At 44.9% G+C, this 143,432-nt stretch overlaps 2 protein-coding genes across 13 annotated transcripts; one reads left to right on the top strand and one right to left on the bottom strand.

The window, feature by feature from the left end:
- Positions 1 to 34,163: 34,163 nt before the first annotated feature.
- HEMK1 (HemK methyltransferase 1, mitochondrial release factors N(5)-glutamine) lies at positions 34,164 to 69,581 on the bottom strand. 7 transcript variants are annotated; one of them, XM_074879562.1, is made up of 11 exons: positions 69,459 to 69,581; positions 66,784 to 67,230; positions 66,212 to 66,303; positions 63,548 to 63,641; positions 46,960 to 47,112; positions 44,823 to 44,887; positions 41,367 to 41,416; positions 39,903 to 40,008; positions 38,828 to 38,923; positions 36,887 to 37,000; positions 34,164 to 36,536 (listed from the first exon to the last, which is right to left on the bottom strand). In XM_074879562.1, the coding sequence occupies exons 2-11, from the start codon at positions 67,072 to 67,074 to the stop codon at positions 36,500 to 36,502; spliced, it is 1,098 nt and encodes a 365-aa protein (XP_074735663.1). In that variant the 5' UTR covers positions 67,075 to 67,230; positions 69,459 to 69,581; the 3' UTR covers positions 34,164 to 36,499. The 7 variants fall into 7 exon arrangements, 6 of the variants coding, with proteins under 6 accessions (XP_074735663.1, XP_074735664.1, XP_074735662.1 ...); XM_074879563.1 differs by having other exon boundaries at positions 35,825 to 36,536; positions 66,212 to 66,297; XM_074879561.1 differs by having other exon boundaries at positions 35,825 to 36,536; positions 69,454 to 69,493.
- Positions 69,582 to 69,773: 192 nt separating this feature from the next.
- C10H3orf18 (chromosome 10 C3orf18 homolog) lies at positions 69,774 to 81,877 on the top strand. 6 transcript variants are annotated; one of them, XM_074879552.1, is made up of 8 exons: positions 69,774 to 69,888; positions 73,610 to 73,714; positions 73,801 to 73,993; positions 74,766 to 74,938; positions 75,360 to 75,385; positions 77,013 to 77,142; positions 78,098 to 78,137; positions 79,090 to 81,877. In XM_074879552.1, the coding sequence occupies exons 3-8, from the start codon at positions 73,934 to 73,936 to the stop codon at positions 79,168 to 79,170; spliced, it is 510 nt and encodes a 169-aa protein (XP_074735653.1). In that variant the 5' UTR covers positions 69,774 to 69,888; positions 73,610 to 73,714; positions 73,801 to 73,933; the 3' UTR covers positions 79,171 to 81,877. The 6 variants fall into 6 exon arrangements, with proteins under 6 accessions (XP_074735653.1, XP_074735652.1, XP_074735654.1 ...); XM_074879551.1 differs by having other exon boundaries at positions 73,610 to 73,993; XM_074879553.1 differs by lacking the exons at positions 74,766 to 74,938; positions 78,098 to 78,137 and having other exon boundaries at positions 79,145 to 81,877.
- The last annotated feature ends 61,555 nt before the right edge of the window (positions 81,878 to 143,432 follow it).

The following is a 143,432-nucleotide window of genomic DNA, read 5'->3' as shown; positions in this document are numbered from 1 at the left end:
ATATGGCACTGAAAAATACCATACAGTCTTTCAACTGCAAATTTGTTACGCTATTATTTTTGAGTCAGGAGTCAGAAGTGATCAAACCATCAGTTTCAGAGACTTTTACCCGCAGCTGAGGGGCAGTAAAGATGCTGGCTGAGACTCAGAAGACCTAAAGCCTACTTCCATTTCTGCCCTGACCTGTCAGCTACCCTGGGACTGATCACTGTGCATTGCATTTTTGCCTCACTGTTACTGAATGCAAGCTTACTGGGCGTTGGCTGCTGGACAGTATATGCCTGTAACATTAAATGCATCCCAGACAGCAAAATGCTGAATGGTTCCGTAATGGAAATAATAATGAGTACTTTAAGTTTCCAGCCTGGTATTTCTAGGACAAATGTCACAGTTCATATGACCTAACAACCCAGGGCTAGCAAGCCTGGGAAGAAGAGCTGTGTATAGGGACTGCACACAGGGGAGCAAGCAACTGACCCTACAGAAATTCTTATTCCTCACTCATGAAAATTCAAGGCTGCTGGAAAACCAATTTATTGGAAATTTGTGATTGTCATCATGGGTTCAGTGAGACTCCATTGATTATTTCACTGTGATCAGTCTGTTACTCAGAAAAAGAACAACTATATTTTGTTCCTGTGGGTATCTGTAAGGCCACAGTGCAAGGACTAAAACCATTGGTATCATGCTTTATAAGCATGTGTTAAGTTATTCTGCCACCTGCAAACACTCACCCGCCTTGTAAGCACAGTACAGGGATGAAGCTGTGTCCAGTCAAGCAGGTACTCGACGATTTTTGTTTAAATGATGTTTTGTGAGCCTGACTCAGCTGCTACCACCTCCTCACCACACAGGATGCCTGCACTCTTTTGCAGCGGCTCTGTTTTTCCCTTTGAACCTGTGCTAATAGGAAAGCATCAGGTGGAAGAGTCTATTTTTCTAGTTACTGTTTTTCAAGATGCTGCCTGGCCTAGATCAATTCCAAGAACTGAGGCAGTTGAACAAAGAAACTTTTACAGGCTCATCAGCAGCATGAGCATCACTGCTCTGGCAACTTCCCACGCTGTAGCAAGAATCTGCACAAACCAGAACGAGACCACACGCATCAGAAGGGCTGTGCAACACATGCAGGGAACTGCCAGCGACAGCACCTTCAGCACCTCTGCAGACACCAGAGGCAGTGGGCAGCCTCCAGCACCGTGCCGTTATGCTTCCCCAGAATTCGTGCTCGAGTAGAAAAACCTCCCCAGTGCTGTTTATCCAGGCAACTAACCAAACCGCAGTGCTTCCACAGCGGTGGCAGGGGGAAAGGCAGGAGATAGGGTTGTTCACTCGATTCCCTCCCAAGAGGCCATACTCTCGGACAGGATTCACACACCACAGCTTCTTCTCTGCCTTGCAGTACTACAGGTTGCTGACTATGAAGCCTGAAACTTGAACAGCAGTAAATTCCTTTAGGGGACAGGATGGGGTAAAGCAGAGACTTGTAAGATCACAGTGCTTCAGCCCTTCTTCCTTCACTCCCCATGCCAGGAAAAAATCAGTCACTTCCACGAACTCTGCACAAGCACAAAAATCACCTCAAAAAGTCATCTCATTACACACAGCTTCCAGTGCCAGCTTAGAAAGAGTGAATTTGACATCCCAGGTTACCCCAACCCCTTCTCATTCTCCCCTTCTTTCTGTGTACTTTGACAGATGACTATGCTGGTGTTCACAGTGAGTTTGTTTTCTTTCCCGGATTAATGCACTGAGGAGCTGAAATCAGGGGCCAGCCCTCATCAGAGGTCAACTGAGAAAGTAAAGCCCCCAGGCTGACCAAAATCAACCTGATGACCTGTGTCAAGCAAGAAGTCTAAGCCAATTTTAGTCACAGAGGGAAAGGAAGTGATTTTCTTTCTCCCTGAATAAAGAAAGCCAAAAACATTGAAAGAGAAAAATCTTTGCACTACTTGTGTTCGACTAATTGCATCCATGGAAATAGCAACAGAAATGCCTACAAGTGCTATGTTCTGGTCTGGATCTCATCAGATTCATCACAGACATCAGACTCAGACAAATGTGGCACTGGGGCTATGGCTGTGACAGGCGTAGCTGTTTGAGTCAGCCTGATGAAAGAAGCAAATGAGCCAGTGCATTTCCAGTGATCCAGTAATAGTTTGTGTTTCCAGAAATCTCTCTGCCTGGGAACCCCACAGGCATTAATAGATCCCTGTGATCCCCAGCTGAACCACAGCATCAGTACATCCTATACTACACAGGGAAAACTGAGGCACCAGAGAACAGCACTTGGCCCCAGTCAAGCAGCAAGAAACAGAATCCAAATTACAAGATTATAAACTGCAAACTTCTCCTCCCTATCCGTAACACAAATGCAGACCCTCATATAAGTAATTTAATTTAACTGACCGGAATTTACTCTATGGCACGTGTAGTTATTATATGGCTCTAAAAGCACATTATCAAACATCCTGTGCATCAGTACCAGCACCATGCTGTAATTGCCCTCTCAAGGTCTACCTTAACCAGGACAACTTTTTGGGGGAGTCTGTGGCTGAGGATTTCTTTGTGCTCCAAAGCGCAGAGTGCAGGGAGGACACGGCCACTGGAGCAGTCTGCCTGGTTGAGGCTTCAGTGTTGATAGGCAAGATAAAAAAATAAAACGTGGTCCCAGCATAAATCTAGTGAACCTGAGTTACATCAGGTAATGGCTGGTGATGTGACATTGTATTTCAGAGTGGCTTCCAGACACATGGCCCCAGTGAATGAAGAAAGCCTTTGTCCCTTTCTAAAAGAGCACATTTTGTAGCCTCTGTAGCCTCTCTTGGTGCAGTAAGGGTTAATCCAGGCTAGTGAACAAGAGGGATGAAGATCAGCTCATCTTTTCCATTCAAGCAGAGCCTGCTACAGAAAATGCTGGTTTCTCGATGCTCAGTTGTCTCAATGACTTCCAGGAACAGTGAGCTAAACTCAGCTGCTCTTCCCAGCACCAGCTGAGGGGGCAGCAGGGGATGGAACACAGCCCTGTTCTTGGAAGGCAGGAAAAAATAAGGCTCTGGCAGAGCTGTGCAAACTCTCCTCTCTCCCTCCTCCCCTCCGCAAAAGCCTTTCAGCATCTCTAATTCCTCGCTGTACAGCTGGACGTTTTTTTCCTTTTATCAAATAAACATAAGAGCAATGCAAGAAAACTGCAGGCAATTCTCAAGCAGAGAGAGGTTAAGTTAATGAAATAAATAAATGATAAGCTCATCTCCGTGAGCTCCCACATGCCCCATGATTTTGTTCAGTTTAGTGCATGACCTACTGTACTTCTTAACATTTTCCTGTTAGATAAACACAGAAAGCTATAGAACCATCCAGCTCATGGAAACTATTTTTGGCTGCTTTATCTTCATGCAATACAAATTCCAAGGGATGATTGGATATTTGGACTTCTCTCAGTCTGGCTGACTGTGAAGGGAGCAGACAGTAACCTCATTGCTATTCTTCTGTGGAAACAAACATCTTTTAGAGATGACAAGTATCTGGCTTGTAGGTACAGTACTCTGAATGAGATTCAGGGAAACAGAGCAGTCCCCAGCTGCAAGGAATGTGAGGATAGCCTCGAGGCACACAAAAAAGGAAAACAGGAATTGGACTGAGTTTGTTTCATGGTTCCCCGCAAGCTGCCCTTGAAATACAAGGCAGCAGCACTGAGCTGTGAATAGAGGGAGAAATCCTGCTGCAAAGTCAGCAGTCAGCAGCACAGCTGGATGAGAATTCGCAGCATCTTTTATACAGACTCAAATCTGGCCCCGCAGAAAAATAACAGAAAGACTGTGACATCTGTTTTGGTAGGCCACAACCGAGCACCCAGCAAACTGGCTGCCTTGTCGGGCGTCGTGGCCAACAGACCCGGGAATGAATGGGCCACGCAGCAGCTCAGACTAGCAACTGGTCACCCCAGGACAGAGCCATGGCATGCTGCCATGGAGGCGTTGAGGAGAAGCTGTTCCCCGCGATATACAGTAGCTGTTCATCAGCAGATAAGACGCCTGTCTCCAGCACAATCAGTCTCTCACCTATTACAAGTGTTCCATGCGCTTAAAATGCTGTGAGTTTCCATTTGTTAGGTGTTTTTTTCACCTGCTGGACACAAGGAAAATGCAAATCTGGGTGGTCACACAGGACTCTGAGGCTCCCTGCAATGCCAAGCACGTGCTTAGAGGACATGGAGACTTCATTGTTATCTTTCATGGATTTCAGGCCTATAAAAAAAACCAGCCAGGAAATAGTACAGAAAGCAATGCAGAGACAGCAGCAAACTGTAAGACCAGTTTACAGGTTGTTGAACATTTTCCACTTGCTGATTTCTAGGTTCTCAGACACCAGCTAAGAGATTGAAGCACTCTGCTGTCCCTCCAGGACTTTAAACTCCATCAGCATGACACACCATTTATCTCTGCTACCTTTAATTAGAAACAGGAAGCAAAGAGTTGGGCATGAGGCTCATTTTTAGCTGTGTCAAACTGATGACCCAGCTACTTGTCTATAAATCAATGTAGATGTGCTGATTTACACTCTGTGAGAAATCGGTTCATTAGCTAGAATTAAACAGAGGCCCAAAACACACCATTTAAATTTGAACAGCACTCTTGAACACCCTGTTCAGTCCAGGAACTGGGATTTGCTTGGTGCCTTCCTATATTTAGCATACAGTAATGTAATTGAAGCAACAAAATTAGACCCACAAATAGACTGGTTTCTCAGTACTTAATCAAGGACCTTTTCCTAGAACTGCAGAGGGCTGAAATTAAAAGAAAGGAATGTGTGGTAATCAGCCCCATGGAGGCAGGAGGAAACCACTATGAGTTTAAACTCCAAACACTCATTCTGTCCAGCTGAATGTACCCTTGTTTAAATTAAAAATCCCAGACCAGGGATTGCATGAAACACTTCAGAGTGCACAGCCCACGTACAAGGAATTACTGAGCAGACACAACTCTTACGGTCTGCAATTCACTGTAGAATGTCTTTGGACCCCTATCCTTAACGGATAAAGAAAACGACAGGTCTGAGGTACCTCTGCAACAATGCTCATCTGTTTCTGTCAGTGACTTCTGTGAACAGCAACAGATATAGAAAGGAGTGACTGAAAGACAAATCCAGTGTACAACTGCAAAATGCATAAAACAGGCAGCAAGCATACTGCAGCAGCACTTAACAAAGTGAGGAAAGAAGGCAGGAGCCTGCAGCACTGCACTCGTTCAAAGTCACCATTATTAGGTCTTACAAGATAAACTAGAAGATTCCATCTTCTGTCCTTTTCTTCTTAATCTTCTAATTTTTATTAGGGTGCTGAAAAGGAGAATTACATTTTAAAAATGTGTTTTCTGTCACCAGTTTTCATATTACTATCACAAAAATCTCCTCTTCACATTCTAACCTAACAACTTTGAATAAGACCAAATATTCTGTAAGCAGAAAAATAGTCAGACATTTAAGAAATGTTGAAATGCTTCAGAAACTGTCAAAGCTTGCAGTTGACAGTGAATGAAAGGGAGCTTCATTTTTATGTATTTCTACAATATCAGCACCACAAGCCTCACCGTGACAGTTAGGACATGCAAAGACATTGATGCAGAGCCAAGTCAGAGGAAGGTCTTTTACAATATTGGAGCTGTATTTTCTAGCTTTGGCAATACCCTTGAAGAGGTCAGTTGTACCTCCCCATCTCTTCTGCTCACACTGCCTGCAACTGTTCTGCAAACAGATGGAACAGCCTGTCATGCACAGAGCATGCCCCTAGAAATGTCCTCCGAACAGCTTTTGCCAAAGACGTTTTAGGATTAAATTTACTTCCCACATGTGAAAGCTACTGACTTCTCTTGGCAAATTTTTCCTGCGTAACATGGGATCTCTACTGGATCAAGACAGATGAGTTAGAAAGATTAAGAGTTCCCCTGCACTGGTTTCATATATTGCAGTCCCACCCCCTGCTATTGCAGGAGGCAGAAGGTGAGGACAGAGCAGGGAAAGTGAGTAATTAATGAGAGAAATAGGATATGAGGACCAGACAACAGTAGCATAAATTTAAATCAGCCATTGTGCCTTTGATACACCCTGAGGCAAGACAGATGAGAAGGAAGGGCCCAGCTACCTCCCCTCCCTGCTGTCACCCTGCAGTGGAAAAGCAATGCTGGGCTCAAAGCTGAATCTAAAAATTACTCACTCAAAGCTCCAGATACGAAGAATTGATTATGTAAAGCTGCATCAGGGAAAGCGTTTCTTGCATGGTGCAAATCTTTTCCAATGCAGTTCTACAAAACAGTATAGCATAATTAAGCTTCCATAAAGATTAATAATTCAATTTCTAGTTCCATTCCTTCCATTCATCTAATAATTAATATCGCTTTCACATCATCATTAAAGATACCAGCTTGATAGTAGGAACAAAAGATGAGGCCAAGATTCTTATTTGTAATGGATGGTAATGAATAATACCAGGTACAAATTGAAGAGTGTGAGAGTGCAGATACCGACTGCCCTAACCTCCGAGTTAACCTAACAACCCAAAAGCCTCTCTGATATTCACAGAAAGTAATATTTCCTAGAAGAAAACCAAGAAGAGATCACTTACTCTTAAATTACAAAACATTTGAAAAATAGATGTCAAATGCAATTCAGGGAAACACACACCAGTGTTTCAAGAAAAGCCAGGTTACCTTCCTATCAAGGCAACATTAAGGAAGCAGAAGTGGAATTACCACCTCTGCCACTGCGGTGAACCCATTCAAGCTGAGGACAGCAGAGCTGTAACGGAGGGTAAATGAGAAGCTGTGAGGCAAAGCTGATGGGGATGTGGGGGACTGTGCAGACCTATAGACAATAAATACCTTTTATCATATAATTCAAAGCAGAATCAGCATGTGAACCAGTTTAATATTTCACCCTTAGCCTCGCCTTCTTTTTCTCCCCAAAGACATGCTGTTCCTTTGAACCAGCTTTTCCTTACTGCTGCATGATTTTGCAGCGAGGAGCTCAAAGGCACTGGCTGGTAAATGTCACTCAGGCATGTCTTTCCTGTATCTTTGAAGAGCTTCCTTGGGCAACATCCCACACTTTAATGCTCCAATTTGTTACTCAGGATCAGCCTGGGCTTTTGCATCTCATCCACGCCTTGAACCCATAGCAGGCAAGCTCCTGTTAGTGCCCCAGTGGAGACACAGCCAGCATGTAGAAAGACCTTCCCATAGTTAATCTTATAAATCCTATTTTGGAGCAGGTGCAAAGGTGGAAAAATTCCCTCAGCTCAAAGACATGCTCTCTACAGAGCATCCGAGCCCTGCAGCTGGACAGTGTCATGGCAAGCACAAAAGCTCAACACCTCCTCCTGCTCTTGCCGGAGGCAGAAAGTGAGGACAGAGCAGGGAAAGTGAGTACATAAGGAGAGGAAGAGGATATGGGAACAGTAGCATAAATTTGAATCAGCCATTGTGCCTCCCTCTTCTTTAGCAGGGAGGCTCAAAGCTGTACAGACTCCACGCTCCCTTCACAGCCCATCAAAAGAGGAATTACCATTTCAGCATCTGCATCATCCCTCAGAACATTTCCAAAGGAAATTAATTGGTAAGTAAGCAGGAGCTTAACTCACCGGTGGACAAAATATCCAAGAATAACCAGCATGCCAGCACCTCCCACTGACAGTTAATCCAAAATTGATATTGCTTTGGGGGATGATGGCTTTGAATCTCAGCCAGCTCACTTCCCCCTCAAACCAGCAGCACTTTGTGGCCTTTTCTGACCCAGAGCCTTTTTTTTTTTTTTTTTTTTTTTTGTTTCAATGGCTCCAAACTAGCTATTCCTGAAGAAGCTGAAGTGTGATTCTATCCTGTAAGTGTCACAAAAGGCCTTAAATCAAGCACATACACAAAAGGATCATATCCCCAGGGCTTGATCCTAAACCCACACAGAAAGAAGGAGCCAGGAAAGAAGTCCTTCACTCTAAACTCCCCCCATGATTGTTCTGCTTGACTAATCCAGTTTCCCTTTTGGCATATTGAGTCCCCAGCCAAAAATCAGTGTCCTGGATTTCCCCAGTATTAAAAATTGCCATCTGCAAACCACCTATCTTCTTAGCACCTCTGCTGGGACTCTTGCCTGCAAGTTATCTGAACATGTACTTTCTAAAATGCTTATTACCAGCCAGTGTTTTATAATACTTTTTTCTTGAGGCCTAATAATTTAGAAATTAATTCATTATCCTCCTGTGATTCTAGCATATTATTCTGCTGTCATCCAAACACAGATCAGAAATACTTACTAAATGCTTCTACTTATTTTCATCATCATTAACAATTGCACCATTTCCATTTCAAAGAGGCCTTTCACAATTCTTCTTCTGTTTCAAGCAGAATGTTTAAATTCTTTATCGTCCTTGAAGATAGCAGCCAAGGATAATTTTACATTTTCCTTTTCATTTCCAGTTTTCTGCACTTCATGTCTAATTTATATTAACTGTGCCCCAAGCTCCCTCCCCTTCCACATTGCTTTTACTTTTTTGTTCCTAATGCTGTCTTCATCACTGAACAATGATCAGCTTTTACGAAGATGCCTCTTTCCTGAGGGCAGAATCACAGTTCCTTGCCATATAATGCACTGTTCTTAAAGAATACCTAATTCTAATATTTTTTCCTATAAACCACTCCCCAAGTTTAACTCAAAAAGTCTTTTAGCTTTGGGTAAATTATATGTTATATTATTAGTTAGGAAAGTCTTCTTTTTATTTAGATTTATCTTTAATGAGGTCAGTCATGCAGATACTACCAACTTCCAATCCAGCTCTAAAATCCTTTGCTCCCAGATGTGCTGGGTCTGTTAAAACACTGTTCAATGAGTTCTTGACAGACAGGGAGCACATAAATCCTTCCACTCTGAGAGGCTGCACCTACTGATCTGTGTAGCCATCATGCGCTTATCTTCTCTGGATGCAGATTCCTGGACTCCAGTTGCACAACAGCCCCTGAATTACTGTGGCAGCAGGGACTAACATGCACCTCCACCCACACCACCACATGAGAACATTTCTGCTCTCCATGGTATGCAGAGCATCCTCCTGCTGCTTTGACTGGGTGCTGGGCTTAGAGTTAGGCCTTAAAAACATGCTCCCAAAATGGGTGTGAAAGAAAGAAAAGAAAAATATCACAGCTGGAAAACAGCAGAGAGGGACAAAGTAATAGGCTGAATTCTGCACAGTGCTGATCATGATGCAGGCTGGCAGCTGGTGATTGAGATCCCACTGTCCCTGAGGGACTGCAGCAAAAACAAAAGGAAAGGCAAGTGAAGAGATCATCAGTAAAAGGAGTAGAAATATCTTACTGGGTCTCCCTTTTGGGGCAGAACCCTCCTATGTGGAACCCAGAGGAGAAAAATAAGAATGGAAAAGGGTGAGATAAACAACTGCATTTACTGAAAAGCTTTTAACTTTTAGCACCACAGGTATCTCTGCCACCCAACAAGACATTGTTGGTTTCAGCATTCAACTAAGTGTTTGGTCAAACTGCTCCCTCCTGGCACCTTCACTGAACCATCCTGCATGAAGCCAAAGACAAACCCCTTCTGAGTGGTCAGCCCCAACTGAGCAAGGTAACTCCAGCAGGCTGGAGTCAGGCCCATCAACCCTTCTGCCCAGGAAACTGGGGTTTTCACTAAATCTCACTGTGGGAACATTTATGGCCCCAACCCAAACAGATACTTGCCTACACCTCTTGCTAATATTCCTAGGTCAGAGCATGAAATGATTCTTCAAAGAAGAACTACATTTTTTGGTCTTGGAGAGGGGTAGAAAGAGGTAGAAAAAAACCTGGATTTGGAATCTCACTGGACAAATTATTGATTTGATCTTAAAGAAGTCCAGGTACTTGGTGTGTTCAGAACTAACCACAAAAATCAGGGTAGCTCAAAAATCGCACCCCCAAAATTGCCAAACAGGATCAATGTCAAATCCTTACCCACATCTGACAGTGCCCAAGACTTCAAAGGGAAGTAAAAAACAAATAAACAAACAAAAATCCATTACATAGAATTAAGGAAGAGGTTCTTTTGAAGGTTTATCTTGTGCTGGGACTTTGACTCTTCTGCTTTCCCCAGCCCTCTCTCTCCTATCTTGTCATTTTTTGCCAAGAATTCCCAAAGACAGATCTTGAAGAATATAGCAAAGATCCCAGACTACACCCATTTGCTGAAAACTACCATGGAGAAGATTCAGACTTAAAGGTAAAGACAGTTGTCAGCAGCTAAACAAAGGCTCTCAGCCTCCTCACTACAGAACCAGCCACTAAGAAGCGAGTGCTACAACCAGCACCAGAGCAATTCTGTATGTCTGTCATAATATAATTGAGGTTGGAAGGGATCTCTGGGTTTCATTTAGTCCATCAAGTCAGCTCAAAGCAGGGATAACCTCCAAGTTAGACCAGGTTGCTCAGGTCTTTTTCCATATGAGCTTTGACACACAGGGTCTGAAATTAGTTAAGCTGCAAAAGAGGAGACCTATACGAATAGATCAAATACTGGAATAAACTGCTGCATTTTCAAGTGGGCTTTTCCCATTTGTAAAGTGAAAGCATTGCTACAAACCAGGACAACTGTTTAACCACAATTCTTGAAAGCCAAACTGGTGTTTACTCTTGAACATGGAGAGCAGCCTACCTGCAGGGAGAACAGCCGAAGGCTCCCTGATGACCTTCTGGCTTCCTTAAGTGGTTTCCAAACAGTACGTTACACTCACAGGCAACCCATGCCATAATATAGTATCAAAGAAAATTTTAAGTTAAATTTTAAAATTAAAATTTTGTAAAAGTTTATCTTTTCAACGCTAGATACAGTTGAGTTACTGACAACACAGTCAGTAAAGAATTATCTCAGACTAACATGCTACACAATCACATTTCTTTTAAAACCTCTTCAGCTCCATCCTATACTATACCAATGGAGAACGGTGCTAAACTAAGTAAATCTGCTACCATCCTGATAGGTCTGGTTTTCGATAGTTTTTACTAAAGAAGTGTATAAATAAATCCTTGTTTGGTAGTCTGTAGTGTAGTCTGACTCTAAACTATCAAACCCATGGATGCCAAGAGGTAAGACTTCCCTTTGGGATTTTAATTCCCTGTACTAAGGACAGTATTAAGTACAGCAGAAGATCAAGCATCCAGTCCTCTCTACATATAGTTCACCCAGGTATGTTCTGTGGATGCTGTAGGCATTCACTCACATGCAAAATACATCCCACAGCATGTATGCCCTGCAGTCATTACCCGTTAGCTTCCTACCAGTGCTTCAGTTCAAATCTTCAAGTTCTTTTGGGATGTTGTTTAGCCTCACAAGTTATTAGAATGTCACTCTTCTCTGGCTTGGTTGCCTACATTATCAAAGGTAACCTTAAAAGGATAAAAACAGAAAGTGGGGAAGAATACTGCACTAGTCTACATTTGGAAGCAAGGATCTACCAAGCATACTACCCCATGAGAAGCTTTATGAAGAGTAAAGGTTTACTTTACCACAAAACACGTGAGACATTCACCCCGTGGTATTTTGGAGCTGCAGGTGTTCTTTTGAGGAGCCTGCTCTGCAATGCCCAGTTCTGCACTCAAACACTGTCCTTGAGACTTTTCACCTACATAGCAGAGGCTGTTAAGAGGTCAGAGATCTGATAGGAATTATCTGGAAAGATCTGGTCTTCCCCTGGGACAAGAGAGACAGACTTTCCTGCCCTGTTTTCTGTAATTCTTTCATGCTTTACTAAATGTAATTGCTTGTCTGTATTTTATGAAGATATTTAAGTTGCCTTCACTGCAGTCTTCCTTAAATTGGTTGAACACAGGCAAACTCAAAGAGCTGTTATGACTTTTGCATTAGAGCATTAGCGCCTATCCACTGTTTTTATTTCAATTCTGTGCTGTAGTCAGCTCACCTGTGTAGATCTAATAAAGCTGTTAAAGAACAAAACAGCCCTAGAAAATCAGGAAGGAGCAATGAGGCTTGATTTATTTTGAAGATTTTTTCACTCACTACTGTCTTTTCCACTTACAAATTACATTTCACCTGGACCTGCACTGTTTTGATACTTCAGCAATTCATTTAATTCATTACTCTCACAATGCAGTTTACAAGGGATCCATTTCTGGCACTCAGTGGTTAGTGTCTCTCAGCAATGGACTGGCCTCCTTGGTTAAATCTTATCTCAAGGGCTCTGTGTAAAACCCACACAGACACATCTGTCAGCTGGACTCACCGGTTGCAGGGAAGGAAGTACTCTCCCAAAGCAAAGAGGTAAAGAGATCAGCTCAATATGTCTACGAACACATATGTCAGTGGTTCCTAAGCTGTGGTACCGGAATCACCAAAGGTCACAGGGCAAACATCTCCATGAGCAGTTAAAGCTGATGGAGATGCGGTTTGGTAAATGAAAGGGTGCAGTGCAGGTCCTGACTTGGGACAGGGAGGATGGGTGCCTCTGGGAAGGAATATGGAGTAGAGAAGTATATGATGGGAGGGTGCAAACAGGAAACTAGAGGCACACCTTCCCATACGCATGAAACACAACATTTCCAGCAGCCACTGTCTCATGATCTGCCCTTGACTCCAGTACTGATAACGATGGCTGTTGCTAGCACCTACGGTTGCTATTGCTGCTGCCTGGGCATTACAGCAACACAAATCTGGGAACCCCTGGCACAGGTTACAACCACAGGCTGAATTCCTCTTTGATACCACTTAAGCCAATAGGAGTTCTGAGAAACTGTTGCCACATGTTCTCTCCATGACGCACTGCTTAACAAGCAGCTCTTATTTTGTGCTGGCTTCAGTTTCAGAGTGATTTCGATGCATGGTCCCATATTCAATGCTTTGCAGCGGAGTGACTTGGAGCAGGGTTACTGTGGCAATACCAGTGGCTATAAAGACAGCTCTATGCTCTTCTAGCTACGTATGAACAGAAACAACAGTACTCAGAGCTGTTCCTATCTATTGGAAACATTCACCTACGCAACAAAAACACCGTGAGGAATGCTTATGTCATTTGGGTCTCACTTAACCTCTTATTTGAGACAAGACAAATCTGTCCCAAAGCCTTAAAAAAACCAACACCCCTCATCTCTGAGATTCTAACAACAGCCTGGGTTTAGCAAGCAGCCACCACTTAGGTCAGGTTAGCTGGCTGACACATTACCTGTGATATGTCTGTCCTTGCCATGCTGTTACTCCATAAGACGTGAAGGGCTGTTTTCACCACAAAATCACAAGGCATCTTCCCTTTCCCCTCACCGGCCATGGCTTAGTTATAGACCACAGAGGTCTCCAGCAATGAAACACTACTGACAGTGATCAGGGGATTCTGTGCTGTTGCCCAGAGTAAAAAGCAGTCTTTGGGGATAAGTTTTTCTAGATCAGCCCCTGACCCTTCATCCAGGAGAAAGGCAATTAGTTTCAATGCTTTGTTAGGTTCCCTTCTGTGCAGTGGGAACTCAGAGGAGGAGGTGGTGTGAGAATCCTTCCCATAATGGGAAATCTCTTTGAGGTTTTGTCTTTCTTTCTGGAGCCTGTCTTTTTCTCTTCTGACTAACTGGGTCTGATGAACTTTGAGATGTGCTGTGCAGTCTCCTACTTACCCAAGCTTTCAGGAAGGAGAAGTCATGGAAGAAAAAACTGTTTATGAGAAAAGATGGGTTTTGTGGGAGTTTATTGACCGCAGCACATAGTCTTTAGGGTACATGACTATCTACTTCTGGTCTAGCTGTATTTTTAGCTTTCAGCAATGACAGCTACAGTCCTTTTTTTCATTTAAAATTACTCAGTGTTAACTGAAATAAGTTTTAACTTGAAATGCTAACTGACTTCCAAGAGGAGGAAGATTCTTTAAGCAATCACTAACCAATCCTGAGAAGTCAGGCTAAAGCCAAAAGGCCCATTTCTTCAGCTTGTCACATATTGATCCATCCTGTTCACATGGAGCTCTGCAGCCTTGAGCACTGCAGCTAGTTCTAAAAGTTCTTCCCATGAGCTTTTTTTAATGAGATGTTTACATCACTGTTTACCAGGTACCCAAGAGTATTACAGCTTAAATATATAAACTCCATCCTCAAATGAACATTATACTTTCATTTTTTACCTATACATGTAAACACAGAATTTGTTAGAAATTATGAGCTTTTTGAGAAACTGGAAGAGGAAATATATTTATTAAATGTAAATTGATTTTTTTTTCAGCCAAAAAAATCCCAGCCCATCACATGTAAGTGCTCTTAAATTTTTGTTTAAAAATGGTTAGCCTTCAGTCGGATTGACTTTCACCACTTGTTGCTAACTCCTGGCTCCTCAGCCAACCAAACACAACCAATAACTGCTGTTCAACTGATATTATAATACAGCACCAGTATCTTTTGGATTTTGTGATGCCTTACTGCTGCCTTGAATTCTCCTGTGCACAGAAATAGTGCTTTAGAAGGAATGCCTACGTTTTATCCACATCTCTTTGTTGTCATATTGACAGGAAAAAGCTGAGGGAAGCATGTTCACTAAACCCATCATAAAAAACACAGACACAGAACAAAGCAAGAGACAACAGCCAAAGACAACTGCTCTGGCACACAGCATAAGGGGACAGGAGAGCCTCAGGCATCCCCCCTCCTCTTTCCTTGCATGCTATTCCCTTATTTTTAAGGCACTCCTAGGAGTGCCCTTCCAGCAAGCCCCAGCTCAGAGGGCAGCACATAGGGCAGGAGCTGTGTACCCGCCATACACCACATTAGAAATAGTCTCAACAATTTCCACCTGCCCAAGCTCACCCCAAATGCTGTGTTTCATTTGGTTAGTACCCCAAGGTAACTTAGGCCTGCTGGGCCCATCAGAATAGAAAAGGCATAAAAGAGTGCATTCTCTCTTTCCCAGCACCGCAGGTTTCACACTGTTACCACAGGGCACGGCGCATGGCACTGATCACGTAAGGATCTTAAAGCAGGGCAGTGACTTACCTTGAGTGAAATTCACAGCTGATAGAGGATTCTGCCCAGACTGGTGCACCACTTCGGCCCCGTTCATGCCACTGAAACCGGTTTAAAGAAAGCAAAAAATAGGTAATCTCACTCTTTGGGAATATCTTCTTCTAGGAAAAACTGAGTCACTAAACAGCACATCTGGATTTTTTAATTTTTTTTTTTTAAACTAATTCAGTACAAGACTAATTTAGGCCCTTGGTGCCTATACTGACGCAGCTAAATGTGGATACCTAACTGAAATTCTTAGAACAGGAGCTTCATTGAGGGCTAATGGTGACAAGATATATTCCACCTCGGTCTGATTTACACTCATTTGTCAGCACCCAGATGGCTCTGCTGAAGGATCCAGCATTTCTTAGGTTTGTAGGCTTATATTCTATGACTACCAATTTTCTTCTGCCATCCTTTCAAAGATCAGGCAAAGGGCTTGATCTACTTACCTTGTTAGTAAAAAAATCTTTTTAACTCTCTTTCTGCTCCTTTCTCCATGGCAGCTGAGCTCATTTCAGTGGCTCCTTGTTTACTGACTGCCTCTGCATTTTCTAGAGCTCATAAGCCCCCTTGGCTGGGAAGTAGGGGGAAATTAACATTGCAATTTGTGGTAGGATATGGACAACGGCTACTGCCCCAGCACGCTCTTTTCTTGCTTCTTCCTCAAAGTGGAAAGGAGGAAACACTTGTTCCTGGGTGAGGCAGCAGCTCCTGACCTTGCAGGAACTCAGTGGGAGCCAGGAACTGTTGCCACCCCAAAGGTGAGACCCTGCTGATGTGCTGTGAAGAAGGAGTTGCAATGCTTCTGGAACCATCCCCCTAACCTTCCCTTCCCCTTCATTCTGTCCCTGCTGGGCCTGATGAAATCCTACTAGGATAAACTGTACTTGGCAACTTCCCAAGCAGTGTGAAGAACGGAGTCCTCCCGCTCAGAGCTGTGGTCCCTGCTCACTGGCACCCTGAGACAAGCCTGGCGGTTCACTGGCAGGTCGAGTTAGTCAAGTCAGCCTGCTGTGCTGCCGTGTCACTAAATGCTGCACATTCATGGCCACCACAAAGGCCTTTGTGCATGACACAGCTTCCTGAGTGTCTGCTGTCTGCTGTTGTGGAGGCTGATCAACCTCAAAAGAGACGTTTCAAACCATATGAGGACTATATACAGTTTTGTGAGTGATACTAAGTCCCAGCACTGCTCACTTACAGAGCACAGGATCGAGCCTGCCCACGTTTATGGGGCCACAGTATTTCATCTGAACTAAGCAGCTCAGAGATCCTCATTTTATCACAGACATTTGAGATATTATTTGAAACCTGGGACTGCCTTTCTAAACAAAACACGTTCATCTGTTAAAACTCAGCAACACTGTTCAAAGAACAGAAATAGCTGTTTCTATTGCTGTTCCACTGCTGCAGAATTGAAATTGGTAACTTGGTCATACAACCCTGGTAAGAATTTACTTTCTGCTACAGATACTTCTACTTTCCCAAAGATTTCAGAATAGCCCATTTTCATGCTCCACTGTAAACTGGATCACTGCGTACCTTGTAAAATTTTTGTTATATAAAAGCTGTACTGAGCATATTATTATTTTACACACTATCCTTTCTTTTCTGTATCTCTTATTAGATCACAAAGAATAAAGCGTTGATCTCAGCTATCATATAAACATAAATGCCCACTGCAAGTCTGAACTAGGCTAAGGTACAGATTCTACACACAGATAAGCAGAGCTCTGAGTGATCTAAGCTCCAATAAGCATCTTACAGTTGAATGTAATGCATAATGTGCTGTTCAAACCACAAATTAGCAATAATATGGAATCAATTCAAGTAAAAAAAAAAAAATCAGAATTTTGCCTTAATGAATGGCCTTTTTAATCAAATCAAATCTTTCAATTCTGTGAAAATGCTCTTCCAGCATTTTTAAGGACTATGGTTATTTTTCCATTTCTTGTGCAGATCTACATAAAAACTTTTCTTTTTTACATACATTAAAAACCAAACATTTCAGTTATCAAAGGCTATAGGGGTTGGTCCTGAAAAAAGAAGTGACAACTATATTTAAGCCTCATCTTTCAGGCACACAAGTAAGGCTGGATTTGTTTCCTTCTAATACACATGGAACAGTGAGACAAGACAAAAATGACCTTATGCTGGTATAGTTACCTTGGGAAACCAGCACTTTCACCCATGCTTAGTTTAACAGAGGGGGGAATGGTAGGAAAGGGAAAATACACACTTTTCGGAGAACTCTACAATTAACTGTAACACTGAAAATGAATATTAAGCACAATTCACCGCTTCCTTCCTTGCTTGCATGGGAACAAACAGTGCTAGCATTTGGAATAAATCAACACGGAGTTAATACAGTGCCATTTTGTCAGCACACTGTTTTAGCCTCATCACCATCGTGCTGATCGGAACTGATCAATTTGCTTCATCCTCATGTCACAGTGCCTCTCTACTACTCTGTCAGTGAGGAAAGGAGGTCAAGCAGATGAAAAATGAATTCATGCCTGCTTTGAGATACCTTTACTCTGCCAGAGAGATGTAAAGAAACACTGCTGCAAACCAGACCTCTGCCCAAGCTGCTCCACGTGCTCTCCGGAGGAGACATACTCCTGATTTACACCTAGTGCATGCCTGATTCTGAGTGAGACCCACATGAAGGGCAAGCATTTAGCAGCCCTCACCTGCCAGTTAAAAAGGCAGTTTATCACCAGTGTCCCCCAGTTACCAATCTACTCACTTAATACTTCAGAGGTCATCCATGCTCAACATGGACCAAGCTCTGCACAGAGCAGTGGCAGAACCCAACAGACACACACTCAAGAACCAGAATATTTTCAAATAACCCAGTCATTGTTTTTGTTGTCACTTCAAAGAGAAAGAAGAAAAAATCCCACACTATTTGGTGCTCCTCAACCTATGCAACAATATGTTACATCATAAATACAGCTCATGGATATCTTTCTGCTAAAGTCACTGAAAAGCCCATGAGCTCGATGTAAGCTGTCAACTTCAAATATTCAAATAAGATGTCTGTCAGCAGAGACAGGAGTTCGGAGACAAGCACCCACATGAGCTGGTATGATCAGAGCAAGTGCTCCTCCAAACCCTCTTTGCAGAGATTTTATCAGAGCTGGGCAGGCAACAGCTGGGAGAGGTTAATGGTAGTGTGACTCATGCCAAGTGACTCATGACCCACACTACCATTAACCTCTCCCAGAAGTATTAGGATTTAAGGTGGAAAATTACAGGTGTGTTGTAGGCCATGGCTGTGTAACAGGTCAGTCTGCATGGTTGCATTTCAGATACTTCCAACAGGTGTCAATGTGAATGGGTCAAGCATGATGAAGGTGTAAGCACTTCAGAGAAGTTACAATGAGAAGCACTACACCTTCATAGTAACAGGTTAGAAGAGAAGCACCCCACACAAATATCACTGATATGCCATGATATTTGCAGCTAAACTTAACTTTTACTAGATAATGTCCTGTCTCTCTGTGATATCCCTTACCCTGACCCAGTAAAATGAAAGGCAAATGCCTCAGCACCTGCAAGGACTGTTTAGCATTGCTCCTCCTTTCAACAGCAGCACAGAAGAGTCAGACTGAAAGGCACAACACCGAGACTGGTGCAGTTCCTGATTTGTATAGGTTTTTCTCAGAGCATTACATCATGTTAGTTTGCTTCAAGCGGATTTCCTCTCCAGAGTCTGGCACTACTGGCTTGAAGACAGACTTCAGCATCACACAAACATCCCTTTCTCCTCCTCCTCGACTGTTCAGTTGCATTTAAATCTAACCTTTGGGCAGACAGCACAGAATGCAGAATCCCTTGCATTCAGATATTAAAAAGAAGTGTCATTATCCAGAGTCCTGGACAGAGAAGTGGACATTAAAAACTACATCTACCTCAGTAGCTGGACCATACTTCTCAGCCAGGCACTGAGCTCTGTATTACAAAGATTGTAGAAGGCCATGCCTTGACAGGAAAAGGGAAAGATGGGGGTAATCCCCACTGCCTGCAGCCTTCTTCCTCATTTTATTAATCCATCTTCTAATGCCATCTGCTCCTTCTTTTGATTTGCTGCATCCGCACAATGAGCAGTGATTGAACTGAGCTTGGGAGGCACTCCACATCCAAAATGACCAAGATTTGCCCCCTCAGATATTTCTATACAAAGCAGTACAAAATATGATGCTGTGGCACTGGTTATAATTGACATATTTCGAGAACAGGCTCACATCACTCGAATCTGAACCAAGCCACAGGGATGTGCTGAGTTCCATCCTGCCAGGCTCCCTGTCCACAGTATGGAAGCGTATTTAGAAGTCCCCCGTAGCTGGCTTGTCTTTCAGAGAAGGCAGCAACGTCCAGTCCATCTGGTGTTGGAATTCTGCAAAGCAGAAGTGGCACCAAGCTCCTAATGCTTTACAGATGATGGCAGAGCTCATTTTAGTTCTTAACCTTTTCCTTCATGGCAGCAAGAAACCATCTCAGCGCGTGCGAACATGCTGCCCCGGCACAAAGAACGACCCTGGCTGCCAAGCTAATTGTGGAGACAGGAACGGCTGGTAGGAGGACAGGGCAGGAGATGGAGTGTCTTTGATATCAGAGTTACACTGATGCCCTAAGCGAGCCACACGTGGGGAATGTAACTTCTAGGATAAAGTCCTTTCATTATTTGGTGCAGGGATTTTATCCTTTTAATGGAAAAGTCTTGACAATCATGAATAGGAGCATTCAGATTACAGGGAAACTGTGGCCAGGTTTTTCAATACATCTTGTGCAACACACTCCAAACTCAACCAGTTTCTTCAATCTGAATTTAGGAACACACTCTCTCATACTCCACCCTTCATTACCTATTGTCAGACTGAAGGTAATGCAACAAGAGCTGAACAGGTTCAAGAAAAACCTCTTTGCAATGACCCTCACTACTGGCACAAGTGGAAAGACTGAAACTCAGTCTGAGGGAGGTGCTGAGCATGTCATTCTGACAGGATTAAGCAGGACTGCACTTGTGTGTGGAAAAGGACCCCCTGATTAGAAAAAACACCTTGAAACTTCTTTCAACCCAGCTATCTCTGCTAACTAGCAAAAACCATCCAACTTTCTTTTCTTGCTCCATGGATGTCTGCTTTTACATCCAAGTGAGGGTGGGGTTTGACACCCACTGTTTGCTTTTACAAGTTCTCAAGTCTGTAGGGCAGCCCTTGTGATTGTGTAAACCAGGCTAAATATGGTTTTGAGGCTAACTCATATAGGCAGCAGACAGGAGATGTGGCAGTGACACAAGGTAAAAAGATATAGCAAACATTTTCCAAACATCTCCATTATTCTGAGGGCACTGCCGTTCTGGAATGTCCATAGCTGAGACAGATTCTCAATACAATTTACAGGAATACACAGACTCTTGAGGACCCACTGTTCTAAGCTCAAACACCTTGCAAAACCAGAAGTTTCAAAACTGAGCATGCATTCAGGGCAAAACTCGCCAGTTTACAACTACTCATTTTTCAGAATTCTTCCAGTCTTCTTTTACATCCACTGCAATTATGTCTACTGCTCTGGTTTGGAGTAAGCAATAGCAAAAAGTAAAGGCAAATGACAGTTGAGCCATTTGTTTCTGTTATTGCTGTTTTGTTGGAACTAATATAATAAAAAATAGCTCCTCAATGTGCAAAATTTCTTACATTAACTAATAGAATTACAAAGAAAAGGAATTAAAACAGTACAACATTAAGCTGTGAGGGAAAGAAGAGAAAGAATGGAGTGGCAGAGGAAGAAAGGAAAACAAATGGAAAGAAACACAGAAATTTGGTTTTGCTATCCCCTATACAGACTATCCCTTATGTTAAATTGACAGAAAGTACAATGGAATTTGCGGAAGATCTCAGAAGGAGATAGAATCATCTCAGTTATGGTTTCTTGAGGCTTTCAACTTCTTAGTGAGCAGCATTTGTTGTATTCAACTTGTCTATTTGCCAAGAGAGAAGACTGTGAGCTACTCAGCACGTAGGTAGGCTTCTTCCGATGCCTCTGTGTTGCTCAAGCAAACATCCTAAGACAGCTTGGAACAGAGATATTCTTGTCATATCTGAACAGGCATTGTTTGGACAACTGAAGAAAAATTTTTGTCTCTACAGAATAAGTCTCCAACTCCATTTTCAGATACTGCAGAAAAACAAAAGTGAAAGAAAATCCCTTTTTCCTGCAGACTACAGATCTAGGTTTCACAGAAGCCATCCACAGCTTTTAACTTTTAGAAACCAGACAGAAATTCTGATTTATCACAATGGTATCTGGAATATTTAACACCCCAAATATTCAGTAGAGTGAGGTAATGTTGTAGCAATTATTCTATTAACAAATTCAGAGAATTTAAATTTGATAACCTTTGGTTGATGGAACAGTCTTAGCTTATTGTGCCAGTCTATAAGTAACTTCTGACCATCAATTTTTTTTTTTTTTTGTAATGTTGAAAGACACTGCTAGGAAGAGTTAGGTTAAGGCTGTGCTCATTTCCAGACAGGATATGTTAGAACACAGTTTCGAGCAACTTTTTGTCTTCATTTACAGTAGGTAAGAACAGGATTCAATCCTGTCTCTCTTGACCTGTCAGGTCAAATGGGGAGAAACATCCTCAAATTCAATAGCAACTGCAGGTCATGCATCCCCGAGGCCTGGCTTTAATCACACCATTTCTCTGCACCAAAAGAATATAAAAACAAGGTACCAAATCAGCATGTGCACAGGACAGTTAACTTCACCATAAGTAGGCCAAATGGTCCAAAGACACAGAAAAGGAGTAAGCTAAGAGCACAGGCCTCTGCACAAGGACTGCAGGTGTCAGGCTGGGCTGCAGAGGAGAACAAGGCTCTGTCCTTGCCAACTATTAGATCACATTGGTGTCAGTCCCTCAGTCAGTCCCCCTGTAGGGAGTCCTCTCTTCCTACAAAATCCTCTGCTAGTCCCATGATCACTTGAAAATGCAAGGACAGAATGCTTTAATGAGCTGGAGGCAAGAGAAGCTGGCCACTTCTGAAAGACCTATGACTTCTCACATCATCAAGTAAGAGCCTCCTCTGGGAAATCAATCTTTATATTCACTTTATCCCTCCAATGCATTGACTCCATCAACTAATGGCAACTTTCCAATGCTCTGCTTAGTTTTACTGCCAAGTTGATATCATGCTGGGGGACAAATAAGTAAACTTTATTAGTAAGAGAAAAATGCTGCACAGAAAGCCAAACTCAGCAGAGCTACACGATGGATATTGTGGCAAAATTCAAAGCAGCAGCAGATTTTTTTCTTCAGATGGGCAATAGTGCTCCTTCAGCTTTCTCCCATATATCTCTGATGCTCTCCAGGTCTGCAGACAAAAGGAGTAGGAAGGAAATTCTCTCTTTGCCCTGAATGCTCATGTCTGATTAGGAGCTGAAAAAAGATACTTGCTCTGCTTGCCCTACTATCCCTTCTTTCATTCCTCATGTTTCTGTCCAGATGCATCTTTTATTTATTGCTTGCTTCTTGCATTCTTCTTCCAAATTCCAAAGAATTGGCATTTCCAGGAATACCCTTCTGTGTACCACCATTAGGGCTGAAGTTCTTGTTTTATCTGGTTGGTTTTTTGCTTATCTATTTGTATTTTCTTCTCATTTTCTAGCCTGAAAAGTTCAGCTTGTCCTATAGGCAAGCGTTCCTCAGTTCTGACCCAGGATAACACTGCAATTGTCAAAACACTTTTCAGAAATTACTTCATTTTCTCTTAATCCAAAAATTTAATGACACAATTTCAAGCTTGTTGCAAACCAACAAGCTGGTTTGTAAAAGGATCCTAGCACCTCCTCTGACAAAGGCAGCTCTGCTAAACTTGGTTAATGTTCCTTCTACAATTTCATGCCAAAAGGTTCCCTTGGGATGTCTTCAGCAAAATTGAAGGCATTCTCAAAACATGTCCTAAAACATATCCTAATCTTTTATGAACGAGGAATTAGGAGCACAGAGACAAAGCTACCTTACTACAGCCACAATGTAGATCTGTGCCAGAATGGAGCAGAAAATGGCAGCAACTGGGAAGTGCAGAGGGAATACTTAGCACAGAGTCCTACTGTGCAAATTTTGGTTCTAAAAGATGCTGTGAAAAGGCTCTAAACTTAGTCAGTCTTAAACACTAGGTAACAGCCAAAGCTGGACATCTGCACAGCTCTGCTATCCTGAAACTCCCCATCTGCAGCTGACTTGTAACTTGGCTATCGACTCTTAATTACGGCTGCTTCCACCTTCTCTTGTGACTTGCCCTCCTGCAGAGACTATTGAGTCAGGCTGTCTATAGCATCAACATGCATAAAATAAAACCAGACTGTATCAGAGATTTACCCTCCCTTTGCTACTGCACACTCTCAGGCTTCTTTACAAAGCTCCTTTAGTTTCCATTTCTCCCTTTGAGAGACTGCTCCAGAATCTCTAGTGGTCGAAAATCTAATTTCCAGACTAAGTTTATTAATAGCAAATTTGTACCAATTTGTCCTTGTGCCAGCATTCATCTTTATTAGAAAGACCTTTTCTCCCCCTTTAGTATTTACTTGCAATGAAGTGTTTAGAGGGAGACGTCACATTCCTTTCCCAGCCTTTGTTTTGCTAGGCAAAACAAACTCATCTCTTTTAGTTTTCTCTCATCTGCTCAGCTTTCTGTCCCTTACTCATCCTCCCAGCCCCGTTCTGCACCTGCTCCTGTGTGAGCACATTTTTCTGAGAGAACCGTACACAGTGTTCTTGGCACACTCTTGCATCTTGGTTTTAAACCTCCCTATTTGCAGCAGGACTGTCTCCTTGAAACTATCCTACAACTGGATCAGCCCTGACACTTCTCCACCATATGTTCCTATCGTTATCAAAGTTCCTCTGCTGCCTCCAGCAGCCTCCTCAGCACTCAGCTCATTCCCTCCTCTACTCCCACCTGCCATCACCTCGTTCACACCATTCCCATGCTGGTGGAGGACAGACATGGCCCAAAGCTGGTGCCAGCACCCAGTCCTGCACTCTCTGCACTTCCGTAGGGCTCTCCCACACACACTGCAGGTACCAGTTGCACTGTCCTGCTCCTCAGCTTTAAAAGAAGCAAACACCCAGAGAAGACTCCCCCGATCCTACGCCTCCTGGGCCTCCTTCCCTTGTTGGTACGCTCTTCTGAACACCACTGACTCTCTGGCTTTCAGCCCTGGATCTTCTATGGCTCAGTCAGCAGTGACAGAAGGACAGAGCCTGCCTTAGGCCCTCAAATCTGAGACTTCTGTGCTACTCAGAAGTACACAGCCCTTAACTAGACTCTGCAAGCTCTAAAATGCAGCTAAACAACCCCTTCAGAAGGGCCAGATGCATTCACTGAACTTTCCCTGCTGCCTTGAACAATGGGAACATCCTTTTCCTAACATGGGCCAGTTCTCCCCAAGCTTCCCTGCTAATGAGACACCAGTTCCCTGCTCATGGGCAAAATTCCTGCTGACTTCATTACATTGGGGTTTCCCCGTAGCTTCTAGTGTCGCACACATAGCTATGATGTCTCTCAGATTACAGCCTCTTGCCTAGCCTTTCAAAGATCCACTTTCAGTATAAACCCAGACAGGGCAAAAATGGCATGCAAAATATCGTTTAAGAACAAGCAAAGGCATTTTCATACTTGCATAAAGAATCAATTTGGATGTAGCTAAACCCAGATCTTAGCCTAGGGAATAAACAATTCTTCCGTTTTCCAACCCTCAATCTCATTCTGTGAACTGGGGCAAGTGGGGACATCTGTTGTCTTGTGGAAATAAAATTCAGAGCACACCCATGGGAACTTGTCCAGTGCTATTTCAGTGGCATGGTTCCAGAAACTGCCCTCATACCCTGTCTTCACTCATGCACTGCTCCCAGATCCTTGCAGTAATAATGGCCTTAAGGTCACACAGCATAAACCAGTTCATGAAATCTGCTTGTTCTATGCTAACTCAAAAACTGTCACTCATCCTCTTATTCTCTGCACTTGCAACAAAGCTATCAGCATCTTTATTTCTGACTTCTGGAGAGCTTAGCCTTCCCTGTTAGGTAAGCATTTCTTTCACTGATACTATTAAGAAAAAGAAAGTCTTTAAATCAGTGGAGTGAGGTGAACATGGCAGCTATGCTCGATAAGAGCAGACCAGTTTCGGCAGCACACTGCTGACTCACGCTTCTCTGCTGGGATACTTCACATCTTAAAACTATTGATGCCTGGATTGTGTACCAACTCCCATGAAAATATCTGACTTGTAAACCCCATTGCCACTACAGTCCTTTGCCATGCCACAGCCCAAATCTGCTCCTCCACTGGGGATGCTATTCCCAAATTGAACACGCTTGCTTAAAACAAACAAGAAAGCTGCTTCTGCGGTATCACTCTGCTTTCTTTTGACTATATGGTGTAATAGCTCACGGATTTAATTTAGGACTGATAAACTCTTCACCTGTGCCGTGAGCCACACTGCAATCTGGTTGCCCAAACTGTGGCTTCCCAGCAGTGTCTGCAGTGATGACTGCTGAAAGGTAACCAGAGAAACACCTTCCTCTACCAGAGCAGCAAAGGCCCACCCACTAGTCATCAAATCTCAGTGCAAAGCATGACAGGAAAGGAAACTTTGGCTCTACTAATTCTGCGGCCTCCCAGTCATGCATGCTATCTTCCCTGCCCAGGCCATCCTGGGTTTTTTTGGAACTCATTTGTGTTGCTTGTTTCGGCAGCACCTTGGAAAAGAGGAACAGGCATGACAACATTTGCCACTTCCTCTGTGTGGAGGGAGGCCTCCATGGAAGGGGTCCAACAGTGAGAGTACACTGTCCTTTCCCTGGGTGAGGGGCAGGAAAGACAGCAGCTGTTTGAACAGCACACTCCTGCCTCGGGATAAGGAGAATTATTTCACACCTGAAGTGATGTGTTACAAGCAGTACAAAAGCAGCACAGGAGCCAGAGAAGGGCAGCTTGTGAATTGAAGGAATTTTTAGGATTTTCACTGTGGAGACTTGGGTTTAAGTCCTAGTGAGAAACATCTAAGTCTTCTCTACTCACAATGGCACAGAGCATAACAAAGAGTGCCTTTGCTGGGACAGAAAGACAGCTAATTGAAAAGCACCATTAAAACATCCTCTTGGGAAGAACTTCTTTTAAGAACAGATTTTTTTTTAAATTTGTTTTTGAAAGAGATAAAAGTTCCTGCCAAAGCTACTTGGAACAGATTTGTTTCTGGCAGTTCAGAAGCTCTATTTCAGAACTTCCAAATTGTGCATATTTTATCTTTGAGATTTTTATCCCCCATGCATCGTTACTACCTTGCCCTAACATGACAGAAGTAGTGAAATATTTTCTTACTTTTTAGATCATTAAGATGAATCGCTACTTACTACAGAATGAAATATTACCTGCTTTTCTAGATGAAGGCATTCCTGGGTGCCCTAACGGCAGTGCTAGACTTTCATTACATTGGAAACAAGGGACTTCTTGTTCTAGAGAAAAAGATAAGATGTTTCAGTCATATTAAGCAGCAGCTGTTCTTATCCATAAAAAAAAAAAAAAAAGTAACTAACTACTGTGTTTTCTTATATAATATACACACTGTGACCTACTACTAGTCTTTACTCAGCAAGTCAGCAGTAAGCATAAGCTGTACAACAACTTAAAATGGATATAACTCAAAACAAAAATTCAGAAATCCCAGCGCAAAACATTTCTAAAACTCAAAATCTGGGACACAGTGTCCTCACAGGAAATTTTAAAAATAATTTAATTCTGATTAAAGAGGGGGGGAAAAAAAACAAACAAGCTTTAGAGTGTCAGAACTTCCCAGAAAATGGTAATTCTGAGTTAGGCTAATGTGCGTTAATTCTGAGAAGTCTGAGCAGGATTTTTTGCTAGGAACAAAGTCCAAAAGGATCAGGATGGAGGGAATTCTGCAGGGATCCACAGCACAAACAGCAAGGTTACGGGAGGTCAGGCACAGCTGGGTGTGAGAGCGCTCCAGGGCTGAGCAGAGCTGTGGTGGAGGAGTAAGGCACTGCCAGATTAGAAGAACAAGGAGAAAGAGGCTTGACTTCACTCTTCTGCCCGCTGTCTGCAGAAAAGCAGCAGGTCAGACCCTGAGAGGGAGAAGCGTCACGCTCCTGCGTGGGACGTACACCACGATCCAGAAATGGATGCTTGAGGCTCTACTGGCAAGCCCCACACCTGAGGGGTGCTGAGGCAAAGGCATGCCATCAGCAGAGGGAAGGTGCCTCCCTTCTTGCTTTTCCAGGCTCTGCATTAGCAGGGGAGGGTGTCAGCAAGCCCCACCTGCTGCAAAGATGGGATTTCAAGCAGTTGTTTTGTAACCAGGACACCAACAACAAGCTACATGGCATTCATCTGGATGCATTTATCTTCTGATTTTTGTGCTCATGACCTACCCTGGCCTTAATCCCAGCCCTACTTAGTAACAAAATTACTTAATTTATTTAATACTTGACTGACTCCATTAAATTATCCAGCTTTCACAAGTTACAAAGGCCACTTCTCCAAAGACAAAATTTTCACTCTCAAAGTATTTATGCTCCTCTTCTTTCCCACACAGCCAATGATGGATGGAAAAGCCAAAATAAATTAATAACTAACTACCTCCATACTCTTGGCTTTATTGCTGGTCAATAGGGCACACTATCAAGCCCTGAAGCAGAACAAATGATACATGTGCTGGGCTTTACCATGGAGTTTAATGCACAATTCAGGATCTGCATCACGTGTGTGTGTGTGCGTGAGCACATTGCTGAGGTGGAAAAAATTGTGATGCTGAACAAAAGGCTACTGTCTGCTGACACAAACGAGACAAAAAACTCACTGACCTGGAAGTTAAGAGTACAAAATCTACTTTCAGCCTCAGTGCCCACTGCCCATACAAATTAAATGAAGAAACCTTGTTTGAGTGAAGTATGATCTTAATCTGCTCTTCTCAGGCAAAGAGAGCACATGCCAGGACCGTGACTCCCACCCCAGCAAACACCATCAGCAGCAAAATCACGTGAAGGACAATGCAAGATGAAACTGCCTTTTAAATTAGGATTTTTCTGTCACAAGCTCACTCCAGATTATCTAGCATAAAGAAGTTTATCCATGCAAGCCAACAATATTGGCAGGGGGAGAATTACACAAGATACTGGCAGGGGAATAGAGTACTGAAAGCTTAGAGAGAGATGGAGCAACCTGTTGAGAAAAGCTTCTAAGCACCATGGCAATAGAAACACACCATAACTACAAAGGCTCAGAGAAGAACTTCAGAGAAGTAGCAAGCTCAAAGTCAAAAGAGATGGTGAGAAGGTCACTCCCAGGTTAGTGGCAGAGAAATATGGAAAATGAGAAAAGATTTATCAGCTTAACAGCCTCCAGTCCCTGGAAAGGCTTAAATCGATGACTGGACGCTTGTTTCACAGAATACAAATACCACATATCATCAGGTGAGCCAACATCAACCCAACTGGAGTGAGTGGGATGACTCCACTGAGGTCAACAGAGTTGTAACAGCTTACTCTGGATTTACAGCTGGAACATCAAAGCACTACGCAAACCTAAGTAATTAATCATAGGCCAAGCCAGGAATTTTATAGTAATTCAAGCCTTTTTCAACAACCCAAGCAACTGTGTTCACATTCTAGAGAGTCTTGGATGAATATTTCAGAGCAATAGTGAGGATTTTGATGGCAGAAGCCACTCTTCTACCAGCATTGCTGGGTACTGGGGCTGTTGCAGCAGCTCAGGCTGCCAGGTAAGGACTCCACTACAGTAGGCACTGTGCTATCAAGCTGATGGACATGCCCCACTGTGTGCATGCTGAAGCATATATACAAAACACAGGAGACAAGCTAATCAAAGAAAGGAAGAAGCAGCTGGTACGGAGCTAAACTATAGACAGTAGCTAGCATAAAGTGGAAATCAAAATCTCCCATGTAAGAATTGCTGAAGACATCCCACTAGACGCAGAGTTCTGCCTCCTGTATACTCATACCTAACTGTGCAACTGTTGTTTATAGAAACTCGGGAAGTGGCATCTTTGTGACACACTGAGCAGTGGTCTGCTTTCGAACAAGGCTCCTCAGTCCTGTGTTCTGTCCACTGTTGCTTGCCCATGGCCTGTGGTCCACTAGAAAGCCATCCACACTGGAGAAGGGGCTCCATTCACTCTCTGAAGTACAGACATTAAGCAGAGATGCTCAGAGTTTGACTCCTGTATACAACTTGTGCCTTATGGAGATTGAGCCCCACACTTCTCCTTTTTATTTCAGAGTGGCAAAGCAGGACAGTGGCAGCACAGGCCATCCCTCCTAAAACCTCAGCTTCATTTTAACACACCCTTTCACAAGAATCTTGTCTTCTCTAGATGAACTTAATGTAATGGTTTCTTCAACACTCTCTCCCTCCGCCATCACATCTGTCATTTGCATACGTCCAGGTCCTGCAGTGTTTAGTAATGGTTGTGCCAGTAACACAAACCGAAAATTACCCTCATGTCATATCTCAAGACTGAACATTCCTCTGGTCACTCTCCCATCCTCCCTTCATGCAAACAGGAAGGAATAACAGTAATTACTTTCTACTCCTGAGGCACTATCATCCCCTAGGTGACAGCTGGGAGGACTATACTATTTAAAGAACTAGTAAAGGGAGAAACAAGTACAGCTAGAGCTAGGTAGCCAGAACTGCCATTAAGAGCATTCGAGCTCTTCCTGTGACTCTGCCACCGTTCTTCCTTTACTGTGCCTCAGTTTCTTGCCACACATGTTGGCCCCAGATATTTAGATGGCAAACTCTTCCTTGCCATGCTGCAAATTCCAGCCCGGGAGCTGAGAATCCCTGCAATGTCTCCTGATGCTCCCTGCTATGGATTGGATGATCTCAGAACACCCTGGCTGTCACAAAAGAAAGGATGAAGCCTGAGACTACTTATGTAGCCCTCTGAAGTAACCTGAACCCAGAGCAAATATTTAATGGGGACAAGGCTCCTTCCTCCCCAGGCAGCAGTTTGTTCACATGCAATTGTTCCAAGGCCTTCCATCCTGTGGTAACCTTGCTCATGTAGCCATGGTTATCATCGTAACACTGACAGGGTAGCTGCAACTGAAATGGCATGTTGATGCCCACTCTGCCCAAAAGACTAGGATAAGCATGCAAGACACAGGAGAGTGACCATTCAGGTTTGCTGGTGAAGGGAGATGATGAAGCACATCTTTAGAGCTAGAAGCTGCCACTTAAACAAAGTTACAGTTCTGACATCAACCACATAAAGCAGACAAACCATGGAGACCACAACATGGAGCAGCACTTCTCTCCACCCATCTGCAATAGCAACATATTTGATGCTCATGCACTGTGCACAGGATGCCCTTTCTCAGCCCTCTGCAGCAGGCAGGTTTGTCTGTGCGTCACGCTCTCGTCATGCTCAGAGACGCGCTTGCTGCAGAAAAACTAGTGCTGGTCCTTTGGCTTACTCCCACATCCTTTGGTTTTGCACTGGCAGCACTGGAAATCAGCACAGCAAATCTGATTTATCATGCTGCAGCAGGGTGGTGTGCCCTGTCACCAAGAAGCAGCTGAGATGGATTTCATAAAAGTTGGCTCATTCTTTGCTCTTTCTGGATGTAACTGAAGAAGAGGTTGCCATTGGACAGTGGCAGTCCGTTCTGAAGTAACTGAGTACCCCACATCCTCTACATAAGGGACTGTTACAACAGTCTGTAAGACAGCAAAGGGATATTATTCCAACCGTAACAGCAGGGAACAGAGTAAGCAATAATATGCCCAAGGTCAGGCCTGCAGTTTGTCACACAGCAGGGATCTGAATCCAGATTTGGTGAATCCCAGTATTACCACTGGCAAGTTTCCAGCAAATGCAGCATTAAACTTCCCAAAGGGAGAAAAGTGGGATGACAGCTTATTTGCCTCTGACCTAGCAATAGCAGATGGAGAAGGGCGTGCAAGTCACACCTGCTTTTGGGCACAGCTGGAATTACTCAGGCCTTGCTTGTGGGCGGGAACTGCTGCAAACAGGTTCTCCTTTCTTTGTCATCCCTACCCACTCTGTCCCCACAGTGAAATCCACAGGCACGTGGATTTCATTCCTCAGACATGAGAGAAAGAAATCTAAAGCAGTTTGCTCAAGAGCAAATTCCTTGAAAAACAGCTGATTTCACAAAAACTCCAATGCATCTGCACACACCAGATTCCCCGAAGGCCTGATCCCAGGATCCAGCCGAGAAGGAAAACCATCATGGTATTCAGTTGAGCACAGCACACACAGGTTAGCACGATCACACCTCTTACTACTAGCACGTTCCCTGGTCTGCTCCGTTCCTTCTACCTATGTAGAGTAGGTCCTTATGTACCTTCTCTGGAGGGGATCAAAAACCCCAAGTAACATGAGCAGGCAATTAGCAAAGCACTTGTACTTTTATTCTACCCTCAGGAGGCTGTTCTGCCAGACCCACTGTGGCAGTGACAGGCAAGACCAAAGAGTCCAGGGACAGAGAGATCATATAGGTTAGCATCCTGCAAGACACCACCTCCTGCTTGCAGGCACTTACAAAAGACTTCTCCAGGCTGGAGAGCAAATCTTGGGAACAGTTCAGATGCAGATTCTGAACCCCGGGCATGTCGGCCTAAGCACATCTGGTACAACCAAAGAGGTGACTGCAAGGCAGGAGGAAGCTGGGTACAAGTCTGATTCTGCAACTAGGGCACATTTTAGAACATCCTCAAGGCTACAGTAACTTCTGTGACCTGTCCCAATCACAACAGCTGAATGCAGAGCATGCTTTGGCCATGATCCCAGGGCTGCAGGACAGTAGCATGTAAACACCCTCCTGTGTTTACTGGGGACTGGATGGACCATGCTGAGATTTGCAAGCAGCTGCCCAGCAAAAGAAACAGGGGAGGACTGTGACATGACCCTCCACAGGGAGGAACATCTGAAACTTCTGACACTTGAAACATCTATTGAAGAGGAAATAGGCTGGAAACTGGCTAAAGTCTCTCTTGGTATCTCACCATCTTCTTGACTGTGAGAGAGAAGCCTTCTCTCACTGGGTATTTGTCCCTCTGGATGTAACCTGGAGTAGAAATAATAGTTTATTAAAATTTAAATACAGCTTTTGAAAACTTGCCCAGACAAACAAAATGTTAATGCAAGTTTTGGCTTGGTCTTCACTGCTTGGGAAATGACTCCTCCCCTGTAATAAGCTGAGCTGTAGCAGCTCTGTTATTCCAATCACCATAGGCACAAGTATCACCTGCAACACATCTGAAGCACACTACCCTTCAGCACACCTGCTTCCCCCTTACATCTCACACGCAGGGAGGGAAGGATGTGCAAGCAGCCCACAGAAACAACACAATGTTGGTGTTCTTTCCCTCAGAAATGAAGACTCTGAGGAAACGCAGGAGCAGATCACCACATGGAAGCTGCTCTAAGGAGGGAGTCAGCTGTTCTCCACCTCAGGACAAGAGAAGTAGTACTCAGCTTTAATGGCAGCAAGGAGGAAAAGGTACAAAGGATAACTTTCTAGCAGATAGAACAACAAAGCACCAGAACAGATTGCATGCAAAGGTCCTTATCAGCTTTGGAAGCCTTTTAGATGAGGCTGGGCAAACATTTGTCAGGAATGATGTAAGCCAAGCCGATTCTTACTTGGACAGGGAAATTGGGCTAGATGACTGTCAAGCTCTCTTCCAACCCATTCTGATCTATGGCCCTGCATCAAGGAACTGAGTGCTGGCCAGTAATCCACACATATTTGGTCACCTGGGTCCCCAGAGATTTCCTCTGTCACCCTAGTGGAGTCATTCTCTGTCTGTCACTTCCTCACCTGGAAAGGAGTCTCGTCCCTACAAGACCACAGGCTCGGCTGAGAGTGCTGTGAGGATAAACACATTTCTTTGACTCTCTAAGAGAAAGGGAGAGTTTCTTGGGGACTCTTTCCCCGAGAAAGTCCCTTTCACCCCACATCCCGGGTGGGAGACTGCTAACACCGTTGTTACTTGCACTTCAGGGTGCTTACACGGAAATTACACCAGAAGAATGGTACTCCATCTCTGTCCTCCAGCATACTAGACATTGTCCAAAACCATGGATTAACGCAGTGCTATGGAGCTTCAGGCCTCCCACTAACAGCATGAGGTACAACCCCTGTCCTGTATCACAAGCTGTGTGGTCCCCTTCCAGCTTCCCTGCGCGAGCCCCGCGCCAAAGCTCCATTTCCTGGCACAGGAATAGAGGTTAAAGCCCCGCTTTGGAGCTGCACCTACAGTGAAGCTCTGTGTTGAATTCTCTCGGTGGGGGCCTGCACCTTGCCCCGCTCCCCACAGAGCCGGGAGCCTGCGGCAGGACGGCTCTCCAGCACAGACACAGCTAAGCTGGGACCACAGCACCACCTGCAGGGCTCTGCCAAAGACCGAGCTCTTACCAACTCCTCCTCAGGGAAGGCCAGCGTTATCCTAGTAGATACTTCGCACCTGGTAACTGTCCAAAACACAGACCTGAGCACACACACAACCACACTCTTTAGGGTCCTGAAGGAAAACAAAGCCCCTCTCTGAAAGCATCACTTCAGGAAACAAATCACCGTTTTGATACACTTCCAAAGACCCAAGTAAGTTCACAGAAAATTAAATGTATGTCAGCTACTGGATTATGTAAAATGCCAACTGAAGCGTCAGCCTTCCATGGCTTCAAGGAGTAGCTATGCCTCTGCAGAGAGCTCACGTGCACAGCATATTGCTGGCGTCAGCCGAGCCTCCCGCTCACAGGCAACACAGACATGGTTCAGTGCTTTAGCAAGGGCACTGGCAGTGCCTGTGGCTCCTTAAAATCATCATCTCCAAAAAGCTTTGCAGTGCTTCCATACCAAAATGAGCATGGGCCAATATGCATAAAGCACTGAAGAACACATTGTACTACACCAGCACATTCCCTCAGATGTGAGTCTGACAAATAAATCCAGCCTCTTGGGAGGAAGAACAATTTTTCTCTATTCTTGTCTTTATGAGAAGGTCAGCAGCATCATGTGATTTTCTGAGACATATAACCACTACGCAACGCAAATCCACAGAAATGCAAGCATTTTTATTATTGCTTTAGCTATAAATATAGGAATTTAACACTCATCCTACTGGATTAGACCAAGAGTCTGTCTCACAGAGAAAATGTCCTACTCAGACAAGTGACTGATTGACGCTTCTAAGAAAAGGCACACTGCTTTCTGCAGCCCAGGCGCTCTCAGAGGGACATCTAACTCCAGCCTGCCGCAGGGAATCAGCCTACCCCTTGAGGAATGCAATACGATGCCATTTAACACTCTCATAAGCCAGTAAACTATCCAGCTTTTAAAGTACCCTGCAGAAGTAAGCTGTGCCTGTTGCTCTGTTTCGTACATAAACACTGCTAACATCCAGATGAAATCCGTGAACTCATTTCTTTAATTTTTAAACAAAGTCTGACAAACTGAACTTAAAAAAAGACCCTAAACTACTATTAAAAAAACCCCAAACAAATGTCTTTGACTACAATTTGTACTCACGGCTCTAGCAGGCAAAACCGCCAGAAATCAGCTGTGCTGGAACTTTATTTCCAAACCTAGGATCAAGTGCACTTTAACTGAACTTTTTTAGTTCTCTCCTTCCCTAGATTCTCTCTACGGTGTTTAACCAGGGCAGGTACTGCAGTCCAGGGAAGGCTCATAACTTCAAGTAAAGAGCATATGGGATGAGGCAAACTGCTGGGGTGCGCAGAGTGGTGGGAAGGATAAACGCAGCGTGAGTGGTACGATGGGGTGAAAGGGCCGTCTGTGAACAGAGGTGTAAAAGCCCAGAGGGTGGGGAAAGGATCCAACTGGAGACCCAAGCACTGGTACATGAGAGAGCTCAGATATCTCTGTAAAACCAGGGTCCATTTTCAACACTTAAAGAGTGAATGAAAGAGTGGGGAGTGTGAGTGTGGGAGAGGTAGAAGGGAAAGGGACTAGATGTGTTAGTGCTCATGTAAGGCCTTCTGAATCTGCTGCAGCCTTCCAAACAGATGCCGTTTGCTGATGCATCTCCTACCTAATGCTTCTGGCTATGCACTCTCAGTTCAGCCCAGACAGGGAGCCTGACAGCACCTCCCTGGCGCACACAGACTGCAAAGGTCACTGTCTGGGCACTTCCACCCCTACAGAGCGCTCACCTCCACTGGCCCAGCAACTCCTTCATTCAGACTGGTAGACCAGATCCTTTCATTTGCTCTCTTTCCTTCATTCCCTGGCTAGCTATGGTCAGGAAGGAAACTTGGGACACTGGAAACTGCAGCAACAACAAGCAGCAGCTTGAATTTAATCCTGCTGTTATAAATAATGTCATGATGTTGACTGTCCATTTCAGGGACTTCTCTCAGTGTTGTCTGAGGCAGCCCTACTCTGAGTCATCCTTCCCAAAGAAACAGACCTCAGCTATTCCCACTGCTGTCAAGAGACTGGGTCCTACTCCAAGCTTAGCTGCTTGTCAAATTGTGTACAAGTCATTTCACGTCCAATTATTCAACTTCTCCATCTGCAAAACTGGAGTAGCAATTCTGGCCTTCTTGGTCAAGTCCTGCATTTAAATGCCTTACATTGAAGTTAGGTGTAATTATTGCTCTCAGAAGCAATGTCCGGGTGCCAGGTGTTTATTCAGGTCTGCTAGCATGTTTGAAAATGTAATTGCACAGCAATTCTTGCAAGGACACTGATCTGAAGCACTATCTTTATTACAATGTTTCAGTTGTTTCTGGCAGCATCCACCAAGTGTCAGGTGCTGGAGATTCAGACGGTGTAACATGTGCACTGATCCTTCAATGACAGGTCCCTCAGCAGAACTGGGAAACAAAGGGTGCTTTGCTGTTGGAGATTACTCCAGAGCATCAGAATCCTGGAACAGAACTGAATTTGAAATGTGCAAGTTAGTCCCATTATACCTGCAAATCCATGTGCCAATGTAAGTCAGAGTTTGGACCTATCATCCAATCTGGTCATATTCTACATAAATTTATCTCAAGGCCAAAAAAAAAGTGAAATTTTTCTAGGTCAAATGGGTGATCTGACAGTCATATTTTTAATTAAATATTTGGAGCTGTGAACTCTTCCATATTGGGTCCTGAGATTAACGAGTCACTTCAGCAGAGCAAACTAAAAAATTGCATGCAGTTCCCCAAAGAAGGTGAAACACTTCTACATGCTCTGCTGAACTTCTGCATCTCTGGATGAAGTCTGTATCAGAAAACGAGGGGGGCTGCCACTGCAGGGAGACTTCAGTGCACTGGGGAATGAACTGCAGATTCCTTTTGCCACGCAGAGTTTTCAACAAGCTGTTCAGGAGGGCCCACCAGCGAAAAGCATACTGCAAGAAGAGTGATTTCTGGTATAGTTGTCATCTGCTTTGCTTTTGGATGTGCAGAAACCTAGGCCTGTGGGAAAAAGAATGACCAGAGCTTTAAGTCTTGCTAGGGAGAACATGCTTCTATCTCCATCCTACAAAAGCAGCAATTTTCCAATGGCAACAGTCTCACCAAAGCTAGTCAGCCCATCAGAAATGCTTACCTGCATCAAGATTTCTGACTCAGAAACATTGCCAGGCTATCTCAGGATATGAGAAGATTGAGATACTTGAAGGGAGTCCCTATTTTATTAAAGATTGGCTTCAGCTATGGACTTTCTCTGGCTGAGTTCATTCAATACATCAGGGTGCTGGGACATAATCTACAAAGGTGACAGAGCTGTACCTGAAGCAAAAATATGAGGGTAAAAAAAGACTTACTTGCCAGAGAAGTCCTTGTGAATGGCACGGAGGACAAGTAGTAAGTTGGGGTGTGCCTGTAGCCAGTTCTCCACCATATCTGGGTGTCTGGGATCAACTTCCAGAAACACACTCCTGAAAGGACATATTTGGGAGTAGGAAGTGGGGAGAGGCACACATTTAGGTTGCTAAACATAAAAATTAAGGTCTGTCTTTCTGGATGACTCCTACCAGTGCAGGAAATGAGAAGGTCAGCAAGCACAATGCTGTCCAGTAGTCCCAAAACAGATCATAGCTGTCCATTTAAGATGCAGATCTCAACTGCCTCCTTCAGAGGGAGAAAGTGTTGATCTTGGTGGGAATTCTTATGGTACTTCTTTGTGTGAGCAGTTAAACCCTTGTATCAAGATGCAAGGATCCCTTTTGAACCCAGTGCAGAGATACCGCCAACTCTGTCTTTCTGAAGCCCCCAAAGCTTTAAGGTCAGAATGAAGTTTTATGACACAAGTGCATGAACACGGAGCACTGGACTGGCAGCATGAAGTTCCTCTTTGTACAAGCAGGGTGACGTTAAGTCCCAGTCGCCAGAGTCAAAGTACAAGTCAGTACACACATTTTCCCACAGTAAATGTCTCCAGAAATCAGTTTGAAAACACCACCAGCATTCAGACCATACAGTCCTAGATACAGGACTGTACAAAGGAGAGTGCAGCAGGGATAAGGGAACTAATCAGAGAACCTCAGTTAGCACACCAGGACTAGGCCTGGATGCTGCAGGGCTATTTCCATCTCTGCTGCAGTCAGGCTTTATGTCACTGGCCCATTTCTGAGCCTCCACTCCCACAACAAGGCACAGCCACCCCAGCGCACGTGGAGACAATGGAACTGGTTACAGCCTGTGACAGCTCACCAAGATACAAGTTTAACAGGCAAAGAATAGAGAGAGGCCAAGCCCCGATCGTATGCTCTCCTGAGAATTCCTAAAACATCCCGCACTGAATACTCCCTATAAATTCACCAAACTAACTACAAGCTGGGTGTGGATCTCATTCCTGACCTTAAAAAACTTCCACTCCTCAATGGGGGCTCCACCTTATAAAACAAACAGAAAGGGAAAGAAAAAATTAATCCTAACAAACAACCCCATGGGACCAATCTCTGTTGCTGGGAAGTTCTGAGGAGCATCTTCTGCTCTTGTGGTCATGCAAAGCATGAGGAATGAATTCTTCTGCATGCAGTATGCTTCTCAATATTCCTGTTCCTCTTCTCAAAACAGCAGATTTTCAGTGACCTCTCTTATGCTGGTAAAATGTCAGGAATTTTCAACAGGATATGTGACTGCCCTGGCACAACAGACTTTTGTGTACCAGCATGTGGATCTTTAAGCACAAAATAGGTCCCACATGACAGAGAATAGGAACAATCAGTCTTGAGTATTAACCATGGAGACATTTAATATTTAAGAAACTATCCCTGGCTGATCTTCTTTCTCCTGGGATATTCAGCATTGTATCCTGGCACAATGAACAAGTTTCCCCTTATTAAAGGGTGGTAGGGAAGTACAGATCTACATCCATTCTCACAGAGTTCTATATTGCTTCTCCTTCAACCAGTTATTCTGCTAGAAAGCTTTTTTTTTTTTTCACTCTCTCTACTGTTCTTTTTCATGTTCTTTTTGTTGCTGCTTTGACCTTTAAAGATTCTCACTTCACTAATGACTATGAAACACCACCACTGGTCAAGGAAGGCTCGTATCCCTTTATTAATCAACTGCAAGCTAATTTTGCTTACACACATGACATTTTTTAAACTTCTATTATTAGATGGGGGGGGGGGGGGCGAGGACACACAACACATTTTTGCAACTATCTTCCCTCTGTACCTTCTTGTGTGAAATGAAAACAGAAGTTATAGAAGTGAATGGTCAGAAGACATGAAATTCAAACAGAGAACAATGCTTACCCAGAATCCTTCAGAAGAGAAGGAGCCAGAGCCAGAATTGTTTTGATTACTCTCATCCCATCATCTCCCCCATCCAGTGCATCAAGGTCCTCATAGCTGGAGTGTGGGAATGAGAAGACATCAACAGCAATTCATGTGGCACGAGCCGCACCCTTGAGGATGGAGAAAGGTGCAGGTAACACACCTGAACTCCAGTACTCCTACAGCAGGTGACAGCACTCATAGCTTTTATGCAAAATACAGGGAGTAAGAAGGCAGCTACCACTAGGCTGAGAAACACCATGTTGAGCACAAGCAGAAAACATACCCTGAAATCTTCCTGAAAATTATGAGCCAAATGCAGCCAGGGTCACACAGTTCCAACATGTGGCTGTTTTCTCTGTGCTAGCTGGACAGGGAGAGAGTGGGCTGTACAGCAAGGGATCACTTGCTTTACTTCAACCATGCCAACAACCAGGTCACAGTGCCTTCTAACCTAGCAGAGCAAATTAGGATGCAGAAAGCTCAGCTTTCAGAATCTGCTCTGGTGCACATCTTGTACAGAGGTGGGTGCAGGACTTTGTCCTGACATGTGTGACAATCAGTTCTGGGGAAGAACCAGCACACACAAGCAGTTCCACATCCCAAGAGTTTATTCATGTTTGTGTGGGTTGGTTTGCTTAAGACAGTTATTGGGATGAAAATGGATCATAGCATTTCCACCCAAGTTTTTTCTCCATGACAAAAAGCTGCTCAAATTACTTGTACTTTCTTTCATAAACTTACCCAATTATTAAAAAAAAAAGAAAGGCTAACAGGAGAAATGTTCTGAAACAGTTTTGGACTGGAAACTTATTAATTTCAATGTGTGTGCTTTCTCCATTTATAAAAATATTTAAAATAGTTTGGTATTGTTTCAGACCCGTAAGCAGCATCAAAGTAACACCATATTATTATATACCGTATAAACACACCTACACTATGTACATGTACACTACATTTGCATGTTTTGTGTGCAATTGTGTGTAGCATAAGCAAGCAGACAGAAAACTTTGCTTCAAGGAACAGGAGAAGAAAAATCTATTTGTCTGATTACCGGAGGATTTCTGTGTCCAAGCAAGCCATGTCTTCATGGAAGACATATGGGGGGTTACTGACTATGAAGTCTATGGGGCCCCAGAATAGCAGCTGCTTGGCAGAACCTAGAAAAGAAAAAGAATCAGAACCAGCTCTCAACCACAGCAATCTTCCCTATGAGCTCAGTGTCAAAATTCTATTCAGGAAACTGTCTCTCCAGACACATGCCCATGTGTGTTTGGCTCTGCTTTTCTCTAAAAAATTTTTATCCTATTTCTTTTTGGGAGAGCCTGGCCTGCTCACTCTCTCACCTTGAATGCAAGAGTGAGACGAAGCTAAGCACGGGCAAAGTATCATTCTTTCATCATCCACTTAGCGAAACACGTTACAAAGCACAGGGCCTGGATGCTCTGGAGCTCTGTGACCATCTGGATGTAAAGCAACAACTGGAACTTGAGAGATCCCACAAAGACCTAAGTGGGAGCTTAGACCAGCTGTCAGGATGCATATCCCTCCTCTTATCAGAGCCGCAGAGGACCTCTAACGAGTGAAAGAGCCAGGCCCTCTCAGCAGTATCAACCATCTAACGGTTTGCTCTTCTGCTGACAAGGTTCAGCTTGCTACGCTCATGCCACTGTCTGGACTGACACATACCAGCGTCAAACCAGACACTGTGGAACGATGTGAGTGTGGCACTGTCCTCAGGCCAGCCTCTTAGCTCAGGGCTTACCCATGCAGGTGCAATGCCAATGCAGCGACATGGCTTCTGGACCGGAGCTGGCTGACTTACTGCTGTTTGGAGTATGGGCAGCACAAACTCAGATTTGCAGATAGAAGACTGCGTAGCCATAGCCCTAAGAGGTAGTACAGGGCCAAAACCAGCAGTGTCAGAAAGGTTCACTAATGAATGTACAGTGCTGGAGCTCCTGGCTCCACAGCTCCTGGCTCAGAAACAGCTGAGCATGTATCTATCTAACTGGGTAAGCCTCACCAAATGGCAGCTTTAACTAGTTTCAGCCAGGTCCAGACCTAATTTCAGATGAATAAGGCTGGGCATTTAATCTAAGATAAATATCTGGGCTCCCTCTTCCATCAATGGAGAGACAGGCATATACATGTTTATTTAAAGCATCCATGTCAGCATGGAATGAATTACACTCTGTATATACTTGCCTCTCCCCAACAACACTAGAGAGCACCTGGACTATCAGCTCAGAGACAACCTTTAGACACCTAAAACCAGGAACAATTCACCTTCTGATGTAGTCAGGGACTTCTCTCAGCTGATAATCTGGCCTCGAAATCTTTGAAGGGAAAAGCTTCACTAGCTCACTTCTTACTGATCTTTTTCTCTATTAACTTCCACACCCTCCTGATGCCTGCATCCCAAAGGAGTCCCTTGTCTGTCTCTCAAGCCTGCCTCCCCCCATCAAAGTAAAAAAAGGAGAAAGACAAAGGGGATTATAACAGTGAAAAGAGTTACTGTATGAAACATCATGGTGGAGGATGTGGATCCTCTCCTCGAGTCGCAGCCTGTAAAATTCCAGATGCAAGGACAGAAAGAAAAAGATTAGGGGGCATGTTTGTGGATTCATGAATAGCACATTCTACAAACAAATCATTAAATATCCCATCTCTTGTCTGATACACGTATATCCTACCCCACTGACTGCAGCTGGATTCCTCTCAAGCTGCAAGGGAAGTTTAGGATCTGCTCTCTGCCCGAGGAACAAATTAAAAAAAAAAAGAGCACACTCTGCATTCATGGTGATTCCAGGGTGCAGCTCCTGTGCACCCAAAACCTGTATGTATTACCCCTTGCCATACATACAGCATTATTCCCCCACACTGCTGCATATTAACTACATCTGCAAGGCCTCCCCCAGGTAAGCTCACCATCCCTGAAAAAAAAAAAAACCACACAAAAAAACCAAACCCACAACAAAATCACCTGCTTCAAATATGTAAACCTGCTACTGTAAGTGGAGACAACATGCTCATGTGTTTGCCACACTCTTTCTCCAGCCTCCTTGATGATCTAGATCTTAACAGTGTTCTGGCATCTGAGTGTATTTTCTAGGCATTTTTGGATCTCACCTCACATGCCAATGTTAAGGTGATGAGACGTTACTGCACACTACCAGGAGGCCAGCACATGCTGTGCAGCAGAACCCCCGTGGCAGACACATAGCTAGGAAAAGGGACTCCTTTGGGGACAGCTCATGCACACACTGTACAGTATAATGTATTTAAAATACACACTAGGATCTCTCAGATACTAGTTTCTGACTCATGATCTTTCTTTCCCCTGATATCTCTGTGCACATTAATTGTGAAACACATGTTATGGTCAGTGCCTTTCATCTGCAGCCAGACATCCCCAGGGTGCTGACACCAGCAGAACTGCTGAAGACACTACAAGACACATACACCTCCCCTTTACCTGTGACAAGGGAGCAAGGAAGCATGCTGGCTTGCTATTTTTAAGAATCAGGTCTATAAAGATCTCAGTATTTCTTAGGGAGAAATCTTGGCCAAGATGTTGATCTCTCTCACTACTCTAATCCAAGGTAGAACAGCCTTGAGACTGCATGGTGCTTATGGTGCTCCAGTCTGTCACAACCTGGCATGATTCATACCTAGATCCCAGCTTGCTACAGAATATGCTCCCTGACACAGGAAAACAATTGAGACAGTGACCCCCTTAAATCTTAGGAAGCTTGAACAAAGCTCCCTTGATGCTCCTGCAACACGAAAGAAAGGCCAGTCTGAAAGTAGCCTTGGTGCTTGGTGGCAGCCTGATGCTACAGGAGAGGTCACAGAAACAGAGAGTGTGAGACAGCAAGGAAGGAACAGAACCTCTAATTCCTCAGCTACATGGTCCACCCATCAAAATACCTCTCTTTTCTCACCAGTTTTGCCTCTGGCTTTTGTGAAGACATCTGAGCAATGTCAGAGGAAGCACTTTGCAAAGTCTGAACGACAAGGGTGGTCAAGATCTGCTGTTGGAGAAAGACTCCAAGCCTCCCACAGGAGATGCCATTCCCAGACCAGCATCAGCACACTGTGGCAGAGAATCTGCACTGTCCCCTAACTCCTGTCCTCGGTGCAGGCAATGTCTAGAGAAAACAAAACTGCCCAGCTCTTCCCAGCATGTTCTCTCCTCCCACCACAGTGGCAGTTTTCCTCCCAGCTCTTCAGTGTAACATCTCAGGGTTACCCAATGGGGTTCATCGAGCATGCTGTGACAAAGGCCTTATACCCAAGTCCTATTTGTCTTTGCTGAGGGCCTACAGTACTGCCTTGCCAGCCAACACAGGCATCAAGAAAGGGAGGGATTCCTGCATCTGTCTGCAGTGTCCCCAGATGGGCCATCTGGCACTGGGACTGATTTAGTGAGAGCAAGAATCACTGAAGCATCTAGAGAACACAACTGTCATAAGGGAGCTCTGAAAAGAAGGCAGGAACCAAACTGGCTTCAGTCAAGCAGTAACACAGCTTATCCTACTGGCTTCTCTTCCAAGAGCTACAGGGCACCATGCCATGGACAAGATCACAAGGACGCAATGAAAATATGCATGGAGAAATAGGAGGTTCTCTGGCATGGCATTTACACTCCCTCATCCATTCTTGAGTCAACAAGCCACGTTAAAAAGCAAGATTATTTTTCCCAGATGCCAGAGCAATAACCTACCAAGGAAGCAAAGACCTGTCCAGCTTTTATTATATCTATGAAAAATTGCAACAGAACTTGACACATCAGAAGGAAATCTCTGCTCCCCATTCCCTATAACTGAACTAGGAGGCAAAGGCTAACAGTGAGGTGACAAGTGTGGGAAGGGCTTGTTCCTACACATCACCTTAGGCTCACATAAGAGCTGAGACTGGGTTGCAAGAAGTGAAGAGATGCAGCTCGGTGCAGCCAGAAGCAGAGGCAGCCTGTCTCTGTAGCCCCAGTTCTGGCAGCAGCTTGGGAAAAAAGGCCCTGTGGGCAGAAATGTCAGTTAATGAGCACCTCTTAAGACTCACAGCTGTCCTAGACTCTGTAAGAGGCAGCAATAGGAATCCTTCCTGACACTGCTCTAAATAACACCTAGGGCCCAGCAGTTACTGAGGATATGAATACATACTAGAGCTCTGTACCTTTTACAATGTCTACAGAGACTGGGATCCTGGACTCAAAAGTACACCGAGATTCTAGCTCTGGGGCTCACTGTTAGTGACAGAATAACCTGAGTTAAGAAGAACCAGCTGTGGAAGTGGAGCCACTAGGAAGGACAAAGTCAACCCGATACAGGTCTGTCCTGACTTCAGGCACAAGATGTTTGATTCAGCAGCTCCGAACATCCAGCCACAGCACAGGTGTCATCCAAACACCACGGGCCCCAGCAGCACCGTTCTCACCAAACCCAGGACTGCAAGGACGGTGCTGAGGGATACCACACCAGCACATCAGAGTAAAAGTGCTATTGGAGTGTGCAAGCTTGTATCTAGAGGAGCAACAACAGAAACAAACACAGCAATAATGATACAGGGAGCCAGACAGAGAAAGGTTCAGGCTATATTTGTCCTTAACCTCCTCAGTGACATACACATTCTTACCACCCGGTGCCTTGAGTTTTCCAAGTTCACAGGAAGGAATAAGAGCAGCTACCATGAAACACTTTGAAAATCTTTGGAAGACAGACAGCATGTAAGTACTATTGCTTTATTTAGGCTGCTGTCTTTGCAAAGCACATTCACAAGTCAAAGAAAAAAACACTCTGGTAAATATAAGCTTTTTTTTTTTCTGAATTCTTACACACTTTAGGAGCTCAACCAACTAAACATTCTCTGGTTTCCAGTGGTGATAAACATGAACTACATGTCCAAATATTGAGGAGTCTTGGTCTTTCTCAAACAACAATTTACAAAAAATGGGTAATATGTGGGCTTGTACCTATGTGCATTCTCCCTGGTGAGATCCACAGCAGCCTCCTCTTTATCCACAGCTATCACCCGGCTCTAGGACAGAAAAAAACACACCACCAAACAAGTATTGCAACATCAAGGTTCCTGAGCAGAGGAGCTCTGCCAAAAAGGACATGCAAGATAAAGACCAGCAATTGACTGTTCACTCTTGGCTCCTAAAAGGAATAGCTCATGAAGAATGCCTCTCAGGGCACTGATGGGATCACGAGTCACTTCTAGGAAGGCCACTAACGTGACAGAAGGCACTCTGCAACACTGCCAACAGCCTACCAAAATAGACAGGCTGCTGACCAAACCGCTCAGCTGACAACAATGGAGTCACACTGACTCACATCACCTGGTATGTTCATAGTTCCTAGTAGTGTGAGACTCAACACTCTGCCTAGCCTGGGGTAGACACAGCTTAAAGGAAGATCATGTTGTAGGCTTCTCCTCTCTCATGCAGACAGAATTCCTCCCAGCATTAACACAACAACTTGGACAGAGGTTCTGGCATTTTCCATCTGTTACGCAGACACCTTTTGCCTAGTTACTCCACTGCAGTCCTTACACCACTTTCACCGTGCGTATTGACTGCATGTACTTGACTGTGTGTCAGGTATTTGAGAGCCCTCCAGCGTACATTAAGAGATAAGACTACACAGAGATTTATTTGACCTTCCAATCCACCTTGGGAAAAGTGCAGGCAAAGGCCTGACTTGTTTTTGCTTTGCTTAATGTTTTTTAAACACAGATGTTGGTAAGTATTTGCATAGAGGAAGTATGCTTAAAGAAACTGCTTTGCATTTGGAGATGATGGTGTGACTGGCCATCACTCCTAGGAGGATTAATTTCACAGCCTGAGACTAGAACCCACACACATGAAGCTGGCCCTTAAGGTGAAGGACACAGCTGAATCCATAAGCAAAACGTTGCTGTTGTCTTCTCAGTACCTTAGGGCCAAATTCTGCCTCAAACACTAAAGAGACCACACAGAGTGTAAACTCCACTTAGTTGTCAGTGTGGCTACCACTAACTCCAATCAGTCAAGGCTCCTTATTTCTCTGGGCACAGCAGTTTGTGTTAGCCACCTGGGAAAGGACTGTTATCAGTTACAGGACCAGACTGATACAGCTCTTTAACTTAACAGGCAAGGAAAAGAGCATGAAGTACAGCTCAGGAAATCAAAGTAATTATACTTTAAAGTCATGAAGCTCAAGTATTAACCTTATCAGGTCACTGGGAGGAAGAACACAGGCATCAACATCTAATTCTTACACACCAAGTCTTATACTCCTCCAAGAGGAGGGGCTGGCCACAGCAATTCTCGTTCATGAGAAGGAACTGGCTGGTCTGCAATTCTGAGGAAAGGGGAATATTTTTTCCCCTAACCACATGCAAAGAGATCTTGGATTCATTTCTCTTTCTGCTTACCAACAGTATCTCAGTAATCATGTTACATGACACAATAATCAGGGGCAAGAAGGGCTTTGGTCACTCAGATTTCAGTCCCCTTCCTGCTCTTTTCACTCTGTTCAAAAGGTGTGGGTTGTTATTAGGGAACAAAAGACTTAAAAAAAAAAAAGGTTTGGCAGTTGTGGCAGTGTGACATATGCTTGTCATATTGATCCCAAGTACTGCCACTTCTGTGGTAATCCCTTCCCTGTATTCATTTAGTCTTCAGTCTCCTAGAGACAAGATCTTCTGATTCACAGTAAGGTGATTTTTAGAGATGACTGACCCATAAATTTGACTAATAGAGTGTGTGCCATCCATGCCTCTGTCCCTCTTGTCCACAGCCCAGGATATTAGCTTAAACTAACACTCACCAGTGCTTCAAGCTAAGGTGATTAATAGCGAGCTGTGACAGCTGAAGAATGAACACATTTGCTTCCTTCATTCTGACTATGTTTCCACTACTCCCACAGACAGCTGGGGAGAGCAATTCCTAAATACCCCTCTTCTACCTAGCATGAACTTATAGAGCCTGACTGTTAGAGACCTTAGCTGCCGAAGTCCCATCAAAGCAAAGAAGGCTGTCTGTGAAGTCTCAACAAAGACTAGTAGAGTGGGATTGTCCTGTAACACAAGCATCTATTATGCCACGAGCACTGAAAAAAGCTCACCTGTGGCAGTTTGCACAACAGACTCAGAGCAATTGCTCCAGAGCCACAGCCAATCTCCAGGATCACGGGATGAGGGACAGGAACTGGGAAGCAGAGGCCTGAATTCTTCTCACATTTTCGAGATTCTTCCTCCAAAACTATAGAGACAAGATCCTAAAAAAAAAAAAAAAATAATAAAAAAAAAAAAATCAAACAAACAAAAATTTCTAAGGTTGCTGTTTTGACTCACACCTTTGCAGTCTGAGGAGTGGAGTTTAATTTCTTGACTCTGTAGCCCAATGAAATGTATTTTTGTTGCTGATTTTTAAAACACAGATGGCAGCAATGGAACTGACATGCCAGAAGTCACTTCAGCTCCATCTCCCCCACAGGGTGCTTTGATTAGTAACCAAATCCTCAGGATACAATTCCCCACAAATCCTCTGAAATCTTCTAGCACTGTTGGGAAAAACAATAACCAAACAGCTGGAGCACATTATCTTCTGCAACAGAATTTTATTTACTCCAAAATTCCAGCTTTCAAAATCTGTAAGCTTCAAAAGCTAAGATTTCGATACTGTCTCAGTATGGTATATAATGTGGAGGCAGATGCACAACTCTTAACAGCATCTAAACCAATAATCCAACCTGCAGATGCAAAGCAAATACAATGAATTATTAAATGACCCAAATGAGCTGGATATCAGTTGTGGACTCCTACTACATTTTGTTGGCATGAAGTCACGTGGAAAAGATTTTCATCCATGCTACTGGATCTGTATGCATCTCTGCCATTGCTGCCTCCTCGCTCCCATCAATCTCCTCTTTTTTAAATCTCTTTACAAGTTCATATAAAATCCAACCAGCAGCAGAGGTCTCAAAGATATACAGTTCTAAGGTTTGAGAAAATAAGTGACTAGCTACAAGAGAAAGCACACACGTGCCCCTCTCAGACTGCAGCACAAACTTCCCTTGATATTCACCAGAGAAAACTCTAAGACAGAAACCTTATAAACAACTTGAGTGCATAGGCAGCTTCAGCAGGTGCTCACAACTCCCTGCAACCCTTGTGCTTTCATGGCACAACAGTGCAGAAACAAGGCCTTACTGCCCAAGGCACTCCCATGATGCCTAGGTTATTCCACTTGAGAGGTCTGCTCTTGGATCTCTCCTGTAAATCCAGAAAACTTAACAAAATTTACAAAGAATAACTGGCTTGATTTTGCCAAGAGTTAAAAATTAAAGACATTACCAGGAAAATTACCAGCCTTTCATTTTTACAAGGAATCTCGCATGTGCTTGGCATGTGCAGGAATATTATAAAGCAACATGTCCTGGCAGGCAGGGCAGCTTCTCTTTAGTAAAGCAATGGCCTTTTTCAGGAGCCTAAACTGAGCAGGCTTGTACATAAGGGCATAAGCTCTTCCTTGGATACATCACCCTAACTGGGGTGCAGTGTAATAGATGCCTGGTGCAAAGCTGTAGTTTTTATGAAGATATTTGTTGCTGTTGATCATCCTTCATGCTAGGCCAATTTGCGTCTGCAGTAAGTAGGGAGGGAGGATGCAAACAGATATAAAAATGAAGCCTTAGGGATGAGGAAGACTAGGGAAAATGTGGGCCCTCTCCAGAAGGAAACAGGAGACATGATCACCTAGGAAATGCAGAAGGCTTGGCAATGACTTTTTTGCCTCAAGCAAGGGCTCCAGTCACACCACCCAAGACACAGAAGGCAGGGACTGAGAGAATGAAGAACTGCCCACTGTAGGAGAAGATCAGGTTCAAGACCATCTAAGGAACCTGAAAGGGCACAAGTCCAGGAGACCTGATGAGATTCCTGAGGGAACTGGCAGATGAAGTGGCTAAGCCACTATCCATTATATTTGAGAAGTCATGACAGTCCGGTGAAGTTCCTGCTCTCTGGAAAAGGGTAAACATTACCCCATGTTTAAAAAGGGAAAACAGGAAGAAACAGAGAACTACAGGCCAATCAGTCTCACCTCTGTGCCCAGCAAAATCATGGACTGGATCCTCCTGGAAAATGAGGTGATTAGTGACACCCAACATGGCTTCACTAAGGGCAAATCGTGCCCGCCTAATTTGGTGGCCTTCTACAATGGGGTTACAGTGCTGGTGGACAAGGGAAGAACAACAGACATTGCATAATGGACTGTGCAAAGCTTTTGACACTGTCCTGCATGACATCCTCATTGCCAAATCGGAGAGACATGGGTTTGGCAAATGGACCACTCTGTAGATAAGGAATGAGCATGATGGGCACAGTCAAAGAGTTGAGGTCAACAGCTCGATGTCCAAGTGGAGAGCAGTGACGAGCGCCGTTCCTCAGGGGTCGGTGTTGGGACTAACGCCGTATAACATCTTTGTTGGCGACATGGCCAGTGGGATTGAGCCGACGACACCAAGCTGTGTGGTGCGGGCGACACGCTGGAGGAAAGGGATGTGCCATCCAGAGGGACCTGGACAGGCTGGAGACGTGGGACCATGTGAACCTCATGGAGTTCAACAAGGCCAAGTGCAAGGTCCTGCACATGGGTCAGGGCAATCCCAAGCACAAATCCAGGCTGGGCAAGGGTTGGATTGAGAGCAGCCCTGAGGAGGAGGACTTGGGGGTAGTAGTGGACGGAAAACTGACCATGAGCCAGAAATGTGCACTCACAGCCCAGAAAGCCAACAGTGTCCTGGGCTGCATGAAGAGAAATGTGGGCAGCAGGGTGAGGGAGGGGATTCTCCCCCTCTACTCTGCTCTCGTGAGACCCCCCCTGCAGTGCTGTGTTCAGCTCTGGGGCCTCCAGCATAAGAAGGACATGGACCTGCTTGAGCAGGTCCAGAGGAGGCCACGAAGATGCTCAGGGGGCTGGAGCACCTCCCCTGTGAGGACAGGCTGAGAGAGTTGGGGGTGTTCAGCCTGGACAAGAGAAGGCTCCAGGGAGACCTTACAGAGGCCTCCCAGTACTTAAAGGGGCTACAGGAAAGGGGGGAGGGACTCTTTATCAGGGGGTGTAGGGATAGGACAAGGGGTAAGGGTTTTAAACTGAGAGAGAGTAGATTTAGATTAGATGTAAGGAAGAAATTCTTTACTGTGAGGTGGGTGAGACACTGGCACAGGTTGCCCAGAGCAGCTGTGGCTGCCCCCTCCCTGGAAGGGTTCAAGGCCAGGTTGGACGGGGCTTTGAGCAACCTGGGCTGGTGGAAGGTGTCCCTGCCCAGGGCAGGGGGGTGGGGCTAGATGAGCTTTAAGGTCCCTTCCAAACCAAACCATTCTATGATGAGCTTCAACAAACCATTCCCAGCAGCAGAGCACCTGAGACACGGGCTGTAATGTCAGACAGTATTTTCTGAGGTTTCCCACAAAGACATGGACTGCTTTTAAACATATTAAAGTACTGTGCCGCTGCATGCAAGCACACACCCAGTGCTTAGAAAAGAGAAGTGAAGCTTGCACTACTTCACAGTCCAGGATGGAAAACTAGGCATATTTCAACATTATCCGGGCCTTGCAAAGCCAGGCAGCTTTGAACCGCTCCATTTTAATAGAATGTTTGCCTTTTGATTCCTCCTGCTGAAAGATCCTGAAAGCATAACTAAAAAGGAAAGATTTGGTTTATTTGGATGCGTGAACACTCCATATTTCTTCTAGTAACATTACTACTTCTTCAGATCAGCTTTTCTGAGCCTTTGTCATTTTCAACTCAGCTGTGTTTGGCTTTGCTGCTTTTCTAGTAGCCTGGCTCTGCCAACAATAGCCTTTCAGGAACCACTGTAGTCCTCCATTTCTTTAGGCTCCTTTTCACAGTCACAGCCTTTTGGGGCCTTCAGGGGCTTTTTAACAACAAGCACCTTCAACTGTTTTCATTGTTTTCTCTCAGATCTTCTCCACCTGTTGAGCCGGAAATAGCCAGAGATGCCCATGCCTTTGCTCACCAGATACTCAATGACAACAGCCTCTGTGCTTCTCCAGACTGTGTCCTCTGCCTTCCACCGCTTTCAGTGCCCCTCAGCCATGAGCTCTGTTGTGCTCATACCCAAAAGCCCAAGAGGGAAACAAGAACAGCCCACAGGCTGGAGGGCCCTATTCTGAGAGGCCTCACCCAAGAAGTGTGTCTTCACTGCAAAGTTAAGTTTGGTGACTGATATGTCAGCTAGCCTCAACCAGGTGTGAGGAGCTACCCTGCAATGCCCTACCCCAGTTACCGTGTCCTTACTGGCACTGCACTCAAAAGGGAGTTTTGCTAACAGCGTCCAAAAATCACATATTCCTTTTTCTGCTCTGGGATTCCTTTCCTAGACAATTATGGAGGAAAACATACAGGCTCCCAATAGGACTGTGGGAAACCATCAGAGGACTACCAGCACTCAGATAACAGGGAAAAATAAACACCTTATCTACCCACTTTCATGGTAGAAATGGCTTTTGCCTTTCCTCTAACAGCTCCAGATGAATCATTCTGAAAACACTGCTGCAATGGAGACAGCCAGAGATTGTAACCACAGCTGGTTTGGGGAAGCAGGTCCTGATGATTCCCAGACCACAGAGGAAGAGCCACCCAAAAAATTCTGCTCAGACATTAAATCACTCTTAAATACCAGCCATTTCTGGTCACTTACAAATATTTCCAGGAAATCTCTACAGTAACTCAGAAGAACCATCTGTCTCCAGGGCTGATCACAGGGTAGCACAAGTTATTGATTACAAATGTTCAAATGTAACTTCCATACAGTAAAACTACTGTCAGCATTTATTAACTTCCTTAAAGTTTCTCATTAGTAATTTCAAGCTTGGAGTTTTTAATGGAACTTCCACAGTGAAAGTATTTTTAGAGTGCTTGCCAAAGCTCCTATTTAAACATGACTGAATTCAGTTTCTACCACATGTATATTAAAAAAGGGATATTGGTATTACTTAGGCTTTGTATTCTACTTCCTGACTACTTTGCTTTACTGTCTTGGTTATTTCATATACTGAGGAAAAGGCTAGTTCTCTCTCCTAATACACACCTTTATTATAATAATTCAAAACTAAAATATATTGAAAATAATGTAGCATCCTAAAGAAACTACATCCTTTTCAGGACATTAGTATCTCACTACAATCAAAAAGTTCAATAATTATGAAGATAAATTCTTTTATGAAATAAATTCAATCAGCAAGCAAAACAGAACATATATTCTAACTGGCAAATTAGGACAAAAAAATACTAGTACAGATTATTCAATGTTGAATTAAATTTGCAATTATGTATGTATTAAAAGCAAGAAGTAAAGACCAAACAATGTACTGAAATAAGACATTCTGACATTCTGTAATTTGGCTGTGATACCACGGTCTTTTTCTTTACTTACAGCTTACACATGACAACCACATTTCCCCAACAACTGTAAAAGAATCAGGAAAACCCAGCAACCATGATACAGAGTATGTCCAGTTAGCCCACTGCCATTGCCACTAGGTTTCCTTTTCAGAAATCATGAATGATAAAGTTATCCAAAATCATTTTGAAACAGCATTCTTCAGATTCTTCTCAGTATTTTTCATGTTTTAGCAAGTGATCCGGCCAAAATCTGTGCTTCTCCAAGCACACCATTATCTCCCACAATGTCACCACTGGAAACTGATAAATTACAGCACTTCGCAGAACACAGCAGAACCACCTTCAGATCTCATCTTGGGAGATGAAGTATTTCTGGGCACGTACTACAGGGTTCATACAGACTACAAAATACCCTGCAAGACAGACATTCCCTACCTCTGTAGAAGAATCTGACTAGAGCCACAGCTGGAGAAGAGCATCAAAGAGGCAGAATGTGCTAAAAAGAGATACCAGTCCCAGACACTGAGAAACTGGGACAACAGCAGATGGCCAAAGGCTGTGGTCTTTATTGTGTAGGATACCCCACATCTCAGACTGAACAGATTCAGAGCCCAAGCATCTGCTAATATAATGCCAGCATTGCTAAAAGTCATCTTAAGCACCAGTTTGATTACCATCTCTAAAGGTTGAGAGATGAAATTATAAAAATTCCACTGGGAAATGAGAGGAAACACTTTGGCAGCCTAGGTGATTAACCTTTGGAATATGTTAGGTAAATTCTCCACAGCCTGGCACTCTAAACTGAAATGGCAGGCTGTTCAAAAGGGCTTACTTTCATTTACACCATTTACAGGATTCAATACATCAGAGAGAGAAATGTCCTTCACTACAGAAAAATGTTATTTTGGACAAAACAAAGACTTGACAATCCGTGTGTCGTTGTAATCTCTAAAAGAGGAAAAATGAGTTGGCGTGCTCAGGCGCCTTGTCCCTGCAACACGCTGAGCACCTCAGTACCTTTAACACATTTATCCTCACAACTTCCATTTTCCAGACGAGCAACTGTAGAACAGTGACAATCCCAAACTCACAAAGGAAGACTGTGGTAGAGCAGAGCATTGAACCCAATGCTCCTGAAGCCTCATCCACACCTTTCCACTTTAGATCATGGAAACGGGTCCCCAAAACTCCAGTTAGGAACAGGCCGGTCTAGAGTTGGGTGAGGGCAGCTGACCTCCTGCAGAAAAGCAGAAGGCACAAAGATCAGAACCAGGTTCCTTCATCATCTAAACAAACAGTGCTTGCCTGCTCTTGAATTGTCTTTCGGTTTTTACTGTTGTAGATAAAAACTGTAAATAAAAAAACCACACCCCAAAGTGCTGCGTTAAGGAGCAAGTAAAATCATAAATCCAAAAAGTAGCTTAGAAATGTGACCTGATTCCACATTTACCCACAGCATGCTAACCAATGGATAGGATGAATGCTCAACTGTGAAGCTATTAAAATTCAAATTATTGCTTACAGTATGCGTGGTGTACACACACGTGGGTATAAGTGTGATATTTGTGTCAGAGTGCGGAAATGGAACATTTTTAATATCTTTTCTCCCCTAGTCTGTGCAAGAAGCTACTTCCCCCAGCAAAAGCCACTTTTGGAAAGAGTGGAGGGACTGAATAGCAAACAGACAAACCCAGAGAGAAACTAAAAACCTCTCTCTGCTTTTGCTAGCAATGGCATGAAGGTGGAAGGGAAGGAGGGGCCTGGACATGGCTTGGGCAGCCCCCGCAACTCAGAGCTGTTGACACCTGCTTGCAGGGGCAGATTGCACATTTCATGCAATAGATGGGTGTACAGAGATGTTCAAGCAGCAGAGAGGAAGAGCTAGAAGTCACACGAAAAGGTGAGCTCCGTATCTTATGTATGGCTAAAACTGCCCCACAGCTGTCCTCTCCCCTGCAGCTTGCAGGATTGTCACGCACCTCTCCAGGGCACAGCAGCAATGCCAGTGTACTCCAGGGCCTTTGTCACCTGGTACAGGCAGACAGCATGACAGTCAGGGCAACAGGCTAGGCTTAGGAATGGGGCCAGCTCACAGCTCTGCAGTTACCAGCATGACTAAATCCCAATTCTCTGCATGTTGCAAACTCCTCTTGCACAGCAATAATCAGTGAACTTCCCCTTCACCCCCATTTTACAGGACTTTGTGCAAATAAATATTCAAGAGGATGTCAAGAGCACCAGCCACCTCTGAAACCTGAGGGTGGTAAGTTAGGTGCAAAGCAAAGTATCTGAACAGTTTTTTACATTGCACTGGGCTAGAAGTGATGCAGGCATCAAGTGATAAGTTTTCAGGGACCTAAATTCTATTGCTTAGCACAAACAGAGTGGGGAGAAGGTGGCAGCATCTAGACCCTATATGTCTTTGCCAGAAGTAAATTTTAAGATCTAGAGGGGAAAATGCAGGACATCCTTGGGAGGGAGAAGGATATCTGGCCCCGACAAGCAAAAGAAGAACTTGCAAGGACTAGAAGAGACCTATTACCAATGGTTCTATATACAGGGGACACAAATATTTGCTTCCCATGCTACTTAATTTCCAGCACTCAGAGGTTCTCAAGCTTTTGTCTCCTAGCCAAGCCACGCACAGCCTGCTCTCACCTTGTAATTCCAGGAAGTCTTGCTTCACTGCCTGATTCACCCTAAGTTCACGCTGTCATTTATTTGGTTTATTTGGTTGCATTTCCCTCCCCCCCTCACCATCATCTCTGTTGAGTGAAACAAAGGCAAAACTTTGTGAACACCTCCAGCTTCCCATGAGCCTCTACCTCACCCTTCCACCCACAACTCTGGTTCCCCAATGCCCCCCCCACACACACCCATGTTCTGACAGGTTCTTGGTATTGCCTCCCCCTCCCTGCGGCCAGGTCTCTAGTTCACTGTATTTCTTGGAACCGCAGCTGCACAAAGAAAGCATGAGGACAGTGTCTGCCAGCACCCAAACCACAAGCTCCACAGCTGCACAGCTCCAACCAGCAGACAGCGCAAGGTCAGGCAGCTTTCAGCACCAAGACAGTCGGAGGAAACAGCAGAGATTCTTGCTGCTCAGCGGTGGCTACAGAGCTGTACGGCAGTCCAGAGTTGAGGCAATCACGTGCTACAGTCCAACAACAGTGAATGACCCATCTGATGTTTCTGTGATTAAAAGTACAAGGCTAAGAAAAAACAGAGAAGGGGAGAAATGGGAAAGGCAAGGGTGGAGGTCACAAACTCACACTGCGTTGCCTAGAAGCACCCTTTTTTCGTGCCCCACATGTTCCAGGGAAAGCAAGGAAGACAAGTTTCCAAGGGGACAAGACAGGGTGGCAAGAGGGTCTAACCCCGCCACATTAGCAAACAGGACAAGGAAAGCAAAAGACACATGAAAACCTGTGTAACCTTCTCTCTGCTCTCGCACAATTCCTGGGAATGTTCTACTTATTTGTGTGCTTTCCAGAAACTTCTGTTCTCAGAATCCAGGACTTTCCATAGAGCCTGATCTGATACTAACTGAATCACCCCTCCCCTCCTGTTTGTCCACTTGGCTGCCAGTCAGCACATGACAAAACACCAGGAAGCCAAACCTGACACCTCACTCCATGGCAATGGCCCTAGAAGTTACCACATACCTCCTTCCAGAAGCAAGCCACCAAGCCAGCCCAGTGCTTAGTGGGCAGGCAGGCAGGCTACGGTGTTTTGTCCTGGGCTCTTCTGCCTGGCACCTCAGCAAGAAAGAGAAAATGTTGCACAAAACCCATAAAACTTCCCCTATACATGTACAGAAAGCAAAACACCAGAACAACTCTAGAAGGAGCCACAGATCCAGAAAGAAAAGGTAGCTTTAAGCAGAAGCAGTGACAAACAGGTAAAAGCACACCTAATACTGAGGAAGGACTTTGGCTTCTTTGTCACACAACAGAAGCAGTTCCTGTTGTGTCAGGGCACATGTCAAGTGCTGCTTCATCTGTTGGAGAAGAGGCTGTGACAGCACCCAGAAATGACTTCACCAAAAGGCAGCAACCTCTGCAACCCGTACGTGCTAGGGCCCAAGAGAAGTTACCACAGCTGCCACATCTAAACTTAGCCACACCCCAGAGGGGCAAGAACAGTGGATCAAAGTCACTGTAAAATGGCTGTACCTCAGGTCTCCAGCACAAACCTCTATGTCAGCACATCTCTTCAGAAGCAAGGCATTTTCCTTCTCTGCAGATACTGGTATTGACCACTGCTGGGTGAAGCATCTGGACAGATGCACTGGTCCAGCACGCTAAGCCCTAGCTCTGAAGTTCCAGTTACTTGGATGACTAAAAGAAGCTGGTGTGTAGGAAATGTTTGGGTTTTTTTTCCCTGTTCATGTGGGAATCCCCTCAAGTCCCATCCCTCATATTACAGCCATCCACGTTTGCTTTTCTCCAATTCTAGTCCTAAATCCTGCTCTAACTGTTGATGAGCTAAGCTACTCAGCTGAAACTCACAGGAATAAAGACCCTCTTTCAAATGGAAAAGGGAGATTAAAAAGCTAAAGACTTCATAGAGTTCTTTTAGGGGCAAAAAATAAAGGCATTAAGAACACAGAGATCTGTGAGAACATATAAGGAAATTCTATATAAGTTAGCCTGGGGAACAGGTTTGTGCATGACTTAAAAGAACAGCTGCTGCTTTCCTTGCCTTCAGCACAGATTTTAGCTTTAAATTTACATTTTTGAGTCTGTCCTGGAAGTCACCAACTGTGAAGTAATCCTCTGCACTAGCACAGCCTTTTTTTCTTGCATAGGAAGCCAGGAGAAACTATTGCCATAGTTCATCTTGGCCAGCTAGCCAGGAACAACCCTGTTTCTTCCTCCATTTCCTTTTGAACAAGAAGAAATCTGTCTTGGGAAAACATCCTGTCCTGATTTTAAAGTGGCCAGCAATAGACTCCTGCTAAGCTGTTTCAGTAATTAATTACACTCTCTGTTAAAAATGTGCACCTTTTCTGGCCTGCATTTATGGTGCTTGTTATACACTTATGAAACCAAAGAGACTTCTGTTATCAAATTTCTGCTCCCTGTGCCAGGTAATTAACTTGTCTTTGATGAGCTAAAAAGTCTTTCACAACAAGGCAGATTTTTTCCAGCTGTTAATCTATCTACTGGTTCTTCTCCAAACCTAGTTTTACATTTCTTTCTCAACTGATCAGTAACATAACATTTTTGCAACTATTCCACTACTGCAGTACGCAGATTATTTAATCCTGCTACTTGGACTTGGCAGTCCCCTGTTAAAACACGCAAGGATCACATTAGCCTGCTAGGCAGCCCACTGAAAATGGGTGCTCATGGTCAGAATACCCATAAGAGCCCCAAATCTTTCTCCAAGATCTTCTGGCAGTGGAAGCCCCTCAGCCACAAGGCACAGGCTGCATTATTTGTCTCTGCATATATGATCCTATTAAACACTTTTGCCTAGCTTAAAGGGCAATTCCAACTGCTCTGCAGCAAAAACAGGCTCCCTTCATAATTCCCATTCCCCAGCCTCTGTGCCACAGCCCACTTTCAGAAAACACTGTTTTTCTCCAACATACTGATAAAATATTGCTATCATACAGGCAAAATCTGATCTGTGTGAGGCCACAACAGCAATGCTCCAACTGTAGCATGTGTGTTTACAGCTACATTTTGACAGATAGCAGTCAATTTTTGATCTATTAAATAATGCCCTATTGCATTTATGTTCAATATACCTTATAGGAGTCTACATATATTTCAAGAAAGGATCTCAAGCTATGTGCAAGATAGAGCACCATTATCCTTTTCATTTCCCAAACTGGGAAGCCAGTGACGCAGCAAGGAGAAACAGCCTTCCTTTGAAGAGACAACTGATCAGAGGAAAAGCTATGAAAAAAAAAAGTCTCCTGACTCCTGATCAATGGCTGTACTCACTAGCCACTGTGACCTTTTGACCTTTCCAAAAAATTAACCATCTGTGGCAATGAAATTAGGGAAATGAAAGGCCATTCTGCATCAAGAGCTTCCTTTTAGCACTGATTAAACCAGAAAATGTGAAGCACTGCTTTGACATAAAGCACCAGAGAAAGGCCCCACCTTGCAATCTGTATATTTGCATATACATGTCAGGAAGCAAAAATCCTCCCTTCTCTGTGTACTTGACTTTCTTGAAAGGTTAATGATTACACTTAGCTAGAAGTAAGGTTAAGCTTCATGAAAGGCTTCTCTGAGCAAATCTTTGCCTAAAGTGCTTTTGCAGAACAGCCGAGCACAATGACTGCCATTCAGCTGACAGACACAAGTAAACAACAATGGTTTCGGTGTATTGAGCATGTTACCGTGGGAAAGAAACAATCTGTCTTGGGAAACAAGTTAAAAGTCATAGGTGGAAAAAGAATTGATTAGACAGCGACAGGACTTAAAATTACAGATTCTATAAAGGGCATGAATGGTTTGTGTTATACAGTAAGAAGGGCTTTCCTGCTAAATAAGCAGGCAGCCCCAGAAGCAAAGAAAATACTTTTCCCACTTACAATACAAAATTAGAAAGATTCGCTGTCAGATGATGTCATGGGGCTAGACACAGACTCAAAAGAGGATTAAACAAATTAATGGAGGACAGATCCATTAGTGATTATGAAGCAGGATGGCCCCAAATCCAGCTTTGGCTAAGAGCAGCCCTTAACTGCTGACTGTCAGAAGAAGGGGGGATCCCTCCACACCCATCTTTTCCCTTGTAATTTTGCCCCTACCATCTGCTACAATCCCCGATCAGACACAGTACATTGCACTAGACAGACCAATATAGTCTGATCCACTAAGTCTTTTTTCTTGCTCTCACAGGAGATTGCAGCCACAATCTTTTCTGCATGACTGCTAAAAAATGTTCAACATGGCACAGACCTGTAATTTCTTTCCCTAAGATGTCTCCCAGGCTGAACACGCATCCTCACACTACAGTCAGTCTCCCCGCCTTACAGGACAATGGACTGTTCTCATGACACAGCCACCACAACAAAGCCAAGACAGAAAATAATTACATAGGGTCTGAGCTTGTGCTGAGATCACAACAGGTCAAGGAGATGACACCAGGGGAGTCCTGGGTGGCCTGAGGGTCAGAGGGGATGGCGAGACTGACAATCCTCCCAAGCAGAACCGGAGCTCTCCTCCCAGCAGCCTTCCTCCAGCAAAAACGAAAACTCAGTGTCCAAGAACCTGACTCTACCCACACATTAGTTGCAAAGGATAAAAAAATGACCATTTTTGTCTCCACTGAACAACCCTTTACTTGCTTTAAAACACAGCATCTGAGAGAGGAGGGGATCAGAAACGGCGGCAATCCTACAGTAATTAATGAGAAATAGAACTATCAGGAACAGCACGAGCCTAAGCCTGGAGTGCCCTCTAGGGGTAAAAGCCCGGTGAGCCTCATACCCCCAACTACTTCCTGCGAAGTCCTGGACCAAACCACACCTTTCCTTAACGAAGTCATGGTGAGGATGCATTTAGCCTATATTTGCCGGGACAAAAAAGGAACGATGTATCCACGGTTGTCTGAGTTCTCCTTCTCTGTGTCCTATTTTCCCTCTGATCCACAAGGCTGCTGCCCGAGTTTTAGACAGCCTTGCTTTGTGAAAAGGACTTTCTTCTCCATTAATACAGTGACCGAGCAATGTTGAGACAGGGAGTCCTTGACGTTACAATAATAATCACATAACAAAGAAAATTCACAAGACTGAGCACACGCCTAAACTTTGACCCAAACACCTCCCCATTGCAAAGCCTGGCTCTGATGGTCGCCTGAGGAAAGCAGGCAGCACGCTGGGTTCTGCAAGCCCTTGCAAACCCAGTCAGTGCTTGCAGCAGCAAGTCCAAAGCTTTGCTCACGGAGGGCCAGGTAGCTAGAGGAAGGTGAGACTGAGGACTGCTTAACAAAACTCTCCTCTGACGCAGCATGTCTGCGCTCACAGAAGTATCTATCAGCCCTACAGGCCAAAAAGTTATGACTGAATGCAACCAGCTTTGTTATCCTGCTCTCAGAGCTTAAACAGGACCTGCTAGTTTCCTAATTCTGGCTGCCTGCCCCCTCCCCACCCGGATTCCCATGGAACGGACAAACGAAGCCACATGTGCTGAAAAAATATTCCCAGAGGGAGCAAACGGGAGAGGACTCAGCTACCAGAGAACACTAAATAGGCTAAAAAGGGGTAAATTTCACACAGGGCAAAATTAAGCAGACAGCTGAGCTTCTCTCTTTGCATGTGTCCCTGTCCCCAGGACTGAAACAATGCTGGTGGTTTATGTCATACTGTGTTTGCCTTCATGCCATTACCAACGTGTCTGGGAGCAAGAGTTATTATAACCCTTCTGTTGTAACCGTAGAACAAAATGTGCACGATAAAGATGGCTCCTCTTCCTTTTAGTCTTTGAATCAACAAGCAGAAGCATTTGCAGAAGCTGCACAAATGTAACTAGAAAGTAAATTTTGCAGCTGCTTATGTATTTGCACTAGCAAGTCAATTTAGGGAGTCACATTTACTCAGCCAAGGACAAGACATGCCACGTGGCTTGTGTGTGCAGTCACAGATAAGCAACTTGAACCTGGGATATCAATGTTGATAATGAACTGCTTCCTAAAGGACAAGGATTATTTACGGGTATTATTTGGTGAAAAATTTCAGCACTATCAGTTTTAAGAATGTCGCAGACAAATTCTAAACAGAAAGAGAGCAACAGATGCAACTAACTTCAATATTTTTGAGAGGAGGTATTTCCACTATGGTTTTTAATTCCAGTGAAGTCTGGAAAAATGACTCTGATGAAACAAAACAGAGGCAAACCCCAACCCAAACACATCACACAAAGCTCTGAGTCAGAGACAACCAGCCCTTCCTTCCTAGCAGAAGGAAAGGATCTGGACACCAACTCACTTTGTGCAACAGGTTACACACAGTACACAGTTCCTGGAAGCAGCACATGCCTAAAGCTATGTCCTGTCAGGTGCTGTTGAATAGCTGGATCTTGTCCCCATGCTCTTCCTGTTCAAGTAACATCCCCAGCACCAGATCACAAGAAAATTCTCAGTTGCCAACAGAGCTCCATTCCTGAGCCATCATCATAAACTTCTGACCTTCCATAATAAATGTGCTAAAAATGTGCTTTCACAGTAAGTACTGTGACACATCAAATAAAGTTTTCCCAGAGAGACAAGGTTTGGGTTAAGCTGTTTATGCTTTTTTGCACCAGGGTATGTTAAGTGGTTCCAAACACAGCATGTTAGACAGGACTGCATTTTAGTTTGGGCCAGCGGAGATGCTTTTAGCAAAACCACACATGTGGGCACAATTAACAGCGTTCTCAGGCATTAGCCACCCTGGCTTCCACTCCACACAATAGGCCTTTGTTTGAAGCCTGGCACTGCATGGAAAGAATTAAGAGCGCAGCACCAGAGGAAGCCTTGCCAGCAGATGTTCTGACTTGCAGAACATGCAAGTTCTCCCCGGTTTTAATGCTCACTTTGCATCCACAAATTAATGGAGAGTTAGAGATTGGAAACACTCTTGAATCAACCGGAGCAGAAATACTGTTGACAATAACAAAGCTAACCATCACTGGGCTCTAACTGGCAAAACTATTCCTTAGAGCCCTATCTCCAAACTTAATCGCCACAAAGCGATCAAACCCAGACACAACAGAGAGCTCAGACCTTCTCTGGACACAAGTGTCACCACGATGATTTAGGGCTCAGCAGGCTCTCAGTGAGATGCTGCTGATGCCCCACACCAAACCAAGCCTGGTTCTGAATATTCTTCTACAGGCTGAGATGAGAGGATCTCTAAGTGGTAGTTGTGCTGATTTCCCACTAAATTGCCTGGAACTTTCTCACGGATTTCAGTAGCACCATCTTCTTCAGAGGGCACAAGGGAGGCATAGGCTGCCTTTGCCTTTTAACTTTTGTGTAATAAAAGGTGTCAGATGAGGATTCTGTAGACTGCAGCCTCTCTTTAGTGAGCTGCTGCTTTCTTCATACATTCCCAATACTAACCCTTCCCCAGAAAAAGCAAAGGTGGTCTTCCCATCTCCAAAGCCCACTCAGTCCTGGCATCACTTCTGACACTGGCAGTAGGGGACATTCTGTCTGAACAATCCTTTCCATTCTTTTTACAGCATGGGCCCCTAACTTACAGAGACCTGAGCAGAAGGCCAGCACAGTACAACAGTCACCAAGCAGCAGGCAAATGATTGAAGAAATGACTGTTAGACCGAAACAGGTTTAAGCTTCTGGGACTCCTAAATGGACAAGCTATGGAGACCACTTCATCCCCAGAAGTTAACACAGGCTTCAAAAGAAAACAAATGCTCAGAAAAAAAAAACAACCAACAAACAAAAAAGAAGAACCAACCCAACCCCCCCAAAAAACCCCTCACAAAACCTAACACCTCCTGAGGATTGGTAAACAGAAAGACTTCCTAGCTAGGATGGTCCACGAGCTGAAAGCTAGGCTACTGTCAGGGAAAGCATCACCATGGAGTTCTTGGCTTTTCCCCTTTCCTGGGGAAAAGAGAGTTTTAACTTGATCATGTATGGCTGTCCTTTACATTCTTACAACTGATATTCATATTTAATTCCAGCCCAGGTCAGAATTTACCCTTCAGTTTTCAGTGTTAGTTTTGTTACTACTCAGGAAACACCCCTTCAGTTGCCAGCACTTGTCCAGAAACCACTGCGGAGCCATCAGACAGGTGGTAGGTGCCATCGCCTACCAGCCTGCACTGGTTTAGTCTGCACATGGACAAACAAGCTCCCCAGAGTCCATTACCATTTTCCAGTAGCAGCTTTCTACTACCACAGGATTTTTTCTAACAGCATTTGGACAACTTCGAGATTCTTGTCCTTGTATCAAAGTACTAAGCCACAAAGACATAGCAGTATAGGTTTTGAACTTTTAGAAGTCATTACTATAGCAGAAATAAGAAAGAAAGCCAAGTCCTTCCATCAATGGAGATGAATCTCTGAGTAATTAAGTGATACGCTAGCTTGCAACATCTCTTGCTCTGAGCCAGCAGGCAAAGTTCACCAGCATGAGTTCCAGATCACAAGCTTAGAATCCCCCTCTGTTCTAGAAGAAGTGATCTGACCTCCTCATCACTACAACCTCACGATATGCAGGGCGCCTTTATAACCATGCTGTGATTGTATTGTATGATGTAATTCACAGATTCAAGCCCACCCTGTCACGTTCTCCACATTCATACCTCTGTTTCAGGCCGAGGAATAAATACTGGGGGTCTCATCTTCAGAGTCAGGTCCTGAAAGTCCCACTCACCAAGCACGTACTGCACCGGCATTCTGTGGCAGGCAAAAGCAAGCGTGAACACTTTAGGACTACACACCGTAACACACAAAAGCTCTCAATACCACGCTTACCTCATTACTAACCAGATAACCCTGCTGAGGGTGAGCACCCAGACACCCCTAAGGCTCTCAACCACCCGCACAATGTGCACTCTAAGGGAGTTGTGCGAGCTCCATTCCCACAAAAGAGTTTGCAATCAAGCACTGGGCTCGGGCAGCTACAGGCCAGTCAGCCTCACCTTGACACTGGGGAAAGTGATGGAACAAATAGTCCTCGAGATTGTTTCCAAACATACTAAGTACAGGAAGGTGACTGGGAGTAATCAGCAGGGATTTACAAAGGGGAAATCATTCCTGACTGACCTGACAGCCACTCACAACACAATGACTAGCTTGGTACATGGGGCAAGAGTAATCGATACTGTTTATTTTGACTTTCCTAATGGTTCTGATACTGTCTCCCATAGCATCCTCATATACAAGCTGATGAAGTATGGACTAGATAAGTGAGGTGGAATGAAAATTGACTGAACTGGCAGACTTGGAGGGCTGCGTCCAATGCACAAAGTTCAGCTGAAGGCCGATGACTAGTGGAGTGCCCCTGGGGTCAACAGTGGGCCCAATATAGCAAAACATCTTCATTAATGATTTGGATGAAGGGACAGAGAGCACCCTTGGCATGGCTGCAGATGACAGAAAACTGGGAGAAGTGGTTAACAGGCCAGATGGGTGTTCTACTTTTCAGAGGGACCTCAGGAGGCTGGAGAAACAGGCTGACAGGAACCTCATGAAATCCAGCAAAAAGTAATGTGAAGTCCTATAAACTGGGGAGGAATAACCCCATGCACCAGTACAGGCTGAGGGCCAACCAGCTGGACACCAGCCTTGCAGAAAAGGCCCTGGGGAGCCAGTGGACAAGTTGACAATGAGCCAGCAGTGTGCCCCTGCAGCAAAGGCCAATGGCTCCCTGGGCTGCATTAGGCAGAGCGTTGCCAGAAGGTCGAGGGAGGGGATCCTTCCCCTCTACTCAGCACTGGAAGGAAACATCTGCAGTGCTGGGCTCCCAGTACACAAGAGACATGGACATACTGGAGTAAGTCCAACAAATGGCCATTAAGATGATTAAGGGATTGGAGCATCTGACATACAAGGAGCGAGACTGAGAGCTGGGACGGTTTAGCCTTGAGAAGGGAAGGCTCAGGCTGGGGGGTCAGGGGAGGGAAATCTCATCAATAACCATATGTATGTGGTGAGATGGAGTAAAGGCGACGGAGCCTGACTCTTTTCAGTGGTATCCAGTGAAAAGACAGGCAAAGCACACAGACTGAAATACAGAAAATTCCATTTAAACCTAAGAACCACACCCCCCCCCCCTTTTTTTTTTCTTTTCTTTTTTTAAACACTGTGAGGGTGGTCAAACACTGGAACAGGCTGTCCAGAGAGACTGTATAGTATTTGTCTTTGGATATATTAAAAACTGAATTGGGCATGGCTCTGAGCAACTTGCTCTAGTTGATCCTGCTTTGAGCAGGAACAGTGGACTAGATTTCCAGAGGTCCCCATCAACCTCCATGATTTCATGATTCTGTGAATTTTGGGGCCATGTTTTCAGCTGCTGTGAGGCATCATACCTCACTTCTTCATGTAGAACAGCAGATATTTTTTGCAACCTTAACAGCACTTAAGACAGAGCAACTTGCAAGTCAAACAGCTCTGGAAATTTTGCATTTCTGCTCCTAACACAAGACTCAAGAGCAGCAGGAAAATTTCAGGGAAGACACTCAGATCCTACAAACAGTAACCACTGCTAACAGACTGACTCCCTGAAAAACCCTCAGAACCTGCGTAAGACATGGCAGGATTGATCTGCACAGCAAAATGAGGATCCACATCATAACCACACCCATGCAAACAAGCAGGAAGATGCTACCTCCAAACATACTCCCAAGCATCTCCCACCCTTCTGAATGATCCAAGTTCCTGAATATTTCCTCTCCCCACACACTACTCCGCAGGCCCAGCCTGATTACAGGTAGCTCCTTCACACCAAACCCATTTAATTTTTGCACTAAGAGAATCCCTTACACAAAGCAAGCAAATGGGGGCCAAATGGAGACCAAAGCTACAGCAGTCAAGGACACTTCTAAACACAAGGGGAATCCCTCTGCTAGGAAAGCCTAGAAAGCAAAGCACAGCAACACCATAGACCAGTATAGGACTGGCAGCTGAAGAAAGCGCTGAATCAGACAGAAGGGGCCAAAGCTAAATTTTGTAAGCACAGAAGGGCTTAATGAAAATGTACCCAACTCAGAGTCAGTACTGCCAGTTTCCTGCTCCTCTGCAACACCCCTTAAACCCTCTTTGCTCCCAGACAGGACAGACAGGTGATTTGCTACCCACAACAGCAAACGCCCATCACCTGAGTCACCATGAGAGACACAGCACTGCTACTTGACACGTCAGCTGCTAATGGTCTCCAGCTTTCTCTCTGCTACCATAATTCTGGCTGCATTAAGACTGAAGGAAAACTCTCCAAAGGAATGACTGTAAGAGGATGCTCTTACCTTTCTAGTCGCTTGTTGCTCAGCTGCTGGATTTGCTCCTGCTGCACTGCTGTAAGCGGAGTGTAGAGGCTTTTGGAATTCAAGCTCTGAAACTGAAGACAAGTTCACTTTAAAACCTGTGCCCTTGGGTGTCCTCTGCACCCTCCCAAGGGCATCCTCCAGGGGGACCCAGCACATGCTGACAAACACATGTGCCTGGGACTGCTGGAAACCACAAACGATTAGGAGAACCTATCTGCATGTTTAAAAACAAAGCTATACAACTGTTCTTCTGCTACTTTTCAGGGCTCAGAGGAATAGGTTAAATTAAGAACCATTACACCAGGCAAATAAGGGTACAGCACAGGTGTATGTGTCATTGTCTTACATTTCAGTCTCTGCAAAAGAAGACATTTAAGAGACCCCAAGTGTTCTACTGGCATTAATAAACTATGCTTCACTACTTCTGCCATCTAAGGAAGGAAAAGTTGTTCTACTTCCTATAAGTGAGATAAAAAGAAAGGCAAGGGATTCAACCAAAATGACAAAAGTGAGAGGCATGCACAGACCTTATTCCTTTCCTATTACTTAACTGTTTTTGCTCCCAGGACAAATGACACGATATATTCACTGGATTCTCGTGCTTCAGGGATCCCATTTGCCTCAAACACCTTCTGCCAGTAGTTGACCGCATCAGTGGCAGTTACGAGCCCAGGTCTTGCACTGCAGCTCTGCCTCAGAGGTAACCGCTTTGGACTGAGGATAGGACCTTTACTTTGACTCAATCCCCCTGGCAGGCACAGAGGTGAGAGACCCAACAACCTCCTGAGCAGTGGGTGGGTGAGGCATCTCATTGTCGTGAAATCAGTTGCTGCCTTCCACATGTGTTCCTCATTACCATCAGCTGATCTAGTCAGTGCTGAGACTCACAGGACATTTGGTGCTACCACAAGCCACTGTGGCTAAGCACCAGCTGACCACAGTCAGTGGATTCTCCTCAGGGCAGCATGAAAATGGCACTGGTTTGCAGCTCCTCGGGTCTAGAAAAGAAGGCAAGAGTACAGCCTGAATCCCTTGGGCTAGCAAATCACTGGTTCCCCTCTGACAGAATGCAGACTGCTTGCCCTAATCCCAGCCCACAGGTACAAAACCAACTACTCACACCCTAAGAGTAACAGAGGATCACCCCAAGAAAAGACTCAGGTGACAGGTAACCAGCTCTGCCACTGCAACCCATTTCTTCACAGAGCTGCCCATCTCCACAGGCCAGAGCTACTGGGCAGCCAGTTCGTGCCCATGGGAGGGTGGAAGCGAGCGTGCCTACACACAGGCACAGCACTCCTGCCTGTCCTTGGTCCCAGAAAGCCACAAACACAGCAACCTTCAGCTCCAGCCCTTGGCTCTCCACCTCATGGGCAGGTCACCCTGGTTCCCTACAAGAAGACCTTCAGCCTTCTGCTAATTTATTTCTTTTATTCTTCTCTCTTTTCATAAACCACAAGGCCTAGGTTAGTGGGTGTGCTCACAGAAGATCCTGACTCCACGTGTCAAGGGTCTCCCACACTCGCACCATCCCCAGAGAACAGACAAGTGGCCACAGAGCCTGGGCTGAGCTACTAAGAGCAGAGGAAGGAGAAAAACTCGTAAGGTACAACTAAAGGGAAGAGAAACAGTTGAAAGATGCGAAGGCCAGAAAAGGCAAACCCTGCCAGAGAGACGTCAGTCTCTTAAAGGAGAGAACAAGCAGAGGGGGAAGAAAAACAAACAAGATGACTGCAGGAGACAAAGGGAATGAAACTTTACAAAACAGCTGCTGCATATCACACTTGGAACTGTGTGAGACAAACAGAACAACAATCCCACTTTCCTGCTGTGATCCATCAGAGATGAGTGCCCCCCTCCCTTCTGACTCACAGTCCCTGGAGCCACTGTGGGTTTCCCTGAGCACCCATTTCCATTCCTCTATTGATGGCTGCTTTTCATCACTGTCTCAGAGAGGCCACAATCTCCCCCCCTCCAATTCCTCCAGAAAACCACCAAACAAAATACCTCTCCAGAGCAGCTGGCAGCACCCAGGGTGGGTGGCTCTCCGTGCTGTAGGAGTGCTGCTGCAGGGAGATCTGGGTCAGCTCCCACCTGGGCACACTGAAGCCCCACAGCAGCCCTGGACCCTGCTGCACCAGGCACCTGCACAGGCAGCAACATGGGGCCTGCCCTGCTCTTGCTGCACAGTGAAACTGTGGGAAGTCAGGCCTCGACTGCCCTCCTTTGCAAAATCAAACCAAACAGAGCCCAGGGAAGCAGCAGAGGGAATACCATGCAGCAAAGATCTCAAGATTGGCTTACCTCCTAGCAAAAGGGTTGGTGCTCTAAGAGCCCAAGGATCCCCTTCTTACCGCCTTCATTACCCCCAGCAGAGATAAACTGCCCCTATGAAAACTTGCCTTTATCTTATGTATAAGCAGTCTGACAGCTACAGTCTTTACCCAAGCAGTTCCCCACTCCAAAGCCCTGTTTTGGGGATACTGCCACAAGAGGAACACTAAAGGAATAAAACATTAACCATTAGTATTCTTAGGGAGGCAGATAAGACTTAATTGGCCATGGCTGGAACAATGCTGCCACTACTGTCATTATTAATAAAGGAGAGCAGCTACTGATGTGAAGTCCCTGCCAAGAACAGTCCCTGTATGCTACTACTTGGTGCAAATACCTGTTTGCACACAGGTGGGGAATACACTTTTTTTCCTGCAGTTCTGTGGTTTAGCCCATTCAACCCCCGGTTCCCCACTCACTGCAGTCACCGCTGGCTGCCGAAGGGCACGGCCTGTCCCGCTCTCGGCCCCTGCCCCACGTTCCCTGGCTCACCCGCAGGCTCGGGAAGGAGCTGGGCCTGGCGCCACCCCAGTCCAACCTTTCCGCGGCTGGGGCAGCAGTCAGCCCCGCCGGCCGCCCCGGGGGGATGTAGCGGGGGGTACAAGTCCCCATTTGCCAGCCAGGAAGCTGACACATCCCCCCCCCCCCCCCCCGCCTCATCTCCGTGACCGGGCGGATCTCCGGCGGTACAGGAACCCCGCAGAGCACCGCCGGGACCGGAGTCCGGCCTTCCCTGCACACGCCATACCCTGACCAATGCCAGGCGCCCCGCCTGGCCTGCACAGCGGCGCTGCCCGCCGGGGCCCTTCACCGGGGCGGCGGCAGGCCCGGGGGCTCCTCAGAGGCGGGCGAGCGCGCCCGCCCAGCGACACCTCACCTCACCTCACCTCACCTCACGGCTACCGCCACCAGCGAGGCTGGAGGCGCAGCCGGCTCCCACACCTCAGTCTGAGGCGGGGGGGGGAGGGTGCTCGCGGAACGGGTGCGGAGGGAAGGGCCGCACAGCCGAGACGCTCCCGCCGCTCACCGAGCGCCGCCACACCGCCCGCCCGCCACCGCCCCACACCACGAGTGACAGGCGCGCTAGCCAATCGCAAGCCGAGGCCTGCGGGCGCCGGCCAATCGCCTGGGGCGCAGAGCGGCGGGGCGGGGCCGCCGGCCGTGCGGCGGTGCGCGCGGAGCTGAGGCGCCCGGCCCGGCCCGGTCCGGCCCGGCCCGCCCCCCGCGGGCAGCGCGGCCCCGCGGCCGAGGGCGCGGCCCCCCGGCGGCCCCACCGCCGGCGGCGCTCCGGGGGGACCGGACGCCTCAGCGGGGAGCGCTCAGTAAGTGCCGGCCCTGGCGGGCCGGGGGCGCCGGCGGGCAGCGGCCGCCCCGGTGGGGGGGGCGCGGCGCTGTAACGTGGCTGCCTCCGGGGAGGGGCGCAGCGGCGGGCTGGGCGGCGGGGGCGGCCGGCCGCACCGCACCGCCCCGTCCCGTGCCGCTGGGCCGCGGCCTCCCGGTGGCGGGGGAGGGCGGGCGACCCCGTCCCGCGCTGTGCCCGACCCCGTCCCGGTCGCGGCCGCCCCGGCGAGGCCCGCGCAGCCCCGGCCGGGCCGGGCGAGGCGGAGCGCTGCGGGCGGCGGGCGGGGAGCGCAGGCAGCACTGCGGCATGGAGCCGGCGGCGAGCCCCCGGGCTGATCCCGCAGCGCCTGGGTAGCGTTGCGTAGCGGGAAGGGCCGTACGACCCGTTATCCGCCTGGAAACTTCTCCCCGGGACGGGGAAAGTGACTTCGCGCAGGGGCAGAGTCCCGCGGCCAGGCGGGGGGCGGCACTGCCCAGGGGGGCTGGGGGCCGGCGCGGTTGCTTGTGCTTCAGTTTTCCATCGGCGCGGGGCCGGAGGAGCGGTGACGTTGCTGGGAGTGTCCCCAGGCCGGTGCCGGGGCCCGCGGCGCCCCGCTGGCAGCCGGAGGGTGACAGGTGAAGGGCTGCGGGACAGCGGGCACAGGCGGCCGGGGCTTCCCCCCACCCCGGGGCCTGACCAGCCCTGCCCCAGCGGGAGAGGAAGCCACAAGTTCACACACTGGGCAGCCACATCCCATAGCCAACAGCGACCCAGTGCTGCTTCCATTGCTGAATTTACTAGAGATGCTTCATCTCGGTGAAGTAATGCAGAAAAAATACTAGTTATTATTTGCCTTCTTCATCCAGAGACCCCGTGACCCGTCTTCATCCCTGTGACACAAACCTCTATTCCTGTCATAGCTGAGAGGAAACTGAAGCGCAGAGATTAAAACCAAGACTCAGAAAAGCCAGCAGCCTCAAGCTAGTGCCTGACATGGTGTTCTGCATCTCAGAGGTGTTGGCCACTGCAGTGCCTATCAGAGACCAGTTTGGAATTGCTGGCTTAGGACACAAGTGTGTTCCCAGACCCAGCAGAGCCCAGCACAGAGCGGTCCTGGCTGTGTGAGCAGCTCCGTTGGTGCAGGCAATGGAAGAATGCCAGCTCGCAGCAGCTGAGGATCTGGTTCCTCTTCTGTTCTATTTGTGCATGGACGATGCTGAAACCTGCCAGCGATAGGTAGTAGCTGGCCCTGGCCCTAGAGCAGCCATCAGAGACTTGGAGTGTGCCCAGCCTGCAGATCAAACTTCCAGCACCAGGATGACAACTGGGAAAGGAAGGTGGTGGGAAAGATCATCCACCCCCAGCTCTACCATTGTCAGTCATGGGCCCTGGGCCGTACTTGCAGCCAGCCTCTCCATCTGGCCCTCTGAAACCTGGATCAGAAGGGGCTTGGGAACAGAAATACCCTCATCTGGACCTGGAACTAGTTGTCTAAGCCATGTCAAACCTTTCATACAGGATTGCTTTTAGAGCTAGGTCTCTGGGCTTGGGAATCCTTCAGCATGGACAGGACCCTGAGAGGATGAACAAGAGCCTCCATTCCCACTTGACTAAATCTTCAGCTGGCTAATTTTAACCTTGCCTAACTTTATTCAGAGGAGCAATGCACAGCAGCACAGTGTGTGGTCCATACAGAAAGGGTCTCACCCAAAGGCTTGGTATCACCTTCAACATCCAAGTTCCAGTGGTTTTTCCAAAACTGACACTGCATTGAGTTTTGTTTCCAAAATTCAGGAGCTGTTCAAGCTCTAGAGCCATACTTTGCAAAGCCCTTAGGCCTGCTTCACTCCTTTCACTTAGGCTCTTTTTCCACTTTTTGTTTCCTTGGTGGTGGCTTTTTTTTTAAAATGTGAATTACAGTCATGGAGAGTTTCCCTGAATAGCACAAATCAATGATTCTCTCAGCAGCTGCCCACTCTGCCCAGTAACCTGCTCAACAGTTCCTTCCCTTTCCCTGCTGGGCTGTAGCTGCTGTTGCTGTTGTGGCACTCGCATCTCATATTTGCCATCTTTGTGCCCAAGTGTCCACTACACCTGAGCTCCGCTGTGATCAGTAATAGCTGGGGAAATACAGGTGCCACATGGTTTAAACTAGGCGTGCATGGTGGTCAGTGAAGGACACGCTCCCTTTCCGCTGCAGTGAACTCAGCCCTCAGCATGATGTTAGGTGGGACCAGGCCAGAACTGTTTTCTTCACACTTCTCTAGAAATTCATGGGAGTTTGACAGCTCCCACAGGCTCCCAGGCACTTCAGAATCCCCCAGCAACTCCTGCTTTGCAAAGTTGTTCACAGGGAGCTGTGAGACAGATGCTGTGTGTCTGGTCAGCGATTTACCTGCTCAGGGAGATGCAGGACAAGTGCTGTGCAAGCCAAGGTGGCTACTTGGGTTGCTGACTGACCACGGGGCAGCCTGGTGCTGTTTGCCTGGTGTGACTTCTCTGCTTCAGTTGTTAGTGACAGATGTTAATCACACTGCTTAATGCAGTTGTGGACAGCAGTAAGGTGTCACAGTAATGGGAACTGTGCAATAACCTTGCCTAGAATAGAACAGAGTGGAGCAGAACAATGGCTCATTTCTCTTTGCAGGCACATCCTTTCTATTCAGAGCTCATTAACCCCTATGTCCCGGCTGCATTCCAGTCCAGAGATGTAATGTCTGCTAAACTGCAGAGAAATTACCAGAGGACTGCTACAGTAGTTCTCACGGTCGGCACTGCTCCGGTCCAGAGGTAGCTGCATTTTCATGGAAGCAATTGCTGAACTAATGTTATACACAGTGGTTTTATAAACCAAGTTGTGCAAATACTTCCCATAGGATCATCCCATGGTGTTTTGCAACTCCTGATCATTTGCACAACTGAAGCATGAAGCAATTAAAGCCTTTCATGTTTTCAGCATGAATAGATCTATCAAATTTCACAACTCCAATCCAAAATTGGACTCATTTTGAAATTAATATTGATAATTAGCAGTGCATGACTAAGATTGAGTGGGTGCTTTCATGGGGGACTTGAGAGAGACTTCCTGTCTTTAGTAGCAGATGGGGGACCAGTGCAACCCACTGCTTTAAGGAAGCTGCCTTTCCAGAGCGTGTGGGCTGAGGGACAGCAGGGCAATGGATGGTGCAGTGAGGCGATGGATACTGCACGGACTTACCAGTCACCAGTGACTACCTCAACAGGGAAGTCCTACTTTGGATTCAATAAAAAGCATCCTGAGATACGGATGCCTCATAGCTGAGTGCCATTTTATTGGATGTGTTCCCACTGATAAACTTAAGGGCATCCATGTAACTTTCCAAAAATTAAAAGCAAGAGGCAGGAGCAGGAAAACGCTGTGTCTCCCAGGGTGGATAGAAGCCATCTGCCTCAGCCTGAGGCAGACCAAAGACAGGGGTTCTGAGGTTGTTCCCCACACAGATCTGCCAAGTGCCTGCAAGGAGGCAGAGCTGAAGCAGCGAGGGGAGAGCATATCCCTGACTTAAAGTGAATCAGGCATGACTTCAGGGGCTCTCAATACCCTTGAAAAATCTTTCTCTTATTTTGAGTGGGCATCTGTGAGCTGCTCTCAAAAATTGTACTAGTGAATTGGGAAGCTTTGGAAAAGGTTGTGCCTGTCCCTAAGAGCTCTGTGCTGTTCATTTGTTCTCATTCTTTCCTAGGCAGAGACCAGTGTGAAGAAAAACAATCGGCAGTGATGCTACAGGATAGGTCTCGCATGAGGGTCCTTGATACGAAGGGCAGCTCTCCGCTTCTGTAGCTGATGGGTGAGGACAACAGCTTGGTAAAAGGAGCTACCAAGAGCTGGCAGGATGAGTTACAGCTCACCCTCTGTGCATGACTTGTATCACAGCACCACCGCCACGGCCAGGCCAGACCCAAGGACAACTCTGGATGTGACTGTACCGGAAACAGCGACCATAAGCCCTGAGACTACCAGTTTCAACAGCACTAAAATCCCAGATGTGGCCAGCACTGGACCCAGCATGAGCACAATGCTGCTGTCCTTTGGGATCATTACTGTGATTGGGTTGGCTGTAGCTATGGTAAGAGAGCCCTGCTAAATATTTCTGTGTCTTGAGGGTGGAGCGTGGCAAAGGGGCTCTAGGACTGATCTGGGTTGAATAATTAATTTGCATTCTACTAAAGGCTCACCCAGAACTGCTGGGAACTGAGATCCCTTTGTTTTTAAGGCCTTTATCCAGTGCTCCAGTATTTCTGCAGTCTCCCTGAGGTCAAGTCTGAACGGGATGCTCAGCAGGCCTAGAGGAAGCCATATGTAGTATCAGTATTTATTTTTAATAGCAATAGGAAGTTCAGTTAAAAGAACACAAAGCAGATTCTGTTCTGACTTGTTAACTGGAACAGCTGCATTGATTTAAACCTTGTCAACACAGGGCACCTGGCCAGAAAAGTTCATCTAAATTGACTTCTAAAGCAGACTGTTGAAACCACGTTAATCTCCCCTGTGGACATGCCTTTTTGAATTAAAGCGGCCTGAATCCATCTTAGCTAGACTGATTCTGGACTGCATTTCCAAGGTTCTGCTTGCTGGGTATCAGCAAAGGCCTTGAGGATTTGCTGCGTACCTAACCTTGCCATTAATGCCGTAGGCAGAAGCTTTCAGAAACTATAGTTCTGGGCCCGACACAAGCACTGCAAGTGCTGCAGTTCTTTTGATATATAACCAGATCATTTACCTGTCAACAGAGAACAGAAGGTAGCGGCAAGCTCCCATTCCTTGTATGAGGAAGAGCTTCACTAATACAACCGGCAGAGGAGCCTACAGAAAGGGACTACTGCAAAATTTCATTGCAGGCCCAAGGAGGAGTTTTTCCAAAAGCCCCTAAGAGAACCTGGAAACATTATCCTGGAAACGGTCATAAGTTCCCAAGAGCAACATCCAGCGTTTGTAGTTCTCAGAACAAGGCTCTGGAGGCCAAAAGCCTCACTTTCTTCTCAGCGCAGCCACTCTTACTGGCTGACACGAGGCAAGTCACTGAGCATGCCCTCTTTGCTTCTTCCCTTTATATTGGGGAGGGGGTAACAGCACTTCTACACTGTAGGAAATCTACAGATGAAAACCACCAAGGGAAGGTTCTTCACCCATTCTTAAATTGCAACATACGTCCTGCAGAAGTGTGCTGAGCTACACCTAATACTCTTACTACTACTAACACATCTGATAACAGGCCACTCGAGCACTTAGTGTCAGACGTGATGTGCTACTGAGCTTACACTGATGCACATGAAATTTCATTTTCAGCTGTCACTTCTCCCTTCTCACTGCTTTGGTGCACAGTGACACCAGACTTGCTACACCTCCTTTGTGCCCTGTGCCCAAAATTTCTTTTCTCAGCTGTTCCCCATCCTACTGGGACTGTTGTAATGATGGTTTTCTTTCTCCTTCAGGTTCTGTATATCAGGAAGAGGAAGAGGTAAGTAACACCTGTTGTTGGCTGAAGGGAACTCAGTGCTTCAAAATGCAGAGAGAGCTAGGAAGGAGACAGGGAGATGGGGGGAGTGTAAGGGATGGCTGTCTCAGAACAAGCCTATGGGGAATCAGCTGTGTGTCAGTGAAGCAGGGGTAGGGACACTGCACTCTTGGTATTGGCCCACCTGAGCTTCAAAGACTCCTCTGCAGCTTTGGAAAGGAAAACATGGTTGAGCAGGAGGAGGTTAGGGATCCTGCGAAGGATGCACTAAAACAGAAGAAGGGGTTATGAGCGTATAAAGAAGCTGGGAACTCTGTCATGAGAGGTGTGGATCTCATGTTTCAGATGTTCCCAGATCACTGCTTTCCAACAGCCTGGGCCAGTAACACTGGCCTTGCAAGGCTGAAGGCGTCTTTAGCTGCAGTCACAGCAACTGGCAGCAGCACAGTGCAGAGATGGCAGCTTTCTAGCCGAAGACTTAGTGTCTTAATTTCCTTGTTCAGCTCCTGACTGAAAATAGAGAGGAGAGCAGCATGCAGGGAGACACACGTCTTGATTCTTCCTTCTCTGACAGCAGAGACACTGGTGAAGATCCATTAGATGCGGTACCCCCTCCCTGCCTGACTCCCTGTGGCAGGCCTGGCCTAGCCACGGACCTTCAAGAAGTACTGCTGCCCACTGTAAAATTTCCGAGCCAGACCCTGAAGCCCAAATCTAGGCACAGGAGCAGCTAAAGCTTGGCCTGTGAATGTAGCACTGCTGGAGATAATGGCTGTGTTGGCAAACCCGTACAGATGCAGGGAGGGAATGTGTCATCCAACCACTTGCCAAAATAGATACTTGTGGTGACACTGCCAGTAACGGCTTGTGTGTTTCTCTCCCCCACCACCCGAAACTCAACTACAGCCTAAGGCAGGGCTCAGTGTTTTCACAGGAGCATGCCCACCCATCCATCCTCCATCTCTGAGCTGCCCAGTTATTTAGGGAGACCCCTTGGGGTAATAGTTTATAGCTCTTGTCACTTGGAGCAATAATACAAGAGTAAGAACAGTCTGTCCACACACATCAGCCTCCTATGAGAATCTACGTCTTTCCTGTTTTCTATTTATTGTTATTATTTTCTATTTATTTTTATGTACTTTAACCCCAGAGTTAAAGTACTGCTCTTAGACGACTGGAGCTAAAAGTAGGCTTCTGCCGGCAGACAGCGTGACATGGCAGGACTGGCTGTGTGGGCAGAGGGACAGGGGAAAAGTCGCAAAATGTCTAGCCAGTATGTTCCACCGTCTCTTTTGTCCTACCACATAAAGCTTGATCTTTTAAGGTCTGCAGGAACTGAAATCCCTGTCTGATTCCTCTGTGCGTAATGCCTGCCAACATAGATTAGTGATGGCCATTAATCCCTGTAACTGCAGTCTGGGTACCTTCCACTCCTGCCAGCTGTGTGTAGTAGGTTCTTATCCTCATCCCTGCAGGACAGGACATGACCCTTATCCAGCAAGAGCAACAAAAGCAGGATCCCTGTGCAGCAGGAGAAGCAGCCTGCAGAAACCCTCAGCAGTGGGGTGGGGAAGGCAGCCTGAGCATCTGTCCTTCTCAGCCAACCCTTTCCCTTCCCTCCCGTGGGCAGGTTGGAGAAGCTACGGCACCAGCTCATGCCCATGTACAACTTTGATCCCACCGAGGAACAGGATGAACTGGAGCAGGAGCTGCTGGAACATGGGCGAGATGCAGCATCTTCCCAGGCATCACAGAGCAAGGTAGGCAGTAGGGGCCAGCAAGTCTGTTACTACAACCACTAGTACCTGTACTGCTTTTGGTAGAGTCAAAGAGTTTCTGTACGATTAGGAAACCATGTAAGACCTCAGGAGGACTTCCCCCCCATCTTTGCCAGCCCTGGAGATAGGGGGCTTGAGCATTTTAGAGTGCTTAGGGTGGACTGAAGAGTTGGGCAACTAGGACAGAGAGCGGGGGAAGGCAAAGTGCTGGTTCTACTTGACTAGGAGAGAGAAAAGGGCAACTTTAGTAATTAAGGGTGAGTTTACTACAGTTTATCACTCTGGGCACCACAAGGGAGCAGTAGCATGAATGCCATTTTCTGGGAGATGGGGCTTCAGTGCCCACAAAGCACTGAGGCTCCTTTGCCCTGGCCCTGAAAAGCAAGTAGCTTCCAGCCAGTTTTAAGGTATTCCTGGTTTGCCTAAGATGCAAGTGTGGAACAAGGCCTTGCTGAGGGAGAGCCTGTAGTCATAACAGTAACTGTGCTGCAAGCCCTGAAGAATGCAGGCAGAAAGCCTGCACGTTGTTGTGGCATGGCACATCTGGTCTTGTCAGCACCTCCAGGCAACCTTGCCGGGCACAGAGCAGGCATGGCTCAGAAAGAGGAAAGGGAGGAGGGTTCTCTGTTTGAATTTGGGGAGGGAGGAATAAGGCTTTGCTTTGACCGCTTCTGAGTGTTCAAAGGCATGCAGCATGCTGAGAAAAAAGGTCCTCAGAGACCACTGACTTCCTACAGTTTTGAGTTAGGAAAGAGCTTGATGGCTTGGCCAGTTGTTTTTGGTTAATGGTCCAGAGGGGTCTTTGACAAGAGGCTATCCCCTTCCCCAGTGTACCAAGAGGTAGGAGCAATAGGGAAGAAGGGCTTCTCACCATGGTTTGCAGCCAGCTTCACAGTGTTTTCTCTTTTCTTTGTCACCACCACCACCACACAAAAAGCCTTTCTGAAAGACAGAGCCAGCAGGGATGGTTGGAACAGGTACGTCTCTTAGCCAGTGATGCAGCCTCCTCTTAGAGTAGACATCTCTCCTTTCTTGAATTCCTCTCCAGCTGCACTGTGTTGCCCGTGTCTTCCCTTGCTTTTCCAGTTCTGGGAGCAGGAGTTTTCCCAAACAGTTCTCTGTTTCCACACACTTTACACCTTCAGATAATCTGTAGCAAGCTTGGCATGAGCAGAAAGGGAAATAGGAGATAATAAATACAACTGTAATTAGAAAACATTTACCTTGAGACATGCTTCCCAACATGCTGAAGAGTACAAAGGAGATGTACGTGTTGGAATATGAAAGGTAGTCAACATATTCCATACACTGGTTTGGAAACCAAGAAATACTATTGTATAAAAGCAAAGGATCCTGTCCTCTGAGTAGCGCATGCTGGGAAAACATCAGATCCCTCTATTAGTGCACATAGAGGACTTCCCTTCAGGTAGTAAAGGGGGGAAATGACAAGGCCAGAGTTAAACTTAGCACAATAAAAGCAGATCCTTCCTATACAGGGACTGGCCAGCAGGATACCTCAGATCCCTCCAGAGCTTGCTAAGGCACAGATACCTCTGCTTCGAAAGTACGCAAGTTTAAAGGCTTAACATAATAAGAGAGAGAGAGTCTAAAACAGCCGCCAAAGTTCAGTCTATGGCATGTTTCCAGGCCTTCTTGATGTTTCAAGTCTTTTCATGCTGCCTTGTATATATAAATAGTGAGACCCAGTAATCCAATGATGTGGGGATTTTAAACTGGCATGGATGTGCTGACTTGCTCTCTGGCCTGTTCTGTTTTTCTGTCACAGCCTTGTTAATGCCATGTTAGTCAGTCAGCCTCCCCTTAGTAAGGGGCGGAATCTAGTTACAGTGCTGTGCAGTCTGTGCCCAAGCACACGCACCAGCGCAAAGGCAGACTTGCTGGGTCTCATCTTTCACTGCTTCAATGCAGATTCTGCTGACAAGTCAAGGAGCCCTCCAGAGACCCAGCCGTCTTGTGTTCACAGACGTTGCCAATGCCATCAATGCATGAACAATACCTGCCCCTGCTCTGGGATCGTGCTGAGACTGGGGAGGATGAAGCCAACAAACCAGTGACTTCCCGCAAGCATGGCCGATCCACTGAGCCCAGCTGGTCACCCTGTTGGTTTGTGTTACAAATGGGCACAAGCACTGGGAACTTTCATCACTTTGGGAAGCAAACCCTTTGTGATGGCAGTGGTGATTTTTTTGTGAGTCTGTTACCACTAAAAGGTCCTGAGCTCCAGTTTCTGGGCTGGTGCTGAGTGATACCATCTACCAAGCTGCGTGCTTAGGAACAGTGCCTGCTTTGTTGTAGATTAACTTGTCAGAGCACACGTGTGCGCTCTCTGGGTCAGGGAAGGAAGAGAGGTGCATGTTTCAGAGAGCTTCCCCATTGGCATTGTGCCACCAGACCCCAAGGAAAGTGATGAACCAGCCTCTCTGTGCTGGGACTGCAGCTTTGTGACATCCCGGAGGGGTGACTGGTAGCAAAGCCGCTTTGAGCAAGGAGGGCTGACTCCCCTAACTGAGTGGTAATCTGGGGTTTGCCAGGGAAAACACATACCATGGGCTTATCCCCCTTGTGGCATGTGGGCTGCTGATAAATGTGCACCCCGGGTGATGTTGAAGCGTGGGGAATTCATTAGCTTTAAAAAGTGAAATGGTGAACATTTGGTTGATTACATCTTAACTGAGGAAGTGGCTGAATATCCCAAATTAGGGCAGCCGTACAGACAGCAGGCAATTCACACAGCTAGAGGCAGGGGGTGTCAGTGTCTGGCTACGTGACTCCCTGCCGCTGAGCTAGGAATAACGGTGCTTGGGCCACACAGAGGAGTCGAGTAGAACTGGGGTTCCGATACCATGTATCCCCCTCCTGCTTTGGCTCAGGGAAGTTTCTACAGTGCAGAGCGTTATCCAGAAAAAAGATTAAGCCTTGAAATATTTTCTTTTAAATAAGAAAAAACATGTATTGGCTCAACATTACAACAGCCCCATGTCTGCCCCCAGAGGTGACTGAACAGCTGGTTCGTGCTTCCTTACCTGCCAGGACCTGCAGTCAGAGCCTTCTCTTCTTCCTGCTGAAGGAAACACGGAGCTTTGTGTTAGCCGCTGCTCATGTCACCCGCTAATGCAGAAGGTGGGACTAGACAGGTAAGCCAGGAGTTTCCCTGTAACCCTGAAGCATCTCCCTGCCTGTGTGTCCTTCAGGGCTGCAGGAGGGAGAGAGCGTGAAGGGGTCTCTGGCCACCTTGGCATGCTGCAGTGTGGCATGGGGACTGTCCTCAGCAGAGCCTTTTGGTGGCCACCAGCCCTGAGTGCTGCAGGCCAGCACGGCGGCCAAGGGCCAGCAGCAGAGCCTGCATGCAAGCATCAGTGCCCAGCCATGCACTGATCACCTCCTGGTTTTTTTGCAGTACATGCATTTGTCAGTCAGGTCATATTCCATCCACAGCACCAGTCAAAAGGGAATGAGGGCAAGCCAAAATTTGAATGCAGATCTAAAGGCAGGCTTGATGCAAGGAGAAGTTTCACTGAGTGGCAATCCAGGTATAGTATGCTTTGTTGCAAGTTTGGACCTGCCAGTTAGTTTTTGTTCTCCCGAATAATTTTTTTTTCCTCCCCATTGATTTTTTTTCCTGTATTTATTAAATGCAGACTTTTTCCTGGGCATGTGCCACTGACCCCTGCAGTGCACAGTTCCTTACCAGCCCTCCCTCCCTCACTGACACAGCTTCCCTCATGGCAGTTTTGCAGGGCTAAGTCGCATAAAATTTTGAGCATCCTTCTTTCCTTTTAAAACCAGGGAGTTCTGGGAGCATATTAGGGTTGGGAGTGTCATCACCTGATCTGGCAGGAGGCACTCCCAGGCTGCTGGTTGTTGCTGGTGTTTGCACTCCAGGGATACTGTTGGAAGGAAGGTGTGTGGGTACAAATACTCAGCGTAATCTGGCTTAGGTCCTTAGAATTTGGACACTACCCGTGGGTCTTTCCAGAGGTTATGCCTCTGTGACCAGCTGAGAGCAACTGCATCCCACCCCACACACATGCACACTTACCCCTCCTCCAAGCGCTCCCTGAGGGCGGCCAGCCACAGAGACATCAGATTGCTCCCTTCAGCAGCTGGCATGTCACTGCCTGTCACGCTCCCACGCTCTGCAGCAGGACAGGGATGCAAGCAGCAGCAGGGATGCATGGCTGTCCTAAATTGCAATGTTTCCTCTAGAACTCTTAGGGTGGGAACTTCATTTGTTGTTTTAAACTCAATAAAAGACAAGTGTAAGCTGAGCTGTTTCTTCAAACCAACAGCCTACTTTGTGCTCTTTACCCAACTCCATGTGCTGCCCAGGCAGCTGCCAAGCAGTGCATCTGCCAGCTCAGGTGCGAAAACACGCACCCTGTTCCACATTAATGCTGAGATGTATCTTGTATAACAAACATACCTACAGAGGAGTTCTCTTTAACCATTCTTCCTGTAATGGTAGGCTTTGTCCTGTGATGACTGCCCTTAGATTAAAGCAGTACAGATAATAAGACTAAGAGAATATTACGGGTATTTGCTGGGCTTGTACTGGAGTATTCTTTTAGTTCAGTAGCGCCTCCTCTCACAGTTCTTGGAAGTATATGTACAATTTAGCAGAAGCATTATGATGTAATTTAATTCAAGTGTTTCTGTGTTTTAAGCATTGAAATATAATTAAACTATTTACATGAAATCTAGTGTAATTGTCTTTTTTTCCCCCCCATCATTGCATTTTCCACAGAAAACTGCTGGAGTGTATCCTCAGTACCTGTTGGTAATTTGTATGCAGTGAATTCCCCTACTCTTTCAAAGACTGAAGTAAGTGTGAAAAACTTGGAAGGACAAGCTCTGTGGGGGTCAAGGTTTAGTGCTCCACATCATGGAAACTCAGACCTCTTCAGGAAGGCTTGGTGCTTGGTGGAAAAGTTGGGAAGGCGGGAGCTTCCAGCCTAGCAGGTCCTAGGCATCCAGAGAGCAGAAAGACAAATTCCAACTTGTCTGTTTGCCGTGTTATCCTTTAACCAGCTGAATTCCTGGACAAAGTAGGGGTTCATCAACTCACCTGCAGCTCTGTCCATGATAGCCCGGCCACACTGGGTTGAACATTGTGGGCAGCAGCATCGGCAGCTCCATGGTGATATTGTTGGCATATTTCAGATTTGCTTTCGGCCTCATCTTCTGGCCCACAGACCCAAAACTTTGGACTGGTTAGGAAAGCTGTCAGATTAACTGAAGAGGCTATGCACAGGAACAGAATTAATTGTATAAAAGGCTAAATAGTTGTATGGCACACAGAACAATGTGGGGCATAAACACTCAACTGTGGAGACTTCTGGATGGACATATGAAGCAGAATTGGCTTGTGTTCCAATCAAGCCAGTTATGAGGTACTCGTAGGATACACAAGAGGATGGAATTGGGTACCAACATTTGGGTTTAATGTTTTCCTCCACGTGTGGTTCCTCATGCTCATTATTCCTTGTTTTCACATAGATCTGTGGGTGCTTCTGAATGACAAAATCTTGTTTTATAATCCCCCAAACTCCAATTCAGATAAAGAGAAGCTCACTTTGTCTGGTGGTATGCATGTGTGCTGAGGTTGTTGCATATGGAGGAGGCAAAGCAGAAGCCTGAGGTGCTACATTTTATACCTTTATTAAAAACAGACTCCAAGGCTAATTTGCAAGTTGCCAACACTCTTTATGAGAATCTCCCAAACTTTGCTAGATAACAAACCTCCTTCATCTCCCATGGTTTGATCCAACTGCAATGACCTCTTATTTTTGACTGAGTCAGACCAAAACTGTCTGAGCTTAAAAGCACTGGAAAGGCATTTGCTTAGAGGTAGGATTTGGCTACACAGAAAAGGTAACTAACTATATGGGAAATAAAAAGCGTTTATCATTTCAAAAAAGAAAATCCAAGTAATCCAGCATGAGATCCTAGCTCTCTGAAGATGGCTGGAATTCTGCCCATCTTTAATAGGCATTGCTTTCATTTCAAGTCTCTGCATAAACACGGAAGCTGAAGCTATGGATTGGGATTTCAACTACACACAGAGTAGCTCCTAATAGTGTGGAATTCTGCTTGTTCTCCTCGAGCACTTACATTTTTATGGAGACATGTTTTCTAATGTGGCTTCCCAATTATCAAGAGGTAGCAAAGACTAGAATTTAGTTTTTTTTAAAAAGTACTTTGTATACATGTCCCAGAGGAATGCTACTGACCTAAAGCAAATGGATTTACTATCTAGCTGAAACTGTTTCCATCCCTACTCCATGCCACCAGCTGAGAAAGGTCTGACTGATGTCATAAGAAAAGCTTGAGTCTCTTACAGATGCAATCCCTAATCCATTTAGGAGAAGCTGAAGTTCAGTCTCACAGTGTAACAGCTATTACTCTCAGGTAATAGGGGTTAATTAAATAGGCAGTACAGCCTTGCAAGCAGAGTACTAAATCTGCCAATTCACCTGAAAATCAGGTAAAGAAGTTGCTAAAATATCTTGGTCTGCCACTGGAGTGGCCTTTGAATGCAGACATGAACTGCAGCTGAGCTTGTGTGTCCACTGAAGAGCAGTCCCTAACCTGAATTCAGAGGAACACCAGTTGGATCTTCTCATTGAAACATCAACAGTTAAGATTTGTGTGCATGGTGTCCCACCTGGATTTATCCACATAGCAGGAGAAGGGCAACAAACTCTTCCCATACTTGGCAGCACACCTCATCCTACAGCGTATGATTTAGGTCAGTCCCTGTGATCTTATCCATTTAATCCTTGATTTCTCTGCTATGTGGTAGAGGAGGCACAAAGGTTATCTGTGATGCAGTTTTCAGCTGAGACTGCCAAACTCCATAGACAAGAAACTGCTGTTAGGGCAAACCAGACAACACGCAGAATTAACAGGATTGGGACTCTGATCACTACTAAACAGGAGTAACAGGATTAAGAAGACTCTGATCACCACTAAACTGGACGGACTGGACAAAATTACCTAGAAGGAAAAAAAACCTTGTTTTTTCCTATTATCTCTCTCCAATCAGCCCTTCCTCTTAATTCTGCATACATTATCTTGTGTTAAATAAATACCTGCAAAGGGAGCAGACCTCTGATGAAAGGATAATAAATGAGTTCAATATATATTACCATTTCATGGGTTTCTGCTATGCACTGACATAAATTTAAAGCCAATTATGATCTGTTTAAATATTTAACACTGTAAAGCTAGCCAATTTTACATCTTGTCAAAAATAACTGAAATACCCACTTTGTCCCTTTAATAGACAGGCAGAGCATCCACGAGATGGAAAATATCACCGGGATTTCACTGTTTGCAACTGGATATTGAAAATACCCTCAATTCCTCAGAATTTAGCAAGATCAGCTCTGACGCAGAAAGCACAAATCCGAATGCAAAGTGAGACTGAGAACAGCCAGCAAACAATCTTAGACGGCTACTGCTGTCTCCCAAAACTAAACTGTATCAGCAAGTTTTTATTCGCATATCTGCAACACTAGAGGACCCCACATATACACATTATGGACTGAAGATACAACTAATTTAAATTGAATCCTGAGGCTCTCCAAGGAAGCAACCTTTGTGTAACTGGTTCTTTAGAGACACTCCTTTGAAGTGATGAAATCCAGTGGCTGTGACTAAGCTTGTAAACATCGTGCACTCAGAGTTGCTATCAAATTCAAGGGGGGATGCCACCAGGCCAAAAGCTAGTTGCAGGAGATGGCCCTGAGCTGATAGTGCTAGGATAAAAATTTCAGAATCAATCCCCAAGACATCAGGGTGTGAACTTTCCTCTAAAGCATCCAAGTTACTGACCATTAGAGCAACAGCATTAGGTAAGCTGGAAATGCCATGAAGGTTTTTTCTTTCTGATATAGTAAAGAACGGACTCGAAGACTGTCTTTCAGATGCAATCCCTATGGACAACTGAGCAAAACTTAACTCTTGGGACTGCTCCATCAATCTACCAGAGGTGGTGTGATACAGAAGTTCAGCAATTAGCTGTGTAAATAGGTTTCCTTTACTGTATCTGCATTACTGAGTCAACACTATCTTTCTGTTGAACTATTGCTGTCCGTGGCAGGGCAAGGCAAGGCACCATGTCATCCAAGTATTTTTAGGAAAGATTAATATCCTCACAAAAGATATACTACAAACTATGAAAAGCATCTCTCTGAGAAGGCATTTGTATTTCTTCCCCTAAGTCCCTGTTTGGATGTTTAGGGTAAGCCAGCAGACAACAGGAGAGAAAGCTTGGCCAAAATTATCACAAAGAATTTGAAGTATGACATTAAATATCCTGTTTGCTTTCCAGTCCTCTGGCTTCAGCAAGACATGAACAGGAGGCATACTACTGAGCTGTGGCAGGGATGTTACTCAGAGATCTCCTAAGGCCAGTAGTTTTGCTGGGCCTGGAACCATCTTTTCCAGTGATGCCTAAAGGGAAAGATCATGGGAGAGAAAGGGTTAGAGCTCTGGGTCCAGGAGCCTAGCTGCCCAAATGCCCCACTACAGAGTCAGTGCAAGGTTAAAAGGTGGCAAGGATCCATTCCCAAACAACCAAAGGTCTTCACAACAACATTCCCATTGCTCTTGTACCAGCTCCAGGCTAAAGACTGATACAAATGCCTTCCCTGGCAGCAAGCCTCAGTGTGAGGCTATTGAGAGCCCAGAAGTTATAGTCTGTGGGAAATTTTCTGCCTTCTGCTATGCAAGCACACATGACCAACCTCTGCTGTGAGCAGTTATATGTATTTTCAACTGCCACCCTGGATCCTCATGAGACACAAAGTACCAGACATGCCTTACCCAATGTCATAAACAACAGGAAAGTAGATGCACAGACAGAAGGTCTGAAAATTGTCTCAAAGTGGGGAATGTTTCTGGCTACACAGGCTTGCTCTGAACTGCAGCTAACCCCTTGGTTTCAGGAAAGCTGAGGTGACCACTGGGGCAGCAGAGGGAACAAGGTGAGGCAAAGGAGTTTGCAGCTGCTCCATCTCTCAGTATACTGAGAAGAACCAGGGAAGGAAAGACAAAAAGGAGCAAGATCCCAAGGCTGCTTCTGGCTTTGGACTGGGTCTTGAAAAGTTTGCCATAAAGCAAACTTCCCCTCTCACGCCTATACTCCCTTAACCAAGCAAGGTTATTGAAACAAAGCAAGGCTGCTCCTGTGGCTTAGGAAGGCTTTGCAATCAGTTTCGTCAGTCATTCGGTAGTGGTACTCATGGAAGAGAAGACAAATGCTTCTTGGTCCAGACAAAGAGAAAACTTTCACAACTGACTTGTGATTGGCAGCATCTGTGGGTAGCAACACAGTAAAGCCTGAACCATTAACAACCCCCTGCATGCTCCTGGGTAGCCTAGAGGGACCCATAACCTGTGCCTTGGGAAAATCAGAGCTGGATCTCCAGCTACAAAGGCCATGGAAAAATATCTGCTAGCTTTAAAGCTGCTCTCTGCCCCATGGCAGGTTTGCAAGTCTTGCATATTTCTGGTTTGGCTCTTCCTATTTCTCGATTCTCCCTGTGACAGACTGACTGAAAAGCAGGGAGTCAGTCATTGTTTCTTTCAGCAATTCTTCCTTAACGTTGCACACATGAAACCCAGGGCAGATCTCTTTCCCACTCAGAGCTGTACAGCTGTGCAACCTGCAGGATGAGCAACCACATGCATTCTCCCATGCCCTCCCTCTAGCACAGCAGCTCAAAAATCCTCACCTGAAAGGAAAAAGCAAACCAATGAACTCACAGTGACCAAAATCTCTGGCTGTGCCTATAGCGGAAGATCAATGTGTGATTGCAGACTCCTGCTAACAAGTCTCAGAGCAGTAGCCTCCTGCATGAGTAGCACAAAAGCTTGCAGGCATGTAATATCTATGTTAAACCTTTCAGACCTATAGAATAGGTTCATCCAGAAACTACTTGTCTGAAAGCTGTTAGAGCTGTATCTCACTTGCAAACAAGCCACAGGATCTATAGTTTCCAGTAAGTCAGAATACTAAGTCTCCTCTTTCCCTTTTTAGTCAGAAGTTTCTAAGACAGGATTGCCACTCCATCTCAAGCTCCTGAGCGAATAACAACTCTTAGGTAATTTTCCAGAGGACTGACAGGTTTCATACTGTCACATGCTTATCCCCACTGATTTTCAATGGGCTGGTTTTTTCTCATGGAAGCGCACACCTTCCCCAACAGTAAACCTCCCCTCTCCATCCCGGGCGCTAAGCGTGCAGAGCGGTTTGCTCTGAGTACCATGTGCTGCACTGCTGTCTCTCACTGACCGCAGCATCTGCTTATCCTGTCCCATCTGGTTCTACCTCATTGCGACAGGAGGGAAACATATTCCTCATGTCACTGCCCTCCGTCCCACTCAAACTGAAAGGAAGAAGAAAGTACCCACATAGGCTGTGGTTTTGGGCGATGCTTAAGAGTACTACAAAAAGGCAGCGACTGGGCCGGAGGTGAGCTCATCATCCGTGAGCCTGTGGCTCTGCTGATGTCATCACACAACTCGGTGGCAGGAAGTGATACGGGAGCAGGAGCCCGAGAGGAAACTGAATCGAGCAACTGAGGTTAACTACTCTGGCATTTTATCATGCGGCATTTCCAGGGACTTTCTAAGAACCCGAGGTTGGGTTTGGCTGCCCAGTGTCAGTTAGCTCGCTTCGCACGCCACACTCAACAGCGCTAACGGCAGCGGGATGAGGGAGCAGCTGTGCTGACCACATGGCAAAACAAGGCAACATCTGCCTCTCCTGTGCTGCCGGCCCCTTCCCCCTCCCACTCAAGGGAAAATGTTTAATGAATAGCTTCCTACAACGCTCACTGAAGGTAGGACTCAGCTGCACGCAAGTTTTCCTGGCATCTACCTCAGAAACAGCCCTGAATGGTAGAGGCTGGACTTGGATTTGCACTTTCCCAGGGTTGTAGTGAGGCTGAGGCTCTGGGTGGTGCATCTGTAAGTTCCTACAACAGTGATAACAGTTATCTGGCATCTCATCTCAGAGCAGCTTAGATAACTTTGCAGCCCTATATAGAAACTTGCCAGTGTCGTTGTTCTCTGTGTTGCTGATGCACTAGCTCCTCTGCTAGCCTGCCAGCCACTAAGAGAGAGCACTGCCTTAGAGTACAAGCCAGGAAGGAGAGAGCAAGGCTATCATGGAGGCATTCTGGAGTTAATCCAGAATACCAGGATGTCCCAATCGTCAAGGGATCTTTGACTCATTATTTTTTTCAAGTAAGGCAAGACATTCATGATAGACTATTTTCACTGTCTACATAACACAGCCAGACAATTTCACTGAGGCATACCTATAACAGTGACCAGAACCTCAGATACATGACTTCTTGGAAAGACAGAGAATACAGTCTCTTCCCATCCCTCTTTTCTGCCTCCACTTCTGCTGAAGTAGTCTCAACTGAATTAGATGGAAGGAATGTGCTACCCCTCCTGTTGTAACGTGCCTGGGAGCCTTCCAAATTCTCCTCTGTTTGTAGGATTTACCAGAATGATTGCAGCCAGTGCTAGAGCTTTGGGGGTACATGCACGGTTTGCACAGTTCAGTCTTGTGTAATTATGATTATTTAATTTCAAACCTTGGTTGGCTGGCGCCGAGTTCAAATTCAAGTCACTGCTTCCCTGGGGATTTTCTCCCTGAGACACTCCTTCTTGGACTGCTAGTTGAGGCTACAAAGAAAAACACCAAAACCAAATAAAACCCCCCACATAAAATTAGGTATCAAGAGACAAAACTGCAAATACACAAAGTAGATGGAAAGCAAAAAGCCTTTGATCAGTGTTGTTTAAATAAGACTGTGCAGCCCTGAAAGTTGCCACCACTTCCTATATCCAACCATACGCAAGAGCAAGTGCCAGTGCATGTAGTGTCCACATACATTCACAAGCATCTCTGAATGGTTGGCAGAATCCATAATAAGCCACCATATTACCAGTCTTACGAGACACATGGCCCCACACTTTGAAAAAAATCTCCCCATTATGCAGCTGTGGAGAAATTTTTTATCCTGGAGAACACTTTCTATATTTCAGGGTATTTTCCTCTCCTGAACAACTAAACATTTTGTCCATCAAAAATTAAAACCCAAACGGCTGTTCTTTTTCTTCTGCATTGGTTGTGCTCCCCCCAAACCCCTCAGCTGTTAAACAAATTTAATTTTGAACTGAAACATCAGAATGCTTCACTAACTGAAGTTAGAATGACACATTCTGAAACATTATAAAAAGAAAGAAAGAAAAAGGAGCCAGTTTTAACTTCCATAAATTGGCATGTAGCAAAGTTTGTTGGTTTGTGGTGGGTTTTTTTTTTGTTTGGGTTTGTTTTTGTTTTGTTTTGTTTTTACAAATTACTATGCAGCTCATTGTTTATAGTAACAAACACCCTAACTTACAGCTCTGGCACACAACTCAATTAATTTAATCACAAAACCCCAAGCCTAACCCTAGAACTGCAGCTATTACAATCTGTTGCAGAACAGGATGGCTGGAAGAGTCTTTTCCAACCTCATTTGCAGCCTGTTACAGATGAGAGATGGCTATAAATTATTTCTAGCATGCTATAGATGTTTATAGACTGGGCAAATCCCTGAGCACCCTGATCCAATTAGACCTGCTTTGAGCAGTCGTTTGAACTAAAGAATGTCTAGTGGGCCCTTGCAACCTAAGTTATTCTATGATTCTAAGAAAATAAAAAGAAGCACAGGTACACACAGAGCTGAGGGATATCAGACGTCCAGTGCCACTATTAGTAAATCCTGGGAGCTATCAGGATACTCCAAACTGTTGTCTTGCTTCTTCCATGTGGCATAAAGGTCTCAAGGAAGAATAAAGTATCAATGAATTTATAAGGATGTGTTTTAATTAGATTATCATTACAAAAAAATAAGAATTTGCATGGAAACTTTTTTTTTTTTTTAAATTGCACTTCTACCAACAAAAAAAGGGGACACAGGACAGGAAAACCATCCTAGCTAGCCTTACTTAGATGTTAGCTTTTGAACAACACACACATGGGTGTCTGTGCCCCACAAGATGTTGGGGAGCATGTTCTTAACACCTCCTGGCTGCCCCTATTTCCTTTTCCACTGCAGGAACCTGTGTCCGGGGGAGAAGGGGGGGGTTTCTCTCTGCAGCCGTGTCAGGCACAAGAATAGCTACAAAGCAGGGCTGAAGCCATCTCCTCTATCACTATTACTGTCAGTTTAACCACAAAACAGCCCTACCAGCAGGTGTTTTATAAACTGTCCCTTGCTCTGAAACCCTCTCTCAGACTTGTCCTGAATAGGCTTCAGCTTTGTATAGTATGTACTCCACATTTTTTGGCTTTCCTGAACCCTACAACAACAGAGTTTCACAGCCAAGGCTTCTCTGCCCTGGTTCAGACTGCATCACGGCAACAGCAGAAGCTGGGACTGAATCTATTCCTCCCACAGAATTTCATTGCCTGCTCTTTCCCTTACCAGGCAGGAAGCAGAAAGGCACCATAGCGGTCCTGAGGGTTAAGCTTGCCTATTTCAGATTAGATGAAAAATGCATAAACTAGCACTAGAAATTGCCTGTCAGGTCCTCTGGAGTCCTTTGGCTTCTGCATTTGCACTTGCCCACTGTAGTTTATGGCTACACATAGAGGACACATCTGTTCATACCACTGTCCAAGACAAGGTAGTAGCTGAGGCCTCCTTCCCCCTCTTCTCGATCTCTGCCTCCCCTCATGCACATGGCCAGGTCAAATTGCACCTGCTGATGAATATCCCTCTTACCCCATCTCAAATTCAGTAATACCCAGACTGCTTCAAAGCTACCTGCAAAGCCCTGCTGCCTTTCACTGCTCCGAAGCAAGGGCTCTCACACTGCTCAGATCATATTGCCCTCACGCAAACCACCTGGATGCCAGTCCCTGACCCTGCTTTCACCTGGTGAGAGTATGCCAGGTGATGTTGCTCTGTTCTCTTCAGCGCCTCTTTTTTGCACAAATACTCCTCTCCTAGCTATTGCTTTCTAGCTGGGTTGCAACTTCAGAGCAACTTCTAATAGTCAGCTTCTGAGCTCCCTGAAACTTCCATCTATTTGCCTCCAGGGTCTGTCTGAAATTCTGTTGCAAAGAAATTTGTAACTTAGCAGAGTTCAAACAGTCTCAACCACATCTGAAGAGTACACTGCCAGCACCCGGGCCCTCCATAAAGGAGTAAGAAACCCTCTCATCCAGGACAAACTCTTAGAGCAGGGAGAACCCTGCAATCACAATCCTTCACGGAACACCTATACTATCTCTCACTTTATTTTTATAAAGCTATCTTCAATCATGGGGATACATGGGGAGGCAGAGGTTGATTTTCTGACTGTACAGCTCTCTCCCTGTCCCCAGCCCTGGTTCAGGCTGATACTGTGTCTCACACTTAGCTGTATTACCCTGCCATTTTCAGTCCAGCTCAGCAACATTCAGCTCTGTTCTCTATCAGCAGATAACGATGCTTCCCTTCTCACAGTCCATTTTATCCTGGACACTGTGCTCCTCATCTGGTCCAGGGAGCAATCTATGTATCCCTGCTTATAGAGTCTCTGGGCAGGAAAATAACATCTTCCACACAGAATCTGAGCTCCTTCTGACCCACTCTGTCCTTGAAAAGGAATCAAGACCTAAGATTGGCTGTGCCTCCTTATCCCTTTCTGATATCTCTCCAATTCGTGTGGCTCTAGTGTATTATCTCTCTGAGCTATACAAGTTCAAGTTATTTTGCTTGCTTGCTTTATGCATCGCTTGCATAAAAGAGCATCTTCTCTCCAATTTGCTGATGCTTTGTATTTTTTCCCCTTGTCTCATTTCTTCCTCTTTCTAAAAAACAAAGACAACCTCCAAAATAAAATATCTTTGTTATCTTTTTCTACTTTGCAGCCCTGAGATGCCTCTTTTACCTCCAAATGCACTTTGGGCTTTTCACAACAACCTGGCCATGGCACCCTACCACTTCTGAAAGGGAGAACACTGTCCTTTATTCATATCCTTCTAGGTCCTCCCGCTTCTCTTTGAGATTTGTCAGCCCCCAAACGACACCAGCAGAACTCAGTATGTTTTGGTCTCTAAGACACAGCCATTTCTGCCTCCAATGCTTTTCCATAGAGCTTGAGGATCCCAATCTGCAGAGTCGGTTGCTTTAAGCACTGATAACATACCAGATTTCCTTATACAGCGTATTTAAATAACATAATATAAATGGGCTTAGAAAAAGAAATGGGCTGTTAGCAAAAGCTATGTGCTGAACTAGACTGTGACCTTCTCACCTGGATCTCGGAGAAGAAACAGCAATTGGACAGATTTACAGAGTAGATCTCTTGTCTGGGAGATTCAGTTCTGCACTAGGTTTGCAGACAGTTTCCCTCCACCACTATCCAAGAAATACTTGTATGCCAAGGTCACCGTCATGTCGGAAAAGTCTTCTAACCTCTCCCACATCCTGGCACTTCACCCCTGGTGAAGATTTCCTTCCAAGCTTCCTGTCTAACCATCATGGACTGCTCTATCCCTCTGTTTCTGCTGAAGCAGACAGAGTCTCTTTCCATCTTAAGCACTCCTGTGGCACCGCAGCCATAGAACAAACCTATGGATTCCTGCAGCGAGTGCACAGCTTGGGTTTGGTCTAGAATTTTTTGTGGTAACAGGTACACACCAGATAATGGTTTGTGGTTGTTGTGGGGATTTTAATCACTCCTAATGATAGATAACATGCCATTAATTGTTCACAGGACTCAATATCCTTATTGATTAAAAGCTTTCATCTATTTTTCATGCCTGGAATGTTCTATCTTCATCTACTGATTCTTACTAATCCTTTGTTTGCTGCATAAAAGAGCCTCCTGCTGGCAGGATTCAAAGTTTCGTCATTCACCAGATTTCTTTTTTTGCTTAATTTTTAAGGTTCTTCTTTTGAGACAAACTGACACACTAAGCAATAACCTGTCTTTCAAGACTCCTGGGAAGACAACGCCTCCACCTGAGAAAGGATGGACTCTCTGGTCTGACATTCCAAGTCTGGGAAAGTACTAATATGTCTTGAATTAAGTACAGCAGCTCTCCTGGGCTCTCAGAATTCTTCAGGAGCTGAATCTTAGGGGTGACTGGAAGGCAGCCAGAGCTTCCCTAATACATTAGATTTCTAGGCCACCTAGGCTGAAAGAATGTGGTTGCAGATAGAGAGCCTGAGAAGAACTAACACAACTGAAAATCCCCCAGGATCTGTGACTGGAGAAGAGGAAAAGGACTAGGCACTGTACTCACCCACTTGCGGGGCCTCCCTCTTGGCCTTTTCCCAGCAGAAGGTTCTACCTTCATTGAAAACAAAGGGAAAAAATATTTTCAGCTCTCATATTTGCTGGGCACTGTGACTAATACACTGAGCCTGCACATTATGATCTCTGTATAAAGTTCTGGTGAGAGAAGTAGCAGAAAAGGTGAAAGCTGGGGATAGAAGACAGTTGAGGAGGAAATGCCTGCCAGACTATGCTGGTTGTGATTATCTGGCAATGGTGGAGGAGAAACGATACAAGGAAGCTGCTGAACAGGCAGTGGCAACACAGGAAGGCTGGGAGGTGAGTTAGGACTAAAACCACAATAACTGGTTTGTCCAACAGTGTCAATTAAAGCTGAGCTGAATTAGGGGCAATTTTTACTGTCTATTTTAAGGTAAGAGAAACTTTCCTGCTTGTCCCTCTAGCAATGCTTCAAGAAGGGACAGCCAGCTTCTCTCTCCCCCATAAAAGAATATAAGCCATCTACTCTTACCATTTGTCCAGATACAGTTGTCTCTTTCTTGCTTCCTTTTGGCCTTCCTCGTGGTTTCTTCACTGGCAATGGTCCCACAGCCTCCTCCTGGGATAAAAGGAGAAAATCATTTAAGCAGGATGATCCCTGGAACAACTTATAGCTTCTCATTCTAATGTATCTTAGACTGTCTTACACCAATAATAGCACCCAGACCACTACATACCTGGTTGTCTCTGCTTTTTCCAGCTGTGCAGTGCATTAGAAGATGGCCAGCAATATCCCTACCCCCTTGTCTTTTGGGCTGAGGAAACGAATACAGAGTTCCCAGGACTCTGACCACAGCACCTGGAATGAGGAGAGAGAAGGCCTCGGCCTTCTCCGCTCTATCTAATTACTGGTACAGAAACAGAGGGTGGTGACACCTGAAAGTCTCCAGACTGAAACAGAAATCTGGCTAGCTCCTCTCATGCCATTTCCTGGCCTGAACAGTTACACATTAGAGTAACACATTAGAGGCACCTCTGAAGCCAGTGGCTGAGATGCCCCAGGGTGCACACACTGCTGCTTTCCTGTACAGCAATAATATTTACCACAGAACACCTCAGCTTCCCTTGCTCTTTGTTAGTGAGCCACTTCCCAGGCCTGCTTGCAAATCTTATCAGGCTAATGTCATAGCATCCTCAGGCAGCCTCTTAGGATGATGTGCCCTCACCTGTGGTTGCTTCTTTGGTCTTCCCCTCTTTCTCTTCAGGCCTTCGCTCAGTGTAGATGAGCTGGGGTTCACTGGCCTCTCGTTGCTCATGCTGGCACTTCCCACAGTTTCCAGATGATAATCCAACAGGTTATTTTTCCATGGACTGGGAAAGAAAACTTGTCTCCTCTTTCTTTTCCTATCTTGTTACAGATTCTCCTCTACCTGCAAGGTTGAAATGGTGAGAGAGAATCAGGCATGACAGCTTGCTATTGTTTTTATCAGCTGGAAGAGTCTGGGACACAGCAGACATTTAGAAGCATAACTGTGCTTTATGAACATTATTGAACTATTCTCTTATGTGGTCCATTCCTCAGCTTTCTGAGGCTTTTGGCCAAAGGAACTGATTGCTTCAGGTGCCAGAGCGTGTTGGTACTTGGATCTACCTTTCCCCCCTTGTTGGCCAGTTTCATCCAAACTGACAAAGACAATGTCTCCAGCTTTCAACCCCCCTCTTTCTAGGCTTCTTTTGCCTGAGGAGGAAGGGAGACAAAGCAGTGGTGGTGAGTTATAAATGCCCATTCAAGAGTAAAGCTTCATCTGGAGCTCCTATATCACCAGATACCACAGCTAATCCTGAGACACAGCAAAGAGAAGCATCCTGATAGAAGCCTGAGAGAGCAAGTATCAGGGTACAAACTCTTTAAGAGGTGAATTTAGCTGCCCCTCAAGAGCTGCCCCTCAAGAGTTTTTTCCTAATCACTGACTGAACAGGTACTGTCTGGAGAGACGGCCTCACCCCATTTCAGAGCGCTCAGCTTCTGGTCCTGCACGATGTTCACTGTTTCCTACAGGCCAAAAGAAGTCACCCAGATCTGGGTTTTGCCTGGATCCTGAGCACTGGTTTGTCTACTGCAAGTTTTGTATCAGCAGGCTTGCCAGCCAGCCTCCTCCCTGTCCTGAAGCTTTACTTAGTGCCTGCTGTGGTTGGAATGAGCCCTGATCTGACTTGTTTGCTCTAAGAAATAACCAAGATCAGGAGCTGTTGAGGGTACATAGGAAACCAATGACTTTCCTTGCTTCTGCTTGAGGTTTCTCCTCTGGCCTTGTCGGCCAGAGAAGGTGGCAGTTTGACTGTGAGCCTTTACACCCTCACATCCCGAAGCAGGAAGAGGAGGGAAGAGACCTTGACCAGAAGCTCAGCTGGCACCTGAATCCCAGGCACATTAAGAGAGGTGAGGGCCATTGGTCTTGCTTGCATGTGAGGTAAACCCTCGCCAAGGATCTGAGTTCAGCTCCCAATTTGCTGATCTGCTTGAAAAAGGCACTTGCAGCCTCCCCAGACTTTGGCCTTCTTTTTCTTCTTGCACAGGAGGGAGAGCTCAACAAGATGAGAGGGGCTGAGGGGACAGCCTGGCTGGACAGAGGCCAGCAGTGCTGGCTGAATCCCCTTTTGTCAGTAATTCTTACCACAAAATAAATTGCTGAGAATAGTGTGGTTGGGAAAGCAACGTCATTGCTTGCTTAGGAAAGGAGGAGTATATAGCTGAACAATGCATTTCTACCTCCTGTGCAAAGCCACTGCCGCCTTCTCATCTAGATGTTGCAGGTGTAATCTGCCTTGCCTATAGGAGCTCTTCTACCTCCACCTGAGAAATGTTTTTTGCAGATTTGCTCTACCTGTTTTGTTTCTCCTTTGTCACTTGTTAAATGAAAGTAACAACAGCATGCTTAAACAGTTCTTTGTCCCATTGGCCTTGAGTGCTGCTGGGTCCCTAAGTCCTCCCAGCAGGCTCTACCTGTGCCAATAAAGGCAGTATTGCAAGTAAGAGCACAGCTGCGCCACATAGAAGAGTGTGACTGTTTTCTTCAAAATAATGCTGGAGGGCAGAGCTGGGTTCAGTTCCAGTTCATGCACAAGTAACCCTTCCTAGCGAACTCCCTGGATGTCCCTTTGTGCACAGTGTTGGGACCCAGCTCACAGGTGCTGCTGCACACTCGGCTTTTCTATCAAAACCTCTGATCAGAGGGTGATGGAAAAGACCATAGCTCAGGTCTCTAAGTTCAGGCTGCCTCTGGAGGAGAGACAGTTAGAAAAAAAAAAAAGTTTCTTTGTACTTGCAAGCCACACACAGTTGCCACCAAGTCCCTGAGAGACAAGCATGAAACAGTCTCTTTCAGAGAAGAGCTGTGCTTTTAGAAACTGTTAACAGAGCTTTGTAGTTTGATCAGATGTTTAAGTTCCAAAGATGAGAAGGCCTTAACTGAAGGTGACAATAAATATTCTGCCCTCTGGTCCAGCTACTGTTTCCTGTGTCCACACCTACTGGTCAGAATTGGGGCTTGAACAGCCTTGTGCTAGTCCTAGCATTTGGGGCCGGCTGAGGCAGGAGAGAGTCACTGAGGTACACAACCCTGGACTGCCCGAGGAGCAGAGAAGCCTTAGTGACCCTTCCCAAAGGCAGGTCTAAGCCAGCCCTGGCTTGTGCTGCACACATCTGCTGCTGGATTAGTCCAGAGTGCTGCAAAGGTGGCTTGAAGCCTCCTGAGCCTGAACCCCTCCTCAGTCACCTGTGGAAAGGGAATAGACATTATCACAGGAATGGACAAGTGTGAAAGTGCTGTCCAAGCTGGGCCCCTGAGAAGAGATTAAGGCTGCTTTGACAACACACCTTCTACCTGTGGATCACAGTGATTTGAAAGCACTGGTTCAGTGCCTCTTGGAATTCAGGTCCTAATGCTAATATGTGGAAAAGAGTTACGGAGGAAATATAAACATGTCCTTGAAAAGTATCATATGTACATGTTTTTCCCTGTTTTTCCATGGTAATGCCAAAGTGTAACAGGATGAATGATGGGGTACAGCAGGTATTGTCAAAGATAATAACAGATGTAGTTATATCTGAGGAGGCTGTGCTGATAGGAGGGCTGAGTTAAGAATTTATATTTTATTTTTCAGTCTTGGATTGCACTATCTGCTTGGTCACCTCAGGCTGGACACACGGAATCTGAAAATGTCACTGGTAGATGCAGCAAGAAAACTTCCAGCCTTCACTCTATATTCTAACAAAATGTACATAGTCATGACAGACACTGAAGCCATTGCTCTTATTGACACAACCTCTCTCATGAGTTCACTGTAACTGAAACCAAATTTTGCATGTCATTATTCAATTGGGAGGAACCACAGTGTACAGAATTCATTTTTCCCCAGATGCAAAGAAAGTCAGTTCTTGCACAACGGTTGTTTTCTAAATCTTGCCAGACTGATACACTCTACAATGTCTTTCCATAGGCAGGACTGCAGACAAATGTACAGAGACTGCCAGGAGATAGCAGCGTCTTGTACATCTCTCTTCCACCTTCCCATCACCCATCAAAGGCACATGCTTCTTGAAGCCTGGTGTGAAAAGAAACAAACACAAGCAAAGCTATACAAGCATCAGTCCTTAGGGTTTTTGTAAGCTTTACATGACTCAATGTAAGATGCATACAAAGCAAAAAAGCACCCACTGCAATTCTACCTCAAATTTCTCAACAATAGCTTTCCATTGATATAAATAAAAACCCAAACCAATAGTGACTCCCATTGTATAGCAAAAAACAAGCATGCTTTCCAGGGTCAATGCAGTCCCTGCTGGGAGTGGAACCAGCAGGGCTGAATTCCGGTCCTATACACTGTCCACAAGGGCACAAGATCTAAAAAACTGTCCAAATGCTTGTGGGTCTTGGATCACCTTTATGTCAGTCATCTACACAGCTTTGCAAATGATGCAGATATGTGAATACATATTTTTGGCAGTATTCAGACTTCTATGTTGCAGAGACATCACCTAACACAAAGCACCTTGTGTCCTCAAAGCATTCCCAGGCACCTGGCAGAAGACAGGGGAATCTCAGTGTCTAATGTTTTGCACCTGATTTAGGTGCTAAGTTGTACAAAGCCAGTTTTTCTACCATAGCAAATTCTCAGGAAAGAAAAGCTCCTCCCGGAGGCAATGTAGTTTAACACAGGGTATTGAGTAGTGTTCTTGAGGGACTTTTCCCTTTCCACAGACTACAGAGGAAGCATTGGGGATGAGCCTGCTGACTTGGGCAGGTAAATTAAATGGCAGAACCCCTTCCTCTTTGTTTCCTCAGGGAGGTAAAATTTTAGGCTATGTTCTTGGGAGAAATACAATATGACACAGGGATGCTTGAGACATCGTACTAAAACCCCCAAACTGTGTGCATGATTCACAGCAAATGCTGCCAGAAAATGATTGTCTAGCTGCAGTGCCCACATACAAAATACAAAGCTCACAAAGCCTTTTTCAAAGCATAATAGGAGTGTGATTATAAGAGACCCTTCATTATAGCCTTAACTCTGCCGCTGTCTCTATAATAATAGGAAAAAATATCCACAAAGCACAACTCCCACTTAGTAGCACAGCACCATTGTTCTGCTGTCACGTGTGACAAAGTAAACCCAGGGTAGCTTCACTGATGTGAACATGGTCACTCTTCAGTCCCTCTAGTAAAAGAGGGAGGGAAAAATTTGGCCCAAGCCCTGCATCAAGCGGAGGAGGTTAAAAGACTCTGTTAGTCAAGACATCTAAAGAAGGGGACTAAGAACACCCGGCAGAGAGAAACCTTTCATTCCAATAACTGTAGCAATAACGATCTGTACTCGCATTACGAGAAATTACTTTCACCTTCCGAGAAATCAAATGTTCAGGTCTTTTCAGATCTCGCAGCAGATCAAGAAATACCACAGCTTGTTGCGGTTCCCCATGGACTGTTCTACCAGAAAAGCAGGATAGTCAAGCGCTGGAATATCTCCACTGGGGAAGAGCAGTGGTAGTAACACTCTGGCAAATGCACCTTTTCTGCCAGATTTTTCTGTGAAATGAGGAACTTACGGGCTACTAAATCAAGCTTATGGCAACAGCAGGTAACTGCCACAGTCTCATAAATCACATCTCAAAAACATAAATAACCTCTCTAGGTGATTTCCGTAACTACCTTGAATGGCTAAATCTAAGCCGTCTTTGGTCTCATGCTTAAAAGTCTCCTAGTACCTTGCCTGTTGGTTTTTTTTTAATGAGCAATTTATTGCCATTTGTTCTTGCATCACCAGAATCCTTCAGCAGCAACTTTCCTCTCTCCTCCATTTTAAACCCCCTCTACCAGATATACACATTAATCTGATCTCCTCCACCTTGCCCAGCTGAACAAGCCAGTGTGTTCCAGTTACTTGGGATATGATCATATCTCCTGGTCATTTTGGTTGTCACTTCCACCCTTTCCAATCTGAGCTCAACACTTCTGAATATAAGGATTCTTACTCTCAAAACTATTTTCTGTGAGGATAGCTTGACTAATCTAATCTCTCATCTGAGAATCATGCGGTAAGCAACAGCTCAGCAGGAAAAATTCGGTTCACATGTAACATTAACAGCATGAGCTTCCAAACTGATTCAGCCAGCAGGCTATTCCACCAACTCCAGCATATCTTGACAAAAAATAAAGAAACCATATGGGCAACTGTGCTTCACATCAGTGCTAGAGACCAACTCAAGGCCTGAACAGGAATTTCTGTAGCTCTATGTATAGAGTTACATTTCTGATTGCGTTACAGATTTATCTGTGTAACCCTAATGAAAGTGCCTTCATGTGTTTCTGTTCCCCATCCACAAAATGGTGCGTAGTTCTCTTGACTGCTGAGCTATGCTGGTGATGGGGCTGAGGGGGAAGAAGCTGAGCAAGGCAGAAAGAGCCCACCCTGTCTGAGCCTGTTCTTCTGGGACACCCAACAAGGTAGGCAGGTGCTACCAGCTGGGATAGGAGCTTATGGGCTAAAGACCTATCTACTAGGCAACAGACACTGCCTGTGGAATGAGTCAGGCCATGTGTGGAGTCCTAGCTGCACTGAGGTCCTATTCATTTCTGCACACGCAGGACTTTCCCTGAAGGTTGCCACAGTGAGGGGCTCAACCTCAATCCTACCTCAGCGACATCAGCTTCCAAGCCCTGCCAAGGCCCCGGGCTTCTTATGGTCAGTGCAGGCAAAGCAAGGAGGCAGTTAACCATCCCAGGGAAGACACGGAAAAGCACTGCTGGATACCAAGACTAGAGAGAAAGACAGATCTGGAATCTTTTCCTGACTCTGATCTTGGGCAAATCATGTAATCTTTTTGTGCTTCATACTTTCTGTCTATAAGATGATGGAATAACACTAGAAGTATTAACACTTGCCCTCAACCTGGGGTGGAGGGACTGAGGATTAAGCTATTCCTATTTGTAGAGTACCACAAAGAACCCCCAACAGAAGAGAACAGAGCAAGGCATTATTAGTAGACTTCACTAGCAGCCTCCCCCACGTCGTTGTGTTCAGGAATGCAAAGGAGAGGCTGTCGCAACTGAAGAAATACAACCCAGGATTAGCCACATCCTGCTGAGCAGCAAAATGCACCCTCACGCTCTTCCCCCAGGAAGCTGAAAGGCTTGTGGGACCAATCTGGTCCAAAGCTGGAGTCCCCTGCCCTGGGAACCTGGCACAGAGCAGCACTGGAGTGCAAGTTAGGGTTCCCCAGAGCTGCAGCGCATCACTGAACTGCACAGCACTGCTCACTGACTCCCAGACCAGAGCAGGTAGGGGACACAGGGCCCAGCTCACTGTCTCTATCCAAGCAAACTCACATACCAAACTCAGGACCCCAAGTCTTGAGGCCACTGCCTGAGGTCTTAGACACCTTTCCAGCACTTCTCCTAAAAGTATCAAGCCAAATCAGTGACACTTAACACCTCTGTGCAGACTGTAGGGTCCCTAGCATTACACATTAAGAGCCAGTTAAAATTCTCCCTTAGGGAATTTGCCCAAAGACACAAATGTTTGCTAAAGGACTCTTTCTTCTCTTAAAGTCTCTGTCCAGACACTTTCACCAAAAAGCAAACTCCTCAAGCACTGCTGAGTTAAATCAGGGGAGAAAAAACAACAGTATACAGGCAAATAAAAGGATAAGTTGAAATCTGTGGTCACTAAAAATTAAAAAATCACAGTCATGTCTTATTTCAGATAGCATCAAGCCTTGCTTCTCTGCGGAATTACTATCTTGTTCAGCCCAACTACTGACATCTGCAAAACACTGTCCACTTGCGCAAAACCAGGAAACGGCCCTCTGTGTTTCCTGGTAAGGACAGGCGTTTTGGCACTTGGCATGGGGACATACGAGTCAGCAAGTTTTGTGTCTTAACCTACTTCCAAACAGTCTCTCTCAATTACCAAGATGCAGTTTATTAATCCCCATGCCTTAATAAACCTCAGCATCTTGCAGATGAGTTCTGCATACGCATTTCAAACGCAGGCTTGCTAATGCGGTAAGAAAGGAACGAGATTACCTGTTGAGAAGTCGGGCAGCACCACTTGACCCGACCCCAGCAGACCTAGCAATGAAGGCAGGAGAGAAAAACAGAGGTATCCAGCAGCTGACACCCCTTCTGCACTGGAGAGAAGCAGCTAACCGAAGTCTCTGCACACATTCATTTCAGGAGCCTTACAATGAGCCGAACGCTATTTATTGCGCTCCCAGTTAGTGATATGGAAAGCAGCATGAGCACTGCCAGCGATCTCCTTCTGATGGCAGTCCTGAGTAGTGACAGCAAGTGAAACTGAGTTCACTTCAACCCGCCTGGAATCTTACACTAAACCGTCAACAACCAAAAATAAGAAAAAAACCCCAACCAGATCATTTACACCAGGCAGCTTGTACCACTGCCCTGCTTACTAAAAATAAGGCCAGTTCCCAAACCTGAAAATGAATGATCTGAATAAAGGGGACAGATCATTTCACAGACTTCCCTCTTTACAAATGCTAGAAAGAATAATGCTGACCCTGTTTTATGAAAGAAAAAAAAGAACCAAAAAAACCCAAACCAAACCAAAACAAAAAAACCCCCCAAATGGGTAGCCCCAGGAAGGCTTGTGATGACAAAGTGGTTATTATTCTGAGTGCAAAATGCGCTCGAGGCATTTACTATAAGCCACAAATAAAAATGGGAAGCTGACTTCAGTTGAGCATAAACGTATTTAGAAAGCAGATGTTGCACGGCTCTAAGTTAGGTATTCTATTTTAATTATGTGAACAACCATTAGAGCTGGCAGAAGTCCCCAATAGTATTTTGCAAAGGAGAAAGAAGACTTTTCATATGACCGACTGGGTATATTTAAGACACATATATTGGGTTTTTTGGCGCATCACCATTAGCAAAACCAAAGAATTAAAATATCTCAATCTGTACCTGTATAAAACCCATTACAGTATCTTAAAGACAAAGTCTGAGACTCTTCTTTATGTCAAATAGTAAATTGCTTACAGTGACAGTACAGTTGAATAAACTGAAGACTAATTTTTTTTTTTTTTTCTCAGAGCGTCCATATAAAAGATTTGCAATCACTTGAGCTCCTCAGTAATTTCTGAAAATGTCAGTAAGGCACCTAAATCACTTACTTCAGTCTGGAAAATACCAGTCTTGACCTTGTTAACATGGGAATGATGATCTCCTGGTTAAAGATGTACATGGGGGCTGTGGAAATGGGTCCAGCTCTTGGGGCTGCCATGTGCTTCCTCTGTGATCTCAGGAAAGTCACCTTTTCTTTGTATGCAGTTTCCCACATGTAAAGTGGGACAGGACAGGTAACATCTCGTTTATTTAGACACTATTTTCTTTGGGAAGAGATACATTTCCCACCATGCAATTACACAGGTCTTAGGCAAAGTGGCTCAAGACTTTATTTGCATCTCCTAACCACTAGTAAAATAAAATCAACATGAAATGTTAAGAAAAGCCTTTGATCACCCCTGCAACAACGTCTAATCCAAAAATCACAAAATAGTGTATGAATTCAAGTACCTGAAAATTATTATATTTAAGTATTTAGATTAATAGAGATCTAGCTAAACTATCAAAATCCTCCTGCATACACACTACTGTATCATATGGAAATACACAAACTTTTTTCATTTTTTAATGAAAACTATTTTAATATTATTTTTTAAAATATCACTAGAGACAAAGTTGTATGCATGCTGTACAGACACAGTGTAATCATAATTACTAGGTCAGAACTTGAATTGTTATGCTTTGTATGAAATGAAGAAATCTGCATTTCATACAAATACTTTCTGACAAGGAAGTATTAAACTTGATTCTACAGCACTAGATGGTTGACTGTCCACAAATGCTAAAGAACATTATTAATACTGTAGAAATTAAACGTCTATTTAGGAAATGTCAGATATAAAATTGACACATGGAGTCCTATTTAATCTTTATTGGGCATATATTGGAGGATAGTGTCTTTAATTTAATATCCACACTTCATAATTTCATTAGCATTTAAGGCCAAGAGAAATTATTTGATCATTCTGTATATAAATGATTGTAATTTCATCGTTATCCTTGGACTGAGCCCAAAACTTTTATACTTGACTGAAGCATCGGTCCCAGAAAATCATGTGTTCTTGATTTAAAGACATCATGGGATGGAGAATGTACCACTACCCTTGGACATGTGTTCCAGTGGCTAATCCCCTTTAAAAAGGGTGCCTAATTTACAATTTGATTCGTGTGCTTTCAGATTGCAGGTGCTGGTTCTTATTGTACTTTTCTCAGATAAGCACCCAGCCTAGCTATTCCCTACCTCCGCTGCTCAGCGACAGTTCTACACTGTAATCAAGTCCACTCACACTATTCTTGTAAAAAATTAAATAGACTGAGCTCCTTAAGTCTCATACTGTAAAGCTTTAAAAATAAATAAATATTTTTTCTGCCCTTTCATCATCTTCAAATATTAATACCTTTCAGGAAGAGGGACACCAAAACAGCATGCCCTTCTTCAGTAGCTGCCTTGACCCCCATCAAACCAGAGGTAAAATTAATTCTTCTTTTCCACTCCTGTGGTTTAACAGCCAAGGATCATAGGAGCCCTTTAAGAACACAAAATGAATTTTTCTACAGCATTCCCCTTCGTGTCACAAGCTGTCCCTTCCATCCAGTAAACATTGCTTTTTCTTTTTACCCTTTTGGCCAGTTCTTAACTGCTCTGTGCAGCCCTTTTTCAGAAGGTAAAATCATCTGTTGCCCCCTTGACTTTACAATGGTGGGCCTTAGCACACCATTTAACTGCTTTACAAACATGAATTAACCAATGTGTCCATTGCCACTCTATGGTGTGACAGTAGTCGCGTATTTTGCGAGGAAGGGGAATTAAGATCAGTATCTTAGATATCGATATCTAGGTAAGATGTTGCCAGCAGAACAGTTTTACCACGTGCTGATTCCATCCAGCTAGGCATGTGAGGGTATCATCAAAGCTTCCCTTTGGCAGACTGGTAGATCTGGTCCCTGTTCCCTCTACCCCTGCATTCAAATCCCAGGATTTCTTTCCCTGGGCAGCCTCACTGCCAAGAGGCGAGCTCTGAAGGACAAAGATTTGAGCTGCTTGTTTTCACTGTACACCAAACCAGCAGAGTGCTGTGCTAAACAAAGACCTGGGTGTCTGGTGCAGAACAGGACTGCCTCGACATTGCCTATCCTGCTTCTGTCCCCAGAGCACCTTGGAGAAGCCACTATGGAGAAGAGTAGTTTCTGGCCAAGGGCTGAAGCCTGTTCACAATTGCACCTTCTCATGAAATTTCTCTTTTGGTGATCCCGTGAAGGAGGAACAAGCATGAGCTGGACCAATCAGCAGAAAACCATCAGCAGCCAAATCTAGAGGACGGGAGTCCTTCAAATCCCCTCTCCTTACACGGCGGTGGGGTGGGGGGGAGTCAAATTAGCAAGGTTTCCACTCTTGAGTGACTTGTTAAGATATTTATGCCCTGAGAGTGTTTTGTGTGTTTACAGCAAGACTTGCCCTACACAAGGGCTGGATTGTGCCTCCAAGATAGTTACTGGTTTTCTTTAGGAAACATCCAGATTTTGCCACAATGCGGTGCAAGTCTCTGCCTGCATTCCTATTCCTTATCTTCACTCTTCCAGAAGCTAGACTGGTCACTGTGGTATAGCGCGATATACATAGGCTAACACCAACCGTAGATTCATTTGTGTATAATCCCTTTCTGTTAGACAGGTGCATATAAAGAGCTTCATTCACTGCTATCCTGATCTTGTCAGAACCTCTCATGTGCACAAACCTGTATCTCATAAGTGTAATGGAAGCTAGTTTCATAGTAATTGTTCTATACATGCTTATTATTCAGGCTGTATTAATGAATATTTTAACTGGAGATTAGGCTGAGGTGTGATTTCCACAGGATAAGAAATAGATTTGCCATGCTCTATTTTATCATTGTAATGGAAGTGTGCCCCATAATATTATATTTCTTGATTCTTTCATATTATGCTCAACAGCAGTTCAAACTCTCTGGATGATACAGGGTTACAAAATCTCACTTTGAGAAAGTTGTGGACTTGCTGGAAGGCCTCCAAAAATCAGAGCCTTAGAAAACATGGCCTGTGAGGAAAGATTGAGGAACTGGGTTGTTAAACCTAGGGATAGGAGAACAGAAAGGACATGATAACGGCTTTCAAATACACAGAATAGTGCAGCATCTAGGAAAGTAATAACGTGTGGATAGGATAAAAAGGGAGTTTAAATGCAGAAGGGAAAGTTAGGTTGAATGTTAGGGAAAGTCTAACGACTTAATGGTCAGGACAGCAAACCACTGGAATAAGCTACGAGTTTGCGGAGCCTCTGCCCGTGGAGAAGCTAAAAACGGGTCACACACACGTACTAGGATTGGCATGGATGGTAACAAGGCTCCTCCTAGAAATGGAAGTGTGTTTGGCAACTTCTCGGCCTGCCTCCCAGCTCTCTTTTCTGTGACATGAAGTTTCTAACTAGGTTACAGTTAAGTATGTTTATGCAGAACTCTATCTATCAAAAGGCCAGAATAGCTGATTCACAGGGACTAGAATTAATTTCTACTTGTTCTCCATGGCTGCAAAATCTCCTTAACTGGCTGGGTATTACTTTAAAGTTTTTGGAATCCAGCTCGTCCTACAGCTACAAAGCTTGTGATTCACATAAGTGAAGCTAAAGGATATATCGCTATTTCAGGCCCAAAATGATGTCAATTAATTACCAGAGGTGGTAGAATTTGGCTCTTGCAATGGAAGGATGAATCCTGGTAAAGCAACACCATAAACACTATCAGCTGGTAAGAGGCTGACACTTTTGTACCTTTATAGCAGGAGACAGTTACTGTTCCTGACAACGCGCAGACGAGGAAGGTGAGACAACTGAGAATGGGAAGTGCACGGAACAGCTTTGCTGCAGGCAAGAAAGGTGCAGCTAGAATTAGAAAGAGCTCACACCTTGCTTGATAAAGCCATGTGGAGACGTTGTGAACAATGGCCTGGAGATGGCCTTGAAGGACCTTTGTAATGCAAAATGAACCTTCCACCAGCAGATAGCTGAGTATGAATGAGGACTAGATCCCAATGGGAAAGTAAAGGCTGGATAATTCTCATCTGTGACCAGAGGCAACCAAGAGCATGAGCAGAGGGACCCATGGCAAGCAGTCCATATCAGAGGATACTTCCTAAGATGTAGAGCAGAAAGCCTATGGCTGGGGAGCACAGATTGACAGGCATAGCAAGCAGCATCCCAAATACTGGGGGTAGGTGTACATATGGAGGAAGACGTATGTTTCTGTGGGAGACAGCTCAGGCCCACGATTATACCTTATGTTGCCATCCGAAGGAGCAGCAAAGCAGCACCACATAAAGGTGGAGTGTTTAAAGGAAATGCAGCAGCTCCACATGAAGTGATACAGCTACCCAAAGATGCTTTGCTGGCAAGAGGATTTTACTAGCATCCCAGCTGGAAGGTCTGAATTTCTGTAAAAGAGATGCAGTCTAAGACAAATCTGTCTCTCCTCCACATCTGAAGATTGCAACATACATCTCAGGAGGGCTCCTGTAGCAATTGTGTCCTTTCAATGTTCCTGAAGAAAGTTATCAGGCAGACCAAAGGTCGGTGTGTTCCAGCAAAAGAATTGGAGGTGTGTCCCAGACACTGTGTCAAGTAGATTCATGCTAAAGGAGCAACAATGGCGATGCATACCATGCTCCCTTCCCTGATTTTGTAATGTGTATCCCATGTGCAGCTTCAAGACACCATTCCTTGTATAGTATTATTGGTATTACCTGGAGCTTGGAGCAACCTGGACTAGTGGAAGGTGTCCCTGCCCATGCAGGGGGGTTGGAACTAGATGAGCTTGAAGGTCCGTTCCAACCCAAACCTTTCTATGATTCTGTGAATCCTTCTAGGTCTTGAAAGAGTGAAAGGAAGAGTGAAAGGGGGAAGCTCACACATACTGCTAAATACTACCAACTTTCTTATGATCGTGCAGAAGAGCTCATGAAGTCAGGCTGTTTTGGAAAGATGTCTGCAAAGAACCAGTAAGCATACTGATGGATTAGCTGCAGAGCCAGTGCCAGGCTTACGGCACTGCTACAGCCTACAGGCTGTGCCCCTGGCAAGGTGGCTGCTGCTTACTGTTGTTCTCTTTTCCATTCAATCTTATAACAAACAACTGAGCTTCAGAAGGAAGCATTCCCTTCCCCAGAGCAGAACCAAACCAAATTAGCCACAGACTTAATATTTAAGGACCTAGAGCTAAAAGGCAATGGAAATCAAGCACTGAGACCTATTTAGTAAAGTCCAATGACTAGGTTATGAAGGTACCAGGACAGGGGGCTAAGATGACTTTAGTCTCAGTATTAGCACTGTGGGGTGCAGAATGCATTCTGTAATAGAGGAATGATCACAGTACAGCCCCAACATCAGGCCTAAGTCCCCGAACTTGTGTTGTCCATGCTTGAGACAATTTGCAACAGATTGTTTGTAGAAAATTGCTGGACACAGTATATTATCTGGTCTTCTCACTTTATTTCACTATCCCTTAAGGAAAGACATGATGTTAACACACAACTGGAAAAGAACACATTTTGCCTTACCCTTGTCAAAAGGCTATCAGGAGAGAGAAGGGAAGGAAAACCAATATATAAGCAAAATATAAGTGCCTGAAGTGTTGCTCCTGCTCCTTTAACCAGGCCCAACGCAGGTCCTGGGGAGAAATCGGGAATGCCTCCATTAACTTCAAAGAGATCTCTTTTAAACCTTCCGTGAAAAGGATGACATTTTCTGTGTCACCACACAGTGGCACCCTCCCCGCACATTTCCCAGAGGCAAAGCTGCCGGTTTTTTCCCCATTACCAAGATACCTATGAGCATAAACGCCACTGAACAGACAGCGTTTTCAGAAACCACCAGTAACTGAAACACATGCAACTTGGAACGGGCAGAGATGGTCAAACACCTGCTTTGATGGCACAAGTATTAGCTGATCACATGGTTTTAGAAACTAAACACTAGGAAAATCCAATATAAAAATTGTTGGTAAATCTGTTCTTAGGATACTTTTGGTTTGTTTTGTTTCCTTCCACCCTCTTCTCTGCACACTTCACCAGCACTTCACTCCCTTGCACTTCAACGTTCTGGCTTCACCATTTTGAAATCTCAGGTACTTCACGCCACTTGTGTCTTCCACAACTCTGGCAGCACCACTCTGAACTCTGGCCAATCACTTACTCTCCATGGCTTCCCCAGAGGAAAAGCCCCAAGGACTCCCAAGCAAATACATATCCCCCAAAACACCTCTCTGCTAGACATACTTCACATGTGGATTTATTCAAGGTGAGAACAATGGTGTGTTGATAGGACTGTGGCAGAGAAACAGGACTAGGTAAGGGGAAGTGATGGAAAAGTAGGGATGAGTTGGAAAAGAGCCATTGACACAGGCTTTTCTGATAAGTGTTGATTTTTCTCCATAAGTGCTAAATGTCCAGGGATGAACACAAGCATTAATCTTTATGACATAAACATTATACACACCTTGCACAGAGACAAAGTATCAGAGCTGATGTCTGTAATGATGCTCATAAAAGAGGAAGCCTACACAATGTGAAGAGTCCTGCTCAGCCCTCCTAACTGACCTTTGGATGGGGCTGTGTGCTATTGCAGGTGGGAGCCGGGCTGCTGGTGAAAAAATATCTGTCCACCCCAACGCTTTCCCCAAATTCTTTAAGCCACAGATTGACTGTTTGGGATTTGCAGATAGTAACTCAGGTGTATTTAGCCTCCAGTAAGATATGCAGGTGCTCTGAAGTACACCTTGAGCCCTGCCCCTTCCAACCTCCATCTTCCCACTTTCCCACTTACCCAGCTCTTCGTGCTGTGATGACAGAGATAACAAAGGTGAGTCCGTAAGCAATGGTGAAAACATGGCAATAAAGCATGCAATACCTTCAAAGTACAAAGGGAAGAAGGGTCTCCAGAAAGGGTTCTATCAATTTCCAGCTATTTCTGATCAGTCTCCACCTTTGCAGCTGTCAGTTCAGGTGAGCTAGGCTAACTGCCAGTTACCCAAGCAGAAAAATCCTAGATGCCTACAGAGATCAAAAGGATTATCACGCATGTATGGCATAAATACCAGTGACAGCAATTCATCTGGGTGAGCAAACTCCCTCCACAGCCAAACATCTATTTGGAGGCTGGGCCAGAACAGTGAATCCATCAATTATCACACAAGATTTTACCTAGAGGGACTTTGTCTTCCCTTTTCAGGAAAGAAACTCAATTAGGAGAGCAGTATTCCTTAGGAGAGGTGATTCCAGTATACATGAGAAAAATCACCCAAGAACATAAGACGTAAGAACATTCATGATGGTTCAGGCCAAGGTTTTCTTTGGAAAACCCTTGTTCTTGCATAGGGGAACACAATAAACAGTCAGTCCCCATCCTAGCCATGCTCTTCTATCTTTGCTATGCTTCTCAGTCACATCTGCTCCAAGCTGAAGACAACTTCTCATTCAATCCTATATAGAAGCCATTCTTGGAATTTTCCCATGTCTAGTATACTCCTTGAGGATGAAGAAAATGGAACCACATGTTGCATTCAAGGTGAAAGTACATCAGGCTTTTCTTAATTAAAAAACCCAAGCAAACAAAAAACCCAAAAAAACACTAAAACCAAAACCACACACCCACTCCACCCAGAACAGTGCAATAGTGTTTTCTGGTGTGTTCTTTACTCCTTTCGTAACTTCTAGCATTTGATTTGTCTTTCTGCTAAGCTTGAACTCATGCTTTCATGAAAGCTATCTAACATAACCCCAAGATCTTGCTTCAGAGTGGTATAGTCAACTCAAAGCCCATGATTTTATATGCACAACAAGCACTGTTTTTTCTCTGCAGACCTCATTTCACATTCATTCACGTGAAATTTCATCCACCATTTTACTGGCCAGCCATTCAGTCTCATAGGGGTTTTCAACAATACTTCACTATCAGCCATCATCTTTCTTGTCTTGAACAACTTAATTTTATCAGCAAAGACTCACTGGTCTCCCTGTTTTCAATGCTCATTCCTGAATATGTTCAACATCGCAGACCCCAGCACCAACCTGTGAAACTCCCCTGGCAACATCCTTCCATTGGGGTAACTTTTCTCCCATCTTCTCCTACCTTGTTTCCTATCTCTTTGCCAGTTATTTATACATCTCAGAACCTTCTTCTCCTAGGCAACACCTGCCCAGGTTCCCAATAAGGTATTTTGTAAAAGAACTTTGCCAAAAGTCTTATAGAAATTTAGTATTGGCTGTTTCACTCTTATCTACATACTTTTCAAAGAACTCCAAGAGGTTCGCAATACAAACCTCTTGCCTTTACAGAAATCACATTGACTTTTCCAAACCTGATTGTGTTTATCTCATTCTCAAATATATTTTTTTCTATTACAGCTTTTACTAGTTTATGTACTACAGATGCCAGACTTACAAGCCTTTAGTTTCCTGGATCCTCGCAAAACCTTTTTTTAAAGATTGATGTTATATTTACCCATCCTCCATGCTTCAGGTGCCAAGAAATTTTTAAGAGAAATGTTACACACTGCCTTTGGCAATACAGCTATTTCATCCTTGAGTTCTTCAGACCTCAGGTGAAACCTTCCAGTCCTGGCAATTTGTTAGCATTCAAGGCTGCTCAAATGTTGGATTCTGGATCCAAATCACAAATCTGTTTTGCCAACATTTTATGTTCCGTGACAGAGTGGGGGAGCAAGAAGGCACTATCAACACCCTCATCAAGCAGCCAGGTGAAAGAACTCAGAATGAGACGAGGTCTAGTGAGAGCTGGGTATAAAGGCCCATACACATCTTCCTACACAAACCCCTCTCACATACCCTATGTAGGAGGGTGGACCTCATTACAAATGTATCAATGATCACTGCACTCAAGAAGTAACAGGGAAACTAAATGCCATTTCCCCAGTACAAATCTATACCAAGGCCTCATGCTTCCACCATCGCAGAGCAGCAGCAGTCACAAAAGGGATATGTATTCAAGTAGTTTAATCATCCATCCATTTGGACAAATGAAGCATTTTACTAAGCGAGTGGTTATCTTGGAACAGATTCATATCACTCGGCTTAACCCTTCTAGCCTGATCAAAACCATGTCAGACAGCAGAGCCCTGGTGTGGTCTTTGCCAACCAACACAGTGAGGTGCTAAGACAAATGGACAAAGGAAGCACATTTAAAAAAAACAAGAGGAGAAAGACAGAGGCTGTGTTTATGAAGCCTTCATATTATGAAGGGCTGAAAGAGGAGGTGTCACTTCACTGCAGAAATGAAGATGGGAAGACTTCTACCTGTATACCAAGACAGACAGAGCTTTACTTGCCTTCCTTATCCCTCCATCACCCCCAGATTTAACCACTATCAGCACAGCTAGCACCATAGTCAAATGGTACAAAGGTAGCTAGTTACCTTTAAGCAGACATTGCATAAATGGGATGTGAAAGAAGGTTAAAAAATAGTCTCACTGTACTGCACTCCACTCCTGTGAGTGGGATTTCCTGCTGGTAGACCAGTAACAAAACAGCTGGTAGCCCCAGCATTACCGATCCCCCGGGAGCATACAGCTGCTAGAGGTCCAAGTCCTTGTTTTGCACCCCAAGAGTTCCAGGATGAGTCTCCTGGGTCGCAGGGAACAAGAAGCAGGGAAAGAGCACACACCAACTGCAGGACACCTGCAAATGGATGCGCAACAGGCATTACCTCACACCTCAAATTAGATGTTGCTTTTTGTTTGTACTCATGAGTGTTGCAAATTTGGGTGCCAAAAGATGGCTGCAATTATTTACAGCTTGACTGAAAACCCAGTAAAACCTCCAGATTGCAATGAAGGCTTTTTTCATCTGAGATAGTAGGCTAGAAAACTTCAGCAACACACCTGGGGGCTCAAAAAGGAACAGACTTGAGAAGCTGCAATGTCAGATAAGATAGTTCAGAGACCTGCGCCCATGGTTTACTCTGCCACTTGTCCACAGTATTCACGCAGGCTGCTGGCTCTGCCCAGCCGCAGGTCTCCAGTGTTTGGTGCTGTGTCACCCCTGAGAGAAGGGGATCTCTCTCATGCTGCAGGAGGTTTCTACATCCAGCGACTCTACTTCCATGTCCCTGTATGATTTCTCTATCTCCCATCCCTATCCTCATTCCTGGTATATTTTCAGAATTGTCTGCAAACCTTCCTTTCCCTTTTTCACACCAGGGGCTCTGGGAATTCTTCATTCTTCCAAAGGAGTGTATTTGCCACATTTATCTTCTCTGACACATGCACTTCACATGTATTCCCTTATACCTTTGTCTAGCCACACTTTGTTCTCTCCATGTTTCTTTACCAGGGCTTTGGCTTTTCTCTCTTAGCAATAACTTTGCGTGCCCTGCATTTCATTTTTTTTCATCTCACTGCCAGGATCACAACTGTTTCCTATGGTGAGAAGGCTAGACCTCTTTTCCCTCTTCTGATCTAAAACAAAATCAGTGGCTTTCTATCCAGAAATCAGTTCTGAATATTACAGCTGACCAGATGCAGCATCCATTGGTAGCTTTGTCACAGACAGATAATGCAGAGACAGGCATCTTCTTACTCTTTCACCTTGCTTCTTTAATGGCCAGATCAAAAACACCAACAGTGTTACAGAAATGAAAATAAAGTATCTGGGCTCCTCAAGATGTATTCATTAACCAGGTGCTACGTTTGACAGGGATTTCAGTGGCTTGAGGTTTGAGATATAGGCTTTGAATTTTGATAACAGTGGTGCCATTTCAATCAAGGTAGAATTCAGATTCCACAGATATCAAAAATGTTCATTAAGAAGAAAAGGGAACTAAAAGAACAATTCTGCAGAAAAATAAATCTATTTTGAAACATTATCTCAGCCAAAGCAGGAAATTGAGTCTTCGGTTTGTTATCCAGCTTTGGACCCTGCTATTCCAGGAAGAAAGGAGAGGCCGAGGCATGAAGCACAAGGTCATATATAAGCTTGAAGTGCCCATGGATTGGCTGCAATATAGTGTTGAAAGTAAGTAGTTCTGGTTTTGGAAAGTTTCATGCTAGCAACAAGACTGAATAAAAGAAATTAGTTTTGCAGACTGCTTGAAAGTTGAGGAAAGCAGGCAAACTTGTCTCTCTAAGCAATCTGTTTTTCTTATAATTATCTCCTGTTCCCAGAGAGTTTCCTCAGGGTTTATTAGAAAGCTAATAGCATCTGGATCTTTGGAATCAAGTTCATCCCTTACTTCTGCAGTATGTACTTGGCTAATCACCACAGCTTTGAAAGCCTGATGTCTAGTGTTCTGAAGGCACCAGGAGGTGGGAATGGCTTGCTTAAAGTAATCTAGCCAGAGAGGTGATCAAAACAGGAAGGGGCAGAGCAGACCCAGAAGGCCACAGGCATGCATGTGGGAGCCCACCTAAAATTTCAAACCCTCTTCTAAAGGAAATCAGATGGGAGCTCAGGCGTGGGATTCATTTGCAGGGGAACAATTGGCTTTTCTTATCTGGCCCTCCATTCCTACAGCACACCTGTGATGTGATATCCTCCTCCTCATCATCTGTCTCTCATTCCAGATCCAAGACCTCCTCCCTCCCATACAATGCTGCACTATCCCACCTTCTCTCAACTGCTCCTACCTGTGCCCATCAGAGAGCCACGGCACAGGCACTTGCTGCGACTCCTCATTATAGCTCAGAATTTTCCATTGCCCTCTACAGCCCTCATGGTTATTATACTCTCATCGCCTGGGCAAGTGAACTCAATCTTCGCTTTTCTGATTTTCTATTGTCTGTTTATTAGATGGACCCTTTGTGAACTCAGCAGTTCACACTCTCCTGTGGTGCCAAGTGTAAAATTAATATTGACTAAAAAATCTGGGCACCTCTTTCTGGCCAGAGAGGAGACATTTCAAATTAATGGGAATGTTACAGTGTTTCACACCCACTGTCATCTTTCTGAAACCTCCAACTCTTGCAGCTCATTTCTAATTGCAGGCATTAACTCTTAATGGGCCTTGTCTGTTCCGGGTGGGTGGGTGCTTCCCTCAGCCAGCCCAGTGCCCACATGTGCTGGGCTGGTTGAGCATATCCAGGACTTGCTGGGTCTCCTCGCAGGCAGCCATCAGAAGTGGTGGTGACTCAAACAGCTACCTGGCTCTTCTAACTCCTTCACACAGCTGTCAGGCAGGCAAAGCCATAGGCTCTTCCTCTTTAAAGCTGTCCTGACAACCTAAGGCAGGTGAAGGGTGTTTGGCCGAGAGCTCTGCTGGCACCAGAAGGGACACAGCCCAAGCACTACATTCGATCACACTGCAGGTGAGCTCCCCGGGTGAGCTGGCAGAAATGTCTCAGAGCAAGGAGATCATTCTGTCTCCATGGCCTCAATTCAGCTCTCTGGCTGGGAGGTGACTAGCAGTGACTAAGGGGACAATTACTGCCAACTGTGGTAGCTACTACTGTGAGGGGGTAAATGGCCTATTTGGTTTACAGCTGAGACCACAAGCTTTTTTGCTAAATATCATCAAACAGCCCCTAAAGAGACAGTATTAACTTTTGCTAGCTCAAAAATGACTGAGAAGAGAAATCCTCTATCAGCTGAGCACAGGCTAAGACTCTTGGTGGGGACATCCATGACAAGAAGTCCAGTTCCTGGGTCTCTCTCTCCAGACATTGTTCTGCTTCCACAGCGAATTGCCAGTATTTTCTAACTGGCATCACTGACCCAGCACCACTACAGAGCTCAGGAGACAAGACTGCTTAAATTGGGCATCTCATTGCTCTTGTACAATTTGAGTGCTTGCAACACTGTCACTGCTGTAAAATGCCACCTCTAGTATGGTGTGCACATCCACACACAGAGCAAAACACTGAAGAGCTGAGTCTTTCAGTGCTCTTCCCTACAGCATGCACACACGCTAATGTCAGATTTCTTTTAGAGCAATCCCCAGTCCATCTGGCCTTACACAGGAGTGGAACGACTGCTGGGACAGTGTATGCTACTTGAGAAACAAGCACTGTTTCTCACCCTATACCTGCAAACAGCTGAGCACTACGAGCCATGAGAGGCTGCAGCCAGGTCAGAGGAGTACTGGGAAAACTGAGGCAATGTATTAACCCACAGGAGATAGAGAGCTTTCTCTCACTCAGACTGACTCAAGATTTCAGAGGTGTTGGCAATCAAGGTTTTAGTTCGGTGTATTTCCACAGGCAGTTATGGCTGAGTAATTGATCGGGGTTTTCTACTGGTGGATCAAAATCCCCCAAGAAGGTCAAGAAACACGGTCCAGGGAGGAAAAGAGGATTAGAAAGATGCTGAACATGCAGCTATGATTTCAGGCAAAAGAAATCTTGCTCTTGCATTCCTTGCACACCCTAACCCTTTATAGCCAAGAGCTCTGTGCCAGCCTCTTAAAACAAACATATAAAGCAATTATACTGGCATAACACCATTACCACGAGTACCTCTGTGCACTTGCACAGCAAGTGTAAGAGGGGAGAGTTTAAACTTTATTATTACAACTTCAAATAGTGTTGCCAACATGAAACATTTGAGAAACACCAAGCTAACAAACACAATTGGGGTTTTTTTTCTGTTTTCCTCACTTTCATTAACTGTCCCAGCCCAGAACATGCCTGCTACAGAAGACTCCAGTATCACCGCTTTTACTTTCAAGAGGAAGGTAATAAACTTTTATTCTGCAATGAAACTGGACTGAACAAATGAAAAGGTCCAGATGTACAAGTCTCTCCTGGTCACATTAAGCACATTGTAGACTTCCAACCATGTTATAAATGGAAGAGTGGTGCAGTATTACTGCTCGTATGAGAGAACTGAGGCACAGAGAAGTGCTTGTCGCATCACATGCCAGTGGATGACCAGGAACAGAGCTCCCACCTCCAGCCATGACAGATAAAACAAAGAGTTCCCTTTTTTAAAAGGAAAGGACACGTGGTCTCTAATGCTTCACCTGTGGATACTTAAAATAATTGAATCTGGACAGATTAAAGGCAAATGGCAGTTGCTCAGATGAATATAGTATACTATATGGAGCTATGAGAACTGCCAGAAGTACTTGATTTTCAGATTATACCAGCCGTAAAAAAATATGGATCACAGAATGCTGTCAGGAGAGGACAGCAAATGCTTTCCAAATGAAGTGTCAGATTATGGCAGCTCAGGCACTAACAAAACAGTGCACGTGATAAGCAGGGCAATGTGTAATGAACCCCCTTGCCCAGCACAGCTGAGCTGCAGGTGTACAACTGGATCTCAAGCCCAGCCAGCAGAAGGGTTTGCAGCAGCACAGATTCACATCAGATTCTGTCCTTCCCTTCCTACAAAGGTGGAAAATTTCCAAGTATGTGATTGGCTCAACTTTTCTCACACCACAGACAACATTCAAGACCAACAGTGACAGGTTTTGAAATCCTCAGCCTGCGGCTCACAGGAAGATATAGAATAACGAAGACACAGAGAGATAAAAGCCTTCATGCAGAATGAAGAATTTAACTTCACTCAACCAAAAATTAAAAAACTTGTCCTTTGAGAAAGATAACAGGTTTTTCTTTGTCTTGAAAGATCTTAATAAAATGGAAAAACATGCACTCCAAGCTCTCCATCTCATTAAGATAAATCAACTTAAGAGGCAGATTCTTCTCTTGTGTGGTCCTGTACAGCCTACCAAATCATGTTAACAAAATGGTGGAAGATCAGGTGAGGACAGGCTGGTAGCAGTTACCCAGAGTACAGTCCCATGCGGTCTGAGCAAATCAGCCCTGCTGCACACCTGAAAAAGACCTTTCTTTTGCCCTTTATCCCTGTGCTTCAAAATGTAAGGAAAGTGAAGCTTTGAGAAGACAGATCTAGCCCTCATGCTAGAAAAACATGTATGTCAGCCTTCACATTAAATGTGTGAGTAGTTGCCAGGAATATCAAGCTAAGCACATGAGTGGGTGATTGCAGGACCAGACAAACATGGAGTTTGTACATGTACTGATTTTCCTTCTTCAGATGAAGCCAGAAAAGGTAAGGAGCATCGTACCTGTGCTTGGTATGACTATTGCTATTTAATAGTGTCAGCTAAGACTTGACATTGTTTCATTTGCTAACTGATACTTGCCTCAGTCTTTTACAAAATGGCCACAATGACCATTATTATTGTGCTATTTGTCTATTAAAAATGTAAAAGGCACATTTTACTTAGCAGTTGTTTATGACTGTGAGGAGGGTAAACTTCTTCAATAACCATTCAGTAATGATTAAGACATGTGAGAGTGTAAAGCTCTAGATTACAATAACCTTTAAAAACAAATTGTTTTCCTTTGCAATGCTGCAGGGCAGAGTAAAGGCAGTTAAGGTACCTTAATTGCATTTCCACTCCTAGCATGTTTTTAAATCATGCTTGGACTACAGTTCTGAAGTTTCTAAGGCTTCAGTTGGAGGAATTAAGACTGAATTGCAAAAAAGGGGAAAAACCCAACCAGGGAAACATAGGTGTTTCCTGAAATTAAATCTCGGGCAATTAGGGTATGTTTGAGACTTAGCAATGATGCAGTGCAAAGACAAAGGGGTTAACACCCACACAGCACAGAAAAGGGCAGAATATCTTGGTTTGATCCAGAAAGCTATGCCAGAGCATCCTACATCTGAGTGGTCCAGACACAAAAATATTTCACCTTGGCAAGCCTGCTTCCAGCTCTAAATGGTTCTTTGCTAGCTCAAGCACTTCTGCACTGCAACATGCAGTGTTGGCACTCCTCACTACACACTCTCTCACACTTTTTCCCCTCAGAATCACCTACCAGCCAAAATTAAAACCCAAACGTTGCAGGTGATGCAGGCAGGGAGAAGGAGAGAGAGCAAAGTGCTCCTCTGATTCACCGTAGAGTTCTTGACACAGAAGGCTTGTGTCAGATCTGTTGAGTGCAGCCTGGAGTGACTCATTACAAAGTTTTGGTGTGTTAATTCAGAGGGCAGAAGTTAATCTGGATTCCACTGGCTGGAGGTAGATGACAGCATTTTTTGTTCCTTAAATGGGAGTGGTTGCTTGAAGCACAGGGGCACTGTATTAGCAAGCCCGTTTCTCACCACAGCTTTAATAAGATGTATGAGAGTGCAGCACTCACTCTCAATTTGTGGGAAGTGGTTTGAAAGCTATTCTCTACCTCCCGGGCTCACGTGTGATGTGGCTGGGATTTACAACCTCGGTTAACTTACGTAGGTTTTCCAATTTGCATCTATTTCCTGAAAGATTCAAGCCTAAGGAAAGTGGATGCTAATGTAGGAGCCTGTATTTGGATTGGTGAAGCAGATAATCCAAGATTAATTTCATCTGACAAAAGAAATCTATTATTACAGTGTCAAACTCTGGTGTGCAGCTAGTAGCTCTCAGCAAGACTGGAGATGCAACTCAGCACCTGCGTTCTTGCACACAGGTGCTATCTGAAAATGCCTAAGGAGATTGGAGTGATTCTGACAGGGGCAAAAGTCTCTTTGAAAGCGAGGCCGAGAGCATCCTATCTTATCGCCTGGCTTTTGGCTGGATGGAGCATTGAGCCTGTGTGTGTTGCTGCAGCAACTATTGAACGTAAGACTATCCCAGCCACTGATAGGAGGTTTATTACAACCACAAAGGAGGAGGAGGAATAATCCATCTCTAGCCTGGCTTTGAGGTCCTTCACTGAACCACACACAAGGATCTGACAGGGACACCCAATGGTCTGCACCTCATACAGTCCCTCACCACAGTGGAAAGCACGGGTTAGAAATAACTCTTTGATACTCATATAGACTACATGCCATGAAGGACAACACCAGATGGGTGCAACAGACCTTTAGAAAACTACAGAGCTGATCCAATTCCTCACCAAACACATATAGAGGTCCATGCAACAGATCAGCCACTCAGATGATTCAGGTCCATTACATCTGTTGCCTGACACTCATCTCCCATTACATCTTCAGCTTGAGAAAAGATGTTACTATGACTTTAGCAATTACAACAATAGTAGCTGCTCCTCTCACATTTTGAAGTGGTTGTAAGTGTGATCTCTATTTTACTGAAGATGTTTTCTTTCATCCAGGCATATCCATGTGCTTGTGCAAAGCCTAGAGCAATACTGCCATGGCCCACAGTCCCACTCCTGCATGAGAGAGCAATGCTGACCCCAAAGCTTCTGCATATGGGAGAAACATGTCTCTGTCTGCTCTGTCTGTGCTACCTCAGCTAGAGATGGAGATAAGTAGATAAAAGAGTACCTGCACATCTTATACCCTTACACATGGGTACACATAAAATTTTTATAGAAAAATGTAACTGCAGAGTAAGTGGTACAAAATGATAAATGAAGTACCCACATAGAAGTTGCTTTGAGCAGGAGGCTGGCTCTTCCACCAACAGTAAGACTCGCTGTTCTGAGGACTATTTGACAGCCTTCCCTATTTCAGTCTTTCAGCTGATACAGTGATGTCTTCTGGGGTTCCCAAGAGGAGTACTGGATAGCGTCAGACTATGCTCTCACTGCAGCACATGATATCTCATTTGCTGTAAACTGCTAGGACCCTACTGACCTATGAGCCTGGTCCATTTGCAGGAGCTGAGCCTCTGGCTGTATTTCCTTCTACTATTTAAGCCACATCCCAGCATAACTGCCACAGCCCTTTAATTCTCTGCAGACATCCTGCACCCATCCTACTCCTTGCTCCAGCTTCAGCTTCTCCCCAGCTCCTGCCTACACTGGTGACAGTTTCCCCCTCCTGACCCCTTGATGGCTGCATGTGGTCTGTTATTCATTTCTGTCTCTTGCTCAACACAAGCACATGGACACATAAAGGCAGAAAACAAACAGCTGGTTGTTTTAATAACACATTACAAAACTTCTTAATCATCTCTCCTGCATAATAAGGGGGGACTCCTTCCTTTATCTACTTGCCAGGACCAGGTTCACAGTTGGTGACAGCTGTTGACATTGCCATGGGCAAGGTAGCAAGACAAGTGCTGCATGTCCTGGCTCTATCCTGCACTGATGAAGTCAGTGGGAGCTCTGCAGCAGCTCTCAGTGAAAGCAGAAAGAGGCTTGGTATTATGAAGGTCAAAGAATTTTCTAAATTTTCTAATGAACCCTAATGTTGCTCCCAGTTTATAATCCCAGAATGCTTTAGCAACAGTTACCATTTTACTCAGTATTTTGTTTGAGGACCAGCAGTTTGAGAAGAGATGCAACAGACGAAGGTGCTTTTCTAGCTCACCTCACTGCAACATGGTCAGGACAGTCTCACAGCGAACAAGGCCTCCATGGCTTATGCAGCCCTGGAGAAGGGTTCCCAGGTACTGATATAACACCCATTTGTTATCTGGCCTTTGGGAAACAGACTGTCATCCAAACCCCACGTCATCAGGGAAGACTGATTTTTAGTTATTGCATGTTGGTGACTGGTGAACGCTGAACAAGTATTGGGGAAGACTGCTGGTAGCACACTTCTATGAGTGAGCAGTTTTTCAAGTTACTTTTGCCTACCAGACAACACTGGAGTGGTTCCTTATTGTTAAGATCAGCTCCCATGTACCACTGTGGTTTCTCCGATGCATATCAGCAGCAAACCCATTATCCAGAGGAGAGAACCCAGCAGAAAATATCCATGAAATCCTGGCCCCAATGAATTCACTAGAGCTAAACTACAGAAAAGGCAAGCTTTGTAATTGTCTCTGCAACCCTGGTTACCAGCTGCAGACCATGGCTGCCTCCTGGCATCATGCTGGGAAGATACCTGAATATGTGCACCCTTCCTTTAGCAAAAGAACTTGGGCAGGCCCAGAGGGAACCCCAGTATACACCAATAGGATACCCCAGTATAGGTGATCAATGGGAAAGCATTAATGCTATTTGTCACAGACTCTTAGGGTCCATTAACGTTCAGCACCCTGATTCTTGTAACCTCAAATATTTCAACCTTCAAAGTAATGCAAAGCCTTCACGCAACATTGCAGGGAGTGGAGAATGGGACCTTTCCAACCTCTGCTATGCAAACAGCTTGCACACTGGAGCACAGGATTTATTCATACCCATCTCAGCATGAATAAATGCCAGACCTAAAGCAATCCATCTTTCAGGCTGTGGCAGAATGAGCTGGTTCGATGACCTGTTGGGGTAGCAATTGTCCCTTGATGGTTACGGTAAAAGAAAGTGCTGTCTGATCCATGCCCTGAAGATGATTTGAATTCCCCATGCTTGCCTGAGAGAAGAAGAAGAGTGATTACAGGCTTAAGCCATCTGTGTTGGGGTCCTAACTCCTCATATATGCCCCATGGGGCAGAAGAAACATGTCATGAGACATGACACTGTCTTCTTCCTGTCGAACCGCATCAGTCTCCTTGGAAGCAAACACTCACAGTGACATATCACAACCACATAAAGATGCAACACTATCAATATTGTAATGATCCATAAGCCTAAAAATAAATCTTGAGCCTTTGTGCTGGAAGCAACAAAGACCAATGGAAAAAAAGAAAACAAGGAGTCTCTTTCACACTGTGGAGAAGGTGACAACCCTGGGAACCTAGAAGAGTGCCACAGAAAGGCTCTTAAAAATGACCCACAAAAGAAAAAAAATCACCAAGGTCTGATACAAATCCTCATCTTTCCTGCATTTAGCTTTTGTGTCGTGTTAGCTCAACTCCTTGTCAAAACATGTTCTGTTTTGCTGCTGTCAGCACAGTGGGCTTAACGTAGCTTAAGAAAAACATCTCACACTTTTCTTCATACTTCATATATCATCTCCAACAAGCCAGACAGCAGAAAACAAGCTGCTACTGTGCACCTGATTATTGGTGATCATGTACGCAGGCAGACCCAACGATGGAAGAATACTACTAAATTTTGCTAAGATCTGTTTTTAGCTATGCAGAGAGGCAATGAGTACCAACACAGGGGGAGCCTTTGACTCAGGGAAACATCCAGACTGCCTATTAACTACAGAAACACAATTTGACATTTTCAGCACTGACAACTGCACCAGAGAGCACCAGCCTGACAAGTCCATTTTACACGGTACCTGTTGTTAAAGAGCAACAAAGTTGTTGACCATACAAGGCATTTGTACACGTAAAGATTGTCCTCAATAATTTAAGGGTCAGAAGAGTTGAGATGGAATAGATGCTGAGAAAAAATATTGCTAATAAAAATGTTAAAGCTAAACCTGCCATTTGGTCTTCTTTCTCAAACAGTTCGGCTGCTAATCTAGTGGAGGCAGTAAGTCACTCAATTCCTCTTAATTATCCTATTTTGGCCAACTCCATTCCTACGGATGGTATCTGTCTCTGCACATACAGTGATTTAATACAGCTACTGGCTTTAGTCACAGAATGTTAAACAGTTACCTGTCTTTGTTTAATTGCAGAAAATCAGGACATTCTCCTAACAGCAAGGTAATAAGAACTTGGGGGATACATCCCTGAAATAACTCATGTCAAGTTTCTAAAAACATCAGCCATTTAATTTAGAAGCATCTCAGAAGATATGAAGATGATTTCCTGATACCAAGGTATTCCTGCCGGTGTTTCACTGTGAACCATGTATCTATTTTGTTTTGCATATCCACCCTGTGAAAATATCTCATCATCATTTTCCACTGATATTCAAGAGGGATCTTGTACTGCTCTCAGCAGCCAGCATTATAGTCTTCATCCTCTCTGCTGAGATTTGATGGTTCATTTCCTCTGCCCAGACTAACTTCAGATTGTCAGTATTGCCCTGGAGTCCTGTAAAAAATGTACATGCGAAATATACTTGTTTGTACTTCAAGCAGATAGTTCCTCGTCTTGTGATTTCCTTACACAGCAAGCCAGTGGTGGCAAAACAGGTTTAAACTACAACCTAACATTAAACACTTCTTCCACTTCAAAGCTTCCATGCTAAATTCTTGGTCATTCTTGAAGATGTGCTCAAAGTGGTCTCGCCCTGCTCCTTGGTGAAGAACCCGAGTATAGAAGTGAAGCTTATTTCTCACTGCTTTTCACAAGGCTGGGAGCTTAGTATGGAAAAAGAAAAAGTAGGATTTGGGATCTGCCTTGGAAGGGATGTTTTGTGTTTCCAAGTCCAGCCCCTGCTACTATGGGTACTCATGCCCTGTAATTCATCAGCAACATCCTACACAATTAGTTGTTCTCTCCACTTTCCTATGGGAAGGATGCTTCACAACTTCACTCTGATGGTTGAAAGCATCCTTCTCATTTGCAGCCTCAATTTGTTGAGAACTAGGTTATAGTGTCTTCTTATGCTGGCATTTCCCTTCAGCTTAAATAACGCATCGCCTTCTCCAGTACCTTTTCCTAGGATGCATTAGTAGACAGCTTTCACAGACCCATCAGCCTTTTATTGCTAGTTACACTGAGTCACATTTTTAGCATCCTCTTACCAGACAGGGTCTCTCTTCCCCGATCACCTCAGCTGTCCTCATCTCCCAAGCCAAATTCAGAATGTGAGATGGGGAAGTGGTGGTGGTGGAACAGGGCTCAAACATGAACCTTAATCCTGTTAGTCATGACCAACACTGACCTGGCTCCAGACAGCTCACACTGACCCTCCAAAGGAGTCCTTGCCCTCACCTTTCTGTCTCACCAGAATGACCCATCTCAATATCCCACTGAGAAAATAACATTGAAACAACTGAGTTAAGCTAGGGGACATCTGAGTGCTACAAGGGCCCCTTGCAGGTAGGAGCCAAGGTACGTAGGAAAACTGGTGAGCCCAAATTCACCACAGCTTGTTTGGATGCAGCAAGGGGAAATCAACTCCAGCTAAGGTACTGGGAATGCAAGTGGCCCACACCAAGCAATACACTGAGCTCAAGTACTTACATAGGCCCAGTTATCAATGGCTGCCTAGACTTTCCAAGCACGCTATGAATTTCTTAAACCCAGAAACACTCTTCCTTGCCCCCAGAGAGGTCACATTTGAAAAAGGGGGAAAAGAAAGCTCCTCTTCAGTCACCCTCTGGCTCCTCATTTCCATCTCTGTGCAGAAATTCAGAACCACCTCAGGTGTACCAAGACAAAAACCCTGTTTCCAGATGTTACAGAGATGACTGAGAACAACTCTTCCCTCTCCCCCCAAGAAGAAAAAGTTCACTTTAATCCAGACCACTCCAGTGTTCCAATTTACTGTGTGGTGACAAACAGCCAAGAAGGCAGGAATATGGAAGCTGGCTTCACCACTGCAAACAGTGGAGCATGTTAATGAGCAGCTAACTCATGGCAGCACTGATCCGCCTGTACAGGCAGCACAGCCACAGTCTGTTGTCAGGGCATCCTCATTAAACTCCTTGTCACTTCACCACACAGAGGTGATATGAGCTACCTGTCCTTCACACATGCTTGCTTCACCTCTTCTTTTCATCCAAGCATTCATTAGGCCCTAGAGTGGAGAAACCATTTCTTGTAGGATTCAGCACATGCACCTCACCTTCCTGTGGTAGCTTTTTCACCTTGCATCACGTCACGGAGAAAAGTTGGCTATGAAATTGTTAAATGCAGCATGCTAGACACTGTCAACCTGTAAAATCCCACTGAGCAGCTGCTGTACACACTTATCTCTGTGCAGCCAGGCTCTGCCATCTCGATGGATTAAAAGAAATGTTAATTTTCCCCTGTAGAATTATGGAGTTGAATTCAATCCCTATTCCTGCCCCTTTCCTCTCACTCATTCTATCACAGTTTTTCTCCCCCTTCCTTTGTAGCCACATGCCTAAGGCTATGGCAACATCCTGACAGATCCTTGGGGCCAGCCAGTCCAAAGCTATCCTGAAGCCACAGCAAATTTCACCAGCTTCCACTGGCGTACGGCAAGGAGTCAGGATGCCTGCTGTTGATTATGGTACCTCCTTTTCCCTTAAAACAAGCTGCCTTACTGCTAAAACCTGTTTCATGTGGAGATCAGCCCAGTCTCACCGTGGTGCTCCAGACCAGAAACCGAGGGATCCTGAGCAGCCAGCAAGGACGACACTAGTGAGGCACCTAACTTTAGTAGCCCTGTGCTCCGAGACACCTTGTTGTCAATGTTAGCAAGGAGCCAGTGTCCCAATTTCTGCCCACCAGAAAAGCTGTCCCACTAAGCAACATAGAGTGTTGAGTGAGTGAGGCACAGAAAAAAACTTTTTGATCCTGCAGCATTTGCAACTCAAGCATTTCCTAGGCATAGTGACTACTGTTCTTTGGATCACTCCTGTTTTCTTGAGGAGCACAAGGTACAAACATCTCCAGAGTGACTGCTCGCATTAGGCAGTGGTGGCAACCACACAGACCTTGCAGCAGAGTACTCTTGTTCTTAAACAGATTGTTTCCTTCTCCCCTACTTCTCTTTCCAAAAGTCCCCATATCATCAGTGAAAAATACCTGTTTTCTGCTCTTCCTTGTTAACCTCTTCCATCGGAGTGGAAGTGAGTCAGCAAGATAGTCTGTACTGCAAACCTTAACCCACATTTCAATCCTTCTCTTCACTTGAGGGGAGGGATGGAAAAGGGATATGACCTCCTGTCTCCTTAAAAAAGCTCACAACATTGTACTGGTGTCAGAACAGGGCAGTAGCCACACATGCCTGAAGTCACCCATTTTGCATGCAGCAAGTGTCAGGTCATATTACACCCTGAGCTACACCAAGTTCCCAAGCACTTGGAGTCAAGCCCTGACACTTGGTCATGCTTAGCAGTTCATACTGTGATGGATCCATCCTGAAAGAAGAATCTGATACCAGACAGCAGCAGAACAATGTTTATATGGTCTTGCTGTAGCATAACGTCATTGCAATTCAGAATGCTACACCAAACAGCAAAGAAACTGCAATTAAGAGCTGAATGACGGGAAGCAGAAAGTTCGCACCTGCCACTGAGCCTTTCAGACCAAACTGAAATAACCCACTTGGATTTAATCTCTTCTTCCTAGAGACAAAGCCACGACTCATATGTTTCCAGTCTGTTGATGACAGACGGGTGATTTTGTCAGAAAGCCAAGGACTTAAGTACAAAATTCCTGATTCCTGTTCCTAATTCTGTCTCACATTGTCTTAGTCAAGTCACCTCATCTATGTTGCTCAGTTTTCCCCCCCTGCAGAGGGGGAGGTTATACTTCACAAGGCTCTACAGAGCTTCATTCATGCACTCTGGAATTCATCATTGTTCCCAGAGAATAACTTATTTTTTTATTTCTTAAACACTGGAAGGAAGATATCATATTTATACACATACACACAGAGAATAAGCTTCTGTCTAGGAAACCATCTGAATATTTCATCCTACTGGAGGAGGCAGGAAAGAGCACCTGTACAGCACAAAAAGAAAACAGTAGTGTTCTGGATGTTTTCATCTAGACCAGAAATAGAGTTATACCTCTCCCAGGCTTTAGCTCCCTTCTCTTTCTCTGTCAGGAGTGGAGTCTATACCCACAACTGGACTGGTCTACATTTGGGGTCTTTCATTTCCATCCATCTTTTCTTCTTCACCTGGATGTCCCTGAAGAGCTGTTCTGAGAACACATACTACACACTTTTTGCTTCTATTCAGGCCATACTGAACATAAATATCATTCCAGTAAAAAACCACATGGCCAGTTCTTCTAAATGCAGCCCTAAAATGACAGTGTTAGCAAAGCTGTTCTGCTAAACACAGACACTTGAGTTCTCTTGCTAACTAGGGATAGGGAGGGTGCACTGGGCTCCTTTAACAACTGCTTTGAGATAAAGGAGAAAAGTGAAGTCAGTGATGATAATAAGCCATCAGACAGAATAAACTGCCTTACACTGAGCATCACCACCTTTTCTGGGAATTCAGGCTGAAATTTTGAATTTCAATTTAGTAAGGGGAAGGAGAGATTGTGCACTTTGCAAAAAGAATTGTGTGTGTGTATGTATGTATTCTACAAGGAATAAAGGCACACTGTTTCTGCAGGGTGTGGGAAGAGGAGGAAAGTGGTATTTTAAAAAGCATTAGTGCACAGGATTTATAATGGGGAGTTCCTTGTGCCTCAAAAGCCATAAGAGTACCTGTGTTCTTGCTCATCTCAGGCACTATAAAATACTCCTATGGAGGGGAGTGATTCTGTCCCTGCTTTTATTATTTTTTTTTAATAGTACCATCTCCCACCCGCCTGCAAACAGGTCCCTCCCCCTGCTGTTGACAGTGAACAGAAAAGGCTGTCCCCTGCCACGCTCTCTCCTAGCAAATGAAGTCAGAGGGCTTTCAGTGCTGAGAATTTCAGCAAGACGGAGAGCCAGGGCCTAAGAAACAGAAGCCCTGCACAAGCCCAGCCCAATCCCTTGCTACATTGTTTTTTTGACAGATTATGTGGAATCACTCCCTGTAGGGGGTGGGGAAGGGAATTTGTTTATTCAATTTTCCTGCAAGCAAAATTGAGAACTTCTAAACAAGCAAAAATCAGAACTGCTTTCATTACAGACAACACTGGTGTCCAGCAGCTGGACTGTAGCCGACACTTGTGTTCAGCTTTTCCTGATGAGTTCTTACCTGACCCAGTAGGACAATGGTGGCAAACTCTCTGTTTTCTGATGTCAAATTTTTTAAAGCACAGTTTTCTGTCCTCAGTGCCAGGTCAAATCTGTGCTTCTATCAATGCTGGCAGCAGTGCCAGTTGCTCAGTATCATTGCTCGAGAGCTTTTTAGATCCTGACTACTTTCAAATTACACTAGATATAAAATAATGCCCAGCTGCATACTAAACAGTCATTGCCAAAACTGTACCTTCCAGCGAGGGGGGCTCCACCAGGCAGCGGCCCAGCAAGGTCCATCTCCTCTTAGCTCTGCCACTGTCTCTATGCCATCCTTCCCCCTCCTAGCTTTCACCCAACACATCTATTTGATGAGGCTTTGCATTTTGGTTGGGGACGGTATATGCTGCCATACTGTAAGGGCAAATGGTTTTACTTCTGTCAACTGCGATACAATGGCTTGCTGCCATGCTACAGAAATTCCAACAATCTTGAAGTCATTTTACTGCCTTTTGCAGACTTCAGTTCATTGCCTTAATGGGAGGTATCCACAACAGAAAGAAATGATAGTGAGATGCATCTGAGTTCTGTAACACACTTGTTAGACCTTGTTTTCTCTTTCCAGGAGCAGAATAATGCATTTTTTGCTTATAATGCAATAACTCTATTTCTCCAGATTTGGAGTCTAACTGCATTTTGCAGAAACAGGCCATCCCATGAGATGTCTGTCACTTCTACCACCAGCTGACCCTTTGTCCACTAGGGAACACTTGCAGAACAAAGTCTTGGGAGAGTTTATTGTTGCCATTTCTGATGTGAAAACAACCAGCCAGCAAGGACTCGCTTCTAGTAGCTGAACTATGTTCACTTCCAAACGTGGGTGGAACTTCAGACCTTTCATTGCAGTCAGGGCTATAAGGTGCTCAGCTCTCCACAAGCTTTTGGACAATGAACACAAGGACATCTGTGCCAGATGTGAAGGGAAAAATACAACAAAGGGAAAGCTCAAACACAGTTGTAACACAGAAAGCCCTTATAACCCCTGCAAAACTGTAATACCACACGGTGCTCTGGATTTTGAGTGGCCTGTACATTGCACCTAGAAGGCATTGGGTGACAGGATGAAACAGGTACGTACATAACATTTCTTACAGAAGAAAAATTCTGATTGTCACTACCACAACACTGCCAATCAGCAGTATCAGACAAGAACAAATGCCAGGAATTCCTGGCCTACGATCCTACTTCTGCTGCAGAAATCCATTGGTAAAGAGCACATATCCGAGGCACTCTCCTGGTACATACATGACTTTGGAATGGGCATGGGCTGTTTTGTGGATGCGAAGCTACTCTGTCTGCACATCCATTTCTGGCATTTGGGTGTCAAGCTCTGATACGTGCAGACAAATACAAGGACACACATTTTAAAATCCTTTTTAAAACGCAAGCGTTTATGCAGCTGTGATCAAGTCACATTAATTCATCCAGAGGAGAAGAATGGCATGGCCATGAGATTGCAAACGGTGAAGTTTCCTTGACTTAGCAAATTACTGTGTGTCCGCTGGGCTGTGGCAGCATATTATACACACTCTTTTAATTCAACTCTAATGCAGAACAGAACATTTTGGTTTAAATCGCTGGGAAGGCAGTAGCTCTTCATTCTGGTGGTTTAAACAAAGGCACTTCACTGCTCAGTGTGGATAACAGTGCACATGGTCATTTGCTGCCTGAGCTGGGCTTTGGTATCTTGATCACTTGCAATTATACAGTCAGAGTATAAAATTATCTGCCTAGACTACAGAGAAGTACTACCTATGTATGAAGTTGTTGCTTTTTTGAGTACAGCTCTGTTGCAAACACCTATTCCTGAATTTGTTTCTTACCATAAAACTGCCAGGGTTTATCAAAACATTACCACAATGCCTCCTTGTCCAAGACCTAGGTGCACAGGAGGGGGCCTGTAACCTGCTCAGTAGCAGGCAACGTTTCAGACACATCCAGCTGATGCTGTTGGATGTCCGAGTGTCAGCAGTAGAGCCAAGCTGTGGAGTCCTACAGTACATTAGGACTTTGGCTTGCTCCAGGCTGTGGCAGACACAAAGACCACCAACTGCAACAGTTTTGCCCACTTGAAAGCAAAAAGTCCTACATTTATCTTAGTGGTCAATGTGAGTGCTTGGAAGCAATGCCAAAATAATATTTATTAGCCTGGCTGAAGGGTTTATAACTCAGCTGTGTAAGTTCACATCAGGGAGAACACCCTGATAGAGCAAGCAGCCAGTCTGGGAGTACTCAACATGCTAACTCTCACACTATTTCATTTGCATTAGTTATTAGACACATGTAAGACAGTTTTGAAATGACCTAACTTGTGAACTGAACAGATCTGCTTGTGTGTACATGTCAGACCAGCTTAGCAGAGAGAGAAATCGGACACTATATATGCCACTAAACTGAGGCAGCTTGCCAGTGCCTGCCTATCACTGTGCCAGGAGGTATTGTTAGCAATGGGTGAGAGTATTGCCACAATAACAGATCTAGAGAAGAAGAAACTGAAAAGTGAGGAGTTAAGTCTCCACCTCACCTTCCTCTGTAAGCAGAACCACACTTAAACACATTGCCAGCTTGGCTGTGCTCATTTTAAAAACAGCATTGCAGAATAAAAAGAGTAGGGGGGTGGCTTTACACTTCAGCAAAGCAGCAGCTGTACTGGAGAACGGATGGTCAGGATGGCAGGATAGCTGTGGACCCTCTGTATTCTGCTGGAGCCCTACACAACTGCAGTGGCTGCTGCTGAAGCAGGGACAGGATATATAGGCCAATGACTTCTGCTGGGAATAAGCGTGGGGAGGGAAGGCCTTTCCCAGAAACTGCTATAATTATTATCTCTTTTTTTGATTTTCATACTTCTTGCAGCTGATCTCTGTCACTTGGCTGAGTCTTACCAGCTGCCTCACTTCACCTGGCTCAGCTTTTTTCTTACACCATCCATTGCAAGAACTACCCTGCATTACCCTTCTCCTTGGGACAGCAAAATGCAGTTTTAGCTATACTGCCAACTAATCTTGTACCAAACTGCCAAAAAAGCTGCATGTGCTGCCCAGACTGCTCAAGTCTCAGGGAAGAAAGGCAATTTGGTTTAACTATATTCCCTCTCAACCCAAGCTAGTGCCCGATTAGAGTAACAGAAATCCAGTTACACATGATGGCTGAACAAGGTAAATAATACCAGCACAGCTGTGTCCGTGGCAGTCCCTGCTTCCTCATCTCCCATCTTGGTTATTAAAAGGTGCTAACATGAGTGCAGCCTTTACCAGTGGCTCCAGATTGCTGAATCACTACAGTTAGGACACGACTGAGCCAGAAGGGATGGGGTGGGAATGCTCTTATTCCCACATCCTACTAGTGTTATGTAGCTGGGAGTGAGCTACCTACACCCAGCTGTGCAGATATGGATCTACAGCCTCTTCAGCACCCTGGTAAACTCATTCAAAAGTTACAGAAAAATTACAATTACAGTTAAAAATTAGCAAGTAATATACCAAGTATAGCAGTTGTAATTTTTTATTCTACTAGAGCCATTTTCAGAACAGGCTGAAATGAACAAAACACATGTGGGTCATTGCCTGCCTAAAAGGCCAAGATGGCCAACAAGGCCTGGGAACAAACCCACCAACCCACTACCTTGGCTCTAGCCTATGCTGTTGACCCTGTATGTTCCCTGACAGCACTTCATAACTTAAAGAAAAAAAAAAGGGATTAAAAATATGTCTTTGACCCCTCTAAATCCCAGAGGCCCAGCTCTTCCTTCTAGTCCTCCCAGAAAACCAAGCTGCTTGCTCAGGAACATCTTACTGACAATGGTCACAGTTAGAAAGCAAAAGGCCTTGACCATGATATCAGTCTCACTTTATAACCCAGCACTGTCCCCGCAGGAACCAATTGCTACAGCAGGGAGGCTGGAGGCAGCAGATAAGCCTTAGCTGGGTGATAGAGATCAGCTGCCCGGTTATCAAGGGAGTACAAAAATCAAACAGATTTTGATTTGGTAGTTACAGCTTTTCATATACCCTGGGAAAATAAAAGAGAAGGACCAGGGAGGGGGAAGGGGGAGAGAAGAGTCTTTTCCAGGGTGTTATGATGTCAGATCTTTTAGCAATGAATTTCTAGGTTAAGCAGTTACTGAGACATGTGGCTGCAGAGAACTGCAGTCAGCGCAGGCGTTTGTAGGAGGAAACTGAAAGTGGTGGAAGAAAGGCAAAGCATAGCACATCTAAGGGCTGCAAACCCTGCCTGAAGTAAGCAAGATGCAGTATAGCAATGACAGTCAGGCACAGAAACAAAGAACAGCACCACTGTACCCTCAGAGATGCACTTTTTGCAGTATTACAACTCATCCATCTTGTTTGGGGTGATAAATTAACCTAGTCATTCTCTCAGATGTGGCCCAAGCTTTGGACTGCCGTGTCCATTGGCCTCCATGCCATGTGTCCAGCTCCATAACTCTTTGGCAGGAGCAGGTCATCAACAGTGGATTAGATCAACAGCAGCTGTGTTTTAAGTCCAGAGGCAGGCACATGAAGATAACAGACTGGATTTCAGTGCCAGCAATAGAACAGGCAACGGGTGGCAACAGCCAGCCAGGCAAGAGATCAGTAGACAGTGTAGCAGAAAGATTACATGAAGTTTGACCCAATAAGCTTGGAATTCAGGTACAATTCTGTTATCAGCAATGACAAGGGCTACATTTGTAAATCTCCATATATTCATCTAAATATTAGCACCTCTGGCATAAGCTTCTAGTCCAAAGTTTTGGATGCTGCAGCCATTTCAGTCATGAGGAATCTTTCACACACTGTACAAAAAAATATTCTTTAACACACAATGGCTTGCAACTAGGCTTACAACCAAAACCTACTGGAATTTAAGTCAGAATTTGCCCTGGCATCATGGGATCAAGTGCATAAAAAAAAGGCCAGGCCACTGGACCCCTTCTCATGGTCCTTTGGCAAGTGCCATCAGACTGCTCTCACCTCTGCTGCTCAGCCCACAGAGCACTGTGCTGGCCTGCACAGCACCTGGGGACAGCATCCAGCCCTGTCTGGACTGTACCAACACCAGTGGCATGTGGACCTGACATGACCCAGTTAGGCCCAGACAGGAAGACAGTGTCTCCACCTCACTGTGAGGGAGACTCATGGAGTGACCTGACCCACTCTTCATCTTCAGTGAGCTACACACTGTATTTATACTCCTGTAATCTACTTCCCAGCTCCATCTCCATCCCTGTTAATTACTGTCACAGCAGGAGAGTTTCTGGCATTTCAAAGAATGGCTCTTCTTATTAAGCAATAAAATAGGAGGAGATAGCAGGCAGCACTACACGCACAGAAACTGCCAGAGATGCTCTCTTCTTCCTGAATGGCATTGTTCATGGCTTTCCCTTGGTTGAAGCAGGAGAGAAGGTGGAAAAGCTGCAGTAACTGGTAGGGAGCTCCTACCTTTCAGGTCTCCACCCAGACCCTAGCAGAGGCTGAGGGCCATGGGGCTGGGATGTTGGCTGTACTAGGAGTGTCAGGCATCTCGTCTGACCCTTCCTGGCAGGGATCAGGGCAGGGAAAACAACTGCAAGAGTTTGGATTGAGCCTGGCCCACCTTCTCCCAGAAGGGCATGCCACAGGGCAGAAGGGTTGGGTCTGTCAGGAGCTCCAAATTATTCTAGGCTCTCCTGCATCTAGTTATTTCTGAGGACATCTCTAGTCCAATTTCAGATGTATCTGCTATTGAAGCAAATCTTAACTCTGGTGTTGGCTGTTATCTTACATAGATCTGGCTTTTGAAATAACTGGTCCTCTCTGAATCAGCTGAGCAAGACCATGACATCCTTATGCAGATAAATCTTCTCTTTTCAGTTAGGACCTGCTTGCTGGCAGCCTTTCCAGACTCAGATTTTAAGCACTTTCTACTGCACAAAACAGGTTATTTAAATGGAAAAAAAAAAAAAAGTAAAAGCAGAGCTCGCTCTCTCTCCAGCTGATTGTCTTTGGAAACACAGGACTGGAGGCTGCTGTCCCAGAAGACTGAGCTGCCCTTATCTGAGGCACTCTTTTAAAAGACTTGGAATCACTTATTAATTTAGTGAAAGCTCCTTAATTTTGATCCTTTGTCTGCATTAATTGATTTGCTATCAATAACCTACATTGATTAGGCCTCCAGACCTGGCAGCCGCTGAAGATGAAGAGACAGAGACTCTCTTTCAGAGCAGGAGTTCAAAGCCTGAAATGATTAAAAAAGACAGCACCAAAATGGCTGATAAAGAAAAAGGTGTCATTCTTTTTCCATGCGAGTATGAAACCATGTGCAGTTAACCCTTTTGTACCCAAAAATGTGCTCAGGTCTAAGGTATTTGAGAACCTAGAGGTATCTATTAGATTTATTCCACTTTTCCATTTTAATTAAAATATTACTAATGCACTGAAATACCTGACAGGATGAGAGTTGAGGGAAGATCTTATCCGCTTCAGCCACAAAAAGAGTTCAGGGAAAGCTACCTGATCCGGAGGTTGGCTAAGGTAGTACTCTCAGATCCCTTCCAGCAGATGGCATTGTAAAGACCAGTTGAGGAAGTCAGATTTAATTTGCAGCAGATCCAAACCAAATGCAACAGTAAAATTTAACAGTCATCACTTAAAATTTTGACAATAAAGTTTTGAGGGCTGAGAATGGCTTGCTAGTCCAAGATGCCAGGAAACCATTAGCAAAAATAGCTACCTGTCAGAGACGGTGCTGTCACACAGCTCTGAGCTGCTCCCAGTTCACTATCTACCTCGCATGAGCTACAAGAGGGGCAGACGACACGGATGTCCACATACATGATTCTTCCAATAAGAGAAACAAAGGTGCTGGCTACGGAGAACTCTCAGGCCATCTAAGAAAGGATGCTTCAGGCACAACAGGTATAGTGGGAACACCTCAGCTACCCTGTGTGCATCTAGAAAGAGAGAAAAAAAAAAAAAAAATCACAGTCAGTGCACACAGGCATGGTCTCACATGGCTTTGTTTGCTTCAGGTTCCAAATCTCCAGTAATGGCTTGCTAAACAGCACAAGACCAGGTATTCACTCTAGTCCAGAATCTGAATAAATCCAGATGGCCATTGTCCACCAAAGACACTTACCTGATCTTTGAGACATCCGACTATCATAAGAACAAGGCAGTGTGACTGGTGCTTTTTTCATCCAAGCTATGTCAACAGCTCTGATCATCCCTAGCTGTGATTGTGACAGTGCAACCCCTAACAGCACACTTTCCTAGGCCTGCAGTTTTTCCTTTCAGAATCCATTTCACTAGAAAAAATCATGACATTCCTCTTACAGTTTATTTGGTGGCAGCACTGAGTGTGGATAAGGTATGGCACAAAGTAAGAGAGAGTTTCTGCCCTGCAGAACAAGCTATCAGCTGCTGGTCCAGAACAACCATGTTGGACCACTTTTTGAGAATCCTACACAACTGTAACACGAATTTTAACTCATAGTTGAAACATGCCCTGTGTGACAGCTTATCACACCAGCACTTCCAGTTCACACAGCAGTGCTTCTGCAGAGGGGAACTGACACAAACACAAATTTTACTGAGCTTCTGCATTTCTACTTTGACAACAACATACAGCTACCAGTACTCTAAATCCCTTCCCATGCATCTTTGCCTCCCTTTCTTATGTGATTGTTTTTAATATCCCTCAGCCCTTCTAGAGTATTTTTCTATTCCGTCCTCTCTTTTTCTCCCTTCCCTCCCTGCATACATCACAGGTGGGTGCTAAATATCCCTCCAGCTGCAGCTGGTCTTCAAATACTGCTGTCCCGCCCTCCTCATGTTTATTTACTGCATATGTCCTGTACACATCCAGAAATCACAGAAAAATGGACAAAATTCGTAAGTTCTAGCTCTACAAAATTTCTAGGAGAATGAGGAATGTGTTGGCACCTATACTGTAGTCTCACACCACAAGGAGCAGTGAGTTCCTGAGTCCTCACGCTCACAAGCAGCTCTGGAAATGGTGAATTAGCAGCTGCTTTCTTCCAGGTGCCCAATCTATGCCACAAAGCACTGTGTGCTGGGAAGGAACCATCTTTCACATCACAGGAGGACCAGTCCACTGAAATTAAAGATCCCGTGTTTTCAAAAAGTACCTTCCTTTAAGTATGGAAGCTATGTCAGCCTTTGTATCCTCTGCAAACTAAACGTGAATAATGGTTAGGACAGTTGAGCACTGGAATAGATTGCCTTAGGAAGTTGTGGAGTCTCCATCATTGAATTTTTCTGAACGGGCTAAACAGTCATCTGTCAAAAATCATTTAAGTATTAAAAATCTTGCCTTGGGGAGCAGAGGGAAAGGAAGAAATGACCTCATAAGCTCTATTTTCTATTTCTGTAATTTAAATATCTCCTCTGTGGACTCTAGAAATACCGCTTGTCCCCTCAGCTGACCACAGCACACCTCCTCCTAAGCCCTTGTGTTTCATGTCCATGTGTCACGGAAACTCCGTTCTACATAAGGGTGGCCCTCTTCATGCAATGGTTCAAGTGATCCCTTCACATTAGTGTCCTACATTGACAAAATGCTGAGGGATGGAAAGCACAATGCTACAAATACCTCAGAAATCTCCATATTTTAAAGAGGAACTTTTATTCCTACTTTTAACACATGACTGGTAGATCAAAGTAACTGAAGGCTTTATCTGGTATCTCCCCAATACTAACACTGGGTGTACATATATCACAGTGATGTACAGCACAGTATGAGAACTGAGGGAGGTAAGTTTTTTCCACCCACAAAGAACAAAAATAGACTTTTATTCTGAATGACTTATTTTAGACTAAAACCAAGAAAGAACAAAAGCGAAGGCTCCAGGAAGTGAAGTCTGCACCCGCTTCTTATTTTAAGATGCTGCCTTGACTTTTTAGAAATTTAAAGCTGCAGTGCACAGAAAGCAAAATCAGATCAGTGATGTTATATAGCCCACTATTTCCAAATATCAATCCAGGATCTTAGAAGCAATAAAGATTCAATAACACTCCACAGTCTCCAGTTCCGAAAATCCAAAGGGAAAAACTGTAACAATTAAGGACAGATACAGATATGTAATATACATTGCACAGATGTTTTATTTCCCTGCAATTATATATATGTCCTCCAAAAAAAAACCCCAACCTTCATTAACTCAACATTACAGTTGTTGTTGTATATTCTGCATGAAAAAGAATCATTTGAAGTGAAGGAAAGTACTCATCAAGATAGCATCAGAATCCAGACTAATCACATACACATTGCACCAAATTAATTTCCAACATGTTCAGATACTGGCCTTCCATGAGTAATTATTACACAAATATTTCTAGTGTTGCCTCTTCAGTCTCAGAAGATGTATCAAAAGTAAATATTTTTGCGTGAAATTGGCAGCATAGTTTTACACACCTACTGGTAAACAACATACATGCATCCTTTGGGGATACACACATAATATAATCATTTATGGAGAATCCACGCTAGCATGTGCAAACCTACTAGGAAACATAAATTCATCATCAGTTAATGAGAAAAATCTCTGCTGAGGACACAGCCTCTGATGCAGACTGTTAATTCTGACCTTAGCACCTTAAGATTGCTCACTAAGACCCACAGGCAAAACAGTGGTAAAATAGTAGGATGTGCTTCGGAGGCATGCATCTGAGTGTGACTGTGGGGAGATGGATACGCAGATACACACCTTGTCAACATATTAATACTGTCCAACACTACTGACTTGCTGGTAGACAGCAATAATTGTGTCAGCAGCAGGCAAACTGAGCCACAGAACATTCCCATTTTTTGATGAGCAAAGGCAAAAAGCATTCAATTACATCTTCAATCATTTTACTTATTGATTGGTTCTCTCAACCTATATCCCAGAACTTCTATCTGCTTCAGAGGCAAAAGAATCCCAAATTCCCTTGTTCCTGGAAGTTTTTTCTTGACCCATGGGAGAAATTGGAGGGAAATAATTTCATTTGGTAACAGCTGGTTTCCCTTTCTTGGTATTCCACCTCATGTTTGGAGAATCACTCAGTCCAGAACCAGCCTAACTCTTAGCAGCATTCAGCTTTAATAGCAATTTAGCTGCAAGACCTCTGACTGCTCAAAGACTCACAGGCAGAGCAGTAATGAACACTATGTTTATTTTTCCTCTCCAGTGGGTGTTTAAGACAGCCCACAAAGATATTTACCTCAGTTTACCTCGAGCTCTGAAAAGAAGGTAGTCAGCTAAATACCATACAGCTCTGAGCTTGAACATAAAAAAATATGGTTTTTCCAATTTTGGCAAGTGATAGGAAAACAGTCTTCCAGTTCTGATGAATAATCTGCTTTGAGCTAAAATCCACTGCTGAACTGCAGCCTCCCTCAGCTGTAACAGTAAGGGATAAACCAGCAGAGACTACATTTCAACACACAAATTAGGGGCAAGCACTAGGTATGCCAATGATGTATTGCTGTTGAATCACCTTTTGTTTGATTAATGATTAGAAAGTAATCGCCTCCCTGCCCAAGAAATGAAATCCAGCAGAGTCCTTCTGAAATAAACACACCATTTACATATATTCCTCTAAAAGCTATAAAATACTTGTCTCCAGGCGATGTAGTCCTAGTAGTCTTTGTATATAGTTTGATACTACCTCTATGCACAGCTTGTTAGGCACTAAATTCTTTGAAATAAGAAACCCCTTTCCATCAGCCATACAAAAAAATCTAATACAGATGTCCTCAACTTAGTAGATCCAAAATGCTACCACAATAATAGGTAATAATAAAGGAACCTGATTGGGTTAATGGAGTCGCATATGGTGGTGGTGTGGTCCTTCAGACCATTCCTCCTCAGCTTCAGTTTCCTCTCATATCAATCCTCTCAAGGAGCTGGAGGAACAATCGCAGGGAAATGGAAAAATTCAGGTTTGTTAGGAGATTTGACATTTTGGGATGAAAATACTATTAATTATCATCACTGAGACAAGATCAATAAAAACTTATAAAGATCACATTTTCTAATGTGTACAAATTCCAAGAAACACTGACAGCCATACCAGCATCACGATACTAAAATAAATCCAATGCTTTTCCTTCCCTGAGTTTTTACTCTTGTCTCTTTGTTCCACGTAACAGAGTTTACAATGGAGATGTTGCTGAGTGTCTCTTGTGACTGTGTGCACTGATGCTTTTCACTGACTCCAGCAGGGTGCTGCTTTATACATGCAGGGTTTGGGATATGGAAGGTTTCACGGTATAAGCAAAGGAAAAAAAAAGAAAAAAAAAAACCAAACCAGAAAAAAGTACTTTGCTGTGATCAGTGCTCAGACTTGAGGGAAGGGGCAGAAGAAGTGAGAAGACTACAGATTGCACAATATTATACATTTACATATTTTCTTTATTTCTTGACCGCTGTGCAATTAACTCATGTTCCTGAGCGCTATAGGTCTCACATGTGGAATGAAAAAAGTGTCTTCTCACTTGGGTGCTCAGGCCTTTTCTCGTTTGTTGAAAAAGGCATTGTTTCCTGCATAAAAACTCATCCCTCTGGAGCACACAAGAGAGGATACTGCTTATGACAGTGGCCTCCAGACTTACTACAGAGCCTTAGCAAAAATCAACCTCATTAAAATAACACAGCTCATCTGCTGTCCCCAAAAGTCTGATCCCTCCCTCAGACCAAACAGCCTGCTAGTCAGAATAATATGTTTCTGCATGTGTTTATTTTTAGGGTACAGCTAAACTAGTGATATCAGTCTAACAGACTGTGAACCCATTGCACTGGTTCTTAATTACAATAAATTCACTGGGGAGGAAAGGAGCATGAGAAAACAATCCAAGCAAATTCCCTAAAATGGCACTGTCAAATCTCACCTATTTTATCAGGGACCTAACCATATCTGAGCCTTTCACTAAAGTTCCAGTGTCTGGATTGCATAATTAAACAGCAATTTAATTGTAAAATAAAATTTCTAGAAAACTTCATTGAAAAGGAAAGCATGAAAAAAACCCAGAGTGTGTATGCTCAAAAAACTAAATATATATGCTTCTGTGGTTTCTATAAATGTGTATGATTGTAAATATCAGAGATTTTAAGCTGGTATCTTGATTTTAGGAGACCTAGCTTATGCTGTTTTGATGCAAACACCTGCTTCAGATTAATATTGCTATGAAACCCTCAATAAATTGTTTTCTGTTCTCAGGGCACATTGCTACCTGAAGTACCGCTTCACCTCTCTTGAGAAAATAGTCCAAAGTGGAGCAAAGGAAACCTGTTCACAGCTAAATTAAATAGCGAGCATTTCCAGAGCACCAGTTACTCCTAGGAAGTGAAGGCTCAAGATGGCGCTTGAACAAATGGCTTTCCTGTGCTTCTAAAATGCTAACTATGCACATGCTTATTATTTACATCCAAACTGGTTGGCATGCCTAATATTTCAGGAGACACATTTTGCAGCTGTAATACAACTTGAGGAACACCCTATATTTCACCACTACGAGGTACCATAATAGCTGAACAATATAGCTCTTTCTATACATCACATTCAAAGCTGGGAAATACTTTTTTTGTTGTTTGCTCCAAACACACTTTTTCTTATCTATAAAAATAGCAATAATAATGATGCTTTATACAACTCTAGAACCTCATTGCCCTTTCAGGGCACTCAACACCTCTGGCTTATAGCTGAAAGACTACTGGCATCCCCACAATTCAGACAGTGAGTAGAAGATGAAACACATTTGTGGGAGAATGAAGACTACAACTTAGAGCTTTTTCCTGCTGGGGTACCCAGCACTGTGAAACTGTTATTTTCTTATCATTACAGAGGTGCCAGTTATCACAAATTAAGAAGCTTAGTGAGATGAGACAAATATTCACAACTGTGAAGAACATTCTTAACTATTAAAGAACATTATAAATGTGGCAAGTATTAGGGTTTTATGGAAAGTTTTTTTCACTTTAACCAGGGTAAGGGGCAGATACATTGCCAGAATAACACTTTTGATACTAATTAGACCCCTCTAATCACAAGAGACATGTTACATTAAAGCACACACCCCCCTTAGCAGACTATCATCACCACAAGGCAGAAACCTACAGGCTAGGGAACTTTAGAGTTTCACTCTCTGCATCCTACTTTTTGTTCTATATTATTTCTGAAGCAAGTCAAAAAACCCAATACAAAACAAAAAACACCTGAGAAACAAAACCATCTCTTTCAGAGCAAGTAGAGGAGAGTATCAAAGCAGCTAAAATGGCTTATCAGCAAAAGAGAGGGCACAAAGCAAGCAGGAATCAGTTGCCAAATGGCTACTTACGGCCTCCAGCTGCTTTGCCCCGCCACATTTAAAGGGCCAGCACAGACAGGCATGTGGGGTAAAGCAGCATGTCGTCCTCCGGGACAGCTTGGTGTAGGGAGGGCAGTTTCAAAGGAAGCCCTGCTGTTGTCTGTTGTGTCCAAGGAATGCATCATGCAGTTGCAGCACACACTAGGTCTTACAACTTGCTCTCGGCACATGAGCTTCCCTCAGTGTTGCTCACCCATCATATTAATTCTCTGAATCCACAGTCATTTTATTTGATGGGCTGCAGCAGCAGAATGACTCTGTGATGAGATTTCTTTTTCTAAGCATTAAATGATGCTGTAAGGAAATGGATGGATACTATTAATAGGTAAATCATGTACACCTCGTTTAGATACTAAACCAGAGTCCCAGGCCTTCTAAGCCAAAGGGGGAACCACCTGTAGCTCGTATTAGCAGAAGGACCATTTCTGCCACATGATATCACAACCTCTTAGTTACACCTGCATCCATTGCATTTCTATGCAGTTATTAGATCTGAGTCTAAGGTCACAAAGTTGCTTTAAAACAGCACTGAAACCTGCCAGGAAGACAAAAGTGAAGAACTATCACTTGTTCAGCAACTTGGCCCAGACTCAGCTAGCATCTGGCAAGCTAAAAGTGTAATGCTCATCCCATAAGAGTGTTCTGGTCTGGGGGTTATGCTGCTTTAACCGATACTGTATGCTCCCTAAAAGGCAAATCACTACATCAAAGCCATTCTTATTTTGCCATTGTGTGCATCACATCTGAGAAGACTGGTGCTCACAGTAACAACAACGGGACGCTGAGTTCATGCTCTAAGCCATAAATAGAGTACCTAGCTGCAGCAGTGTTTTATCCCTTCCAGAAAAATTACTTCAGTGCATCAAGTGCTTTTGTTGTTTCACGTTCCTAGGCAAGAAACCAGACGGGCAGTTGGAATGGTTAGCAGACAGAACAGAAAGTGAGAAAGCGAGCAAGCAACATAAATGCCTATACCTTTGGTAGGGGCAGACAGATGGAAATCCAACAGTAGCTTCTCCTGCCACCACACAGACAACATCTCTCCAACATGTTCCACAGCAAGCATGTGCAAATGGGGATCTTGTAGTTAGTGACAAGTTTTGTGACAACTGTTGCCAGAGCTTTATCATTGGAGGGTGTGGAGTTAGCACCTTGGCTAACATGGTAGCCTTCTGTCACCAGCCTCCATTCAACCTCAGAAGTCTCAGGTCAGCCAGCAGTAACCCAGAAGTTGATGTGGGTCTTGCAGAAGTTTGTAAAGACCACATGCCTCCGTGTAGTTGGGGAGTACGGTGAGGTGAAACAGCTGACCTCATCAGGCAGTTGTCATTTGATGGATTCAGCATAGCTGGTACATTTCAGACTTGGAGCGAGAGAGTTGTCTGCAGCATCCCTGGGGCTACATTTCACTGTTCAC

The sequence above is a fragment of the Strix uralensis genome, chromosome 10 (assembly GCF_047716275.1).
Source record: "Strix uralensis isolate ZFMK-TIS-50842 chromosome 10, bStrUra1, whole genome shotgun sequence".
NCBI classification, from domain to species: Eukaryota; Metazoa; Chordata; class Aves; order Strigiformes; family Strigidae; genus Strix; species Strix uralensis.
Note: the sequence above shows the minus strand (reverse complement) of the source record. Positions and strands in the feature narration are given on the sequence as shown.

Coding starts and splice junctions, on each gene's coding strand:
- HEMK1 (XM_074879562.1), bottom strand. CDS start 67,074: ATGTGGAAGGCAGCAACTGATTTCACGACAATGAGATGCCTCACCCAC. Junction 38,924..39,902: donor TTGGACACAGAAATCCTCCG/GTAATCAGACAA, acceptor CCCACACTCCAG/CTATGAGGACCTTGATGCAC. Junction 36,537..36,886: donor CACAAGGACTTCTCTGGCAA/GTAAGTCTTTTT, acceptor TTTTTCCCACAG/GCCTAGGTTTCTGCACATCC.
- C10H3orf18 (XM_074879551.1), top strand. CDS start 73,760: ATGAGTTACAGCTCACCCTCTGTGCATGACTTGTATCACAGCACCACC. Junction 75,386..77,012: donor TATATCAGGAAGAGGAAGAG/GTAAGTAACACC, acceptor TCCCGTGGGCAG/GTTGGAGAAGCTACGGCACC. Junction 78,138..79,089: donor AGCAGGGATGGTTGGAACAG/GTACGTCTCTTA, acceptor GCTTCAATGCAG/ATTCTGCTGACAAGTCAAGG.